Source organism: Apus apus, chromosome 13 (genome assembly GCF_020740795.1).
Source record: "Apus apus isolate bApuApu2 chromosome 13, bApuApu2.pri.cur, whole genome shotgun sequence".
Taxonomy (NCBI): domain Eukaryota; kingdom Metazoa; phylum Chordata; class Aves; order Apodiformes; family Apodidae; genus Apus; species Apus apus.
The window spans coordinates 1,258,543-1,377,611 of NC_067294.1; the positions used below are offsets into that span (position 1 = coordinate 1,258,543).

The 119,069-nt window shown below is 45.9% G+C and overlaps 6 protein-coding genes across 9 annotated transcripts; 3 read left to right on the top strand and 3 right to left on the bottom strand.

The window, feature by feature from the left end:
• The first annotated feature begins 6,900 nt into the window (after positions 1–6,900).
• ZCCHC10 (zinc finger CCHC-type containing 10) lies at positions 6,901–16,711 on the top strand. 2 transcript variants are annotated; one of them, XM_051631336.1, is made up of 4 exons: positions 6,901–6,984; positions 10,303–10,464; positions 12,712–12,753; positions 14,922–16,711. In XM_051631336.1, exons 1-4 carry the CDS (start codon positions 6,944–6,946, stop codon positions 15,187–15,189), a joined length of 513 nt encoding a protein of 170 aa, XP_051487296.1. In that variant the 5' UTR covers positions 6,901–6,943; the 3' UTR covers positions 15,190–16,711. The 2 variants fall into 2 exon arrangements, with proteins under 2 accessions (XP_051487296.1, XP_051487295.1); XM_051631335.1 differs by lacking the exon at positions 6,901–6,984 and adding an exon at positions 7,267–7,849.
• A 2,147-nt stretch (positions 16,712–18,858) lies between these two features.
• On the top strand, positions 18,859–68,694 carry AFF4 (ALF transcription elongation factor 4). Of its 3 annotated transcripts, none has more exons than XM_051631166.1 (22): positions 18,859–19,227; positions 37,123–37,249; positions 38,639–39,427; positions 40,707–40,751; positions 41,627–41,713; positions 46,626–46,662; positions 48,290–48,338; positions 49,343–49,363; positions 49,905–49,959; positions 50,577–50,614; positions 50,949–51,111; positions 51,657–52,574; positions 54,519–54,607; positions 56,198–56,432; positions 57,205–57,302; positions 59,006–59,069; positions 59,216–59,352; positions 59,751–59,822; positions 60,504–60,597; positions 61,316–61,359; positions 62,215–62,438; positions 63,481–68,694. In XM_051631166.1, exons 2-22 carry the CDS (start codon positions 37,127–37,129, stop codon positions 63,597–63,599), a joined length of 3,501 nt encoding a protein of 1,166 aa, XP_051487126.1. In that variant the 5' UTR covers positions 18,859–19,227; positions 37,123–37,126; the 3' UTR covers positions 63,600–68,694. The 3 variants fall into 3 exon arrangements, with proteins under 3 accessions (XP_051487126.1, XP_051487128.1, XP_051487127.1); XM_051631168.1 differs by having other exon boundaries at positions 62,218–62,438; XM_051631167.1 differs by lacking the exon at positions 18,859–19,227 and adding an exon at positions 19,755–19,777.
• Positions 68,695–69,261: 567 nt separating this feature from the next.
• Positions 69,262–71,244, bottom strand: LEAP2 (liver enriched antimicrobial peptide 2). The gene is made up of 3 exons (XM_051631181.1): positions 71,048–71,244; positions 70,518–70,651; positions 69,262–69,629 (listed from the first exon to the last, which is right to left on the bottom strand). The coding sequence occupies exons 1-3, from the start codon at positions 71,213–71,215 to the stop codon at positions 69,593–69,595; spliced, it is 339 nt and encodes a 112-aa protein (XP_051487141.1). The 5' UTR covers positions 71,216–71,244; the 3' UTR covers positions 69,262–69,592.
• A 3,511-nt stretch (positions 71,245–74,755) lies between these two features.
• LOC127390044 (cytochrome b-c1 complex subunit 8) lies at positions 74,756–75,269 on the bottom strand. The gene is made up of 2 exons (XM_051631182.1): positions 75,066–75,269; positions 74,756–74,977 (listed from the first exon to the last, which is right to left on the bottom strand). The coding sequence occupies exons 1-2, from the start codon at positions 75,217–75,219 to the stop codon at positions 74,883–74,885; spliced, it is 249 nt and encodes an 82-aa protein (XP_051487142.1). The 5' UTR covers positions 75,220–75,269; the 3' UTR covers positions 74,756–74,882.
• Positions 75,270–77,318: 2,049 nt separating this feature from the next.
• On the bottom strand, positions 77,319–79,736 carry GDF9 (growth differentiation factor 9). Its single transcript, XM_051631179.1, has 2 exons — positions 79,307–79,736; positions 77,319–78,271 (listed from the first exon to the last, which is right to left on the bottom strand). The coding sequence occupies exons 1-2, from the start codon at positions 79,734–79,736 to the stop codon at positions 77,319–77,321; spliced, it is 1,383 nt and encodes a 460-aa protein (XP_051487139.1).
• Positions 79,737–94,258: 14,522 nt separating this feature from the next.
• SHROOM1 (shroom family member 1) lies at positions 94,259–115,381 on the top strand. The gene is made up of 7 exons (XM_051631544.1): positions 94,259–94,277; positions 96,924–96,964; positions 108,674–108,735; positions 110,141–110,722; positions 111,064–111,211; positions 112,979–113,251; positions 114,596–115,381. Exons 1-7 carry the CDS (start codon positions 94,259–94,261, stop codon positions 114,848–114,850), a joined length of 1,380 nt encoding a protein of 459 aa, XP_051487504.1. The 3' UTR covers positions 114,851–115,381.
• Positions 115,382–119,069: the final 3,688 nt, after the last annotated feature.

Consider the following 119,069-nt stretch of genomic DNA (forward strand, 5'->3'; position numbering starts at 1 on the left):
AACACATTAAATTTTAGTGTATCTGTCTTCAGGGCTTGGGCCTGTTGTGAAACTTGATGTTTGGGAATGCTTTTAATTCTGAGACAAAACACGCCTAAAATACAGCCATGTCATGTATTATAAACAGCATGTTTCCCATTTCCTAGCCCTATATTTACATCACTGCTCCTAGTTTTAGTGATACAGAAAACACATGGCAGAGAAATTCAATATTTAAAGCAGGAAGGACTCTTGCCCCAAAGGCTGTTGAGCAGCCTCAGCCCCACGCGCTTGCGATTCCTGGCAGCGTGCTGGGTGACGTTGCCCTGGCAGCTGCTGGTGGGCTGGGAATTGCATCACGGTGCTAATGACAGAATAATTATGAAGTCTTTAACCTCAGATGTCCTTGACTGTAGAGTGAGGTGCCAAGGAATGAAACCAGCCTGCTGCTCCACATGGAGCATATTGTACCATACGTACCCGCAACACCACGAACAGCGAGGAAGAACATCAACCCGTTTCCTCACTTTGAATTTTCTTTTTAAACCTTCATTTTTTTCACTTTGATTTCCAAAAGGAGAGACCCTGCCAGTGAAGGGGCCAGGGAGACTGGAGCTCCACAGCCCCAGTGGGGTCCCACCTGCTGTCAGCTGCCAGTGGCCACTGACCCTGGGCTGGGACACAGGGACACGGTTGTGGGATCTCACCAGGCATGTTGGATGTGAGGGAGGTGGGAGACAGAGCACCCACCAACCCAAACAGACAGTTCTGGTCACCACATACAACCCCCTGACTGGGGGAAAAATAAATCAACGCAAAACCTGAGGTCTGATTACATAGCCATGTGAAGTGGAACAGACTCCATGATTCTCCCCACTTTCCTCTATTTTCTTGTAAAAAGTAAGACACCTGAAGTACAATATATGTAAAGACTGTAATAAATATTTCCAATAAATAATTAGGATTTGATGGCAGCTAAAAAGCACTTAGCTTACCCAAGTTATTGTAATATATATCCTTTAATGAGGCTTTATCATTTCTTCCCTGGTGAAGACTTATTTGCAGTAGAGAGAGTGACTGTAAAATGAAACAGCCAAGTACCCATTGGGGTAACTTAATTAACTGGAGTTCACCTACGAGTCTGACAGCACTTGACTTTTGAAGACATGGGGAGTATGATTCCATGGAAGTTTTTTTTTATTTTATATATGCTTTTTTGATAAATTTTCCTCCTCGTATAACTTCTGATTAATTCTGTTTGAATCCATATTGGCTGTTCCTTTTGCCACAGATATTCCACTTGCCAGGACAGTGTATCCCAGTGTACACCCAATATCTTCCCACTGTTTACAGTGGCACGTCCTGCAGTTCATTAATGCCAGCCAAACATGAAAATTAATATGGGCTTAAATAAGGCCTAGCTGGTATCTGTCACAGGCTATTTTTTGGGCTGCTGTAAATAGTCCTTGCGTGGCCCCAAATGTATGGTTCATGGTGCTATTCTGGGATATTCAAACAGAAATGGGCTTTGCAACCTCCTCAGCTGAGGGTATCTAGAGTATCATGTTGCCCCAAACTCTGATATGAATCATACCCCATATAACACCATTCTCAGAAAATCCTACCTCTCTGTGCCACCAAAGGTTACTCAGGAGCTGTTTTTATCAGTTATCTCAAGTATTTGCTGTGAGATTAATGTTGAAATATAATTTTCAATAGTTTTCCATCAAACTTGAAAGATAATGAGATTTTGTGTGTTTACAAATTAAGCCACCAAGATGAGTGGACGTAGTTTTGGGATGCATTACCCATTTCCATGTATTTTTGCAACAGCTGAGCTAATGAAGCCTGGTCTGGTTTGAGGCTCAAAGAGTTCCCTTTCTCTGAACATTCGCCAGCAAGTCTGCCTGTCTTCTTCCAGCTTTCTGCACTATCCTCTAATTGCCTGTTTATATGGTGGATACCAGAGAAGGCTGGTATTATGCAAGCCTGGAATTCCAATACATAGAGCCAGAGCCTGCTCTTAGTTACTGATATAAATATTGAGTGTCTGCATGGATTGTACTAGAACAAACCCACATCCACACTGGCACTAATTTTGTATGTATCACAAGTTCTCTTCTTTTGTCAGATATTGCATTACTTATTAAATAGTTGAAACAAATATTTTTTGTTACTCTGCCAGAAAAGGAGACCCTTTTCACCACACAAATGTCATGTCATAATATATTCAGCAGTTTACACTGAAGGAAAATACAGAAGATGGAATGAGGGAACCCATCTTGCTTGGGAATTTAGGAGGCACAGAAAGGTAACTGAAAGATTTTGAGCTCACGTTGCTTTATTTTATGCCTAGGAAGGGATTCCCAGATCTTCCTTTAGGACAACTGGCACTTGGAAAGAGAAAAGCTTTGAGAAAACCCTCCTTTGCATTTCTTAAATGCTTGATTCAGTAACTTCAGGGGGATTCAGACCCAGCTGAATGTGCAGCACCCCAGCGCCGATCCGGAATTCCTGGTAAACCATTTTCTATCAGGTGCTGATAAAGCTTCACCAGCCCAGACACCCTGCCCTGCTCTTGGGTTTCAGTCTGGAGCTGTACTACAGGTGGGGCATTGTTTCTTGGGAACAATTTGGTTATTATCTGGACATTCAAACTGCAGGTGCCCTGGCAAAAGAATCACGTCAGGAAAACCTTTAGTTAGAGAAATAAAACCTGTTTTGGTAAGAGCACTTGATTTCTTTTAGACATTTTGTTTCATAGGCAGTGTCAAAGCTTGACTTTTTGTTCTGAGTTAGGAAATGCTGAAAACAGGACAAAAGACTTCCCAGTATCTCAGGCTGTGCCCACACTGTGACAGCAGTGTTCTACAGAAATACCTGAGCCAGACTTGAAAGAACTGGTTTGTGTCCCCAGAAGTAGCAATATGGACTTTCTGGTGAGCTCATCTTCTTGGCAGAGGCACAGCAACCTGGCCACTTCTGCTGGGTCACCTTCATGTGTAAATTTGCATTTGCTGAAGGTACAGCTGGGTGGAGGCAGGAAATCCCAGCCCAGGAGTGAATCACGTCTATTGACTCTATTCCTTATCACTGAGATTTTTTCCAGCCTCTAGTTTTGCCTGGTTAAGGATCTTCTGTGTTTCTGTCTCACTTTTGGTTGTCTCTGATGCTGAAAACACTAACAGCTTGACAGGAGCTCAGTAGCCAGTGTAGGTTGGTTGTTCTGGTTGGGTTTTGGTTTTAACTTATTATTTCTATGTCCAGTTTTAATTCTGTTTTAATTGGTAATTATTTTCAGTATGGAATACATTATGTGACTGGTTTCTCTTTGGCTCTGCTTTGCAAGAAAGCTAGAGGGGAAAATTAGAATGTACACGTAAAAACCAGCAGGTGACACTGTCTGTGGTACTGCCAGTTTATCATTATTATTGTCCAGCCATTAGCACTATCAGCTCCTTAATTGCATGTCATTTTGGGAGACTGATCAGAGTTTTGGATACCTGGCACTAGCCAGCAGCCTTGGCAATGAAGCTTTAACCATTTCCTTGGGTTCTTCCCAAGCTGTGGAAAGCAAGCTCTGTCAGCATGTTTCCAGGCTCATGTGGACACCCTTCAATAGTGCAACACCTTCATTTCATAAGCAGTTTGTTTGCTCAGAAAAGCGCTGGTGCTGAAAGCACAGCCAGAAAGGTCTCTGAGGAGCTGACACAGGCAGCTCAGTGTTGGGGTCACTAAAACTTCAGAACTTCCCTCATTTTATTCTCCTGTCCTGCGAGCAGACCTCCTTCCTTCCCTGCCTGGAGAGGAGCAAATTTTGGAAAGTAATTTCCATGCCCAGCTATTCAGAAATAGGTTAATGACACTGCAGCTTTAAATAGCAATCAAATGTGCAGAGGCAGAACCGATGGGCACAGCCAGGTCAGTGAGCAGCAGCTCCCTGGAATCATCCCCCATCCCGGCCAGAGCTCTGCAATGACTCTGCACATTCAGGCCAGAGAGTCTGGGAGTCGCATCCTCCCGTGAGGAACTGCCTTGGAAGGAAGGCCTGGATGTGACACAGAGACTGCAGGAGCCTGGGAACTCACAAGAACACCTGCAAACTTTTCAGGTAGAAAGATTTAAAGTGGATTTTTCTAACAAAAAGTACATCTTTAAAGGGTAAGGAGAAGCTCATACACTCCAAGTGACACCAGAAATCCTGCTATACTGGAAAATGTAGGGAATTGTCCTGCTGCTGCTCTAACATCAGGAGAGTCGCAGAGGTGCTAGAAGCACCCAGTGTTGTTGAGTGCAGCTATTGCTACCAGTGTGTAATTTCCTCACAGATTTTAAGTGATACTGAGGAAAAAAAAAAAGATCATCAGACAGGAATTTATTATACAGCACAGATTATTATAAAGCCTTGTTCTTAGCTCTTTTGTTTTTTAAAGTAATTTTCTTAGTCAATCCTAAAATAGGAAACTCTTCTGACTTGCTTTCTGCATTAAAAGTGAGATGCCAGACATCAAAATTCAAATACTGAAGCCAAACTCTGCTGTGTTTATCACACACCAGGAATCAACCATCAGAATTTAGCTGAGGAGCCAGACAGGATTAATATCAGAACAGGACAATGATGAGGTACCCCAAGAAGTGCCAGATATGGAAGAAAATGTGACACATGCAGGCCCAGCCACCAGCCTCAGATGTTACCATTACAGAGTTTAGAGACAAGAACTACCAGAATATTCAATAATCAGTCACATGGCAATTAATCCTGATGAGCTGTTTATGTCTAACAGAATCCCTTTGCATCTTCCCCTCCCAGTGTGGTATTTAATTGGTGCCATTGTACCCAGCAGATGTTGCTGCCATCCCTGTTATTGTAAATATGATGTGACACAGCAGGAAGTTCTGGCTCTGGTACCTCCTGGCTGTGACTGGATCAGGCACCACCAGAGGTGAAGCAGCTCCATGCCACATGCCTGCTCATTCCAGACTTGGAATACTCATTGCCTGAAAGCATCAGATATTTATTGCTGTGTTATATGTGACATCTATTTTTAATACATGTATGAATTGCTTAAAATATAAACTTGTATAGCCTTCTGTTCTCACTACTATTACATTCCTCTTTCTTCTCTCCACTAACTGTGCTGTTCCATGTTCCTGCCTTGTACCTTGTCCTGAGGTAACTGGGAGCCTTTCTCAGCCTTTTGCCCTGTTTCTGCAGTTCCTCACATAGAAATGATCCAACCAGGACAGCTGGATTCTACTGAACTGAAGGAAATACAAGATGTATTTTTATTATGCATAATAAAATCAATATTAACTCACAAGAAGCACATTTCAAAGAACTCCACAGCTGATACTAAGCTACTAAAGATCAGTAACAGTTCATCTGTTTCACTGAATGTAAATGTCCAGTGGAATGCCCATTTATTGCCCATCAGTTGTCCCTGTGACAGGATGGTTCTGAATTAACACTGGAAATGGTTGGATGTAAAACACTCCCAGGATACTAATAGCAGGAGAAACTGCAATTCAGCACTAAAAAGTGTTCCCTTGAGGATCTTTGTCACAAAATATAAGTTCTCATTTTAAAACTGATCCCATGGGATAACAATGAGCTTTCATAAAGCCAATACATGAAGCCACATTGTTTGCTTCCCTACATCCAGGATCTTGGCTGCTCTACTTGTGCCAGCTGGCACAGATCCCCAGGGGGCTGCCTGCCAGATATGGGCTGTCAGAAAGCTCCAGCCACTGCTCCTCTTTTTTTCTACCCCTAGACCTCTCCTCCCATGCCAAGGACTGTAAGGAGATGATGTAGGAGCCAAAAATACCAGCTGCTGTTGGCAGAGCTGGGAGACTAGAGTCTCCTGGGCTGAATGGAGTGGAAGAAAGAATTTGTCCTATGATTCCTAGATGTTTCTGAACTGCATTTCCTTACAATTAAGTATAGAACACATTGGCTCAACACAAGCACGACCTAGCAGTATCCTCAGGCCCTGAGACTCATGGTTAATTGATTATGGAGCATGGTTATGCACCCAGACCAGGGGCAGAATCAATCTTCTCAATTGAACTGAGATTTCTTTTCCTGTCGCTGTGGGGTAGAAAAAAATTGAATGCTAGAAATTAATATGCTAGTCATTTCAGAGTGATCAGGAGTTAAAACTATTCCTTTCTGAAACCCAGCTGCTTCTAACGTTTTTGGAGCCTCCCTGTTCTGCCCGGGGTGCTGCTCTGCGTCCCCGCGCCTGGCAGAGCCAACAGCGCTGCGGGAGCTGCAGCAGGGACCCGCAGCCAGCCGCGTTTCTCAGGACATCCCCTCGGTGTCACCCTGCGGCCAGGCCTGCCCGCGGGCTGCAGCAGCTCGGGGCGGGGGGTGCCCCGTGGCAGGACAGGCCTGGATCAGTCACCCCCCCTTCCTCACCTCAGCGCAGCCATCCAGCCCGCAGCAGCCGCTGCCCCGCCGCGCACAGCCACGGAGGGGTTGTCTCCGTTACAGGCCGTTCCGCTGCTGGTTTCAGGTATTTAAAACATATCCCTTCTGAGAGAAAAAAAAAAAGATACAAGTTTCTAACGGAGAGGCAGGCTCACTGCAGGGCTCTGGCTGAGGGAGGCGAGCAGCAGCGGCGGGGGCTGCGGGGGCCGGGCCTGAGGGGACAGCGGGCGCAGCGCCATGTCCCAGCGCTGCGGGGCTGGCGGAGAGGCCAGCGGGAGCGGGCTGCACGGGGCGGGCAGCGCGGGGCCCGGGAGCCGGGCCCAGGAACCGGGCCGGGCCGGGCCGGGTTGAGGCGGGAGGAGGCGAGGCGGGAGGAGGCGGACAGCGCGGCCCTCCCGGCGCGCCCGCTCTGGCCGCAGGAGGGTTCGCTCTCTGTGGTGGCCGCTCCGTCCCCCAATGGGAGGGGGCGGCGGACGCCATGGCCCGGCATGCACCGCGGCACGCGCCTCACTTCCCGGCCGGGCCGCTAAGATGGCGACTCCCATGCACCGCCTCATCGCCCGCAGACAGGCGTGAGTGGGGGGACGCCGGGGGGACCGTAGGTCAGCCGGAGCGAAGGGAGGCCCGCCGGGCAGCCGGCTGAGGGCAGGGGGCTGCGGGCCCGGAGCAGGGCCAGCCGCGAGTCCGGCCGAACGCTCCCTGAGGGCACAGCTCCTGGCTGGGGCTCTGCACCCGGGCAGTGCGCTCGTCTGTGAGGAAACCGCGCCGAAATGGGGCGGGGGTGCCGTGAGGGGAGTGCCAGCGGGGTGGTGGAACAGGGGAGGGAGGGGTCGAACCGTGGCGGTTGGTGTTGGCAGCGCCCTGGGCAGGGGCGGCCTGGAGGGGCCGTGGGTCTCGGTGTCCGGCCTGTGCTGCGGGCTTCGCGGAGCTGCAGCCTGGGCTTCTGAGCCGTCAGGTTAAGAAAAACATAAGTTCGGGGTTCGTATATTTACTGCACCGTAAAAGAGAGGCAAGAAAAATGATAAAGCGGCCTTTACTCAGCTATGGCTGCTGCACTGAAATAATTTTCCCAGTGCCTAAGGAACCTGATTACCCGACACTGAAATGAGGGAAAGCCAACATTTTTGCTCCTTCATGTAAAGTACAGCAAGCAGCTGTAGCTCACTGTCATGGATTGCTTGTGTTGGCATTTCTGTAGTTTGTTGATTTGGATGTTTATTTTTCATCCCTAGAATAATTTATATCTTGTGTTACAATTTTTGGAGTGTGTTTGGTTTTTCGTGTGATCATTAAGAGTCAGAATATTGATAATACCTGCATTCTCTTTTTTATTATTCAGTATAATTTCTTTGATATTTTCCAAGGAAATGTTACTTGGAATTTCAGAGTACTCATGGAATACTTTTCTTTCAAGTTCCTCTTTTATGAGGAGTCAAGGTATGATTTCTTACAGTTCTTGTGAAGTCTCTCAAGTGCTTGGTGGGCCTGTGCTGAATTGTACCCCAGCTAGTCTTGGCTCCTAGGTTGTGGTCATCAGTGTCTGTTTTCATTAGTGTTGAAACTTGTTAGTGCTGATTTGGTGTTTATGGATCTGTAGTTGTTGAGTTATTTTGACCTGTGTTGGTGGCAATTCCTTATATTGCTTTTAGGGCTTGATCTTGTCATTTTAGCTTGCATAGAATTGTCAGCCCTGGTCATGTGAGTAGTACTAAAACCCTGGAAATACTGAGTTACATGATTGTGGCTTTAAACTTCCATTCTGTTCCTGTGGAGACAGGTCTGGGCAAGTTTGAAGTAGGAAAAAAAAAAATTCACCTTCTTGGGTTAGTAGGTGGATGGAAGAGGAGGGAGTATCATCATTCTGCTGTGTAACTTGTGTGGCAGAGCCAGAAGTCCAAGGCAAAGCAAACCCTTCAAAGACATTGGGGTTGTTTTCATTGCTAGATGTCCTGCTTCCTGTTCAAGTCTGAGTTAACTGTGCAGCGTAGGCTGCAGGTTGTATTAGTTTTCTAGTGCTGATCCATGTTTCTCAGGCTAGATGATGATAGAACCACAGGATGGTGAAGGCTGGAAGGGACCTTAAAGGCCATCAGGTTCTAACCCCCCTGCATGGGCAGGGACACCTCCCAGCAGCCCAGGCTGCTCCAAGCCCCATCCAACCTGCCCTTCAACACTGCCAGGGATGGGGCAGCCACAGCTTCTCTGGGCAACCTGGGCCAGGGTCTCACCACCCTCATGGTGAAGAATTTCTTCCCTATGTCCAAACTAAATCTTGCCTCTTTCAGTTTAAAACCATTCCCCTTGTCCTGTCACTGCCCTGTCTGGTGGAAAGCCCCTCCCCAGCTTTTCTGTAGCCCCCCTGCAGGTATTATGAAGCCAAATACTCTTTGCACTGAAAAAGCAATGGATGTTCCAAGCAAGATTCCCTTCAAGTTAGAGTAGGACTGTCACAAAGGCTGGAGCTGAAAGAGAAGCAATTCACACCTTGACTTGAAAAGCAACACTCCTTTTGAGAGGAAGACACTGCTGGTCTGATGCTTCATGCTCTCTGAATACCAACTGGGCAGTTTAGAGGCCTCCTCCTAGTTAAGCCAAGGCTGTTACCTTTAGATAGTTTAGAGGGGCTGGCCCTGAAAAATTAGGATTTTGATGTTTGGAAAACATTACAGAAAGTGGAAATAAGTTACAGCAGTTGGGGTGAACTGTACAGGAGCTACAGATCCTGATCCCAGTCCTAGCTCTCGAACTAATGTGTGGTTCTGACCTTGAGCAAGTTGTGTGACCAGTGTCGGAGTTTCCTTATTTGTAAAGGAGGAGGGTCCTGTGAGCAGAGAGCAAAACAGCTGTTGTAAATCTTCAGGGTAGTGGAGTAGGAGCTGGAATATGAAAACCTGAGTTTTCTCCCTTAATTGGCTTCTAGAAATGATCAAGGGATTTTACCACAGAGTAAAAACTGAAGTTTGGATGTAAAATGCTCACCAAAAACTTCAGATATTTGGATGGTACAGAGCAGCAAGTGAAGTCTTGCTTGCTTTACCTTGCATAAGGGGAGCCAGAACCTGATTATGATGAACCCTTCTGCCAGGCTTTAATTAATCTTGGTAAATTGAAAGAACCCGCAACCAAGATAATTTCTGGTTTAGCTGCTCAGAATCCTAGACTGTCTGTGAGAATTTGGTTGTTTGCTCCTTATATTAAATCCTAGGATTTGGAAATGAAGCTGCCTGCTTTTACCTAACAGTGTTCTACAAGATAATTACCTGACCCAGGCCAGAACCATGTGCAATTACTGGACAGGAACACATTGTACACAGTGCAATCGTTCCCAGGAACTCTTGTACAATTCTGTCATGCTAAAAGCTGCACCAATTAGGCTGATCAAAATGTGATTTTGATGATAGGGTGAATCTTGGTTGGCTGGCAGAGAATGGTCCTAGAAGCATTTTTCAAAATGCTGAAGTTGTTTACAGTTTTAGAAGGGGTGGGAAATTACAGGATCTGGAGAGTGCAAGGCAGGCTGACCAGCAGCTGGGATACACTGGGATTCAGGCACAGTTGATAAGCATGGTGACAGCTGATGTCATAGCTCAGCACTTGCTGCTTTAGCAGAAGAAGACTTAAAGCTGAAGCTCTGGAACAGAGGAAAAGTCTCTCTTTGTTCTCTTTTATAAGTACTTGTTGTGAGAATGCTTTATTAAATGGAAATGTGTTTGCCTAAATTCTGTTACTGTTCTTGTCCTGATTGAAAACTCCCAACAGCTAAGGCATTCATGAATGTCTGGTTTAATGGTAACTACACACACTGCTAAGAATCTGTATGATAAACACATTTTTTCAATAGGTAGAAGAGATTTGGAATCAGTCACTTAAGTGATTCTGCACTTTTCCAGGGAGGCAAACAAGCAGCATGTGCGATGTCAGAAATGTTTAGAGTTTGGACATTGGACCTATGAATGTACAGGGAAGAGAAAATACCTGCATAGACCTTCAAGGACAGCCCAATTAGCACAAATTCTTAAAGAAAAAGAAAAGCAACTATTGCTGCAACAAAGGTAAGAATAAAAAATGTTTATTAATGAGAAGGTTATTTTGTGTGTGGGCAGAGAGGCCTGATGTGACAGCAGAGGAGGAATAATGGATCAGAGTGCTGAGATCCTGACTTCAGTGGAAGCCTATCAGCTTGTATTCAGAGTGACATAAAGTGTTTGATTTTGAAATTAATTTTGATCCAGTAAGTAATTCTGAAGCAATTGTAATCCCCTGGTGTTGTAGATAAGACACCAGCAGTGCTCAGGCTCTAAAACTGGCTCCTTTTGGGAATGGGATTTAGGAGAGTTCTTCAGAAACTCAAGACTTTTAAGACAAAGATTGAGTTTAAGACAGATTATTTCTTTGTTTCTTCCCTGCCCTATTTCTGCTGAATTCTGCAGTTTAACATGGGAGTACAGTGCTTTGAGGGTGAACTAGCTTGTCACCTGCCCATTGTGCCTGTGTGTGTGTGTGTGTGCAGGGTAATTTTAATGGGTAAGAGTTGGAGGCCTGTCCAGTGTGTCAGGAGGGGAGATTATTGAGCTGTAAGTCTTAACACCCCACGGTGCAAGGGGCATGTGGGGTGAAAAATCAGCTCATAAAGGGAAGACTTAGGTGGGAACAGTTTTTCATCCTGGTTAAATTGGGCTGGATTCATACTGGTTGCATAATCATAAGCTTTCTGAAGCTCCTTAACTGTGTCATGAGGCATCCAGTTCCTTAGGTGCCAATGTTACACTTTCAGGGATGAAGCTTATTCTTCATGGAAAGAGCAGGTTCCTAGGTCAGGCTTGGACGTTTTGCATGGCTTGCTTTGGAAGGTTACTCCTTGCCTGCAGAGTTGTCTCCTACAGGTCTGCTTCTGAGTATTTGTATCCTCATCTTTAAAGATCTGATGATGAATCATTAACCAGAAGGCAAACATAGTCTAATAAGGTTAATGTTTACTTTTTTACAAGAACATAGAAGACTTTTCAGCACTGACTCACTTCAGCAGTTGTTCCAGGATCCCTCTGTTTGCCCAGTATTGGCCCCACGATTCTGATGGACATTGAAGAGGCTCCTCTAATTGGTGTCAGCAAAGCCCACTGCCTGTCCTGGAGTGGGAGCTGGGAGGGGATGACAGGGGAGAAGACACAAATTCCTTGGTGATGATACTGCATGGAACCAAAACCAGATGCCTCAGTCATCACGATGGTTCTGCAGACAGTGTGGTGCCCCGGGAGAGACCACCAAGGTTCATGAAGCAGATGACTGATCTTCAGAGGGTTGCAGTGGCCAGTTTCTGTCCTGATCCACAGGCTGAACACTAGAGGGAGGCACAGACCTGTGCTTGGCAGCCCGGGTTGCACACATGCTGAATTAATTAGACATGAGGAGTCTCTTCTGGAGTCTTTCTCCACGCAGACTGCTGTCTGATTTCTGAATGAAATATATTTGCAGTTGTTACTTTTAGTTCTGTGTATCTAAGATGGCTTCCAATAATAGGTTTCAGTTGAGGCAAAAGTCTCCTGGTTCATGAAAGTACATAACAACTGCTTCACACATCAGTGGCACATTAAGGGTGCTGTAAGTATATGATGAGGGGCTACTTGAATGCCACACGTCTGTTCCTGCTTGAATGATGTGCTGTGTATTTGCAAAGGATTGGGAAGAGCAGGTGACTGGTACATTTGACTGAGAATTAAAAAGACTTTATAAAAAAGCCACCACAAACTCGTAGTGTTTTCTTAAAGAAACTTTCTTCTATGTCTTTAACCACTGAATGTATGAATACATGGGAACTGGAGAGATAAATAGCTGGAAAGCATTGGTATAAAGAGCTTATCTATGTCTTTTTGTGCTTTAAATACATGGTGAAAGCTCCAGATTAATTCAGTATTCTACCCTTTGTTTCAGTTAATTCAGTTATTGCTAAATATGGTCATACTGAACTTTTTTGGTATGCTTTTCCCATCCCAAAATGTTCTTGCCCATATAATATGAAGAAAGGAGTAAACCAGGAGAAAGCATACTTAACATGGGAAGTTAGAGATGAAATGCTGTTTTTGTTGTTTTTTTTTCCCTGGTTTGTAGGTATTGTTGTTGTTCTGGTTTGAATAGTGACTGAAAATAGGTGCCAAGTGACCTTTGGGCAGTGTGGCCCCCTGCCAGAGGGATACCAGTCTTCCAACATCAAACTCGTCTCCACTGTGCTGCTGTTTATTGAATTTTCCTGCTGCATTAATCAAAACCATTGTTTTTTTCCCTCCCCCCCACCCACTAATTAGCACTGGAGAAAGTACTGCAGAAAGGAAGACCAAGAAAAAAAGGTATGTGGGCAAACTGAGCAGCTGTTGGAGGTGGGATCTTGCACTGGGGATTGCAGCAGGGGGCTGGGAAGGGATGTGGAGGGAAGTCAACATTGCAAACACAGATCTGACTTCACTGCCTTCAGCCTGGTGCAGGCATTTGGAGAATTTCTACACCTCCCTGTCCAAAACCTCTAAATTCTTTGTCCCCTGCTTTTCTTCTCACTAATTGTCCTATCTCTGCGTGATCTTGCTTCAATAATAAAAATCCTCCTAGATCTGCCTGAAGTTCATCAAGTGTATTTTAAGCAATTGTGCAAGAATTGCACCCTGCTTTCTGGTCTGGAATTGCTCTACCTGCCCATCTTGCTCTTCCTTTTTTCTCTGAAGCTTTGTCTAGAGAATGAAATAAAGCATCTAAAACCCCCCAAACCAAACAAAACCCCTCCAATCTCAAACAAAAACAAAATCCAGGAAATTAATCTCCCACTCACCTCTGAGCTCTAAACCAATGCAAAACTGAGAAGAATAAAAAGATTTATTGGGGAGGAGGTGGTTTGGTCACTTTTTCCTTGACATTTTAAAGCTCTCCCAGGATTGAATTGTTATCCTGTGTTTATGCAAGCACCAAATCCATCAATATAAATTCCTTTCTGGGTAGTTTGCTATTTATATTTTTATTATGATGCAGGAAGAATTAAATGCAGAAAAATTCAGCAAAGGATTGCCATTGAATAGATAAGTTCCAGATTAAAAAAAAAAAAAGCAAAAGTGAGGTTTCTGGCAGTAGTGAGCACTAACCTTTTACATAGTGTGTGTGTGAGTGTGTTTTGATATAAACAGTAATAAGTAAGCTACAGGCTTAACCAGAAAAACAGGAACAGGCAGAACAGCTGTTGTACAATCTTGTGACCTCAGGTGACACTGAACTCTCTGGGTGCATGTTCCCATACTCCATTCTTGGGTTGTTAATTGAAAGCCCATTTTATGCTTGGATCACATCTAAATCTACCTGTCTGAAGGGTAAAATCATGTCTTCAGTCACCTTTTGTTTTTTTTCAGGCACCCAGCTGTAGTTCTGCTGGAGATGTAGATTTGATTTAAGTGGCATGTTTAAAACACCTGGGGTTGTTAGCTGATTGCAGTAGAATTAGAAAGGACAGCAGGTCTTGGGAGAGGGGTGACAGCACATACTCCAAAATGCATTTCTGAGTGCTGTTGGGTTGACTTGGTGGGAAGTGGGGTGAATTGGTACCTGTATGTGTTGTTTGGAGAAAGATCTGTGGGAGAATTTAATTGGGCTTTCTTAGTATTCATGTTGCCTTAATGAGATAATTGCCTTGTTCTTGGTAACAGCCTCAGTAAGGGCTAAAAATGAAAATTAATTTAAAAAAAATATGAAGAGGATACAGGAATTCACTTTGCTGTGTGCATAATTCTGTCTTTATCTTGGACTGTTGCCACTGCGGCTCCTCCACCCTGAAAACATGAGCACTGTGCAGTGGTAGGTCACTTGGGTTCCTCTGCCAGCAGTAATCTAAGAACAGTTTCTGCTGGGTACAATTCTGACATCTGTGAAATCACTGCTGGAACTTCCACCAACTTCTGCATTGCCAGAATTTCTCTCCTCGTTGGAGTGGAGTCCTGGGAACTGATCTTTGTTAATTTCACCCTGGAGCTTTAGTAGTGCAGGACATTCATACTTCTGCAGCCTTGCTCTTGTGTTAGCCAAGGCAGTAAAGACACTCATCATTCCTGTGAACAGGATCCTCACCAGCTTTCAGACTGAACCTTCTTCTGCAGTGCTGTTGTAGCTTCCTCCACTTTGCCATGCTTAATGGCCAAAATGCATTTGCTTGTTATTAGAAGGGGGGAGGGGGTGGAGGGTGGGAATTTGTCTTAGATCATAGAATAGAATCATAGAGTAGAGCTATTCAGGTAGGAAAAACCCCTTGGAGTTCAACCATCATCCCTGCTCTACAAAGTTCTCCCCTAAACCATGTCCACCAACACCACATCCAAATGATTCTTAAACACATCCAGGGATGGTGACTCAACCACCTCCCTGGGCCTGGAAGTGTTCAGACCAAATAACTTATCTTTGGATTACAACACAGTACAAAGAACACTGTGTGATGGGTGCTGTCTCTTGCAGGCCTGGTCTCATCTGTCTCTTTGTTTCCTTTCAGATCAAAAAGTGTGACCAGTTCCAGCAGCAGCAGTAGTGACAGTTCAGCTAGTGATTCCTCATCTGACAGTGAAGATTCTTCTACCTCCTCTTCTTCTGATGACAGTGACAGTGACGAGAGCTCCTCCACTTCCTCATCTTCTCCATCCTCGAGTAGTAGTTCCTCTTCTTCAGAGTTTGATTCAGATTCTAGTTCCTCCAGCAGCAGCAGCAGCAGCACAGACAGTAGCTCTGATGATGAGCCACCAAAGAAAAAGAAGAAGAAATAGCCTGGTATGGTGCAGAACTGTTGTTTAGGGAATGATAACACCCTTCAGAGATGTTCTGAGCACGTGGTTGCCAAACAGTTCAGCTGGTCAACATTTCTACTGCTAAAACTTTCTAAATGTTTTGCATAGTTTGTTCATAGGACATGAAAGGTATTAAATGGCACGTTGAGACTTGCTGAAAGAGTATTTTTGTGGTTTATCCTTTTATGGAAAATTTAACTTTTTTAGTTCAAAACTCTATCATCAGATTTGTTTATAAGAGCTAAGGTCCAGAAACCTGGATGTTTACATGCTGGGAAGCTAAAGCTTTTTGCTGCAGGTCATGCTGTGCATCGTGTGCTTGCTGCTCTGTTGCTGCCACTTAGAGAACCCTCCAGGCTGTCAGAAGCAGAAGTTTCACACTGCTGGCTGGGGAGCACTGCCATTCTTGAACCTGAATGCATCATGTGGCACACAGAGGGCCTTCCATCTCACTGTTAACAAATGTATTATGTGCTGCTGAGCTTTTCTCTGATGGCTTTTCCTGATGCTTCCAGGTCGAGTCTTAACTGCGACATAGAACCTTGGGTAGTGTTTGTTTGTTAGGGATCAGTATCCTGCTTGTACAGAGGCTTTGGTCTGTTCAGCTCTCCTGTCTCCTTAGCTCATGTGTTTGTGGTGTTCTATGAGACACAGAGTGTCTCTTGCAGCAGTGGCTGGGTAAGGAAGGGGAGCAGTGCACCGTGGAAGAGTTAGGACTGATGCTGCTTGGGAGTTCCATCTTTGTGCCTTTTTTTGTAAATTAAATGTATCCTAGTGAGAGAAGGGCTTGAGTGGGTGTTTTTCAGAACTCCATTAGCTTTCCATATAGAATATGGTCAGTAAAACCAGTACTATTAAACAAAAAATGGGCACTACTTTAAAGGATATAGGAATAAGGCTACTTTGGATGCTCAGTAAGAAAGAGAGTCTCCTTTCAGTAGAGGTCCCAAAGGGACCTTTTTGATATTTTTGCAAAAAATTGCTGTGTGATGCAAGATGACCAATCCGTGGTGACTGGCACCAGGGTCTGCAGGATAATCAGTATTTCTGTCTGATTGTGTGCACGTGTCTGTGGAAATCTGGCATGGGACAGGCACTTTAGTGCAAAATAAAACCCAGCCCCAGCAAAAGCAAAATCCAAACATACTGCAGAACATGGTTGCACATGGAAAGTTCTTTCTTCTTTTGGTGGGTTGAAGCCGTTGGCATTAGTATGTTCATTTGTGATGCAGTCTCCTGAATTTCTTATTGTTGGAGTGCCCTTTTTTGGGGAGGGGACATCACATGTGGAAGAATTCCTAAATATCTTGGTTTAGGCAAAATATAGTAACTAAACTATTTTTTATATTTTTATGGAAAAAGTAGTGTGTAGAATTACTTTTGAATAAACTGTGATTATTTAAATGTTTGAAAATATATATGTTGTGTGTTTTGGTCTGTAATCATCGCTGTGTTTTACAGAAAACTCTGCAGACTGTAAATAAAATCGCCAGAAAAATAAGTCTTCTGGAGTGAATGTACCATTTAATGGGAAAAGTTAATGAATGATGAAATAGTAGTCCAGTTCGTTTGCAAATCCAAGTGTGGTATCTTAGGAGTTGTGTGGGAGCCCTGTGGGATACAGGACTTCTATAGCCTAGGGTTTAGGGCCACCTGGAGAGTTCAGCAAGCCACGTGTGGTGGCTGGAGCGGGGGGTGGCCAGCTTGCTGTTGGTGACATCTCTGTGGGGGTCCCATCAGGGTGGGGGCTCCATGCTGAGAAGCTCCTTGGCCATCCTGGTAGGACCATCTTGGACGTTTGCTTCTTCAGTGCTGCAGGTGTTTGTGTGTGGATGGCTTCATCAGAAGTACCTTGCTCCACACAGAAGTGTTTTCTCCCTGTTAAGTTGTCTCTGCCAATAAGAGAAAAGTTAAAGATTCTTAGACAACTAAATCCTAAAGCTGGTGGTTACATCCAGAGGGCTGGTCCCTTCATCATCTGTTTACTTTGCTGTCCTCAGGCAGCCACATTGGGTCCATTCATAAAGACAAAAGGAAACCCTGGGCTCTGCCTGCAGGAGCTGGAATAAGTTAACGCAGTTAGAGATGATACTGAGGAGACCTTAATTTAATTTCTGGTCTGCCATTGGCTTAGGAGTGGAGATTTAAAGAGCTGGCTCATGGCTTTTACTGGGTATCTATGCCACCGGTCCCAGACCAACCCTAAAAGTCCCTCTGTACTCAGTGTTTTTTTAATTGTTTCATTTCAAAGACAAGATTTTGTAGTGTTTTTTAAATTGTCCTTTCTGTTTTATTTGTCTCTACATACTCTTCTACTACAGAGTAAAACCCACCAGTCTGCCAGGAACCTTTCCAGTTCATGTGTCACATCCAGATTTCTTGCTGGATGCTTTGATTCAAGCTTTTTTTCCAGAGGAGGGGTATTTCTTTAATTACTGTCTTCCAAAGCTCTGGGTTAACTACTAAATATAATTATTTAAAAAAAAGCCTCACTAAATAGAAAGTGTGACATTTGCCAAGGGGTTACCTGAGGCCTGTGAAGCTCTGAGCAGCCTCAATGTACTGCTCCCAATCACAAATAAAGCTGCCACTGCTAATTGAAGGGAAGCAGGGGATGGAGTCTGGTGGAAAAACAGCCTGGGGAAAAGGTGTCGCATTCCAAGGAGAAACAGTGGGAACTGATGGGAGAACTGAGGAAGGGAGAGACAACCTGATCTTCTAGTCCAGGCCTTTATTAAATCCAACAGCTGTCAGCCAGGAACAGGTTTTGGGCGCCTTGGTGAGACTGCACCGTTGCAGTCTGCGGCGGGTTGATGGACTGGTGTGTTTTTTTGCGGGAGGAGGCCTTAATGAATGAGGCTTCTGCTGTCGAATGGGTTTGCTTCATAAAGAAACAGCTCCACACACCGTAGCCCCGTGAGTTTGCTGTAGGAAACGGTATTTATCCAAGCTCCGCCTTTATCCAGAGCGGGGGACGGCAGCTGTGCTGGCGGCAGGTCCGTACAGATGGTTTTGTCGAGATGCTTAAGGGGGGTAATACAAAACGTAACACCAGCATATACATTGACTTTGGCGATTAGTTGTATAAAAACGTCACTGCCGGAGCTCGGAGACATCGCTGGAACTGACGGGAACGGGGCTTTTTTGCAACTTCTTGTTCCTTTCTGTTGTTCCCACCCTGACTGGGCCCCTCTCGGTGTCATGACAAGCTCCAGCTGTGGCCGCCAGCTCGAACAGCTGTGCGGAGACGGGCTGCAGCCGCGGAGCTGCCCCGTGCCCTCCCGCAGCACGGGGGGACCGGTCCCTGCCCGCCCCGCGGGCTGCGCTCTGACACGGGTACTTAGATGTCGGGGCGCGTTACGCGTATTAAAGAAACAAAAACCCAAACCAGAAAAGGATGGTTTACTGTCGGTCACCGCCCTGCTGCCCCTGCCCCGCCTGTTTCAGCCGAATCCCGGGTTTTCCGCCCCAAACCCCCCGGGCCCTGCCCCCCCCCCCCCCCCCCCCCCCCCAGCCCGGGGCGCCCCGAGGCCTCCGGCCCCGCCCACCGGGGGGCGGAGCCCCGGGCCTGGCCACGCCCCCGCCCCGCCGCGCGGGTCACGTGCCGGCGGAGTCCCCCGGCGGCGGGTCACGTGAGGGCGGCGGGGCTGGCGCGCGGGGGCTGCCGGGAGCGCAGGCCGGGCTGCGGGAGGAGCCGCGGGCCCAGCAGCGGGCCCGGGACACGGGCGCTCCGCATCCGCCCCCGCCTCGCCCCGCCTCGCCGTCAGCCCGGCCCCGTCCCGCCATGGAGCGGCGGGACCCCTGGGGAGCCGCCGCCGCCTGCTTGTGAGCCGCTCCCCCTGCCCCGGGCCTCGTCCCCTGCCGGGGCCGGGCCTGCCCCTGCGCGCTCCGGGCTCGCGGGGACTCGGCGGCGGCGCCCTCGCTCCCTTGGGGCTCCTCCTTCACCTCCCTGCCCGCCCCACGGGCCGGTGGCGGCAGCCAGGAAATGGTCCGGGCCTAGCGGAGCGGCGAACGGAGGTGAGCGTGGGGCGGGGGGGCGGGGGGGGCAGCCCCTCCCGCCCGGGCCGGCACCTCCCGGGCCAGATCCCCCGGGCTGCGGGGCGGGATCCCGGCAGCGGCCGCCGTCTGAGCCCCCCGGCTCACTTCGTGGCGAGCTTTCCTGGCCCTGCCAGGCCCGCGGCCCGGTTCCGCGGTGCCGGCGCGGGCCCGGCCCCCCCGCTCGGTTGGGCTCGCCCGTTCCGTGGCGCATCTCCCGCCTCAAGGCGCGGGACCGCGGTTGTTCCCCGCACAAGCCAGGGGGGGGGGGTCACACGGCCGGCGGGAATTGGAGCGGGCTGCGCCGGGTCCCGCTCCCCGCCGGCCCGGCCCGCCGCGTCCCCTCCCTGGAGAGGAAAACCCGGTGAAACGGCCGCTGGGGCCGGTGCGTGCCGAGCTCCGGGCTGTCGGGTTTAATCCTGTTCCAGTAATTGACGTCAGGGCTTTGTTCCTTCCCGTTTGCTCCCTGCGATCGAGGCCTTGAGCCGCTCCCGGGATGGGGCGGGAGGGCCCCGTGGAGGTGCTGCCGGAGGTGAGAAGGGGCCGGGGCTGCGGGGTTGTCGTGTAAAGCACGTCCCGGAGGGCGGTGGGGGGCTCTGTGGTCGCCCCAGCCGTCCCTCTGGGGGCCAGGCAGAGATCTGCTTTTGGGTTTGTTGGTTTTCTTATTTCTTTTCTTCCAATGAACAAAACAAAGCAAGAAAACGTTAAGAGGTGTGACACAGGTACTGGTGCTTGCGGTTGCCATGTCTTTGATTCACTTCTTGAAGTGAGAAAGGGGTTAACTGCATTTTGGGGGAGAACTGAGAGTGCTTATACCTGTGTCTCAAATACAGCCTGAAAAGATGATGATGCTGTAATGCAAAGAGAGCTCCAGTTAGCAGGTGTGGGGCCCTCTGTTTCACCAGCCCATCTCCTTGGCTCATTGAGGCCTTGTTTGATCGTTTACTTACGAAGGCTCAGAGGGTTTTCCATGTTCCCATGTTTCCACTGATGTCAGACCTCCCACTTGCCTCTGCATCAGCCCAGCAGGCACTTACTCAGCATCAGTCTTTGAGATTAACTTGTTCTGCTCGAGTCTGTTCTGTCACCTCACTGCCAGCTCCCTCCTCCTTCCTGACCTTCCTCTGGTGGTACATTCCTAGTTCCTTACAGTTCTTTAGAATCTCTGAACACTGGCACAGGGTGTTCTGCAGCCCGGGGGCGCTATTGCGAAATAGGGTCTGGTCAGGCACTTTGGAGGAGTGGTTAGAGATTGATTTGTCATTTTGTTATCTCCTCTAATGAGAGAAACATTACTAAACTCCCAGGGCTGCTGTTGTGCCCTGTGCCTCAGCAAGGTGTGATAGTCTTAGGTAGTGCTGTGCATGGGTGATACACAAGTTGTACAGCAGCTCATAGTGGTTGTTGTGCAGTTCCTGTTGGTCAGTAACAGGACCAACCCTTTGGCATTATTCATATCTTGCGTTTATTCGTGTATCAGTGTTCATTTTTATTATTTCCTAACTGCTATACTGGGTATTGGTAGCTTTGTGCAAGAGCAAGCTCACCTCTGTTGAACAGTTTTAGTCATGAAAGATAATAGTGAATTTCAACTCCAGTCTCAAAAACAGTTTCAGGTCCCTGACACCTGCTTTAAATATCTCTGCTCTTCTCATTTTGTGACTTTTCTCCTGGGTCTCAAACATTGAGAGAGTGAGACTGAGCCCCTGAGCAGATGTTTTTGTTCAAGAAGGCACACAGCAACCACAAAAGAAAGTAGTTCCTGTTGGTGTGCTTTGTGTTCTTCCCAGGTAGAATTATCTCCACTTGATAAAACCTCAGTGAAATATCACTTGGGTTTCTAGGTTGTCTTTTTGGGGAGCTGGAACATATAAATGCTTTTGCATGGTTCTGGCCCAGCTCTTTCATGAGAAGATGCCACATTTGTGTCTGCAAAACCCACACACTTGGGGTTGTTCAGGTTTTGTAGCTGAATAGTTGCAGCAGCAGTCTGTCCTGATGGTGCAGTGGGTAGGTAGTAGGTTGGCACATGTGTGCTAGTTCCTCCTCCCTTCTCTAGCTCACAGCTGCTGCCAAGGATTTTCTGCTGCACTTGGTTTCCACTGTGGTTGCTCCTGGATGTTGGATGTGACTAAAGACATCGTGACTGGTGTGTTACTGAGGGCAGCTGGCAGCAGCTTTTGAGGCAGGCAGGGGACTCTGTGGCTGAGTGATGGTGACACTGCTGTTGTCCCCCCTGTATTTTCAGTGCTGATGAGGGTTGCTGTAACTGCCCATATCTGCTTCCGATGTCTCCTTTCCTTCCTGCTCATCCTTTTGTTTTGTGAGGTTTTGTAATCATTGCTACTCTTACTCTTTGCTCCAGATCAACAGAAATCTACAACATTGAGAGTAGAGTTATTAACCAGTGATACCTGTGGCTGAGGCTGAATCTGGAGAGCTGAGACATGAAATCAGCACCTGTCCTGCAGGCAGGTTGTGCCCTCGCTGGGCATGTGGAAGGAGTACAAGCATCTTTCAGGAGGCTGCCTCTGCCAGCAGCAACGTGTGTGTAGAGCTGGGAGGAAAGTTACTTTTGAAGTGTTGTATTTTGGGTCTTCCTGTCTGAGAATGTAGAAACACTATTGGGATTTTTATGACTTTGAGGTTTCTTCTCTGTTGCAGTAATTGTTCCTGGCCACATAATTTCAGATTGTTACTCACGTGTGGTTTGTTCTACAGGCATATTTCCTTTCCTTGGTGTTGTAGGCTCATAGTTACCTTCAGCAGAGGCTGAGAAGTAACGAAGCTTGAGTCCCCCTGTCTTGTCACTCTGTTGTAACCTGTCATGGCATTTGTATCAAGACAGAAGTGATGTTGAGGTCTCCTCTGCCTAAGCAGTGAGGAAACGTTCCAAGCTGTGGGGAGGTGGAGAGGCCCTGGGATGAATAGTGACTGTCTGGAAATGACTCAGGAAATGTTAACAGATTCCATTTAGATAGAGGAGGGTTAGATGTATGTAAAATAGATTGCTGTGTTATAAGAACTCAGGTTCATAGAATTGCAAAACTAAAGATGAAAGAATTTATCTGACAATTAGTCTTCTCTCACAGGATTCTTCCTTCTCTACAGTTACTAACGACTAGGAGGATGCTCTCCAGATTGTGATATGATTTGGGTCTTGTTGCTGCTTAGGAAGTAGGAGTGCCTGGGCTCCTGCTCCTTCCTGTCCTAAAACTTTTCCCCTAAGCTTAGCCAGCCTGAATTTTTAATGAAGCACTCTTCTCTTACTGTATCTTTTTCTTTTATGGGAACCCAGCTTTATTCTCCTTTTAGGCACTTGAACTAGATGCACATATTCCTGTTGAATTAAGGATTCCCATTTCCAATAACTGCATCACTGCTTTGTGCAAGGAAAATCCAGTGCTGTGTGTGTAGAGGTGCCTGGCACAGCACAGCTGCAGCGTAGCACGACTCGCTTCCTTCCCTGACTCTGTGCCAGCTCCAGACTTGCCATCCAAAATTCCATTTTCCCCATAGCTGTGATACGGTTTGCCTCATGCACTCGTGTCTAGTTTGGTGTCTGCCATCTCCCTAGACTCTCAAGTTCTTACTACTTTCCAAATTTCTTTCTCAAACTTATTCTTTCCAACCTCTTTTTTTCCTTGAGGTAGTGAACTGTATTTTCTTCCCAAGTGCGTTTGCTTGTAGTTCTACAAGTTGTCATGTCTCTTGTTTGTACTTGATTCATTAATTCTTGCTGATCAATGTAAAACCTAGTTTATTAACTGGCAGTGGTGCCAGGTACTAACTGGAGAAAGAAAAAAACAAAAAAATCTCTTTGTGCTTGGTACTGTACAAGCACTGAATAAGAAGTTCTTGCTCTGAAGTCTTGAACTAATTTTCTTCTGTTAACAGCTCGTTAAGAAAAGTGTTTCTGCACTTCTCTCTACTCAGCTGTGGTACCCAGTCCCAAATACTCCTCACCAGACACCTCACAGCCCCTTTTATTGATCTTTCCTTATTATAGTTCATCTTGGCTTTTATTTGTGTTGTGACAATTATTGGCAATTTACTTGAACATGTTGCTGTCCTTGTTTTATAATTAGACAAATGCAGAATATACTTCTACTAATATTGTAGCCCTGTGATGATCATGCTTTCCAGGACAGGCTGTTTTATCATTCCATATCCCTCCCAGTGGATAGCTGCACTCCTGCAGCCTCACAGCAGTTCATTCCCAATACTGCACTGGGGGCATGAATACTGTAGTAGACAACAGGCTGGAGTGATACTTCTCTTCAGTGTTAGCACCATGTTTGTTTTCCTGCAGAGGATTGATATCTCCCCATTATCCGAAGTTTCCAAGAGCAGCTTTTGGCCTGGGCTCAGGACTCCTCAGCTTTTAAGTTTGGTAGTTTATTCATAGAGGGGCAGGAGGGAGCCCTGGAAATGCATGTGTCCCTGCTGAAACTCCTTGGAGAAGCTCTCCTGGGACTGGAAGTAGTGTCGGAGAATGTATCAAACCAAAATGGATCCCTAAACTTTGTGCTCTTGAAACTCCGTAACTTTTACTGGATGTGGTGTTAAAATGAGAAGGTGCCCAGGTTTGGGGTGCTGTGGCTTTGTGGTCTCCTGGAAGTGGAGGTGAGTGCTTGGGATCTCACTGTATTTGGATTACAGAGCATTTGTTTTACATATGTTTTCCAATTTTAAGGAAAAAGTGATAGTATATTTAGTTTTTAGACCCAAACATTAGGAAAATTGTATTTCTAAGCAGTGACCAATTAAAAAGTACTCTTCAGACAGGAAAAACTGTTTACACTTGTCCTTAGCTCAGATTCCAAGATATCCCCAAGGTAAATGGCTCCCTGTTAGATACTTTCCTCAAGTTTTGGTTCCTGCTGAAATTCCCTGGCCTTGAGCACTGTCTCTCTCCTTTTCCAGTTGCAGCGTGGCAGGCACATGCAGCTTCTCACTTGGAGGGCTGAATGGTGCTCTGGGATCAGGCTGTGGTGTGAGGACTGGAAGTGTGTTCCACATGCAGAAACCAACTCAATGCCAGGACAGCAGAGCTGGGGATTTGTTGCTCTTGCAGCTGCCCACAGTGTGCAGGCAGCGAGGTAGCAGGCACCTACCCAGAGATAGACACGTACTCCTAGATAAATGTACAGCCACCCTGGAGCCTTATAAGGCAATGTTAGTGTGACTGGTCCTCCAGCATCAGAAAATCTGGAAACAAGTTGCAATAGTTTCATTTACCCAGGCAGGCACTTTGAGTTGGGGATTTTTTCCTCCTGTGCTTTTGGGCTGTGTGGAACAGTCAGAAGTGTTGAGTGCACTTTCCTTAGGGGAATCCTGGTTCAAGGGCCTAGTTATAAATGATCCAAGGGCTGGAGCAGCTCTGCTCTGGAGACAGACTGAGAATGTTGGGGGTGTTCAGCCTGGAGAAGAGAAGGCTCCACGGAGACCTTAGAGCACCTTCCAGGGCCTGAAGGGGCTCCAGGAAAGCTGGGGAGGGACTTGGGACAAGGGCAGGGAGGGATGGGACAAGGGGAAACGGATTAAAACTGGAAGATGGGAGATTTAGGTTGGACATTATGAGGATATTTTTTAATGTGAGAGTGGTGAGACCCTGGCCCAGGCTGCCCAGGGAAGCTGTGGCTGCCCCATCCCTGGCAGTGTTGAAGGGCAGGTTGGATGGGGCTTGGAGCAACCTGGGCTGCTGGGAGGTGTCCCTGCCCGTGCAGGGGGGTTGGATCTAGATGATCTTGAAGCTCCCTTCCCACCCAAACTGTTCTATGATTCTGTGATTTCTCTTGGTTGTCTGCAATATTTTTATATAAATTATGCTTCAAAATACCAAATGTGAACTTCTGTGTGTGTCACTATCTCTGCTAACAGAAAAGCTCAGTAGCTGATCATAGTTGTGCACCTTTGTATATTCACATGCACTTCTTTTTGTTTCTGTGTTTAATTTAATTTCCAGAAGACATTAAAGAGATTTCAATTGTGGAAGTGCTTAAATGGTTTTAATTAGGCTTTGATGTGCACAAATCATTAAAGTGAGTAGGATGAGGAGATAAGAGTCCACAATTCTCTTTGTATAGTTTGACTGCAGAGCAACTAAGGGAGTATTTTCCCTGTAGGGAAGGGTAAAACCAAACCAAAAAAAGCCACATCAAAATGGGAATTTAGTTTTTCTGGGATGTTGTGTTTTGTGGGTAGAGAAGTAACCAGAGTTTCTGGAAAAAAAAAAAAAAATCAGAATGGTGCCAATCTCATTTTGCAGTGTTCCATTCCTGTTAGCATAAGCATTTCCTTATTTAAAGATAATTTCAACATTCCTTGTTCAAAGTTCAAATCTGAAAACATGAGCCATTAAGATGAAAATTTCAGAAAAATGGAGTATGGAGAAATGTGTTAAAGGACTTAATGGAGGAACATGTTGTAAATTTTATGTAGCAGGTTGGACTGTGTTTTGGCATAAATAAGAATAGTAACCCAATGGAAGTTGCTGTGATGGAAAAATGCTTGGTTTTACAAAGGTGACTTACTGTTTTATCTTTGTAACTTCAAGGGCCTTGAGGCATGAAGATTGGCCAAGATGAGATAAACTGATCCTTTTCCTATCTCATGTCTTTTTTTTTGATGTGCTGGTTGGTCCTGTATGGAGAAGAGCTTACTGGTAGTTTTGTATGTGTGTATTTCAAGTAGGTTTTTGTATATTTGGGTGGAGTTTCAGTTTGTTTGAGACTTACCATTAAACTTTCCAGTTCCCAGGTGGTTTGTATGTCAGTGACTTGTCCTGGCTGCATGGCCACAGTTTCTGCTCCATCCAGGGCTGGAAAGGGACTGGTGAAGTTTGGGCACCACCGCTTGAATTTTGTCCTTATGATGCTGATAGGATCAGTTAGCATCATTAAAACGTGGATCTAACATGGTGAAAACTGTAGTGTAGATAGCCTTTAAAAGATGAAGGGTAAAAAGATTTTTCCTGGAGCAATGATTACTTCTGCTGAAATATCTGCACCAATTATAGTTAATGAGAGGGGAAAAAAAAACCAAGAAAAGTTATTACTGTGACATGTTATTAGCCCATAATTACCAGAAATGTGTTTTACTAGGAGAGAGTTTTGACAAGTAATTTTCTGCTTAAATTTGTTAGTCATTAATAACCTCCTAAAAAAAGGACTTTTCTATCTTAATTTTCTCCAGTTCCCTCTTTTTAAGAAAAAAAAAATGCATTTTATGACTGCATGAAGAAAGATCCTCATGGAATGGATATTTAAAGGTGTTTTCATGGTGTCCTCTTTATGTACCAAATTGGCCCAAATAACTTGTGCCATTTTTTGTTTGGGGTTTCTTGTTATTAACTGAAGCTGGTTTGTCCACTGTACCCCTGGAAGCTTCAGCATTGAGAAAAGTTTGTGTCCTTTCTGTAGCTCTGGAGAGGAGTTTTGTCCGAGAACAGAGAGGTTATCAGGTGTAAGTTGGTAACATACCAAGGTGCTGAGGGTCTGTGTATGGGCTGAACTGGCTGTTGCACTGAGCGTTTGGGAATTCAGCTGCATTTTGGCAATGCTGCTTGTGTTTAACATCTTGCAAGGAAGAAGTTGAACTTCTTTCTCTAGCGGCAAGATTCGTTGTGTATCCCTGACTTTGAGTTATGTAGGTTGTTAATGATTGCAGTCTCAACGTCAAGTCCTTTAGCTTACAGTTAAATATACGTTAGGAGCAGCGGTTCAAAACCAGCTTGCTCAACACCTTTACTGGTTTTTCAAATGCAGAAGTTAAGTTTTTGGTCTGAGTAGCCCAAAAACTGTTTACAGTTCTTCTGTGAGAGATACTTCATAGCTGTTACTGTTCACCAGGGTCACACGCATCTCTGGTGTAACTGGCAGGTCCTCAGATGATGGTGGGTTGCACATGAGCTCTGCTGGTGCTTGGCAGGGATGTCCACTAAGGCTTCTTGGGATTCCCAGCTGCCCTGCCTGAGACACAGGATCCCTGGGAACAGGGAGCAGCCAAGGCATGTTCTGTCTAGGGTGTCTTGGGTGGCTCAGTCTCTCTTTAGTGCTTAAATCCAATAGACCTGTCAACAACATCACTTTGCTTTAAGGCCACATCCAGAAACGTGAGAAGAAGCTGGAAAAATTTTTTGAAAAAGGCATACTCAAGAAATTAATGTCATTATGGGGGAAAAAGGGAAAGCAATTTTATTAAGAGTTTATATAGAGAAATGAACATTTGTCAGCTGTTTTCCTGAAGTGATTGCTCCTATACTAAGTGTCTTGCTACTCAATGGCCATTGCAATGTTAATGTTCTTCTCAGCCTGCTTATAGGGCTTATAAAATACAGCTGGTATTTCATAGGTGGGATGAGAGGTTAAAACTATCCAACTTTTTTAGTGTTTGTTTAGAAGCACTGCACATCAAAGCTGTGGCTTTCCTGCTGGATTTCAGCTTACCCCTCTGGATAGTTCTGGTCCCTTCCGCTCCCTTCAATTTTTTTTCTTCTTTGTCTGCAAATCTGAAATATCTCCTCTTCTCTATTGAGGTTTTCCATAGTTTAGCTAGTATGTGCTCTCATCATTTTAGTATACTTAACTTACAATTTCCTTATTAGATTTACCAGAAAGTGTCCCAGGTCTCGGAGCTGTTGTGTCATTCATGTGTTAATCCCAGCTTTTAGATAGGTAGCAAATGGTGATGAATTTAGCAACATTTTGCATACAGGCTAGGATTGAACTGGTAATTAGAGTTAAAAACTTTATTCTCTCTTTTCTGGTACTCAAAATTGTGGATTTTCAGAAATCTGTGACTCCTTCTAATGTTCAAGATGCACAGGAATCCTGGGGATACCTTCACTGCTAACAGGGACCATCGGTGCTGGGTGAGTTCAAGCCGTCTCTTCTGAGAAGAGATGTGCATGAGCTCAGTGGCTGCAGACAAAGCCCACCTAAGGCACTGTGCTGCAGGAAACACAGGCAGTCATTTAGTCAGACTTTTGTGGATTTTTTTGTTATTTCTGTTGTTTTATTTTAAACAGGTTGCTTACTCCTGTCTAATACTGATATGACTTTGGGGCCCACGGAGCATTCAAACTTTATCTGTGTTAAAAAATAAGCCTACCCCAAAAGTACCAGTTTTGAACCTGCACAGATTTCCCTAATTCAGCTTAACCAGCCCCAAGAAATTGCTGTGTCAGCACTACCAGGAGGGCTGTGCAGGGCAAGAGCACGACTGGGATGGGAACTGCTTTGGGCTTGTGCCCTGGACCAGGGACCTGGAACCACACCCCTGCTGGGCTCTCAAAATTTAAACATTGCCTTTTGCTTTAAGTACCAAGGAGAGCTGGGCACAGGAGGTATTAATAGCCCCAGAATATTTTATTACTGATACTTATTTTGTGAAGATGCATCAAATAAAAGTTGTGCTTATAAAACTGTGCTTGACAGAGGCAGGGGAAGCAGCAAAGATGCTCTTTACAAAGATGTGTTTATACTGCACTGCCATGTGGACAAGAGCTCAGTCCTGCGAGCAGCTATGAGAGACCTAAGTGGTTTATACAGCAGCAGAATTTATCATCTCAAACTCTGCTGTTCACTGTAGTGCGTTAGGCAGCAGAACGTGTGAACCTCGATGATGTTAGGAAGCCTGAGATAAATGTCTTGTGAGAGACCTTTCAGTAGGGCTGGAGGGAACAGCAGTTAAACCTGGGTAATGTGTGATAAACTTTCCTTCTCCTTGCTTTTTGTGCAGCTCTGTTAGGATGGGAGGAGGATGTGAACCTTGAAATGAATGTGATTCTTTTCTCTCTTGCCTTTTCACTCTTCGTTTGGATGTCACCTCATTAAAACATCATCTGCTGTTTCAAATCTTCTACAGAGCATATTTACCAGACAATTTCTGAAGTGAATCCTTAATCCTCATACCATGGAGTTCATAACACTCAAATGTCGTGATGCCTTTTATGAAAGTAAATTAATGTGAGGAAGTCAGAACCATAATCGCTAGATTAATGTTGGATGTCTGAATAACTATTGCTTAATAAAATTTAAACACCAATAGTCTTGGCTTCAAAGTTAAAATAGAAGAACATGTAGACACAGGAATTTGGTTATTAAGTTTCTGCACAATTAAACTGCAGAATATTGTTGGGAAACAGTATTACAATATGCTTTGGTTAGCCTGTGTGGACATGAAAGGATTGCATGTAAAAACTTTGTGTTCATGATGCTCCATCTTTGCACTGTGCAAATTACAGTGTCTTCCAGAGATGGAGGATCGAAAGGACGAGGAAAATGTCATTGTTGAGTGTAAGAATGAACGGGATTTAATTTGCTGAGTTGTGATTTGCACGAGAAACAAATTTGTGTTCTCTGTGGGTGGCAGAGCTCAGTTGAGGTCAGTCTGTGCTGTAGGGCTTTTGTTACCTTCTGAGCTGTAGGACACCAGGGCTCGAGGCTCAGATGATGTGAAGAGCATTGTTACCTTGGTTAAGCCTCGTATCCCTGAAAGTAGCTTTGGTATTGCAAGATGCAGCCTGCAGAAGTGCAAAAACTTGGGAAGGCAGCGTTGGAATTCTGCTTCACTTAACTGCAGAAATGAGCTTTACTTCCTTCTGCTGGTTCAGGCTTGGTTATTGATAACACAAGGACATTGAGGCTCTTCTGTCTTACCTGGCTCAGCATTGTGGAAGGTGCAGAAAATGACCATTTTAGTACATGGTGGTTTTGTTGTATCCCATCATTCAGTCTTAGAGATACTCTTTTCCTTTGAGAGTCAGTAATGCCACTGTAGGGTTGTACCTCTGTGGGATCCATGACATCCTTGTGTGCTTTGGCTTTGTGACTGGTGGAGGGACAGGATGTAGGAGTGAGCCTTCCTCTGCTGGTTGTGCCCACTGAGAGAGGAGGAGGGAGCAGGGAGAGGTGCTGTCACTGCCCAGACCTCCCTGCTCCTCTGCCCTTCCTGGAGAGATGGGACAAGAAGGAGGGACTGAAGTTGCTGTCCTGTGAACTCTGCTCTCTGTGAAGAAAAAGATCTCTTAACATCTCCTGAGTAAAATGCATTAAACCAGTCTTGCACATTCTTCCTGGATGTGAACATTTTTAGGCTAATTTAGTAGTATGTTTTAGAAACTGACGTAAAACCTGGTTTTAAGTGAGCTGCATTGCAGCTGGAGCTGTAAGTTTTCTCCTTCATTTGGCAGTTCAAACCCAGCTGCTAGGTGTTACCTTTTACCTCGGTCAATGCAGTCCTTGCTTCTGTGTGCTGAATCTTGTGTGTGATGAGTAATACACCCATTTCTCATCTGAAAGTGTTAAATGTAGGGCCTCTTTGGTGCTGAGGGTTCCCCGAGTCCTCTCCATAGCTGGTGTTGAGTTGTAAATCATCGCTGCGGTTCTTCAATCCATCGTTGTGGTCTGGTGGCTTCTCAAGCAGAGGCTGCTGGCTGGCTGCTCCCTGGGTAACCTGACACAGCTTTGAGGAATGATGGGGGACTGGCAGGTAAAACTGAAGAGCAGGAGGCAATTACTTGCATTGTCACTTGGCTGAGACACTGGAAATAACACCATGCTCTTACAAAAAGCACAGTGAAATTTTTCTCACTAATGGTGGTGAAGGATTTGTGCTTGTTTGTCTGAAAGCAGCAGCAAGTCCAGACATCTAGAGCTTTCCTGGGGATTTCTGCTGTGTTTGGGAGCTGAGTAGGAAGGAGAAGTGCCTGCAGCAACCTGCTGCTCTGCCCCCCGTGGGAGTTCTTGTCAAACATTAACCTGACCTAGGCCAACTCCCTTTATTTGTTATTTAGAGCTCTCCCACCCTCACGATTGGTACAAAGGTATTCATGTCCAGCTCCTCCAGTACTTAATGATCTCCCTGTTGAACGTGCAGGAGGAATCCCTGCCATGAAGGGTGAGATAGAAACATGTACGTTTATATACAGAAATGAGAAACGTTTATATTTATGGTGAATCACTGGTTTGTATTTTTATGGTATCACCAATACAGTTGTATTTGCACAATAGCTCAAAGCTTCTAAGGAAACCTTGGGAGGAGGGAGAACTCTGTGCTAGAGATGGAGCTGCATGAGAGCCATTCTCATCAAAATACCTAAATGAGATTATGGCTCAAGCTTTCCTACATTCACATATCCAGCCTGGCTGTGTGAGCATGCCTAGCAGCCAGCTAGTTACTATTGAGTTAAAATTTAAGAATACGGCTGGTTTAACCAACCTTTCCTTTGGTGGAGCAGACACTGTGCACTTGGAGCCTTCCCAAGCCAAATACCCCTCCCTTGGCACAGAGCACTACAGAGTGGAAAACTGCAGCCTTTGTGTCAAAAGGTGCAAGGAGGAGACATTAAACAACTGCTTTGTCCTTTTGAAAAGTTGTTTTTTCCTGTTTCTCGACAGGAGTATTACTTGAATTCTCTGTAAACTCTTATTGTTAGTTTTGTTCCTTATTTCAGTGTTAGAAAACTTTGAAGATGACTTTTATTGTAGTGCTTCTGCAATTGCAACACTGCAATTATCCTTTAAACTTTACTTGGAGAAGTGTGCTGCTTCTACTTTGTTGTGGGAAGCTGTACCATTTTACTAGGAAATGTTTTATTTTTTTCTGCCCTCTTTTTTTTTTCTTGACCATAACACAGAAAGCTGGAGGTTAAGACTCCATGTTCACCCTTCTGTGATCAATATTAGAGTTCTAGTGTCACCAGGGCATGTTCCTGTTGTGTGTGTTGGTGGCTTTTGCTGATTTTCTTGTTGCAGGGAGTTATTTTTTATTTTCTCCCTTTTGTAACAGCTTTTATGTGAGTGCGTTTGTATTTAAAGCTGGCAGAGCAGCATTTTGAGGTCATGTGTGTGATTTGGGTGACAGGCTGAGCAGCAATGCCATCCTTGGCACACGGGCTGGGAGGAGCATGTCATGCCACCTCCTTAAGTGCTCTTTGCTATTAGTGCTACAAGTTAGAAAAGTGTTTTAAATAAGTCACAGCTATTTTTGGGAGGGAGTTGGATGCAGCATTAAGGCAGTTTCTGGCATTTTTAAATGCCTTCTGAAAACATAATTCCTTATTACAAGCAGAATTTCTACCTTTTTTTTATCTCTTTTTTTTTTTTTCCCCCAACTAAAATAAAAATTCTTTGGAGTTGTTGTGCTTCCTGCAGCTGGGTGTGCCCTGCACCAGCCTCTAGATACTGTGTGTTCTCTCTGAATACTTGTTTATCATTCATGTCCAAATGTTGTCAAACAAAATGTGTGGCTCATCACAGCCAGTTAACCAGCACTGGATAAATGAACGTTTGATTTCTCTTGTTTATTAAACCAATTCAGATAGGAAAAAACCCCCTTGAGTTAAATGAGGATGTCTTGAAGGAAATCAAGGTGTTACAAACATGCTTTGAAGATCCCCTAATGTCTGGTTGAAAAGTGGTGGGTTTGAGTCACTTTTTGATGTGTGGAGGGTTCCTTGGGCAGACCTTCACCTCTGGTGGTTTTTCCCTTGCAGTGCCTGGGAAGATGGAGCTGTGCTGATGATGCCTGGTGGGGTTCAGGAGGAGTGAGGAGTTTCTCCTATGCCTCTGCCTGGGGAGTGGCCGGGGCCCTCTTCTCTCTAACAGTAAAACTTTGGCAATGTGGCTGTGTTGGAATTGTTTTTTGTTTTAAATTGAAAATGTGGTGCAAAAGTCCCTTACCTGGGGTCTGACCCCCTGCCCCTGCCAGAGATGGGATCAGGAGGAGGCTGTGCTGGGCAGGGCAGCACATCAGGCTGGTTGTAAAGTCCAGGATGATGATTGCTGGAGTGAACTCCTGCCAAAGCCGTGCCCTTTGTGGATTAAGGATGAGCAGAAATACCAAGTAGGATTTAGGAGGATGTTGGAACAAGAAATGAAAATGGTGTTTCTGATCCGGACAGTTCCAGTGATGCTCGACTTGTTCATGTGCTCAGTACCTCTACAGCAGCAGTTAAAGAATATGCACAGGTTAATTTTGTAGCAGGAGTTTCTGTGAACTTCCTGCTGAGTTTCCTTCTTTCTTTGAACTCTTCCTGTTGAGCTGTAGAAGAGGCATGAGATTGGAGCAGACAGGTGGGCAGTGAGGTCCTGCAGAGGGCAGCGTGGCTGACTGCACAGTGAGGGACCCATGGTGTGTGGAGGGAGACTTTCTAAAAATTGAAATACTGTGCTGGGCTTTAGGCCTGGTTTTGAATTTCTTTTTATTTTTGAGCTTTATCCAGATGTGGAAATTAAGGCAACTTTGGTCCTTGCTATGGGGTGTTAGCTCTGTCTCCCTTAGCCTGGTTCTCCTCTTCCTTAAGAATTCACATTTTGGCTCAGGCTTCTCTGGAAGAAGGAAGGGGAAGTTATAGCAGGATCCTCTTGACAGCAGCAAGTTCAAGTCAATGAGTTCTTCATCCTCCATTTCCAGGGCTGTTGTGCGTGGAGGGAGGAGTAGAAATGCTGTCCTCTTGCCCAGAGCCTGGGGTTGGAATGGCAGGAGCTCAGCTGCACCAGCCTGCTCTGGGCTCTTCTATTTTGTGGAAAAAGGTTTAAATCTGGGATGTAGGTGTAGATGGGGAGAGGGAGAAGCAGTCCTGCCTTGGTACAGCTCTGACTGTCTGCAGCAGAGATGGGAGTGGTGATGGGGCAGAGCTCCTTCCCACCAGTCAGCATGGAAACTGGGAGGGAGCAGAACTTCTCATCCCAGTCTGAGATGGAGCTGGGGTCTACTCAGACTGGGGCAAAAACCCTGAGGGCCAGCAAACAGGACATAACATCAATCACAGTCCTAAGTTTTAGGTAGTGGATTTTGAAGGTTTGTTACAATTACAAGTGGTCAGAAAACTTAAGTTTTGCCATTTCCTTTAAGCTGCAGTGAGCTGCCAGCAATGCTGATTCAGTAGGTGTGCCTTCTGCTTCTCAAGTGCCTCTGCTGCTTACGATTCCTGAACTCTGGCAGATTTATCTCCTGTTACTTTTCATGGCTGTGGAAGACAGGAATTTTACTAGGAAGCTGCCTGAAGTAGAGAGTTAAGGAAGCCCCAGTAACTTCATTTATTTATACATTTAATGCTAGCATGATTTTAATAGCCTAGTACACATTGTAGGCACTTAAAATAGCTCTGTGCAGAGATTTAGAAGATTAGGTACAAACAAGTCCAACTCGAATCCCATTCAAACTATTGACTCTAATAAAAATGTAAAGGAATTAAAAAAAAAACCCTGAACCTAATCCCCATACAGTCAAAATGAAGATGTTTATCATTTCCTATACTACAAAAGGTGGGGGAGGAGGGGTAAAAAGTGTATTTCTGATGACTAATTTTACATCGACCTGACAGGTATAGCCAGATCAGCTCTGGTTCTGCTCCAGCTCTCACCTCAAGTGGATCTTTGCTATAATGCTCCTTTCATGTGACCATGTTGGCACAAATGTTGGTTTTATTCCTCAGTCCCAGAGTTACAGTAAATGTTGATACAATTTTGAAATATGATGCTTGTCTGTTAAAAATAGTAACAGCCTTTGTTAAAATTTAACCCTCTGTTTGTGAAATGTAGATGTAAAATTCTTAGTTAAGATTAAAATCTTCTACATGTATAGATGTGTCTAATTCACAGTCTCAGTGTCTGGATGTGGAGGAATTACTCAAGGATGGGGCACTCCTGGGCCTGCCTCATGCTTTGCCTTTAATAGCAAAATGGCTCAGATTCAAACGGTGCCCGTTGGCTTTAACCGACCAGTGTCTGTAATTAAATCTGATATTTGTCTCAGTTTAAATCCTGCATGGGTAAGAAATGGGGCTGCAGTTTGAAGAATAGGCTTTTTAAGCCTCAGACTTTTAAAACAACATTAATGTTGACATGATCCAGGTAGTTTCCTCCCCACACTCCAGCAAGCAGGTCCCTCTCTCAGTAGCCAGCCTGGGTGTTCACGTGCAGCTGCATGAGTTCAGCTGATCACAGGATAACTGGAGAATAAAGTGACTTTCCACATAGACTTTAAAAGTTATTGTATCCATAGGCCTGGTATATCAACAGGGAGTTGGATTGTGTGAATGCTTTTACTTAATTTACAATGCAAATATTTACAATCCAGGGAAAAAAACCCAAACCCTTTGTCTTAAAAAGATTTAAACTTAGGCTGCGGGTTCATTCTGGTTTTGGCATCCTCCTAGAATTCAGTATATTCAGAGTAGTAGACTACATGAAGCCAGATTAATAAGAAATTGCAGTAAGAGGCTAAAATGTTGTTAAGGTGAAAAGACTAATGTTATAAAAACTGAGTGGCAGATTGAAGTCTTCTTGTTGGGAATGGAGTGGCTGGTTTGTCAGAGCTTTCAAGGTAATGCTCTAGCAAATATTTTGTGTTGTGTTTTTTATTTTTTTTTTAAATAACCAGGCAGCTGTTGAAAAACATGAAATAATGATTTTCTAAGCAGATGACATTTCAGTTTAGACTGCAAATTATGTGGAAGAAACCTATTTCTTTCTTGGCAAGAACATACTTACTGCAGATCAGTAAGGCACATTTATAAATCTCTTGATAAGAAGTATAGCACATGTCCAAAGAGTTATACCACCTTATGTATCATCTTATTTTGTTTATTCTTTTAGTCCCAATGCTTTATCCAGCTCAAAGGGAATCCTTTCCAACTCTGTGTGTTGCAAAAAATTGACATCTTTGTTTTAACTTGAGCAGCAAGACCAAACTGCAAAGTACCATTTGTAAGAGGAGAGACTGGCAGTTTTTTAACTTGCATTTTTGCAGGAGAATACTGTGTGGTCTAGGGGAAAAGGTGCAATATTGTCAGAACTTCACTGAAATTACTGCTTTGAGGAGAAGTGTCTTTTGGGAGTCAGGGAGGGAGAGAGACCTGGAAACAACATCAAAGCTTGAGGTTAGAATGTGTGGGGCAGTGGGTGCCAATACAGGTATGTCAGCAGTAAAAATAAAACCAACTCTACAGGAGAAGTCAGGCCCTGAATGGGTGGGGGGATAAAGGAGTAAAATTGCAGAACATTTGGGGGATGTGGAGGAGAAAAAGTATTTGAGAAATGAATGGGAGATGTAGAGCGTGGGATGAAATACCTGAATGATTCAAGCAGGTGAAATGGTTTCAAATAGTTTCTTGCCTCAGGACTTTGTGGATTTTTTCATTCTTTTGTTACTGAATAAACTTTCCCTGTCAGAAGCTCCTGTAGGTGGGACTTGTAGCTCTGCTAGGTGTGAGGTGCCTGAAATTGCACAAACATGGAATCGTAGAATGGTTAAGGCTGAAAGGGACCTTAAAGATCCTCGGGTTCCAACCTCCCTGCCATGAGCAGGGACACCTCCCACCAGACCAGGCTGCACAAGCCTCATCCAACCTGCCCTTCAACACCTCCAGGAAGCGGCATCCTATTCCAGCAGCTTACTGCCCTCATGGTGAATAATGTTTTCCTGATGTCTAACCTAAATGTCCCCTCTTTCAGTTTACAACCATCACCCCTTGTTCTGTCACTACAATCTCTGGTGAAAAGCCCCTCTCCAGCTTTCCTGGAGCCCCTTTGGGCACTGGAAGGTGCTCTAAAGTCTCCCTGAAGCCTTCTCTTTTCCAGGCTGAACACCCGCTCCCCCAGCCTGTCCCCAGAGCAGAGCTGCTCCAGCCCTTGGATCATCTCCGTGGCCCCCTCTGGACCCTCCATAGCCCCATGTCTGCCCTGTGCTGAGGGCTCCAGGCAGTACCATAGATATGTCTTTTCAATTTTGAGGGGTTACAGCCAACAGGGGCTTCTTCACTGAGACAATTCTGTTGGTGGAACAGTCCCAGGGGCTGGCTAACTGCAGGTGTTTGTGTCCCTCCTTGTTCCCTTCTGTCATCAGGAATTATTTTTCTGTTTGCAGCAACATGAACCGCGAGGACCGGAATGTGCTGCGCATGAAAGAAAGGGAAAGGCGGAATCAGGAGATCCAACAGGGTGAAGAAGCCTTTCCACCTAACTCTCCTCTCTTTGCTGAACCATACAAAGTTGTGAGTTTATGCAGTTCTTACAAATGCAGTTCTTATAGCACAAGTTGCATGCTAATTCATCTTGTAAATCTGTTTTTATCTGCGTTCATTCTAGATACACAGCTCTTGTGTAGAGCAAGTCTTTAAGCAGGGCTTGAAAATAAGCAAGGACAGTGACCAGTGAGCTCGGCTGGCAGATTTATAATAATCCTTACAAAGAAGGGGCAGCTTTCCAGGGAGTGTCAACAGGGATGATAAAACCATACCATTTTTTTTGCATTCTTCATCTTTGCTATAGTGACTCAAAACAATTAAACTGTCCTGCCAAATTGCTTTTTTTGGGTGCTTCAGCCTGTTGCTAAGCTGTCTAACCTTCCATCAATGTAATCCAGACCTGGGTAAGCTCAGAAAGAAATTGTTTAAATAGAAGGTTAATTTTAAATGCTGAAATATGATAGAATGATCAGCTTTAACTCGTATGCCACCTGGTTGGATTTGAATGTTTTTGTTTGCTTTGTGTAGATGACTCTGTTTATGATCTCATCCAGCTTCAGAGATGTGCTGGGTTTCCTTCTGGCTTTGATTTGCTGAACAGACCTGGAAAAATAACCTAATTCTGGGATAGCTAAAAAAGTACCATACAAAATTGTCATTGTGTAGCTTAAAACTCATTTTGAAAGCAAACCTGTTCCCTGACCACAATTTCAGCTGGTTTGCGAGATGTCAAACTTCGTGACCAAAAACTGTTCTCCTGCAGGAGGAAAGTTAAGAGGTTTTTTTTATTATTTTTTTTTTCCCTCCTGTGCTCCCATTACTTTGCTGTGCTTGAAAACTAAATCCCACATGAATGAAGTTAACTAGAGCTGGTTGGGATGCGTGGGCAATGATACAGTGTACCTGATGTGAAGGCAAACTGGTTCTGTAGGAAAGAATTCTTATATATAACCTTGTTGGCAACAAGAATTATGCCAGTATAAATACCAATTAAAAATTTCATACAGTGGTGAGGTTAAGCTGATTTTACTTTACTGTTAATTAAAACTTTTTAGGACTCATACATTTTGTATTAGAGAAAAAGTCTTTAAGGTGAGGGCCCCTAAGGTGACAGGAGGCAGCTACGCTTTTTAAACTTGCATCCAGCTCACCAGTGCATTGTTTGAAGCCCTGATTAGTGCTGTTTCAACTGTTCCTGCTGCAGACATACATCTTTTTCCTTACGCTTTGGGGGTTAAGTCACTGCTTAAAGAACTAAAATTGGGAATTGAAACCAATGGCAAAAAAGACGAGGACACTCGCCATGATCTTAGCCCTGAAATTTAGATTAACCACAGTAATTGCCAAACCAGTTAACTGAAAATGAAGTTGTGATTATTTTTTTTTAAGCATGATTTTAAAAAATTGTTTTTGCAGACCAGCAAAGAAGACAAACTGTCCAGTCGTATTCAGAGTATGCTTGGTAATTATGATGAAATGAAGGATTTTATAGGAGACAGACCGATACAGAAGCTTGTTGCGTTTCCCAAAGCTCCAGTACCGTCGGCACCGGATGAAAAATCAAACCAAGGTTTCTTTGGTGATCAGAGACACAGCACCGGCTCCCATCAGGGCAGCAAATGGACTCCTGTGGGCCCAGCACCCAGCACTTCCTCGCAGTCCCAGAAGAGGTCCTCGGCTCTGCCGGGCGGGCACAGCAGCCAGCGGGGCGGGGGCGGCAGCGCGGGCAGCGGGGGCCAGAGGCACGACCGTGACTCCTACGGCAGCAGCGGCCGCAAAAAAAGCCAGCATGGGTCAGAACACTCCAAACCCCGTTCTTCCAGCCCTGGAAAACCACCTGCTGTTTCTTCTTTGAGCTCCAGCCATTCGAGATCTCATGGAAATGATCACCACAGCAAAGAACATCAACGTTCGAAATCTCCCCGGGATCCTGATGCCAACTGGGACTCTCCCTCCCGTGTACCCTCGTTTTCAAGTGGACAACACTCTAATCAGTCTTTTCCGCCTTCCCTAATGTCCAAGTCCAGTTCTATGTTACAGAAACCCACTGCATATGTCAGGCCAATGGATGGGCAGGAATCCATGGAACCAAAGTTATCCTCAGAACACTACAGCAGCCAGACTCACGGCAGCAGCGTGAACGAGCTGAAGCCCAGCAGCAAAGCACATCTCACCAAGCTGAAAATACCTTCTCAACCACTAGATGTAAGTCCCTTGCTGCTTCCTGGCTTCTTCAGTGGGAGTCCCTTTGGGCTGGGATTTTCCACCTTCTTTAAAATCACCAGCTACATAACCAAAATCTAGCTTTTAGTAAACACTGAAGGTTTTTTTTGTTACTCAGAGCATCTTAAACTTACGCAGTAAAGGCCTGTATTTGAAATGGGGAATGTACAAAAGTAATTGTTTCATTCTCCTTCCACGTGTGGATACTGTGATTTTTATTAAATAAAAGCTGTGAGACATTCAGAAAGGCTAAGTTAACCCAGGAAGCCTAATTTCAGTAGAGAGTGTCTGTAGTCAGAGGTTAGTGAAATAGTGGGATATTCACAAATACTGTTGACAAGTGGATACACACGTTGTCATTACTGGGAGCCATGTTCTCTTAGACTGGTGATACAATCTGCACGTATCAGATTTTCTTTTGAAGTGTGTTGCAATTTCTGGATGTGATTATTATACTTTCACCTAGGGAAAACAAACTAGCCCTAAATCACACCAAACTGAACAGGGTTCAGAACTTGTATCAGGTATGCTGGGTACAAAATACAGTCGAGGTAACAACTTTCACTAGTTTGGTAATTCCTGAATTGTCAAGGCACAGCCTCTGGCTATGGCTCACTTACTTACAAGGAGAGTGGTTGTTCCTGGGATTTCAACACATAGAATAGGATCCAGGACACAGGTAAGTTAATTTGAACAGAAATTATTTTCTTATTCCTGAAGCCTTGACATGTGGATGCAGTGAATCCTGTAGTAGCTTTGCTCCCTTTCTGCTCGTAGCAGTCAGAGATTCATAGTTTGATGGTTACTGCTGTTTCTAGCTTCGTGCTGTCAAGTTTTACTTCCTCATGCAGCTTGTCATTACTGTGCATTCACAGTCATGATTCTGAGTTCAGATGTTGCCCAGTGGCTTCTTCCAGGAAATGATGAAAAGCTACGATTCTCTTTCCTCTCTCTAGAGATTTTTCAGATCACTGACTGCCTGTGAGCACATTAACTGTCAAGTAAAAAGTAAGAGATTATTGTGGCAGTTTTATAGATACCGTGTATTTGCTTTTCATAACTGCATGTGACTTATCATAAAAATATGGATCTATCTGATATTAAAATTAGTGTTGCTGAAAAGGATTAGCAAGGTCTATTTGTGTCTATAGAGTCCATGTGAATCACAATGATTGAAGTTCTTCTGAACTGTTTCTTGCCCCTGGGATCTTACAAGGAAAATTTACTTTAGGAGACATTAATCTTGAGTTTTGATTTGTAGGCATCAGCATCTGGTGATGTGAGCTGTGTGGATGAAATTCTAAAAGTAAGTTCTTTGTGCTTTTGTTCATAATTTATTTATTGAAAATCCAAACATTACTAAGGAGGTGGAAGGTACTCTAAGGTGAGTGCCCTTTAAACTGACTTGGTTGCAAATCATTACAGGAGGGCTCTTCAGGGAAACCTGGAAGCAGAGCTGAGTGTGAGCTGGGCTCTGGGAGCTGCTGGGGGTGCACATCATGCCCTGGGAATCCTCACTGCATTCCTGTTTGTCTAAGCCACCTCCCTGCTAGGCAGACCAGAACTAGCCATTTCTGCCAACAAAATGTGGTCCTTACATTCCAGTATCTTTAGATCATAATAATATTTTGCTACCCCATAACAGAACTTTCCCTTCTCTTCTACCTGGGTTATTTTATCAAGACTTTTGTAAGATTCCCCTTGAGCATTTCCAAGGCTTACTGTTTGCTCTGACCTTCAGTACTCTGTGGTCCTTGGGGATGCTCTGAGAGAACAGAAGGCACTTTCTTTCTAGCTTCAGGCATTTGATTTTTCCCCTTTTCCTTGAACTGTGTAGCCTTCTCTCTCCTAGGATTCTTTTTTCTGCCCCTGGATCCTACATGTGCACTCCACAGTCTGAAATGATCAGACTCTGACTTCTCCTGGAGTTTATACTCTGGCCAACTAGTTCTGCTGATCCATGTCTTCACTGTCTGTTCTCAAGGGTAACAATTTCAGATTTAGGTTTATGTGCAGAATCTTTGTTCCACGTTTGGGAAATAAAGATTTCAATATAATCCTCAGTGAAGTGTGAACAATGAACTGAAAATTGAGAGATAGGGTTACCATTAGAATCAAGATTGTAACTTTAAATCTTTGTTTTCATTTTGTTAATACTTTCCTTTTCTGTGCTGGTTCTAGGAGATGACCCATTCTTGGCCTCCTCCACTGACTGCCATTCATACACCGTGCAAAACTGAACCATCCAAATTTCCTTTTCCAACAAAGGTCAGTCTTGTATTCAGATTCTGAATGCTGTAAGAATAACTGTTAAAGATCAGGATTTTGGAACTCTCTGAAGTTCAATTCTGTGAAGTTCGGGGTTTGTTGTGGTGCTTTGTATCTCTTCTATCTTGCTTCACAATAAGGTTTGTCAGCATTAGTCTTGTGAAGGGTATAATTGTTTTTCCTCTAGTTTACACACAGCAGTCTGCAGAGACATCTCTAATACAGCTTCTAAATTTTTGTTTCATAAGTTCAGATCTTCAGGATTCTTCTGAAGCTTGAAAATGCCATTGAGCCTTTTTCCCTATTAAGAGAAGGCTTTGCACAGTGCTGTGTAGGACCAAGCAAGTATGGTGTTTCCCTCCATCTAGAAAAGCAGTGGAGACTGGCTGGCAGGTGCTGAGGACTGAAAATTGACTTTTCTGCATAAACTTAATTTTCCTGATCATTTTGAAATCCATTAGTAGTTCTATTAGATCTTACATTTTCAATTACAAAAAAATTAAACCAGCTTTAAAATTGGACGTTTTGCTGCAGAAATTTTCAGTTCACTTTTCCTAACCCCCCATGTACTTACTAACTACTGAAGTGTTCAAACTATTAATTCTAATGAGAAATCAGCACCCCTGTGCTGCAGTTGACAGCATAGAGCATGTGTCTAGGAGACCTGCTTGAGCTGACACCTCTGAGGAAGTTCTCCTGCTGCCTGCCCCCAGCTGCAGGGTTTCAGGCACTGGTGACTGCCTTGAAGTGCAGCTCTGCAATCTGCAGATCATGGCTGGGGCTGGGCAGGCAGGGCAGAGATGGGCAGTGCAGATAGCTGTGGGTGCAGCTTCAGCCAGCATTGCTCAGCTCACCATAGCTGACTCATTCAAGAGTTGATGTTTGGTTTCCTGAACTACTGATAACCAGGAAAAGATACAACTCAGGGAAACTTTTTTTTTTTTCTTCAGACTCAACACATCTCTGAAATGGGTTTGGGTGCCTAATTAGGCATCATTTCACTGTGAGGAAATTATGCTGTTGGTCTTTTAAAAGTTGCATTAATAGGGATAATGAAGACTACCTTTATTCTGACCAGGCTGCTGTGCTTATTCTCACCACATGCTGCCACGAATCGCCTGTTTGATCCAAATGGCTCCCCAAAACAGAACAGTGAGGGACTTTAAGAAGATTTTCTCACTGAGGTCTCTTATGTAATCTTCCTAAACAGATTGTCTTCTGTGAACAGTTTGACATCACCTTCTTTTGGCTGAAAGTTGCAGGTCCCATGTTGTTGGTGCACATCCAGAAAAGTCCTGCAGACTGGTGCCTGGTTCAGGCTCTGGTGGCTGGATGTCCCCAAGCTGGGGACAACCCTGTTGTCTTCACTCTCTCCACTGAGCTGAACATGCAGAGCATGCTCTGCAGCTCCCAGGTTTGCTTCTAAGGCAGATCTAGAGAAAAACACCAGTGTCCTGGTTCTTAGTGTTACAATGATGAATTAGATCAGTATTAATCTTGTCTGTCACCTTTAGTCAGGGTTAATTTCCTATGTTATATAAACCTGTAAACTTTGAAATAATTCCCACCTTTTACTGTAATCCAAGAAATTCTACTCCTTTCCTCATCAACAAGGGTACTTATTCAACTGCTTTGGAGAGTTATTCCTGAACCTCTGGGGAGGTGCTTTCCCTTCCACACTGTTGAGCACACTGGATGGTGGGGTTGCTAGAGCTGCTTCTTTGTATTTCTCTGGTATTTGACTCAGTTTGGGAAGACAGGAGGTGTGCAGAGATCTGTGTGTCCATGACACAGAGGGAAACCACGTAAGTTTGCATAGTCTTGTTGATGTTTGAACTAAAAAGCTTGTTGTTGGTTGTGGTTTTTGAACCCATCAACCTGAGTTGTGTTTCTTCACCCGGTTTGCAAAAAAATTCCATTTATGGCTGCTCTGAGTCTTTTGACTTTCTGCCAGCTTTTTTATTTTGTGACTGCACATCTTATCCATGGAGCTTTGTCAACTTCTCTCTCCACGTCCAAAGCCTATAATTTCCTGTGCCTTCTCCCCTCTGTCATTCTTGGCAGCAGGACCTCCTCAGAATTCCAGCGGGTTAGTGAGCCATAGGCCTGTGCAGTCAGGACCCAGAGCAGAATTCAGAAAAAAACAAAACAGTGGTTTACTTTGATCGAGCAGCACTGTTTGAGGAGAGCATGTTCTCTTCAGCGCTGTGCTCGATTTATTTACAAGTGGTGTTCCACATTCCTCTTGTGTGCACAAGTTTGTCTGTTTTGCCTGCACACATAAAATTAAGCTGCCTTTGGTGGACCAGTCCATTTTATGTGTAAGATTGTTGGGATGATTTTCCCTCTGTGTAGCTACTAAGTAGCTTGAAAGGACCCAGACTCCTGACTGGGGCCTCCCTGCGTTTACTATTAATATATCTAATAATTACCAGGAAGTCTTTGAATCAGAAGATAAAACTTCATGAAAATAGGTCAGGGAAGGTTTTATAGATGTTATGAAAAAAATGTAGATTCCAGAGCCTTGATAAAAAATGTTACCCCATGACCTAATACTCTATAATTTTGTTCTCTGTAACTTTTTTTTAAGCCATGGGCTCGCAGTCAAAAACTCCAGAAATGCTGGCATGTTTGTAAAATATATTAAAAACCCCAGCTGCTCCTTAGAGGGTGGAAGTTTTTTGTTCAGAGCAATGTGGGAGCTTTGGCAGGTTTTGTGCCTGGAGGTGGGTTCTGCACTCAGGTTTACTCAGTGCCTGCCCCGTGCAGGGGGTACTGAGGAGGCAGTGGCCAGGTGCTCGGATCTGATGGAACACAGAAACTTTCTTCCGAGTAATAAAAGTGAGATCTGACCTGAGATATCAGACATTACAGGGAAATGGGTCCCTCTCAGCACACCTGGGATGGAGCCACGCTGGGCAGGGGCAGAGCAGCTCTGCCAAGCTGGGGAGGGCTTTGCTCTCCACAGTTTTTTGTGTTTGAGGACAAGCTGCAATTTTGTTTCCTGCTTAAGTGTCTTCACTATCTAACTTCAGCAGTCGATTATACTTTGGTTGAAAGAGTTTTTAATGTCATCTTTCTGAAGCAGATCTTCAGAAGATACTGCTGTAAATAACCTCGGAGTTGAAAGTAGCTTTTTTCTTGAACTCTGAGTTGCTTGAAGAAACTTGTACTCAAAGACAAAATAGATGGCAAGAGAGTTGGAAAAAGTTGCACATTTAAATGTCACACCTTGTTAAAGGGCACGTAAGTGAAAGGCTACACTGTGCCTGGGAAATGGGAAGCTGAGGGAGCAGGGAGGTGGGTGGTTGTTGCAGGATTTGTGCCACCTGTGTTGGTCAGGGAAGATGCCTGGTCCTCCTCTGGGGCTGGCCCCAGTGCAGTCACTCTGGGGAGGTGGTGTGTGACCTCTGTGTGACCACGGGGGGGGCTTTACTTCTTTTTTTTACTTAGTTTGTCAGTCTGTGTAAGCTGAGAGTGGAAGAAAGCTGTCAGGGAATCACACTTGCACTCCTTGTCCCCATATAAATGATAAAAATCAGGTTTTATTTTGAAGGAAGTGTAGCTGTTGCTTTCTGTTGAAGGCTTCTCTCCAGCTTCATCTTCACTTTAAACACAGGTTAATTTTATTTTTATCATCCCTTCCTTTCTTCCAGTTAGTAAAGATTAGAGGCATTTGAAGTGCCTTGCAAGGAAAGGTCCTTATCAAAAAGATACTTGTTCAGTGCATTATCACAGCTACTTTCACTTTTGAAAGGAACAGCTGAGGGAAATTAGAAATACCCAAAAGTGCTTTGCTGTTTAAAGCTTTTGTGTGTTTAAAAAATTAAATTCTGTAAATTGCAGATATAACTACAGGTGACTGGCTGGGCTGTTTGGGAAGCCTGGCCCACAGGTGCACCAAACCCCCTGGGTTTCGTTGCTAAATTGCCATCCTGGTTTGCCACTGCCAGAGCACTTGAGTTAAATGTGTGTGTGACTTTAGGAACTGAGTCAAACATTTTCAACTTTTATTTATGGGGCCAACATTTGTCCTCATTTTAAAACAAGGTCAGGAAGGTCCTATTTTAAAATGACATTCTAGCCTAAATGTAGGTTTTCAGTAACTCAGTAGCATCTTGTGTGTGTTAGTTAAAGCAATACTGTAGAGTTGTAAAAAAGTTTATAATCTACTGTGTTTTGGGAGACAGAGCTGGGTTTTTTGGGATGGGGTTGCTGAAGATTATACAAGTGCTAAAATTAGCCAGGCTTCATCTTTCAGGGCTAGATTTATGGGTAATAAATTAATTATTTATCAAAGGTCATTGTTATTGGCTTTTGTACAAGTGAATTGTCTGAGGACACAGACCTGGCCTTGGGGGCAGGAGGGATGTTTCACCAGGGAGTTGTGAGGAGCCCTTGGGAGAAGGGATTTTTGGGCAGAACGTGCAGAGCTGTGCAGATTTTAAGTTTCATTCTCTTGGGCTCCTTTGTGGCCAAGATATTTTTGTTGTTGAAGGGTTGTTCTGTGTTCATTGTTTGTCCAGCACCATGCTGTATGTCTGGGGAAAAAAAACCAAACAAATTTGAATGAAAATACATAAAACTAGCAGTGAAGCTTTTCCATGTTTAAGGAAGGTAAAGAAATAGACTAGCCAGTTCCCCTCCATGTTGAAGGTACATGGCAGTGGGGTTTATGGAGGTTACAGAGGGATTTTGGAGTTTCAGCTTTTGTGGAGTGAAATGCACATGGTCCTTCTTACAACCAAGCAAGTGGGAGAGCAGAGCTGAGGAGTAGGGAGCGTTGGGGGGGTTTCTTTTTCTGAGGTTACGTGCCATCCTTTCAGTGGAAAGAGGATCTTGATGCCAGCACGGGCTTTGAGATGTGAAAATTCCCAGTGAGAAAAACATTTGTGTTCTTTTATTCCCTTAGGAGTCTCAGCAGTCCAGTTTTGGCACTGGAGAACAGAGTAAGTACATTAAACTTCCTGTGATGCGTTTAATGTTTTTGTTGTGATTCAGTATTCTTAGTATGTCACATTTTTTAGAGAATGAGATTTTCCAGACTGGTCATAGGATGGAACCTGAGTTAAGATTTTTTTACTTTCTCAAGTTTGAACCTACAAAACAGTTGCTTGATTTTTTCTTTTGCATTTCTTGTTGAAATCCAGAAAGGTACAGCTGACTTGTCAAGGTTGTTACTGTCTTCTAGGAAAAAAAATAAATAGTGTTTTTAAGTTGTCGTGTTTTCCAGTTCTTGGAAAAATGCCTGAGTTGATCTAATTGAAAATAGCTGAGGACTAAACCAAAGCACCCTTTAAAAAACCCAACACCCTGCTGGGGAGCATACTAGAAACCAAAATAGTGCTTATGTTTACATTTTGAGAGCAAAAGCACATTGCAGTTTCACTGCTCATTTTCACTTTGTCATTTTAAAATCAAGAGAGAGACCTGGTCAAGAATTGATTTAGTAATACACTTAGCAATATCCTTGAGTTTCTTATCCCAGGCAGTATTTTCAGATTTTAGAAAAAAAGCAGCTTTTATTTCTGTTTAACTGTATTTTTTTGAATATGACTGAAAATAATAATTTACATGGGAGACGTACCAGGTACGATTGAACTAGGTTTGTGCTGTTACCTTCCAAAACTCTCTTCTACTCCCTCTTGAAGTGATTAAACAGATTAAAGAGCAAAAGAAGAATGGTTTATTCTTAGATATTCACAAGCAGCTTAATCTAAACACCTGATACAGTGGGGAATTAAGGAAACAAATTGAAACTTAATTCCATGATGCTAAACTAGTCTTATGTTATAGGAGCAACTGACCTTTGGGTATGTGGTTGAGTCCTTGGATATGTTTGAAAGTCATCTGAATGTGGCACTTGGGAATATGGCTCAGTGCTGGGCTTGGTAGAGTGGGGTTAATGGTTGGACTTGATGGTCTTAAAGGTCTTTTTCTGTGATTCTGAGAGGCAAGGTTAGTCCAACACAGAACCAGTTTTTAACTCCTGATTGAATTTTCTGGCAAACTTTTAACAGCCTCAGTTCTTGTTCCTGTTGAATTACACGTGGCAATTAGCCAGAATTAAAGAAAAGAGAAGGAAACCACCCCCCAAAACTGAAAAGCAGATTATATCAGTGTGTATTCCTATAGTAAGAATTGGCTTCTGAGTTTGATTTATGTATCTAAAGATTATCTGCTAAAAAGCTACGTAGGGATGTTGAAACAAGACAGATCTTGACAGTCTGATCTGTGTCCTGTGTCCTGCATGTAGGAGGCAGTAGATTAATCTTGATAGAAGCAGAACAGTTTTTAACACCATTAATATCACAGTAAGTGTGTATTGGTTTAGACAGCAATGATATAAATAATTTCTAGATTTTCTTGATTAAATTATTTGCTGTATTTATTATTTTATCTCTACATCCACTCACTTCTTCAGTCTCTGGGAGATTGTACCTGGCATCAGCTAGTTATTACTTTCTCCTCCCTACTCAGCTGGTCTTGGTTTATCTAAGGCTGTACTTCTGGAAGCTCAGGAATGACTTATTTCCCTGGCTAAGTTTTCAACTGTGCATTTCTTTTTTCTTCTAGAACGATATAATCCTTCATCAAAAACATCCAATGGCCATCAGTCCAAATCGTAAGTGGCTGCTGAGAAAACATTTTTCAAACAACAGTTTAATTTTAAGAGACTTGAAAAAGAGCTGTTTCTTTTACTAGAATGTGTCAGCCCTAGCACAGGCTCTTTAGCATCTGTCTCCTTGACTGGCAGAAAAGAGGGATAATTTTCTCTGTAACAGGAGAGCAAATATGGCACGTTGGAGAGATTAACAAACAGACTGTGCTGCGCTTCTTTTCCCTGTCAGTTGTCTGGGTGGGTGTGCAAGAGTCTGGGCCTCAGAACTGGCTTTTGAGCCAGAAAGGTATCAGCTTATAGGAATGGGCAGGATGGGACAGGACTTAGCAAATGTGTGTGGTGCAGGGCTGTCAGCTTGGAGTAGCTGCACAAATGGATGGGAACAGTTTTGTGTTGCAGGAGAGGGCAGAGTATTTCTGGGGTCTAGTTAGGCTTGTTCTGCTCAGTCTCTTAACTGACCCAGCATTTTACTCTGTCAATTGTGCAGCTAGGAGGAAGAATAAAAAGCAACCGGAATGTTCTAGAGAGCTGTAGTTTGCCTTTCTCATACCTGAAAATCAATTATATGCTGTAAAAAGATTGTTTCCAAACAAATATGTCCATGAAAATAAAGGTTTATTAGCTGATTGTATGTTTAGTGAAAGTGGTTGTAGATTCTGAAAACTCAGACTACCAAGTTAACATTTGTTGTGGTGCAGTCACAAAGTGGAGGATCTAAGGATGAGAGGTGGCATTGGACAGGTGTTGAGCTGAGATGTTTAGGAAGGAAGTTGAGAAGATACTTAGTGTGACAATACAGTTTTTAATTAAAAAAAAAGAAATTGTGATCTGGTCAAAAAAAACCAAAAAAGGAGATAAATGCATCTTTTTTAAAAGGATAGCAATGAAAAATACTTCAGGAACTAGGTCCTTCAGAGTGATATTTCTTTTCAGATTGTCAGTAGAACAGCTGTGCTGTGAAACTTAGAAGTATTAATTTCTAATCCTTTGTTCTCTTCTTTTTCCAGATGCGAATCAAACCAGACAGAGTAAGACATTTTATTTTTGTAATCAAGGGTGTCTTTCAATAAGCACCAAGGCTCTGTGTGTGTTCATATCTTTGCAGTGTTGTGCAGTAGTGCCTGTAGGTATGACTACCATATATAATAAATAAAATAATAAATATGAATAATAAAATAATGATGATTTAGAGCAGTGGCACTGTTGCCACAAGGCAGGAAACAGCCACTAGAGTTAGCTTTCTTCATTCTGTTTAAACCAGTATTCTTGGCCATTGTGCATAAGTTGAACATACACGTTAGCTCCTCCCTCGTTAGTAAATTGTGTCAAAGTTCCCTTCTAAATTTAGCAGATTGGACTAAGGAATCAGAAGTACTAGAATCCTAATTCTCTTCTAAAGAATGACTTAACTCACCATTCTTAAACATGAAATGTGAGGCTGGAATCTTGTGGAATTCACCCACGCAGCCTCCTTGGTTGTATAAACAGTAGCATGTTGAAATGTGGAGGAATGCTTTGAAAGTAATTAATGTACGTGGAAAAACTTGTCTCACTTTCTCTTTTACTTAGTATGTTGAAAGATGACCTAAAACTTAGCAGTAGTGAAGACAGCGATGGAGAGCAGGTATGTTCATGAACCAGAGTTTCAGAAACTGAGCAGCTAAGAAACAAACATCCAGTGGTATGTTTTTAGAGAAACCTCAGTTATTCCTAAACATAAACTTCGGGAAAATGATCTGGTTTTGGGGAAACAGTGCAGGTTTTTCTAGAACATCTTGTTTTACTGATTTCAGCCAGGCTCTCTCTGGCCATAAAATGGGCAATAGTGTACTTTAGTTATATATAAATGTAGATACAGTGCTTAGCAACATGATTTAAGCACTGAACAGGTAAATTAGGTTATGGTAGGGGGATTTAGGTTATAGTTGGACTTGATGATCTTCAGGGCCCCTGCCAACCAGGATGACTCTGTGATTCTAAAACAGGAACTCTTAGAACTGTGTGTGTAGGACTCTGAGATAATAGGTTCATGGTGAAAAGTTGGACAAAACTGATTTATTTTCCTTTCTGTATAGGGAAAATGCAGACACATTTAAACTGCTGCAAGTACTGAATTAAGATGCACTTCAGGCTAAATGATTAAAAACATGTAGAGGCTCTGATTTGATGCTTTGCAATTTAATTGTATATACAATCCTGAAGTAACTTCTAGAAGCTTCATGCTCTTTTTCTTAATTGCAGGACTGCGATAAGACGGTGCCAAGGAACACACCTGGAAGGTAGGCATTCCTGGGAGGTTGCAGCATAGGGAGCAGTGGTGATGTTCAGTCCAGTCAGCACTCCTGACTTGATCTCATTTCTAAAATTCATGGTTGTCTTTTGTTTCGTGTTAAAGCAAAAAGTGATTAGAATTTAATCAGTGATTAACTAGTGTATATCCTGCAAATTATACTGACCACTTGGGAAAAGCAAAGGCTGCTGTTTCTTTCCAGGGTGAGATGTGTTCAATTATGTTGAATTTTTTAGTATGTGCTAATTAAAATATTACATTTCATTATTCCTCTTTGTGCCTTGAGGTAGTGTTTGTTCATTTTTCCTTGTTTTTGTTTTCAGTAATTCTGAACCTTCACAGAATAACAGTGAAGGAGCAGATAACTCAAGGGATGACTCCAGCAGCCACAGTGGGTCTGAAAGCAGCTCAGGATCTGACTCTGAAAGTGAAAGCAGTTCCAGTGATAGTGAAGCTAATGAACCATCACAGAGTGCATCCCCCGAGGTAGATTTTGACATGTATTTGGACTGTCTTCATTAGCTTGGCATTAATCCTGAGTTTTAAGAGCAGGAAAAAAAATAAATTCTTAAACTGTTTAAAAAAACAAACCCCAAACCAGAGTGACAGATGTGGGATGGAATACGGGCTTTCAAGATGGAATAGTATTTTGCTGAAGTACCTGTAATTGGAGATGTAACAGTTCTTTATAACAGCACACACTGGATGTTTGACTTCAGAGTGGTTTTTACCACCAATGATCTATGGAGTGCAGAAAAGGGGTATTGTAGCAAGCTTAAAACTGGTGGGATTTAGGCTGGGAAGCTATGGCAGTAAGTACTCCCTGTGGGGAGCAGCTTCTCCTGGTGAAGGAACAATGAGAGCTGTTATTTGCGCCTCTCTTGATCAACATCTTTTGCAGTTGTTATTTATCTTGGGTGGTTTTGGTGCACCCCTTGCTCTGGCATGGAGCAGCAGGGCTGTCCTGTGGGAAGGTGGCAGAACCAGGAAACACTGGGTCTAACGCTGGGTTTTTTTCCATTTGTTTTTAGCCGGAGCCACCACCAACAAACAAGTGGCAACTGGATAACTGGCTGAACAAAGTTAACTCACATAAAGTCTCACCAGCTTCTTCTGTGGACAGCAATATCCCATCTTCCCAAGGCTACAAAAAAGAGGGTCGGGATCAGGGGCCAGGGAGCGGATACGCTGATCAGAGCGGATCCAAGGATTCCATCTCCTCCACCCCAGGGAGAGACTCCAAACCCACCCAAAAGGGCTCAGAGGGCAGTCGTGGCAGGCAGAAATCACCTGCCCAGAGTGACAGCTCAACACAGAGGAGGACTGTAGGTAAAAAGCAGCCCAAGAAAGCAGAAAAGACATCTGTTGAAGAGCCTAGAGGAGGTCTTAAAATAGAGAGTGAAACCCCAGTAGACATGGCAACAAATATCCCTTCCAACAGGCACAAGGCAGCCACAAAAGGCTCCAGAAAACCCAATATAAAGAAAGAGCCCAAATCTTCCCCTCGGCCTACAACAGAGAAAAAGAAATACAAGGCTTCAAGCAAATCTGCCCAGAAATCCAGGGAATTCATAGAAACAGATACCTCATCCTCTGATTCTGATGAAAATGAGAGCCTGCCTCCTTCCTCACAAACACCCAAGTACTCTGAGAGCAATAGGACTCCTGTTAAATCTTCCATGGAGGAGGATGACACCTTTTTTCGGCAAAGAATGTTCTCTCCTATGGAAGAGAAAGAGCTTCTTTCACCACTCAGTGATCCTGATGAAAGGTACCCACTCATTGTGAAGATTGACCTGAGCCTCTTAACAAGAATACCAGGGAAGCCTTACAAGGATGCTGATGCACCCAAAGTGGACAAGAAAAACGTGCCAGAGAAGCACGTGAGGGACTCCCAGAAGCAGCCATCTGACAAAAGTTCTACGAAGGGCAAAAGGAAACACAAGCAGGTGATAATTTTGTAGACAGACTTTTACCTCTTATCTCAACCCCTCAGTGGATTGCTGCTGGTGTCAAGTGTGTAGCCCAGAGACCCAGATCACACCCAGATGGGTGATTTAGGAGGTGGTTTTGGCTAGTGTCTTGTGTAGAACATATGGCTCAGCCCTGTGCTGTTATGGTAGAGACTATTGGGGTTTTATTTTGGAGTGAAGAGGGGAAGGGAAAAGGTTGCACCTACAGGAGTGTTGGCTCTGTAGCCAGAGCTGCAGAAGGTGGCACAGCTCCTCTTCCTCTGAGCCATCTTGCCCTCTCGTGCCTCCACTTGATCTGGCACCAGCCCCTGCTGTGCTGCAGGCCAGCTCAGGCAGCAGATCCAATGGAAAATTCACCTGGCCAAAATAAAGAAGGCAGTTTTCAGCTGGATCAGCTCCTTGAACCAGTGAATCATACAACTGCATATTTCCAGGACAGAAACAAGCCTGGGGCATGGTGGCAGGAGGGGTGCTGCTTTACTGGGAGCAGAGGAATCTCTCCATAAGCATATGTAATCTTTTCCAAAAAAGCATTTAATCTTTTCAGCTACAAATAAAAAGCAGAAATGCCTGGGGGCACTAGAATGGACAGGAATCAATGGGGGAGCTGAATAGGAGCAATAGTCTTGGAGGGGAGCAGTGGTAAGAAGTAGTTGGTGGTGTAATTTTAAACAGCTTTTAGAAACCTCTGGACATTGCCAGTCTGTGTCAAGAGCAAACCTGTGACTGTGAGGTGGACTGAGTGATCAAAGGGTTTTTACACATTTCTGTTTTCCCTGAACTTGGGATCATGAAGCCCTGGTTTGGGGATGCAGAAGTTGCCCTGCTGCTCCGGATTTCATTCTGAAAATTTCATTTTGACAGAGATTTGGCAGTGGTTGTAAGACTTTGTTGAAGTCAAAGGATTATATAACATCATCCAGAGAGTCATTTGTCTCTCCAGAGGAGACAGATAATTTCAGTGAAACCAGTTTTCTGAGCAACCCAAGTAAGCTTGGTCCCTGACTGAAATTAATGTTGTCTAGGAGACTTGGTGTGTAACTGCAAACAGGGTTTCTCCTGTACTGTTTGTAAGGTTCCTGTTTTCTCTAGACAAGGAAATTAAGAGAGAAAGAATGAGCTTTTTTGTAAAATTGGAGTAACTCTGACCAGTACAATTACTGATTATGTTTTGCAAGTGTTACTGTATAATTCCTAATGCTGATGGGAATGCACTCACATCTTTCAGTGGCTCTGGATGCACCAGCTTCTATTTCTGTGACCAGTTATGCATTCCAGTCCACACTGGAGTTACAGCATTAAAGAGCTGTGTTCTTATGTCTAATCCAGAGATCTTGGGGAAGAACAGTTAAGTTTAGGCTTTCTCCCAGCAAATAATCTGGTTGGAATCCTCAGATTTCCCTGATCCTTGCTGGTTCATACCCAAAAAGATGCTGGCGTGTTTGAAGCAACTGAAGAACCCCCCCTTTCCCCTTGGCTTTTGATCCTTGAGAGGACTCTGTGCACAACTGTCACCACTTGATTTCTACACATTAGTTGCTCGTGCATTTCTTCAGTCGTAGGGCTGAGGGTTGCAGCATTGGTGGGACAAAAGTGAAGCCTTTTGAGTCTAAAGCTGCATTATGTCACCAGATGACTGACTCTGTGAGGCCCTATTTTCCATTTTATGGAACAACTTATCTGCTTCTTTTTTGCAGGCTGGTAGTTTAGAAGCCAGACTTTGTTGTTGATTCGGCTCCAGTATCAGGGTCTGATCAAACCTACAGACAAGGTGCTGTAGGACACATTCTGTGGCCTGTAGATATCTTATTCTGTGCACTGCAAAACATAAACTAAGTCTCTTCATGTGAAACATTGCTACTCTGTGAAGCTGTAAAGGTGAATGTTTGCCTGGATGTATTTCTTGTTTGCTTTGTTCAGAATGAGGATGAAAACAGAGCCAGTGAAAGCAAGAAAACGAAACTGGAAGAAAAAGCTCCTTCAGGACACAAGACTTCCAGCAGCAGGGAGTGAGTATCTGGGTTCAGTTTCCAACACTGAAGGCTCAGGGTGATGAAGGAGAAGATGGGTGCCTGTCTCCTTCCTTCCTCCAATAAAAGTGTTTCATCATTATTAATCAGTGGGTAAAACTTCATTGTTTCTTACTCTTCAGACAGATTCACTTCAGAGTTTCTACTGGTGGTTAGTGGAAAAGAATCTCCATAACAAACCCTATTGGCCAAGGACAGTTGTAATTTGACAGAAGTAAGAGAACCTCTGATGTGAAGGGGTGTTGTGCCATGGAATACATCCTTCCTGGTTTTCCTCTGATGTGCAGTGGGGTTTGGTTTTGGTTTGGGCTGTGCTTAATAGCTTTTGGGTCTTGCAAAAACTGTGCTTTTAAATGAATCCAATCTGGTGATTCTCCATTTATCAAGTCTGTAAGTTGGGAGTAAATTACTTAACTGGCATTGTCTGGGAAGCTGATGGCATTGAGGTTTGGATCCATGGATTTAGCATCACATTTGCTTTATAAATTAGATAAAGAGAGGTATGAGTGGCACAGGCAAGGTAGCACAGAATTAGCAAATCACTAACGAATCTTATTAATCTATTACTTTCATGTTATTTCCGTGATTTTTCCCATGCTTTTTGTAATAGCTATTATGCTTTTACGTGATTTATTTCTTGGTCAGTATTAATCCAGCAGGAAAAGTAAGGGGTTTTCTTCCACTGTCTTTTAAAACTCAGCTCAAGCAACTGAGAACTGGTGTAACGGTGTCATGGAAAATATTTCTGTGCAGTGAGTAACTGCCAAATTACAAATATGTGAGAAGCTGCAGCACATCAGCTGCTAGAAATCCTGTTTGCCCATTCTGAGCTAAACAGGATCTCACGGTGTGTTAGGAAACAGATGTAGAACAAAGGGATGCATTTCCAGCTTGGTAATGGTTTTTGTACCTGCTGTTTCTGATACCCACTAGATTGCCAGTGCAGTTGTCTGAGGGACATTTAATTAAATTAAATGTTGGGATTTTGTAGAAAGTGTGTATAAATCATCATTATGGGAAGCCAGGAAGAGCCAACAGTAGCCCTCAGCAGCCAAGGTGAGTAAGAGTGTATAGAGAGAGAGGCTGAAGAAGCTTCCCAGTGTCCTGGGTTCCAGAAAACATTTATCTGGAGCATCTTTGTTCTGTGCTGCCTGGTCTGCAGCAGACAGCCTGGCGCTGGCCTTGGCAGGGACTTCTTACCTTGTCAGTGTTCAGGGTAGTTTTTTTAACAGCTCTTGTAGGGATGTGGTTTTATGGTTAGAACTTGCCTACTGTGTTTTCAGGTCAGAACAAATAAAATGGTGAGAAACAAGTTCAATCTGGCTTCCTAGGAACCTTGTCACTGAGAGGATCATTCTTGCTTTTCCCCCATATCTGGTTTGCTAGGTCAAGCAACATAAATCTTGTTTGGTAAAAAAAAGGTTTTTATTTTAATATAAAATGTCAAAAAAGGGGCTTTATTTTAAATTAAAAAAGAAAAGTTTTGTGGTGTTGGTGTTTTGGGGGGTTTGTTTGATTTTGGTTTTTAAAGGAAAAGAAGCAAAAGCTGAGTGTGTTCCTTTTGTCCAGGTCTTCAAAGCCAAGTGCTGTTAAAGAGAAGGATTTGCTGCCATCTCCTGCTGCCCCAGTCCTCCAGAAAGATTCCAAGCAGGAACACGGGTCCCGGAAGAGGACAGTCAGTCAGTCCTCATCCCTGAAGTCCAGCAGCAACCTCAGCAAAGAGGGCAGTGGTGGCAGTAAAAGCAGCTCCTCTAAGCAGAAGAAGACAGAGGGGAAGGGTTCGAGCAGTGCTAAAGAGGCCAAGGTAAAGGGCTTCTTCTCTAGATGCCTTCAGCCTGTCTGGTTGCTCTGCAAGCTGACATGCTCTGTGGGACCTGAACAATCATTTGCAACCTGATGAATGGGGGTTATGAAATCCATCTGTGCAGTCAGGATAAACCAGAGAGTGGAGAACACGTAGGAAGCTGGGGAGTTGTTTTATACTGTTTAGCTACTGAGAACTGATTCACTTGTGACTCACAGAATGTTTCCAGTGTCCAGTCTTTATCCTGGGGTGTCATGTTGAGCCACATGTAGTTTAGGAGAGCAAGGACAGTGTCTTGTGAAGACAGCTACCTTTTCTCCCTGGAGGTGATGCTTATCCTTCCAAAACTCGTATTTTTTTTCCAAGGGAAAGACATTCAGCAGAGTGGGTTGCTGAGAGAAAGGAGAAATCCTAAAAGTATTAATCACCTCTTTGTTAGTGTGGAAAAATAGGACTTAGGAGCAGGGATGTGGGCGACTTGGGAAGGGATTTCCTGGAGCCAGGTGTGTCTAGAAAGCCTTGGCTGTATTCCTTCCTCTAGTGGAGATCTCCTGGTGTAGAAGAGCGAGGAGCTTGATAGTTGCCTGGGCCTGCCGGCGGGGGGTGGAAGCCTCACAGAAGCTGGGTTACTGCAACAGCCACCAATCTGACCTTATGGCATATAACACCTGAAGTCAGGGAAGAAATTTATGCAGCAAATTACTATTTTGAAGACAAAGGAGAGACTTAACAGTTCTTTACATTTATTATTTTGCAACAATTTGCCTTTCAGGAAAAGATCCTGAACAATTCCTCAAGCTGCCCTCCTGCCTCTGCTCCATCTATGGAAAGCTCAAAGTCCAGGAGAGCAAAACTTGTTTTTGATGATAGGTAAGAACAGCAAAAGCTGCCATTCCCTTTGTGGGGCTAAGAATCTGCAAACACAGCCCTCTCCCTGCAGAGAAGAGTCCTTTGGCTACACATAAAGTACAAGCCCTGGCGAGCTGCGTGTGGTTCTGGTGCTCGTCTGGCTGCTCCCTGTGCCAGGATGCACTTGGCAGAGAGCACAGGCCTTCAGGAGCAGCCATGGCCTGCCTGGACATTCCTGCTGAGCATGAAAGGACCCGCAGGAGACTGAAATAGCTCAGGGTTGTTCTGTTTTTAAATGCTGATGGGACCTTTTCACCTTTCCAGAACACTGCTGCTACCTGTCTGCCCGTTCTCTGCTCACCAGAGCTCCTGTTCTCTGGAGTTGGGAGTTGTGCTCCTTGGTAGTAGAGAGGAGCCTTGGTTTGTGAAATCCCAGATCCCCAAGAGCAGATTTAATCCTGTAGGATCAAAGAAATCATCTTGAAAAGAAAATAAAACGAGTATTTTACTGTCTTGTGCAGACTTTAGCTTTTCCACTTAAAATTTCAGCACAATGCTTACTAGGAAGGCATTTCTCTTTGTTGTTCTTTAAATTCACTTTACACATAAAATTATGTTTATACCAAATGTGAAAGTAACTTTCTGGTTAAGAACTCTGGGAGGGGGCAAGCTAGCTGGTCAGTGTTTTGCTTCTGGTAGTTAGTCCTTAAAATAAACTAAAAGAAAAAAAAAGTTAAGTGAATATGGCAGTTGGAGTATCCTATCAGTCATTTAGGGCAAAATAGTTTAAGGGGATTTTGTAATTATTCCAAGACGTAATGAGGCCAAGAAATTGAGATAAGATCAAACTTGAAAAGAAAAGAAAATAAAATCTGAGTGTGGATTGAAGTACAGGAAGACACAAGAGCACCCTCCAGGGAGCAGTGACTGTGCTTTGGAATGGCAGCATGTGATAGCCTTGTGGTTGTGACTGAGACATGTTTGGATTTCTTGGGCCTTAGAACTGAACAGACTCATGTTGTAGGTCTATAATCTTTTTAATGTTGTTGCCTTGTAATGACATCAATCTCCTGTTAAAAATCCCAACTTCAGATATATTTAATTCTTGGACAAGTAAGATAGGATGGATGGGAGAATTTCTTTCAAAGTCTAATCAACTCATAGGTAATAATTGAAATACATAATTACATTTCTGTGATTACCTTCTGCTCACCTAGTTGCGAAAGTCATTTAGCATCAATTGTCTTGGCTGGCTAAGCAAAAACAATTAGTGCCTGAATCCATCTTGGTTATTTTCTATTATTATAATTTTTAAAGATTTCACACCCTCAGTAATGTCAGTCCTGAAGGTGCTGGATTAATTTCTCCTCAAATTTTGCAGGTTTTTTTCCTTCCTCGCACCTGTTGTTGGTCAAGTGTTTGGTTTGCTTGACTGTTACATGCAATAAATTTAACCAAATTATGTGTAATCACCAGCTTGCTGGAAAGAGAATTACCTGAAACTAGAGAACCAACTTTAAACTGTTTTTACTGATTTCTTCATACTGTAACTAATCATACTTGCTAACTATTTTAACAGCTTTTTATCAGTTTTATCATAGTGTGGCTGCTGTAACTTGAGGTAGAAAAATATTAAATTTGGTCATATTAAGAAACTTCAATCATAAAAGCAAATATTAAGTATGAGTGGGGCTGACCCCATAAATTTGTGTCCTCTGTTGCAGGACTTACTCAGCTGATCATTATTTGCAAGAAGCTAAGAAGCTAAAGCATAATGCGGATGCATTGGTAAGTCAGTCCCCAATACTTATCCAGTGTTTGCATATGGTTCTGGTGTTTGTTTATGGCTTTTGCCATTTTGCTGCCCTTCTGGACTGGAGCTTCCTTGTTCTCCCTCTATGGTTTCTGTCATTACAAGTTTTCTCCCTTCTCAGTCTGACAGGTTTGAGAAGGCTGTGTACTACCTGGATGCTGTGGTGTCCTTCATTGAGTGTGGGAATGCATTGGAGAAAAATGCTCAGGAATCCAAGTCCCCGTTCCCTATGTATTCAGAAACTGTGGAATTAATCAAGTAAGCATGGATGGCAAAGCATGTGCAGAGCTCAAGTGGGTGGGAAAGAGGTCTGGGAAAGCAGAGCTGCTAGATTTACTGAAGTTTTGCCACCAGCTTTTGCGGTCTCTTACCATTCTCTGATAAACCTGGATCACTTCCCAGTTTGTTCCAGTTGCTAATCTTCAGGTGTTCTCAGGGAGGTTGAGGTGCTTTCTGCTCAGGCTCTTGAAGTCCCTGTACAACCTGTAATGCCTGAGAAGCAAAATTATTCCCATTACTACCTGGTCAGCACTTTGTTCAGGGTCTGAGAGAGGTTCCTCAAATGGTGAAGATGGTTGAAACTAGAAATTCCTGAGAACGTCAGTGTTTTGGGATTGATAAATCTTTATTTTGTTGTTTACTTGATGTCTTTGTAGATACACTATGAAACTGAAGAACTACTTGGCACCGGATGCTACGGCTGCAGATAAAAGGCTGGCAGTGCTTTGGTAGGTGTATGATGAGCTTCACACAAGGCACTCATCCATTGCCAGTGTTTCATCTGCATGAAATGCTGCATTACACAGAGTTCTCAGGGGGTTCTGAACCAAATACATGGGGTTTCCACTTGGCTGTATGTAACTATTGATGCTTTGTATCTGATTATTGTGCTTTGGGCAGGGGGGATGCTGACAGTTTTTTTAAATACTCAGGGATCCTTCCTGAGTTCTTACCCAGTGATCAGTTATAATCCAGCTATAAAGAATGGTCTCCTGGGTTGATAAAGTGGCTGCAGCAGGGGTAGAGAACCAGAACTAGTTGGTGTCAGGTGGAAAAGAGAGGGGAGGCCACAGCAAAATGTGGTAGACTCATGTCCTGACATGAAAGAAATATAAATGAAACCCTTGTCTAGGAAGGGACTTTCCTGAGCTCATACTGCACACCGATGATATCAGCAATATCACTGAAAATTACAGTTTAATTCTAAGGCACATAAACCCATGCTTCTGTTTCCTTGAGAACTGGAAGCTGGTTATGGATTTTTTATTTGAGCTACAACTTGAGAGCTGGCTGGGCAGAGCTGGCACAGAGAACTTTAAAATCACATGTTTACTAAAATTTTTAAATTCATTGAGATGTGATAAACTGAACTTTAACTGTAAATGTTTTGCTCTTCTGTCTTCGGTCAGTCTTCGGTGTCAATCTCTACTATACCTGAGGCTTTTCAAACTGAAAAAGGAAAGTGCATTGAAATACTCTAAAACTCTGACTGAACATCTGAAGGTAATTGAATCTGTATTTTCTTAGAATATTAAGCCTAATCAAATCAAAGCTCTCCATCACTTAAAATTCCTGAATCCAGGTTTTGGACTTCTACAGCTGAACACGGCATAGACCCTATGTGAAACTGAACCTTGAAAGCTTAAGTGAATTCAGGATTTATTTTAATCAAGATGTTGCAGATGAGAAAAAACAGGATACTTCTGTCGTGTTACTCAGCCCTTAATCTAAACTGAGATTCCCAAAGGCACACGTGGGGATATGTAGCTAATGTCACTGGGTTTCTCTGAAACTTGCCGCTCTCAGTACCGGGAGGAATCAGGCTTGTCACTTGCCTGACATCTCAGATTTTTTGAGCCATCTTTAATTGTTCCATGCCAGTAATGACAGATCTTTTCCTATTAAAGGGCTGAAAAACCCAAAATGTTCTTACAAGAGGCAGTGGGATCTAATGTTTAGAGCAGAGGGCTATTCCAATCCTGTATGTACTGAGTGGCCTTCTTTGTGGTGCTAAAATAATCCCTTAATTTGTGTTTTAGTCATCAGTAAAAAGGGATATTTTCCCAGATTTTAATTTACTGTGATGTTATCAGAATTGTGGTTATTTCTTAAAGGAAAAACTACAAACATTCATTTGTTAAAAAAATAACCAATTAGCTAGAAAAAAGTATAAATAAGGTGTAAACATATATCAGGTGACAAATGTATTTTTTCCCAACAGAATTCCTATAATAATTCTCAAGCACCATCACCTGGCATGGGAAGGTGAGTACCAGTTCCCTGGATTTCTCAACTTACAGCTATTTTTCTAGAGAAACTGTCTTCTTGAGGTGCTCAGAGAGGAGCTTTTCACTCCTTAAAGTGTTGGGGTGATGGTTCTAAGGGTGTCGAATTTTATTCTATTGTTTGGGTGGTTATTCTGAGGTTTGAAGACTGCTGCTGGGGTCATGCCTGCAGGGAGCTTGTCAGGCAGCTCTTCCATGCAAAAAAAAGTGTCAGGGTGTCACAAGTCATTTATCTCGTTGAGTTTTGTTGTTTTATTTAATGTGGTTTCCCTAAAACAATAGCTTTATTAATGCTGCAAGCCCAGATGGCTCCAGGTACTTTCAGGGTTGTCTGTTCCATGGTATTGAAATTTCCTTCTCTTTCAGACCTAAAAATGGACCTTTGATAGGTCAGTCTGTGAATGTGAGGAGGGCATTTCAGATTTGCACCATGTTATCTGGAAATGCAGTATTACAGCAGTGTAGTTACCCTGCAGCTGGAATGTTGTCATTACTGCTCTCTAAGGTTCTGTTTGTTGAAACAACGAGTTGAAGATTGCGTTGAATGAAGAGGTGGTGAGGTTTGGTGGTGAGGTTTTGGCTCTGAAGCTAAAACAGAGGAGTGGGAGGATCCTCAGCAGTTGTTACCAGCTCTTCCATTTCAGTTGTTGTAGGGCAAGTCCTGACTTCTTGTTGTGCAAAGTGCAAGGTTGGGAGTGTTTGAGCATCTCACAGCCTGAGCTGTGGGAAGAGAGGTCTCAGAGGGCATCTTGCAGCATCATGTACCTAAAGTACATTTTATATATAAAAATAATTTGTAATGCATTTTACAACGTGGTGTTTTTCTCCGGGTTAGCAGCAAGCCTGTGGGTATGCCATCCCCAGTCTCTCCAAAGCTGTCTCCGGGGAATTCAGGAAATTACTCTTCTGGGTCAGCCAACCCTTCAGGGAGCGGGTCCTCGGTGACGATCCCCCAGCGGATCCATCAGATGGCAGCCAGCTACGTCCAGGTCACCTCCAACTTCCTCTTTGCCACTGAAATTTGGGACCAAGCCGAACAGCTGTCTAAAGAACAGAAAGGTGAGTGCTGGCTCAGCTGGGTTGTAACCTCGGATGTACCAGAGTGTGTGGAAAGACCCATGGGCTTTAGATGTTGGGAGTTGCAGTTACTGGTGCACAGGATGCTGAGCCACGTCTTCTGCACATGTAGGGTGGAGTACAGTGATCCCCCAGGCTGGTGGTCTTAGTTGTCAAAGTGGTGTTGGAGCTGTGCTGTTTCCTTCTAGCTGTGTGTTTTTAAAAATGTCCTGTAAAACATACAGTGTAGGAAGAGAAACTTGATGCATTTCCATTTCTGACATTCTCATGTGAAATGCACATTTTGTAAAATCATAGAATGGTTTGGGTTGGAGTGACCTTAAAGACCATCCAGTCCCAACTCTCCTGCATGGGCAGGGACACCTCCCACCAGCCCAGGCTGCTCCAAGCCCTGTCCAACCTGCCCTTCAACACTGCCAGGGATGGGACAGCCATTGGCAACCTGGCAGGGGTCTCACCATCCTCACACTCCAGAATTTCCTCATAATGTCCAACCTAAATCTCCCCTCTTCCAATTTTAATCCACTCCTCCTTGTCCTCTCACTACAAGCCCTTGTCCCAAGCCCCTCCCCAGCTTTCCTGGAGCCCCTTCAGGCACTGGAAGGTGCTCTCAGGTCTCCCTGGAGCCTTCTCTTCTCCAGGCTGAACACGCCCAACTCTCTCAGCCTGTCTCCAGAGCAGAGCTGCTCCAACCCTTGGATCATCTCCATGGTCTCCTCTGGACTCTCTCCAGGAGCTCCTTGTCCTCCTTATGTTGGGGGCTCCATTAATTGAACACAGCACAGTTTGAGGAGGAAGACCAAGGAATTTTTACCACAGTTTAATGATCCTTATCAACCAGTCCTGCAAAAGAGTAAAGAAGTTGACTAGAAGGGACCTTTTCCCTTTATTTTTATTCTTCCATCATTCATCCATCTTTGTTTTCTTCCCCTTCATCTGTAAGGTGCCTGCAGACGAGAGGGCGGGTTGGTGTAGGATTTCCCCTGTCACTTGCACAGTTTAACTTGTCTTTCTGTTGTTTTAGAGTTCTTTGCTGAACTGGATAAAGTTATGGGCCCTCTGGTTTTTAATTCAAGCATCATGACAGACCTGGTGCGTTACACCCGCCAGGGGCTGCACTGGCTGCGCCTGGATGCCAAGTGATGTTTGGAACTGAAGGAATGGAAATTGGAACACGTTGATCTCGCTGCCTCTGATTTATCTCCACAACACTGTGTCATGTCAATAAGGAAGACTGCCATAACACGTTGCTTAGTTGACACTAAGAGCAAGGAATGCTTTCACATGTCTCCCATCCTCTTTTGTGTTTTGTGTTTTAACCCCAAATCATCTGGTTTAATGGACTTGTTCAGTGTTCCCCTTTTAAGTTATTTAAATATTTTAAAATTCGCTACATATAAAGATGTAGTTTTGCTGATCTGTCCTGGATAGATCATTGGAATTCCAGTCATAATACAGAAATAGTCAGTTTAAATCCTATTTATTTTAAGTTGTTGTTTTGTTTTTTTTTTAAAATTTTAATTTTGAAAAGCCCAATTTGGGGCAGTTTTTAGCTATTTCTTCCCTAAATTTACTCTTTCGAGTACTTAGAAAAAAATTAAACATAGACACTTTATTTAAGTACTTTGTGAGCTTTGTTACTCTGTAATGTCTTGTGGTGGTAGAGCCTGTGAAAGGAACTAGGGTTGATAGGTTCTAACCTGTAGGGACACCATACTTTTCATGCCTAATGCTTATGAGTCAACTAATAAATGACAACTACAGATTTATTATTGCAGAATTTGTACTAAATAGAAAAGTTCCAGATATTCTTCTACGTATTAAGATACTTCATTTAAATGAATTATAAAGAAATTTATATGGAAAAGTATTTAGCTGGATCTGACTTGGATTGTTTTCAAGGCAGTTTCAAAGCATCGATTAACACTATAACAATCACAAAACATTACAGTAATTTGCATTTAATGTAATATGCAAGTAACGGTGTAGGAATGAACTTCAGTCTGATGGGTGTGATGCATACAGGAAAGGTTTCCAAAATGGACAATCTCATACTCTTTTTGTAGCTCTTCATTTAAAATACATTTTGTTTCCTTGTTTGTCATTCTTTGACACTTAGAAAATCGGTGAACTTTGTGGTTAAAAAACCTGACCATAGTTAAGTTCCTACCAGAACTGCCATTTGCATCTTTTCCATCGACTGAGAAACCAGGAATCTTTAGTAGAAATGGAGATCCATGTTTTCCTTTTAGGGTCTGATAGGTGATGGACACTACAGGATGCCAGTGCACCAGCCAGCGTGGGGCGGGAGCGCGCCGGCCGGGACGGGGAAACCGCCTGGTTTGATGCAGAGTGGATTGGAAACTTGTATTTACCCCGTGGTAACGAAGGTCCCGTTGATGTTTGTTGGAGCATGTCACACTCACTGGCGAGGGAGCGACGCGGTGCAGCAGCAATGGCTGGTGGAGTTGCAGCTGACCACCCTCCCCCAGAGCAGACCAGAGTACCTTCCACAGAAGGTGCCTGGCTGAGTCAAGGTTTCAACTGCTACTGCTTTCAGTATTGCTTAGTGCCCCTAACATGTCTGGTGTGCCTTATGCCTTACTTTTAGATGAAGATTTTATGAACTGTTTACAAGATGTTTTACAGCAGGACCAGGTATACTGTATGCAGTGGTCTTCTGCAGTACTTGGGTAAAATTCCACTTCCTTTTGCAAAGTCCTAGTGTCTGTCCCACAGCCTGACTTCTCATTGCAGTGGTCTCCTTTTGAAGAGTCAAACTCTGAATCCTTTGGAGTGAGATGGTGGAATGCTGCTGTGTTTTCTCTCCCATTTGACCCTTTGTTCTGTACCAGATAACGAACGTGCATGTTCAGGAAAATGATTGCACTAAATTTTTTTGTGTAGTTGTAGTTAAGTGCCAAAATCACGGCAACCTCGAGAGAAGGAATAGAATTCTACGCTACTTAGTACTGCAGTATGTCCTATGGGCTTTAAGAGTTTAGAAGTTTTGCAAATTAGTAACCTACTACAAGGTAGCTGCATATTCGTAGAGCTTCCTTTGTGTTCCAGCGTCTTTTGTACTTCCAGAGAAAAGCTTTGCTATGTCCCAGTCCATCCGTGGTTCACAGGCCTGGGACTTGTTCCCTGACAGCCGGATTTACTCTTCAGGTCTGTTGGAGCATCCTTTTTATTGAATCACTGTGCAAGGTCACGTTTCTGTTGGTGTTTGCTGTTGGAGACATGACTCTGTACCCTCAGACTCCGCCCCGTGGCTCGTGGGACACTCGGCTGTTTCCCTCCACCTCTCTCAAGTGCCTCGCACACTCTTGACGCTAGAGAAGAGAAACCTTTGTAGACGTGGCGTTCACAGTTTTATTTCCGGCGTAGCGCTGCACTAGCCAGCATGGCTGTTTTTTTGGCTTGCTCCTCTGTGCACAGTCACCATTACTGTTAGCAGGAATGGTCTCATCTCTGGGAATTTTTTTTCCTTTAATCTAGAGTCCCACAAATACCTTTTGGTGTGGCGCTGAATTGGTCTCTTAAAAATGTATCTCTGTCCCTAGAGCAGTGGATCTTTGAGCGACCAGGAGACTTTTTGCATCGGGTCAAAATGTGGACCTGAACTGGTTGAAAGTGTCCCACCTAAACAGTCTACTTGTTGTCAGGTTTCCCCTCGAGTGCTGTCCCAGGTCTTCTGTCTGTAGGGGGGATGTGCAGTGGTCTTGTCAATTGAAAAGAAATGCCTTACGCACCTGCGGCTGTGTCAGACTGGTAGCTCCACGTTTCCCAAATCCAAAAGCATATCTGAATTTGGGATTTTCCAGCTAAGTTTCCGAGAAAAAAGTTACGTACTTGGCCAGATTTCATAGCTAACAGAATGCAACCACAGAACAGGCTTCCCCCCTTTGCCCAGGGGCAGGGAAGGGGCCCAGCCCGCCCTTGGCACCTCTGAGCAGCCGCAGTGGAAACGCTTGTTGCCCGGCGCTCTCGCGACTGCCGAGGAGGGAATCCCAGACTCCTGCCTTCCCACATGATTCCCGAGAGGATTGTACATTGAATACATATCAAGGCCGTAGTTGTAATTCCCTCACTGAACATGGTCCCAGTTGGTGAATCTTTAAAATGGCTTAATCAGACTAGGCTTGCTCAGATATCAATACGATTTGAATTTGCTGTCAAACTTGCAGGTCCCTCGGTGATAAGGTGCAACCAGTGATAATTCCAAACAAATCTTCAGGACACCAGAGTCAAACAGCCCAAGACTTTTGATTTGAAACTATTAGCCATAAAGCAGAGCATATGGATGGCTCTCCTTGGCTTTCGATGGCAGTATGCAATTTATATTGTATGTCTTTAAATATATATGTATATATATATGAACTCAGTCTGTCCAAAGTATATGTTATACTTGTTTTTAGATTATGGTGCAGCTGACTATATTGATATATTATTTATTGAGTGCTGAATCACCATCTTATTGGTGATAAATCTTGCATATTATACAGGAGTGCAATGTATATTCCTTTAGATTGCTGAGGCTTGATTGCTGTGATAACAAAAACCACCCTGAAAGGTATTTATGAATGGCCCCAAGACACAGAGTCAGTACTTTATGGAACTAATGTAGCACTTGCCCGGGGCAAGTAAAATAAACCCGTAGGCAGATAATTATGTAGCTTGCCAAAATGGCAAACTGCTGGAAAGAGAGACTACCTTTGCTGTACTTCATGTTTCACTTACCTACCAGGTATTTGCTGTCACTGCAGTGTTTCTGTTAAGGCAGATAAAAAAGGGCCTGAGCAAGTCAAGTTTGAATTGCCCACTGGGGAGTAAACAACTTCCAAATTGTTACATTCCTGACAAAGATTTTGGTCAGGGTTTAAATTACTCTGTCTGATGAATCAGTGTTATGGAAAACTCTGCGTTTCCAAGCAACAAAGTTACTTCTAGACCTCTTTACATGGAAGGGGTAGCCAAAGCCTTCGCCAGCCAACTCGGACACATCCAGACCTAGTCCAGCAGACAGATTTCCCAAGCAGGAAAGTTACATAAACTCAATCAATCAGGGAATTGTGATCTGTGTCCAGCTCCATGACTTCTGGAGGAACCTGCCTGTGGTGCAGGGGCAGCTCCTGGGGAGGCTTCTGCCCCCCACCCCAGGTCCCTGCAGCCAGCTCTGCCTGTGCCATGGAGCTGCACCCCAGGATGGAGGCACAGTGCAGAGCTGGGGGGGCTCTCTGCCTCAGTGTTTCACCCCTTTTAATTCCATCTAGGAGCTTGGTGGCCGTGTCTCCATTCCCAGTGCAACTGCCCTGTGCTCCCGGGGCTGCTGCAGCTGGGAGGGCAGGGTTCCCTGGCTGCAGCTTTATGTGCAGCCCAGGTTGTTGCCGGAGCTGGGTGCACGGGGCTCCTGCAGTGCTTGTTGGGGGCTGCACTGGCATCACACATCCCAAAACTCAGCTCCAAGGACCAGGCATGACTTTTGCAAGCACAGTCCCTGACGTTTGTATCTGGTCCCCGTTTTAAATTGTTTTAAGAAATTTTGTATATGGAGGATAAAGTGCTTATATATTTATTAAAGATCCTTTATCTTATTTGAAATTATTATTTGGTGAAGAAGGGTTTTTCTTTGGGGGGAGGGCTGGGGGGGGGGGGGGAGGTAACTTTTAACCTGTCACTTATAAATGAAGCCCTTATTAATCCTACAGGAAGGTACTGTTAGTAACTAATGGGATGTCTCTGTTTTATGCTTTGTACATGACAAGTCCATGTGTTACATTTTGTTTCTATCAAAATATTTAGGCATCTGTCTTCAACCAAAACCTAAAAAAAAAAAAGCAAACTGTGATTTTATTTGTTGCAATACATTTGAAATTTCAAAGGGTACTTTGGGGCTCGAAATTAGGATTTTTAAGTCAGTATGTGCATTTCACGTAATAAAGCTGTTAATGGTGAGCAAAGTATTATATACTAACTAGATTTTTTCCACATCTGTATAGTATATTCTATGTATTTTGTGGTATTGAGATTATAGAAAGTTTAGTGTCTGAAACATGCGTTTAATGTGTATTTTTAAACAAATTTATGGCAATTAAAATATTTGGAGAAAAGGGTATCACATTTCAATTTGTAAAGATCTTTTTAACTACTGTGTCATTAAAATGCTTTGTACAATGCAAAACTGTAACTGGAGAAACTAAGTTTAATAAATATCAAATAGATTTTCTGTATTAAACTTCAAGACCACTGTGCTTGTATCTGGTGTTTGGGCTTTCTCCTGGGTACTACAATTTTAAACACTTTTCTTTTTTGATCCTAGTGCTCTATAACAGGCAAATGACATGAATTATTTCTGCCCTAGACCCGCTGATGTTTGTCTGATCAGAAGTTTCTCTCAGCCCTCCAAGTTAACCTGCAACTGGTCAGATTGGATTTTGATCAAGTTATTTTTAAACAGTAGGTAGTTCAGTGGCAAAAGTCAGACTGGGACATTGATGAAAGTAAATTTGATTAGAAGTAATACAAAGTAAATACTTCAGCTTCCAGTTATCACTGGGTATGTTTGGCGTTTTGACAATGCTATCAGTATTATCAGCTTGTTTGCTCCTTCTTTCTAACAGGCCTTTATCTGAGGTGCTGATAAGAGTTTGGCTGTTGAGACTGAAAGGAGATGGAAGCGTCACCTACTCTGCACTGGCCAGGCTGAAGGATGAAGGTCTGAAGTCCAGCGTGGAACAAGCACTCCTTGAAACGCCTGCTCACCATACGCTTTGCTCACCAGGATACAAGGAAAACCAAGGTGTTTTGCTGAGTAGAAGGTTTTAATTCAGACCTCAAAAAAATAATATTATTATATGAACCATTGTGAAAAACCAAAACGAACATGAGCTGCAGGGTCCTTTTATTGAGGTTGGGCAAAGAGTCTTCCTGAAGGGTGTGCTGCAGAGGTACAGCCTAGGTTAGAAGATGCTCTTAGGCTCTTTCACATCCTTTTCTCAGTTTGTGTGAGAGAAATGTTAGCTACATCGATTGCTGGATTCCCAGTCCTGGCTTTCAGCGGTGAATAAATATTTCCCAGGCAGAGTGGAGCAGTGTCAGCAGTAACAGTGAGGGGTGGTCTTCATCCTGGCCAGTCACTCCGAGGCTGTTCTGAGGAAGCAGCGGTTCTTCCTGCAAGACAAACCAGCAGCTCAGACACCCTGCACACTGCTCCTGTTCCCCAGCTCACAGTGCTGCTCTCATTCAGCTCCTGCCTGTGCACGTTGTATTCACTCCTAAACTCTAATTTGTCCTGATTCATTTGATGTTTGTGTAATGACTCCACGATGCAGGTTACCCAGAGCTAGATGGTGGGGCTGCAGTGTGGAAATCACACACAACAGAAATCCCTTCCTGTCCCCATCCTCCTGCAGCTGCTGCTAAGTTCACCTGTGTTCAGCAGCAGAAGTGAATTATGCATTTCAAATGCATGAAAAGTAACAGCCCTGCTACCCTGTCCTCTTAGCATTATCCACCCCATCCCTGCTTTCAGGTTGTGCCCTGTAAGTGCCACAAAATCACCTCTCAGTTGCTAAATAGTAATTTTAACAAATTTATCTCTGTAGTTGGACAATTTGCTCATGCTCATGAGATCTCAATAGCTTTTTGATATTTTAATTGTCTTTAAACTATGAGCTGAAGTAATCAAAGTGCTTCAGAGTAGGAGACTGCTTTTAATTAATATATGCTTTAAAGTTAGCAGTATTTGCTTTAAGAAGGATTAATGTTAAGGTATCTATGTGATTACCTAAAAGCTGCCTGGAGTCCTCTGTTCTCTTCTGAGAAGACAGGTTATTTGTGGCTGCAATGGGAGGACTCGGGCCTGTCACCAGGAACGCCTGGACTCTGCTCTGTTTGCCATGCTTACCAAAGAGGTCTGAATCTGTTGCCCCATCCCTAGTCCTGGTGTCTTTTTTTATGCATAGAATTAACTCTGTATCTCCTCTGGGTGAGAATACGTGGGAACTTCCTCTGCTTAATGTCCCAGGAAGGGCCTGAGCGTTGGCCAGGAGGAGTTACCTGCAGAGCATCGTGATGCACTCGCTGTTATCCCTGCAGGAGGCTCCGACGGGTCTCAGGGAAACTCCTCTCCAGAAGGGTGTCATCCTCCTCTGTCTGGTCAGCTGAGCTTGGTGCAGGGAAGCACAGTGTGTCTGGAACAGAGTGGCAGTGCTACTGTCACAACATGCAGCCACTGAGCAGTTGCTCACTCTGATGCTCAGGTCAATAGTCTTAAGTGAGGAACTTGAAATCTTTCTCATTTTTGGGTCACATCATGCTGTATTAAATATAATTGCTTGTATGACAAGCCCAAAGAAGTATAAAACGATTCACTCTGTTTTTTAACCTTGGGAGAGGAGGCAGTTACTTGCTAAGTTGTATCTGGTACCCCAGTAGTCACCAGGCAGTTACTCTTAGTTTTTTATGCTGTTGAGTACTCTTAAAGAGCTCTCCTGTCACCTCTAACTCCTCCCAGTTATTCCTGCAAATCACAACAGTTTTTATTAACTATCTGACCATTTCAATTAGCAATTAGTGTCTCTGTTTACCTGGCTGAGCAGCAGTGAGCAGAGCAAGAAGATGGCCATGGTTTTCCAGCAGTGCATCTTCAGAGGCTGAGCTGCCACTGGGGCTGCAGGACCAGCCTTGGGTGGAGGAGGCAGGAGGAGCTCCAAATAGACCTTCCCAAGCTTCAGTGGGATTTTTATAGACTTCATTCTCTTATCATTGCATCAGCTGTCGGTCATTGCAGGAACAAAGTTCAATTTGGAGCAAGAGGGAATTACTAAGTTAGCGTCTGCTGAAGCGATCTGGTTCAAGGCCTGTCTCTCTAGCTAATGATTTACTCTCCTTCCACTTGTACTTTGTCTGGTCAGCCTGCCAGCTGTGCCAACTGTTCCTTTTTTCAAGCCTCCCCAACGTGTTACCAGCACCCCACAGTGTATTTGCAAGCAAAAGGATGGTTGGCCCAAAGTGTTATGGTAAAGATCAAAAGCCATCACCTTATTTAACTTCTGTCATGTTCACAGTGTGCCCAGCTTTGAGCTTGTCAGCAGGGGGGAAGTGTTGGCTCATTGGGCTTATTTGGAGCAGAAAATCACACCTTTGATCCTGCTCCTCATCCATGGAACAAGAAAGAATCATGAGGAAGTCACTTAACCTACCTTTCCACACACATGGTACTTAAAAAGCAGATGTAGTACTTTTCAGATGCCTTTTGGGATGTAAATAGTATGTTATGCATGATAAATAGCAGACCTCTTCCAAGAATCCTAACATGGTGTTAAAGATTATGATCCCTGGATAGCTAATCCTGAAAGGAGGAGAGCCTGTGGTTTCTGTGACTGAGCTGTTTGCTGCACCTGCCTCTGCACCTTCCAGCAAAACCCACCCTGAGTCTTTTGCAAGGTGACAACAGCTCCCAGTGATGTGGATGGGCAGTTTGTAATTAAGAGGAATCTCAATATTCACATTGTGAAATGAGATTGCAACAGCCTAGAGAAAAAGTTTAACTACTCTATAGTCCTCCCAGTTTACCAACATTGGGACAAGTGGGAGAAGCGTTTATCTAAGGTGACCAGTCTGTAAATGGACCTTGCTGGTGCTTCTTCATCCTCTGTGACTTCTTGTGCATGCAGCTCCCAGACCAGTCCCACACACACTATCAGTCCAGAAAAAGATGTGAAGTTGCAGGGTACCAGAAAGACACCACCAGCTTCGTGGTGTGCAGTCTGCAGGGTTTGCAGCACGCCATGGTTAGGTTGCTCCAAGCAGCAAGATGCTGTATAAAATAGTGAGCTGTGTCTAAGCTGAACTGTAACCACAGTTTTCTGTTTGCTGAACATGGAGGCAGAAGTGCCAGCGTGGAAGGCCAGCTCCTTCATCTCAGATAATGCCATGCCAGGTTCCTGTCTACAGGTGTCATAGCCCAAACTTCACCGGGATCAAATAAAAACCCCTCCCAGCACGTTGTCCTCAACCACTTTTGGAAAGTGTGTTCCTGTCCCTGGGTTCCTCTTACACCCCTTCCTCTGCCCTGTTTGTCTTGATTTCCTGGGAGGAAGAAGCAAAATTCTTAATTATTTCACCTTCCTGGGACTTAGGAAGGGAAGGAAATGGGACAGTTAAATCATGACACATTAAATAGTTGACCTGGAAAGTTTATTTTACATTTGGCTGTGAATTTCTCAGTTGGTTTTCCCATGAGGTCATTTCTTTACGTGCATCTCATTTCTGCTGTTTCCACCAGGTACAGACCAGAGGAGGGAAAAGCAGAGGCAGCAACAGTGGTCTTGACTTCATCTGTGGAGCACAGGATCTGCAGTGATTCAGACAGCACTGCCCTCTGCAAGTTGTCATTTCTCAGCATTTTTGGCTGGGTGAGATATGTCAAAATTGTTGTGTGTCCTTCTGGGATACTGGCAGTGCCAGCATATCCCTCTAGGCAGGAATCTGTTGGTGCAAGAAACTGGGTGGGGGGGGAAAGAATAAAATTGCACCAATTGTTTCCAGGTGTGCCAGCCCAGCGTGGCAGTGAAATGCCACAACAGCAAAGACAAAGGGTTGCTCTGTTGCCAGTTGTTCACAGGAGACTGGGCAGGGTGGCAGCAGGTGGGTGGTGGAGCAGAGGTGCCCAGGGCACGGGCAGTTTGGAGGGGAAGGTGCTGGGGACAGGGCTGCCAGCTGGCTTGGGGACAGCTCTGCTGGCCCAGCAGGGCAGGGACCTCAGCGAGGGCCTGGGGCCAGCTCTGCCCTTCAGCAACTGCCGGCATGAAGTGCCCTGGAAAACAAGCACTGACACCACCCAGGCACAAGCTCCCGTGTGCTGTCGCTTAGGCTGCCCATCAGCACGGGCTCGTTAAGCAGGAAACAAGTGAGTTTTTTAATGAAGCCTCCCCCTGGGTGCCTTTGCCAGCACCCCCAGCTGCAGCAGCAGCAGCCAGGGTGGTGTTCCCTGCTTGCTTAAACTGCCCAGAAGATACCAATGAACTGACACGTGAAGCTCTGCACAAGGTGCAGCAGTGCCTGACTTGTCACTCCTGCTTATGCCAAGCTCAGCCTGTGCCTGCAGCAGCAGGAACAGCCCTGGGGCTGAGCTTAGTCTCACCGCTTTTTAAATGTGTTAAGAGCCCCAGAAGAATAAAGCCTTCAGCTATAAAAACTGCACACCCCCAGATCTTGAGGTGAGACCTGAGCACACCCAGCCCCCAGCACAGGGGAAGGACCAGAAGAGCTCCCCGTGCCAGCCCAGAACAGCAGGGACATGTGCTGCTGCACACAGGGCACGACCTTGGGACAGTCAGCTGCAGACTGAGGGGAGAAAAGGATAAAGGAATCAGCAAGATGGTCTGGACTTGGAACAACAAGGCTTCTACACTGGGAGCCACAGGGTCAATTTCCTTGTCACTTATTAAAGTCACTCCTGTCATGTGTTGTTTTATCATCATCTTCAGGTATTGAACAGTCCTGTTTCTCCTGGTGCTTTCCAAGAGGAAGCTTCCAATCCATCCTACTGACACTAATCAGAATTGCAGTTAAGCACCTGAGTAACATTAATAAATGATAATTAGGTAATTAGTATAATGGGACCACAGAACAGCCCAGGTTGGAAGGGACCTCAAAAGATCCTCTGGTCCCACCTTCTGTGGGAAAGGTGCCCAGATAAGCTGATCTGGCACCTGGTCCAATTGCATCCTGAATCCTGCAGGGCCGGGGGCTCCACTGAACTCCCTGGGGAGGGGCTTCCACTGATCCCTCCTCAGGATAAAAAATTCCTTTCTTACACCAAGATGGAACCTCTCCCCTGCAGCCTGTATCCCTTACCCTCTTCAGGGCTCCCTGTCAAGGAAAAGCTTCTGTGCAGGGGTGAAGGTCCACGCTCAGTCCCGACCTGCCAGCCAGCTCCTGCTGTCTGGTCAACACCAAACCAGGGGGACTGTTTGTTTTTCACAGATCTGAAGGTTAAAGGATAAAGATGTGGAAAGATAACGGGAGCCACGAGCTGAAAAAGATGTGGAAAGATAATGGGAGCAATGAGCTGTTATTTCAAATAATCTCCCGTGGAAGGCAGCCCTGGCTACACTAGTTACATTGGGAATTATTTCAAAGAAATAGGAGTCAAAAAAGGCTGGGAACGCTGAAACATGAATGACTTGCAGCCCACAGAACTTTAGCCTGATTATCTCCTTGTACAGAGGGAACCAGACAGAGATTTGCTGCTCCCCTTAAATGTCTCAAGACACGGATTTCACACAAAGTCACGGGGCAAAGTTAAAGTTTATTAGACAAGACTTATCTCCCCCTTAATACGTTTCCAGTCATGTGAGCACAGAATCACCGGGACGGGCATAACGCGGTGAGGAAACCGTCTCCTTATTGACTCGGTCACTGGTCGTTCTCATAGTCGGCGGGGTTCTTCCTCTTCAGCCTCTCAAACTCCTGTGTCCCCCAGGAGTAGAGGAGGTAGGCTGCCAGAAACGCTGGAAAGGAAAGGCAAAGCTCGGCACTTGGCGCCCCCGGGCAGGGGACGCGACCCCCGGCCCGCCCGCCCCGCCCCGCCGTACTCACGGGGAACCACCTTGAAGACCTGGGCGCTGAACCGCCGCCACACGTTGGGCAGCCCCTGCGAGACGGCGCTGGGGAAGGCGCGCTGCTCGAAGGGGGAAAGGCTGTAGGTGATGACATGGCGGACCCGCGCCAGCTGCCCGAAGTGGAGCCCCATGGCGGCCGAGTCACCTTCCCCGGCACCGCCCGGAACGGGAAGCGGCTCCTGCGCTGCCTTCCGGGGCGGCGGCTGCTCCTGCGCGCCGGGCGCTCCGCTCCGCAGCGCTGCTGTTGTCGGGGCAGGCGGGTGGTTCTCCCTGAGTGAAGGCTGCTGGAGGGAGCCCGGGGGAGGGTCACCCCGAGCCTGGGGCAGCTCTGCTCTGGAGACAGGCTGGGAGAGTTGGGGTGTTCAGCCTGGAGAAGAGAAGGCTCCAGGGAGACCTGAGAGCACCTTCCAGGGCCTGAAGGGGCTCCAGGAAAGCTGGGGAGGGGCTTGGGACAAGGGCAGGAGGGATGGGACAAAGGGAATGGCAGGGACACCTCCCAGCAGCCCAGGCTGCTCCAAGCCCCATCCAACCTGCCCTTCAACACTGCCAGGGATGGGGCAGCCACAGCTTCCCTGGGCAGCCTGGGCCAGGCTCTCACCACCCTCACACTCCAGAGTTTCCTCCTCATGTCACACCTCAATCTCCCCTCTTTCAGTTTAAAACCATTCCCCCTCATCCAGCAGGGCGAGGAAGGTTCTGCTCCCCCGTTGGTGGGGCCAGACCTGGAGCATCGTGCCCAGTTCTGGGCTCCCCAGTTCCCGAGGGACGGGGACAGAACAGCAGGAGGCCAAGGGAGGCTGCAGGGAGGATCAAGGGACTGGAACATCTGTCTGAGAGACCTGGGGCTGTTCACTCTGGATAAGACTGAGAGAAGGTCTTGTTAATGTCTACAAATACCTGACAGGTGCCAAGAAGAGGGGCCAGTCTCATTTCACAGGTGCCCTGGGATAGGACGAGGGGCAATGGATGCAAACTGGAACGTGGGAAGTTCTACCTCAAAGTGAGAAAAGACTTCTTCACTGTGAGGGTGACAGAGTCTGGTTAGGTGACTTGCTGTAGAAAGTTGAGGCATTTTCTGTATCAGTGCACTAAATGTCATTTTTAACAAGGTTTTGAGAAGATGGTTCCACTCCACATCCTTCCGGTAAAGAAATAAAATAATAAAAATCCCTGCCAACTGTGTTTTTTGATGTGAACCTCATCTACACGTCTCTTAGTGTGGGTTTCCAGCATGAAGCCAGCATTTTAAACAAAATTATTGGAACTGGAGAAATCTAGGAGAAAATAAACTGTGAAGACTCAGCTTGAAAGCACATGGAATTAAGGCACCATTAGCTGCAGTTTCATTGTGAGAAGAAATGAGGCTGTGGCCCCACATTCTTAGAACCAATTAAGTGTTTAAATAAACAAACAGGCTTTTAAAAGCCTTTTTTCCTTTTATTAAAGCTGGCAGCATTGAACACTGAGCATCGTTCAGCACCAGTGACATCGTGGCTCCACACGTGGGACCCTGTGCCCTCACCTCGTGAGCACCTGCTGTTTGCTGCTCCACTCGGCCTGTTTTAACAGCTCACCAGAAATCTGGGGCCAGTTTTCACTCAAACAGGTCAGCGATTTACATTTCCACAAGTTACCCCGCAGCTGCCCTCAAACTCCTGCCACCTGCTGTTGGGAAAGGCCCAGGAGAGGGACGGAAGAAAAGCAGCAAAGAACCTTGTGTGTTTTGACAGAACCATGAGGAAGGATTGGCTCAAAGGGAGTGCAGACTCAGTGGGGGAAAAGAGTGACAGACTGAGAAAGTAATTTCAACACTCAGGACTTTCCTCTCTGCCCAGACACTTGCTAGACACGTCACACAAACGGTTTCTTTATCTCGAGGAAGACCAGCAGGCACTGAATGTAAGTGGCACGTGCATGATAGGCATTTATTTCTCTTTTTAAATCTATTAGCGGCTTAAAATAGACACCTGGTAGTTGAAACCTTTTCCACATCTGAAATGCAAAAGTATTCCAATAAAAAGAGACTCTTTACATTTAATGTCACGTTCCAGAAAGGCGCAGTGAGTACAGAAGGAAGAGTTGTGATGAACACACCTCGTGCTAACTCCACGCTCCACCCCCACGGGTTTCACAGAGCCCCTGCAGCCACACGGAGGCCCTGGGGCTGACAGCGGGGACTTTGAGAAGGCAAAACACACCCCGACCTGGAGTAAATCCCGCAGGGCCGGCGCTACCGGCAGGTGCACTTGGTGGCGATCATGTCCTCGTACTCCTTGTAGGCGATGGAGCCGTCGGGCTCGATGGTGAGGACGCTGAGCGGGCTGTACTCGGCGGGGACGCAGGAGGGCTTCCCCACGGAGGGGTCCAGCTTCTCATAGATGATGTTCTGGACCATGGTGTGCACCGGGGAGCCGTAGCGCTGCCCCAGCGCCCGCGGGCAGTCGCCCTGGCAGTACTGGGGGCTGTAGCGGTGCGGCGCGATGATCCACCGGTCCCACCGCAGCTGGCTGAAGCTGAGGCGGAAGTTGTGGAGCTCGCACTCGTTTTGGGGGAACAGAAACCGTTTGAAGTACTCGCTCAGGTTAGAAGGGGGAGTTGCCGGTGCTTCTTTCAGGTTCTCATCTCTTCGACGCCGAGAGGCCCTTTTACCCTGTGAGTTCTCTTTTCCTTTGTCACCCATAGGATCAGTGCGCGGGCTGCTCCCCTGCCAGGGCCGCACTGGGATTTTCCTTCTGTGTCCGAGTGAGTTCCACCTGTGATACGCCTGCTCGCTGGTGTCGTTCAGATAAAGAAGAAGAGAAGGGGGAACCAGAGCTGCACCGATGGGGGTTTCCAGTTGAGTGTTGTGTCGTGGGTCACCCGTCAGACAAGTGAAGTTCACAGCCATGTGAATGTTCCTCCTGTTGGTGGCGATGAGTGGCTGGAGGAAAGACGTCACATCGATCTCAACCCACTTGCGTTTCCTAACTTCGGCATGCAGGCTGAGGGCCAGAGAGTGAGAGACCCTGGGGCAGACTTGGCTGGGAAAATCCTGCTCCTTCACAGACAAACGGCACGTGCACGTCGTGGAAGAGGAAATGGGAAGGGGTGTGTCAAAGGAGTAGAGCAAGACAGACTTGAGTAAGTGCTCTAGAGCAGTAACACGGTCCAGGTTGAAGAGTAAATCCACCGAGTGAACGTCTCCTGAGAAGGGAAACAAAATCCTGTGGAGTTAGAGCATCTTTCTTTTCCACCCAGACATTAATACCCTCATGTAGTGGTTGAGTAGAAATAATTCAGCAGAACAAACTCATTTCAATGCCCTCCCTTACACTTGTTAGATGGAATTTCTCCTTTGGTCAGGGACATAAGATTGGAAAGTTAATTGTGAGTATATTTTGGAATCAGTAGATTATACTCTGCCAGGAAATTCCAGTCATAAACATTGGCTTCTTTATTTTATTTCTGCCTAGTGAATGCTTCTTAGCTGAAGCTCCCAGTGCTATTGCTGTGGATGTTTGTGTTCAAGGTTTTCTGTCTTTCTAAGTGAAAAAATCCAAGCCAGGAGGACTGGGCTCACTTGGCAGCAGTCACAACAGTAGAACTAAAGGCCAGGGATTTCCAGCTGCTGTTACTGTGTCTGGCCCACATCTAAGAACACCATTTTGAGTCACAAAGTGCCCAGCCATCCTAGTTTTTGGTCCTGAGCCTGATTTGCAAGTAGTTCTGCTCTTCCCTTCAGGATATTCTCACATTTGAGTTGTGATTCTTCCCTAGCAAACATAAAAAACAAGGAGAAGGGTCATCTCCTGGTGGGACTCTGGTGGTTGGCACAAGTCTTACTACAGTGCTGTGGTTTTTGTGGCCCTGAAAACAGCAGGGACAAGATGGGCAGGAGAAGGACACATGGTGCCCATCACGCCTGACCTTTTTTTCCACTTTTCTTACTTAGAACTGACTGTGGAGTTTTCTCTGACTCATAATGAGTCAACCTGGAACATCAGTAGGATCTCGAAGGCAGCACCACTTGTGTGGCAGTCCTGGGGGGGAGGAGGAAATCTATGTCTAATGCCAGCCAAGGAGAAGTAGGTTCCCAAAAACCTCCTACACTTAGAAGAAGAACCACCAGGACTAAGATAGCAACAACTCTAAAGAAAGCGGGAATTTTTATTTTGTGCTGCAAGCCCAGAACACACAGAAGCCCCCCTTGAAGAACAGCTGAGGTCCCCCCACACCTACCTTTCCTGAGGTCCCTGTGGCGGTGCTTGCATTCTGAGCACGGAGTGAAAAGTCGAACAGTGTTATAGAGGTGGCTCTTGTTGGCCTTTGGGATGCCCTCCTTGGTAGCAGACATCTTGTAGAGCCTCTTCATGTACCGGAGGGCTCTGGAGTCTGGCTGCAGCCTGGGGGCCTCGCTGGCCCCGCTCTGGTGGCCCCGCTCAGACAGCACCTTGAGGAGGGGAGGCAGGAGGGCATAGCCACGTCTCACACCCCTGGGCAGCTGCAGCAAAGGGCTGAGCTCACTGGCCGTGTCCTTCGGAGCCACCAAAAACCCAGAGGTCTTGCCAGAGACAACACGAGCCCTAGAGTGGGGGGAACCCTGGATGCTAGAGGAAAGCCAGTGAAGACAGCAATAGAAACAAACACAAATCCTCCAGGTTCTCTCCATGCTCCTTCGGGCTGCAGCTAAAAAAGAACAGAGAGAAAAAAAAAAGCCTCCCCTGAAATATTCAAGAAAACAAGAGTAGCTGAGCCCAATCCTATATATATATGGCGCAGCTGTGGGATGGGAGGGGGGTTCCTTTCTAATGGGAAACTAAAGAGAAAGACCTGCAGCTGGTGCTGGACCCACATGCTTTGCCTTTGCTCGTTAAAACACGTTACAAACGAAATCCTTATTCCCGGAGTTAACCTTTTTCAGATGGGAAATGCCGAGGCAGGAGGCAGTGGCAGCCTCCAGAGGGAGCCGGGCAGGCGGGACAGCAGCGGCTCCGTGGCTGTGCAGGGACACAGCTCCGTGGTACTGCTCTTAGCAGCAGCAAGGTAATTAGAAAGAAAAGAAAAGAAAAGAAAGAAAAACTTTTTCATTTTCTGTCGACGTATTTCTCACATTTCATTTCTCTGTAAACAGTAACACCCCCTGGGGAGAGAGGTGAGTGTGGGACTGTCAGATTTCCTGTCTCTCCAGCACACAGCACAGCTGTACCAGGTGAGGCATCCAAAAAGCAAAGCAGCCGGAATCAGAGCTCGGGGGAGTGCGCTGCAAAGGGCTCCAAAGGCAGCGATATTGATTGTGTCAGGAATATTCAGAAACTCTTGTAGCTGAACATAACTAAAGCAATGGGGTTTGGTTTATTTAATTAGGAAAATACAGGGAGGGAATCTGTTTTCATTACAGTTGTTTTTAATTAGAGCTAGGCTATCAATAATCTACTGAAATGTCACCTGGAATTTAATTTGCACATCTTAAGTCTTCTGAGTGAGGCTTCCTTGAGTGGAGAGTGTTTAATTAACTTACAATAATGTCAATCTGGCATTCATTGATGTGGAGTAGAAGGTTAATCAGGTAACAATTTATAATAGGAATCTTTTCTGCTATATTTCTGATTTGATTCTGATAAAAGGGGGATACTGTCACTTCAAAGGTCAGCTGTGTCTAAACTGTTTTGGATAAGGTCATCTGGACTTTGATTCATTTTAAAAATATATCCTTCAGTCAGGTGTGCTCATCTGCTCCCTCCCAGGTGGGTCTGAGCTAGTCCCACTTTACATTAGTTTGAAACAAATGTCACAACAGTTTCTGCTATTCCATGACAATTTAAGCTGCCTGCCAGTCCTACCCTCTTCCACAACACAAACCTACATTTCTGCTCTCTCTTTTGCACTGATTTTTTTTTTTTTTTTAATGTTATCAGATCTTGTGGTGAGTCCAGCCAGGGAGCTGAACAGATAGGAAATAATCCAACAAAAAAGGAGTGTTTTCTTTGCCTTGCTGAGCCCAATCCTGTATATATATGATGCTTTACTCTCCTGCCAAAGGCACAGTAGTGAGTCAACCAAAAAGAAAAAAAAATATGAAAAACAAACACCAAAAAACTCTGCTTCACTAAGGCGTCTGTGTCTAAAGTACTGGATTCCCACTTCACAACAATTAAATCAAACTGGTGCCTAGAGGTAATGGGGGTTCTAGCTGCACTTCCATTGCTCACAGGAGGTTTCTGTTCTTTGTTGCTAAAGGATCTAGCTATAGATGATCCAATACTCTATTTAGTTCTTCTGCAGAGTTTCTAGACTTATGAAATTAAATTCTAGATTTACAGAAATATCCTTTTACTAAACTTCTGATACCTGGTGCATTCTATATTGGGTTAGGATATTCTGACCAAAAGTGGAACCTCATCTCTGGTTTATTGCACTGTTTCTGTGTCAATAAAAGGAAAGCTCTCTGACAAGTGCTACAAACAGTAGCTGATAGATGAACCAGCTTGGTCTGAGTGGGGAGTTTGCTGCACCCTGATAAAGATAAGCATTGTGGCTTCTCAGAGGATGCTGAGGAGGGTGGTGCCAAGCTGGGATGGTGGTACATTTCAGGGCTCCTGCTGCCATTCCTGTGGGCATGTTACCTTCCTGTTGCCTGATGTGGCTGTAACCTGAGCATGTAACAGCACTGAGGAGGAGTGACCTTGGGGACACTTTGTACAAGTAGAGTAAATAAATGTTCTTGACAGAGTAATCAGTTAGCTGGTTCACTTAGTACCTGAGTGCGGTGGCTTAGTGAGCAGCCGTGTGAGAAAAGTTTTGCTTCATCCTATTGAGAAAACAAATGATTAGCAAAGAGCCACCTGACAGCTCAGCACTGCAGACCAGCCCGGGTTGCCCTTGGCTGCTGGACTGACTGCTGGGGGCCACTGGGTGTTGGTGTGGGGTCTTTGTCAGATCTCTCCAGTGTTACTAACATGAAGGTACGTGCTTCTGGAGAGCTTCCTTAGAGCTCTCCTGGACCTAGAGTTTAGTTTACAATTCATTCTGACAGCACTTTTCATCATCTCAGTGATGACTAGGGAGGAATGTAGCTGTTCAATGATAAAATATGGCTCTCAGTTTTACCTGCTCAGCAAATGTCACTTGAAACCCTAGGAGGTTTCTCCTTATTGTAATCAGATATTCTTTAAAAAATTAATGAGAGCTCATTCTCTGAAAAGAAAAAGCAGGTGCAGAAGAGAGCTACCCTGGGTAGCAGAACAGGACTCCTGGGGCCCTGCAGCAGAGGGACACCCCCCTGGGCAGGGTTTCTGTGCAGCCCCTCTTGGGCACAGACGTACAAGCTGAGGTTTTGTTACGCACTGTCTGCACGGAGGGAGCTCTGGGACGCTGACTTGGTTCACACAGGTCTTTGAAAAGCCATTGGAGGGAATGTTTTGTACACACTCCCAAACACAAGTGCCCAGGTGGAGCCTGGAGGAGACAGACTTTTCATCTAGTCAAGCTTTTATTGAAATAAAACTTGTGCAGTTAATGAACAGAACTGTCACTTGTTTGCACGTGCAGTTTCTGTTACAGGGAGGAGCTGTACACAACATGTGGATTTAAGGTCAACTTTCAGAGTACAATTAAGCCAGCTCAAGGGCAGCTGGTCTCAGGGGTGGGTTTTACCTTTTCCTCCTCCCTCCTGGGTTGGTGGAATAGTTTCCACCTGGTCTGTGAGCTGAAGGACCCGTTCCCCAGCTGCACACCCAGTATAAAGGTGTGGGACAGGCCTGGCTGTGCTTTCTGCTGGGGAAGAGGGTTAGAGAGGCTGCTCTGCTGCTTTTGAGAGCAACTTGTTAGCTTAATTCAGGTAGAGTGTGCAGTTGTAGAGTGCTGCAGTCAGGTATGGCTTAGATACTGGAGTAATCTGGAGAGATTCAGTAAAAAAAAAGGTAAATGAGAGGGTAGAATTTAACTGGAATTTTCCTTTGGGTTTCTTTGTTGGTTTTTTTTTGCCTGCTCTTCATAATCATGCAGGCAGGGCTGCAGGAGCTTTCTCCCTTTCGTCTTTTTTTCAGAATGGGCAAAGAATATACTTGGAACAAAGTATTTAAAAAATAGAAAACTAGGGTTTTATATGGGATGTTCTTCCTCCCACCTTGGAATGCTGGTGTGCAAAGCTGGGCTTGTGAGGCTTGTTCTCACGTGCAGCCCTCCTGCCTGGCCAGAATCTTGTTTACCAGCTGGGGAGCAAAGTCCTGAAGAATAAAAGCTGTGGGAAATAGAGAGTCTGCTGCTGATCCCTCAAACCTGGCCCGGCCCAGTGCTGGGGCAGGTAACTCACTGGGCACCAGGTGGGATTCGCTTGTTCAGAGCTGGGTTTATTGCTCCTAAACAAAACACCAGCCCTTGGGTTCAGCTGAGGCAGGAGTCGGGAAACCGTGTTTTATTTTCTTGGGGTCTTTATTTTCCTCTCGGGTGCGGTGAAGATGCGTGTCCTCACGTGACCCTTAGTGAGAAAACGCTGAAGCTATAAATCAGCTTCTTAAAACGGCCGGGAAATAAATTCCAGCCTGAGAGACTGTTCCCATCTCTCTGCTCTCACGCTCTAGGCGCTCCTGCTGCCCGGGCTTCGGGTTGCGGTTGGGAGCGCGGATCCCGAGGGTCTTTTCCAGCTTCGGGGGATCCCGTGGTTCCGTCGTGCAGCCCTGGCCGGCAGGGAAAGCCGCGGGGGTCCCTGCCTGGCCGCGGGGGTCCCTGCCTGGCCGCGGGGGTGCGGGGCGGGGAGGTGCCCCGGGGTCCCCTCCCTGAGCCCACCCCCGTCCTGCCCCTGGGCAGGGCCCTGCCCGCCGCTCCCAGCCCTCCCGTAGCTCCCGCGGAGCCGGGAGCGGGATCGTTTATCTCCGTGTGCCATCCCGGGAGGAATTGCCTTGCGTGGCGGGGAGCGGCAGGTGAGGCTGCGCTGGGGCAGGGGGATGCTCGGGGGGCGGCTGCGGCCCCCCCGGGGGGAGCTGCCGCCGCTGTCCTAATTACACTGATTGCTCTAATGAAGGGTCACCCGGCGGGACCCGAGCTGCCGTGGGCAGGGGGCGGCGGGGGCCGGGAATGCTGGCCGGGGGCCGGGAATGCTGGCCGGGGGCCGGGAATGCTGGCGGGGGGCCGGGAATGCTGGCCGGGGGCCGGGAATGCTGGCGGGGGCAGCGCTGCCCCTTCCAAGCCACCGGCGCTCGGTGAGCCCCGGAGGTGTCGGGGGGACCCCCCGGAGCAGCGCTCCCACCGCCTGGGCTCGAGTTCCCGGCGCAGCCCCGCGTTAAACCCCCCGGAGGAGAGACGGGGGGTCTGGGGGCTGCTTTGGTGTGTAACTTGTGAGCGCCTGCCCCGCGCCAGGTGCCGCGCTGTGTCTGCTGAGAGCAGGAGAGGTTTTAAAGATGATTTTATCCGAGTGGTCTTATTTCAGTGGTAAAAAGAGCTCTGTTTACAGTGTAGAATACTTGGAATTACAGGACGGGAACAGCTGTGATGTGTGACAATGTGGCTTATTTATTCTGTCATCAGCAGGAGGGGGTTTAATCTTTCTATGAATTTAAAGACCTGAGCCACATAATTATTTCCTGCAAAAAATCAGAGGGGCAGTAACTGCCTTGACCCTTCTCTTCCTGTTGTGCAGAGACTTGTTAATAGGATTCTTCTCTCAGAAAGAAAGGTCTCCTTGGCAGCGTTTAATGTCGGGAATGAAGCAGTGTCAGGTAGAAACTGAATGTGGTTGAATGAGGAAGTGTGTTCTAAAGAATTCCTGACTTAACTCTTGAGTTCTCAGTGTTTTTCAAAATACTCATGAAGTGATGCGTTTGAAGAGTAGAAACGTCTCCAAATAATACACACCTGAGTGTGGAAATTAATGAGAAAATATAAAGTTAAAGCTTGGAAAATAATGTGAGTGTTTAGAAAATAAAAATCCAGGTTGGAGAAGTAGGGGAGGTGACAAGAGAAAATGTTTTCAAGTGTGTGTGGGAGAGAATCCTTGAAGATTTTCCAGCCATTTACAAATGGGGAGAAAATATGCAAATGTATTTATTTATGAATTTGCCTGAGAGTGTTTTTGCACACCCTGATCCTGTCTCTTGTTTGGATTTCCTTAGTGCTAAGGTGCAAGTCCAAACATGCAGAGGGGCCAGATCCATCCTAGCAGGGTGAGCTATGGAGACTGGAAACCACATCCAAGCATCCAGGGAAAGAAACTTTGGGAAGTGAGTGGAGAGAGGCTGGAGCAGGGGCTGCTGGGCTCCCGGGTCTGGGCAGCCCTGGCGAGGGGGGAGCCCTGCAGGGACCTGCCCTCAGCCCAGCCCCGGGCAGGAGGAGGGGTGACAAGCTGCCTGTGCTGCCGGGTGCTTGGTGCTTCCAGGGGTGACACACTCGTTTCCTTCTGCTGTCTTTGCCAGTGTTTTTCACCTGAGAATTTGCATTCTGGATGTTTACCTCGAATTTTGGGGAAATGTGGACAAAACAAATCCTGTATTTCTAAAAAAAAAGCTTAGGGAGGGAAAAAAATGATGTCTTGCCTATTTTCAACACTTCTGACTTTCACAAAAAGAACTTTGCTTCCCACGCTTTGGAGAAAGGAACTTAATTTTGTCTTGCATTGATTTGCATCAGGGATGTGCTTTTTGTTGTTCCCTCTTAAAATCTTCCCAAGTCTGGCCAATTAGTCAAGTCTAAAAAAAAATGCACATCCTTTGATATTTTTGTTGTTGTTGTTTAATAACTTGAATGTGTGAAGATTCTGTCCTCAACACGCTGGGATCTCCGGGAGCCTCCAGAGGCAGCTGGGCTGCTTGTGCCAGTCCCCAAGCATCAATGAAGATGCTGCCTTTGACTGGTGGCTTCAGATGATGAACCAGGTTGTCACCATGGTGGCTGGTTCCAGTTGGCCTCAGCCAGCTTGGAGATCAGAGCTGGCACTCCAGCTCTGGCAGGAGCCTGGCTGGCCTGAAATGGTGACAATGGGTTGGTGAGATAATGGCAGGGTGGGGCAGGAGTCCTGAGGGTGTTCTTTTAGCATAATGCTTGATGTATGGAACTTTAGTACAGAGTGAACAAAAGGCAAAGGGGAGAAAGAACTAATCACGGTTCATTCATCTTTGTTTATAGTGTTTTTTTTAATCTTAATTATTAAAATGAAGTTTTAGTTTCTTCAGAAGTTATTTGCAAGGGAAAAACCCTCTGAAGTAGAACACTCTTAGAAATGTAATTGATGTCAAACTTGAATACATCTTGTAAACTTTGATTTCTGTTGATCTGGGTTTTCATCTTTTGGGTATGGTGAGATCAGCCCACGGTTTCAGCAGGTGTCATCACCAGGTTCTGGAGATCCATGTTTCCAGGGCTGTGCTGGAAGCCCAGGGCTGTCTGGGCCTGCTGCACTTCCCCAGAGCTTTCTGCTGGTTTTCAGTGACCCATTTGCACACTCCAACAAGACAGGGCCAATGTAAACTTCCCTTAAACAACAGATGCATTTACCTCAAGTGTATGTGAAAGATTAATTGCTTTGGATGTTTCCTGCCCATTTCTTTGGGTCTGATTTAGGTCTGACTCAAAGCAGTGACATCAAGATAAAGGTGCCATTTACTTCAGTCAGTCTTGGAAAAACAAAAAAACAAACAGCTTCTTAAAGGATACCAACAGAACTTAATGTTGTTGTGTCAGGTTATGTGTAACTTTAGAAGTTATGCATTTTCTGGTGGCCTGGAAGATCCTTCACTGTCAGGAAGGTGTGTGTTTTACGGCTCAAAGTGTGTTTAGTTTTTGGTGCTGAATCATGCAGGGTGCTGAGGTGTGAAGGTCTGGCAGGATGACCTGGGAGTCAGCTCAGCTGCACCTCAGTACCTGAGGCTGCTACTCTTGGGGATTCAGGGCTTTCCTGCTCCCAGGGCTGCATGGAGCACATCCAGCCTGGATGGGAACCAGGGCTTTAGAAAGTTCTGTCCCAAGACAGTTCTGTGTCCTTGAACACCTCCAGGGATGGGGCAGCCACAGCTTCTCTGGGCAACCTGGGCCAGGGTCTCACCACCCTCATAGTGAAGAAATTCCTCCTCATGTCTAGGGGCAAGGAGGGGCAGGGAAAGTCAATGAGGGGACATGCTCTTGAGATTCAGCTAAATCTGCACTTTGGCCTGAGTCAGCACTGAAGTTTTTACTTGCTTTGTCATCCTTCAGGAAAAGAAGTCCCCTGTGCAGAGCTGTCACTTGGCAGTACAGACCACAGAACAGCTTCTGCTTCACAGCCTGGCAGTGTGCTGGGCAGGACACGGGGAACTGCAGCACCTGTATTTCCATGGCAGTTGACCTGGTCAGACTGAAAATAAAAACCAACAAGATTAAAAAAAAAAAAAATTAAAAATGCAAAGACTTCAATATTATGGTGGGAAGTAGCATCCCCAGTAATCACGTGATGGTCTCTACTGAATTTATGTGAAGTGGTTGTTCAGGGATTTAAACTCGGTCCCAAATGTAAATGACTTTGGTGTCAGAGAAATCAAACCCAGGGGTTGGTGCAGGAGCTGCTCTTTGCCAGACCTTTAGTCTGAGCTCTGAAGGACAAGAGCTGCTCTTTATTAAAGAATTGTCAGGTGGTGTGTTTTTTAACCTTTAGAAGACAAGGTGTTATCCTGAGACTTGTTCTGGAACAGCTGGAACACTTCATCTGGCAATTTAAAAAAAGAACTTATCTCCAGCTGGAGTTTTCCACTCAAATGGATAAACATTTCTCCTGGAAACGTGAGGTGATGCTGATACATGTAGGACCTTCCTAGAATACACAAACCTGTATTTCTCATCCCAAAGATGAAGTGATATCTCTCTGGGAGTTTATTTTTGGTGCAGCATTCCATGCATGGAGCTATATAAGATTGTCTCTTGGATCATGGGCTCTTCTGCAGCTGTCCCTGTTTCCATACAGGCTCCTGGATTCAGGAACAGGGGAGGAGCCCTGAAAATAACATCTTTTTGTTATTTACATGTCCAGGAGTGCCCATGGATTGGGCTGTCTGCTGAGCCCACATCTAGTAGAATTTCAGTCCTTGCAGATGTTTGCTTTTAGTTTTATGAAAGTAAATATAAACCATCAGCCTTTGTTGTTTTCTGGGAAAACAAAAGCTACTAAATCATATTACTAATATTTATTTTAAAATTCTAAAAACTTGCTGTGATTTGTTAAGACAAGTGGCTTAGGTGATAATCATACACTTCAAGATGAGTTTTGTGATAATCTTAGAGCCTGTAAAATGTAAAGATTTGACCCAAGGGTTTGTTGTACTTCTGTGACTGATCTCTGTGGAGCTTCTCTCAGGGTTTTTATGTCTGAAATGGCCACATCATATTGCATATTTATTGCTGAAGTTGAATTTTCTGGTAACTAAAGTGCCACGAGCTATTTTTCCAGGACTATTTGTAGAAGACCCAGGAATGTCTTGACTTCATAACTGTGTTGCAGCCATCCAAGGGTCAGCAATGTGGTGCTGCTTGTGTGTTACTGACACTGCCAAAATTGTCCTCAGAAAGGGCCAGGGTCTTGCTCCTCCAAACTGTCCCCTTGAGCTCTTCACCTGATCAAATATTTTAAGGGAACAATATTCCCAGTACCACCAGGTCTGGTTTAGGAGACAAGTCCTAGAATGTGGTGTCCATCCTGCTTGGGCAGGCCCAGAACATCATCCATGTGGAGCCCTGGCATCCTGGAGAGCTGGAATTCTCTGCTCCCTCCCAATCTAACCGTGGATCTTGAGCAGTAACAGCTTGCTTTGTGTCAGGAGTGTTTGGGGGAGGCTGGAAGGAGGTCACTGCCCTGGTTCCCCAGCCACACACCCATGTTCCACATTGCTGAGGGCTTTACCCATCCCTCTGAGGCCCCTTCTAGCTGAAGCTCAGAGGAGCTCACACCATTTGTGTTTTTGTCTCACCTGGGCACAGTCTGGTCTCCTGGCAAGTGTGTGGTTTCTCCTGTCCCTGCCTCCTTTCCCTCACCTGCCCCTGCTGCTGAAAAGCCTCTGCAGAAGCAGCTCTAAAACAATCTAGGACTGGGGGGCTCAGAGTGCTGTCCTGGGGGTGTCTGCTGCCTCCGGTGCTGCTGGAGACCCCGGGAGGAGCTGACCACCCAGGAAGGCACCCTGCTTTCCGGGGGGTTCACAGCCCTTGCCAGGTTGCACTGCTGACAGTGTCCACAGTTTGGTGGTTCTTTAGTGGCTTTGCATGTCCTGAATACGCTGAGATGAAACATTTAAATTTTGGTGGAACTGGAACATTTTGTTCAACACAAACCAAAAGTTTGTGCTTCCAAGTTTGGTGGGTTTTGTTTGTTTGGTTTGGTTTTTTGTTGTTGTTTTTTTTGGGGTTTTTTTGGTTTTTTTTTTTTAGAAAAGTGACTTTGCTGTGAACTGCAGCAATTCTAACTTAACTAATTCAGTTGTCAAACTGAAAATATCTCTGATGGGACAATGCCAGAGAGCTGCTCCTGTCAGGTCTCAGATGCTGATGTTCACGTCTCTCACTTTTCTGTGAAGTTTTGAGTTTCCAGTCCCCATCTCCTGAGAATTCCCTGCAAACCCTCGACAGAAAAACCAGAGAATATTACTTTCTGCTTAAGCAGCACCTGTTCCTTAGGAAGCTCAGCTGCTGTTTCCACCATTTGACATTTTCCAGTAAGGGCTGAGGAGCCCCTTGTATCAGATGTGGAGCCAAAACCAAGCTTAGAGTTCCAGAGGGAGAGCAACTGTGGGATGTCAGGCCCTCCCTGCCCTTCCCTTCACACCAGCTGCTCTCCTTTTCCTCGGGGCAGATCTCAAGCACTAAGGTAGAGACACTTAAACCTGTCTGAAGGCCCCTGGTAAGTGGCATGGTGTTCAGAATTGCTTCTCTGGGGTTTCAGAGGTGTCCTGGGTGTGGTTTCAGGGGGGTCAGTAGATGCTCTTCTACCCAGTGATGGAACATGGGCTTGCATGTGTGCCCTAGGGTCTCTTGGGCTTAGGGTTGTGAGGCCATGACCTGAACTGAGCTCTGAAGGTGCACACCAGTGGTGTGCTTATCAAACACGGGAAGCGTGCTCTGGGCAGTGGAGCAGGGAATGGGACAGTGGATGTGTTCCTGTTCCACCTGTGCCATGAACTCGCTGCAGGAATGTGGCTGAAGCACCGTGTAGCTGTCAGCTCTACAGCTGGGAAGGGCTAGGTTCAAAGCACCTTTAGATATACATATATTGCCAGTGGTTTTGCCTCAATGTTATAAAACAGGCTGGGGAAACAAGAAGGATTTGCTCGTATTAAATAAAAAAAGAAACCCTCTCCAGGACTGGGGGGGTTTGTTAGCAAATTGTCAGTCACTGCATGAGACTGATAGAATGCAAGGTTGTGTACCTAGGAAAATGGCTGCTTTTAGTGTATAAAATCAGATTAAAAGAGCAGAGATCAATTGTAGCATCTTGTATGTCCACTTCTAGGAATTTCCAGAACCTTCTGTGCTTCCATTTTCTGCTAATAACTTCTTACAACTTTACCACATGAAAAACATCTTGATGTTTGTTCCTGAGGTTTTTTTCCACAGTGAAACTCTTGCAAAAGCTGCTGTGAAATTTGCAGTGGGCAGAGCTCACAGGGTCAGGTCCTTATTAGCTGAAAAGGTTCCTAGAAAAGAAAAATGTGTGCTTCCTTGAATGCTGATCTTAAATGTAAAATGGCTTTGTGTATTATTCTGTTATCCCAGTGCCTTCTGAAGTTCAGGGAGATTCCAGAATTTAAATGATTAACTGGCATTTCCAGAGTGCTGGCCAAGGGGCTGCTTACCAAACGTGACACTGTGATTAATGACCCGGCTTTGCTTGGACACCTCTCAAACTTGCTTTAGTGTTTGATTATTAGAATAATATTGCTTTTACTTGCAAAAATATCTGTGTTCAAGTTATGTTGTGAGACAGACTAGTTTTTTTTCCAAAGGTTCATTCAAGAGACATGAGATCCTGCTGCTTTTATACACCCAGAAGCCTCACAGCAGTAAGCAAAAGCAGATGAGAAAGAAGTGCCAGCTGTCAGTCATTATTCTAAGCCAAACTGTACTGGATGCCCAGCCCTTCATGTTCTCTGCTGGCCCCGTGTCATTTCTGCCTTTTAGCCCTGGCAGAGCCCGTGGCTTTCCCTGCTGAGCCTCGTTCCTTCGGGGTCGCGGCGGGGCTGCCTCCCCGCAGCCTCACGCCCCTCGTCCTTGCGGCGTCTGAGGGCGACGGGATTTATTCGGCCTCCCCATAACAAAGGCACCGTTGTGCTCGAGTGTTGGGAGAGAAAGCAGAGCCCTGCCTTTGCCGTGCCACGCTCGGCAGCCCCCGGGAGCCCCGAGGTGACCTCTTGCTCTAAGCGCAGGGCGGGAGGAGCACGGACCTGCTGCAGAGGGAGGCAGCGGCTGCTCCCCGGCCAGACCCTCGTCCCGGGGGAACCCGCCTGTGCCTCTCTTCTCTCACGTTGTACAGTGCTTGGAAGATGAAGAGATCCCCCGTTCCTTGGGAGCTGCTGCTGAGCATCCTGCACGGCTCTCTATTCCTTAGCTGCAAGTGACTCCTGAGCAGATCTTTTAAATGGAGTGACAAGTCTCGTTTACATCCCAGTTTTATAGTTACCTGTGAAAAAAGAAAGTGCACAGCTTCTGACGGGTGACACGTTCCTGGCACAATGTCCTGTTTCTTCTTGGAATGCCCTTTAATTTAGCCAGTGTAAGGAGGTTTGCCATGGATGTGAAAGGGATCGGGGTCAGGCTCTGAGCAGGTTTTGGGTCAGCCTCTGTTGGCTGGCTGAGGGCTGGGCACACATTCCCATCTCGGGTGCTGCTGCCGAGGGACCACCCTCTGCCACGAGTTCAGGTGGTCAGAGGCTGGGGGGACAGGTCCCCCTGCGTGTGTCTCACGCCCAGACCCGGTGTTACGTGGCAGGAAGCTCAGCACCAAGGCTGAGAGCCTCAAGTGACTTGGGATGAGTTTGTGTTACCGTCTGAGCTGCTGGGATCTGGTCATCCCGCCCGCAGCACCCTCCCCTCCTCCCTGGCATCGACTCGATGTTCACCCAACTCCTCCATGAACTCTCTCAGCTCAATAAACCACCAGAAAACTAAATAAACCCCTTAACAACTCCTGCTGGATTAGCAGAGTGCACTTGGCAAAGGGTCACAGGAGCTCTGGAGCTGCAGCAAAGGATGGGGAGGAAGGAAAGGGGCAGAGAGGGGGTGGAGGCCACCCCTCCCCTTTGGGCAGTGACAAGGATTCAGCTGCATTTCCATTTAAATGGTCTGAGCAGATTTTGCCCTGGGGCCCAGGGATGCTGCTAATCCATGGGCCACACGAAGTGAAGTTCAGCTGGTTTGAGAAACAAGATTAGACAGTAAAACTGAAACCACCACCCAGGCTGGTACAGCCCTGTGATACACACCGGAGTGTCCCAGTGTTGTGGGGTGTGGTATTCCCTAAAGATTTTGGTCTGGGTTGCAAAGAGCTCAGACACCAGGGGTATAGTGCTTACAATGTGGTTTCAGCTGGAAACCTTGTTCAGCTAAGTACTGTTTTAATAATGAGTATCTGCCTGTAATTGCAGTGTCCAAGTCCTCTCCCCTGCCAGCTTGGTTACTAGGTAGGGCAACTACACCTGTGAAGTCTGGGATTGATGTGGTCTCTCAGGGATACTATATTGTCTATTAGGCTGCTGTTGCTTGGATGGTTTTGGTGGGTAAACCCCAGGATTTTTATTTTTGCATTATATTTGTGCCACTCTTGGCCTTGTTTCTGAAGCTGGGAGCAGCCATCTGTACCCCAGCTGATGTCAAGTGAGGAGAGTAACATGAAAGGCAACAGCCCCCTGGGCTAGGGGAGGTGTTTGTGGGCAGCATTTGCTGTTTGTTTCGCTTCCCTCTTTGGATTTCACTTCCCAACCCCCAGTGAAAGAGGCTGGGAAGGCAGATGGGCAGGTGAGGGGGGCTGCTAACCCACAGCTCTGTACCTGCACCAGGTACCTGTGGTTTGTAGGGCATCCTGCTGCCCTCAGGGCCCACCTGGTTTGTTGTGTTTGGGGCTCTATGAAAGAAGACTGACACAGCCCTGAGAAACTAATGTTATGCTTATGTTGCCTGTACAGTTTGTGACCATTTTGGCCAAGTTGGTACTGAGCAGCCAGTATTAAATGGGAGGTGGCAGAATGTGAGGTGCTGGTGAGCAGGCATCTCCCTCGTTTTCTGCGTTTTACCCAGAGTTATTGGTCTTTGCTGTCAGGAGCTGCACAAAGTGCAGGACACATCCTGGCCACGTGCAGATTAAGCAGAAGATCTGTAAAGCAGCAATAAGAGGCAAGTTTTGGCCTAGTTATTGCTTTTCTGCTTCCAAGCAATTTTGTGCTGTGGCAGGGTTTGGCAATGAAAGGCAGGCTGATGGTAACCACTCACCTCAGGACCATGGTGGTGTGAGATATTATGCATCTCTGAAAGCAGTAGCTGCAAAAATTCAAGGATTCCCTGGAAGTCCCAGCTCTCAATTAAGGAAATCTGCTGTGTGTAACAATATTTTTGGTTGTGAAGAAGAGTTTGAAAACATAATGTAAATGCAGTCTGAACATCTAGGAACCCAAAGCACAGACAAAATGAGCCTCAGCTTTGGGGTTTTTTTACAAAATCTTTTGGCTGTTTTTATTCTTGGCTCTGCTTATTATTGTTCCCATGTAAGTTTGTAGCTAACAAACCCAAGCATGCTTTTTTGTGACTTGTAGTTCTCCTGGGAATACTTTGGTTACTTCCCAGTGGTGATGAGTGACCTGCTGGTGCTCGTGTCTGACAGGAGAGGAACGTTTCTGCCTCAGTTCTGTCATCTTCTCCAAATCTAATGTATTGTTGTGTTTTTAGTTGCCAAGAGCAGCTGTAAATGCTCTCTTCTGGGGTCTCCCCACATCTCGTTCAATAGGGATTAGTCATGAAACATGTTACTGCCTGTCCCTGGGGGCAAGGCTGTGGTTAACCCCAGCTCCCAGGGGTGCCTGTGCTGCTGAGCCTGAGCACGGAGCACAGGGCAGTTACTTGCCCCAAATCTACAGCACTTCGTGCAAGGGCAGTGGGAAGGCTCAGCTGTCAGAATTGGTAAAAAGTGGGTTTGCTGTGCCAGCTGGGGCCCCAGAGGAGCTCTAACCCTGCTCCCTCTCAGCTCTGCCTGTGGTTCACATGCCTGTGGCTGCAGGAGGTGAGTGAGGCTGCACATCTTCCTCGGTGCTAACAGCCCAGCCCAGCCTTGGAACTGTTTGCCATGGTGAGATATAAATCATTAGAGCTGGGGATCATTATAACATTCAATAACTTCTTTATAAGGCAACCAGTTTAGACGTTAGGAGCAGCATTTGCTGGCGTGTGATTTATATTTGAAATGACTTCAATTAGTGAATGCTGTGCCTGTGTGCACAGGATTGTCCAGTATTGCAAGTTACAAGTAAAACTTGTGCTGGTTTAGAGCTCCAGGTTGCAGGTCACTGCTGACAGGCCCATTTTCCTGAGGTTTTGCACTGTTTCCCAAAGTTTCAAGTGATGTGCTCTGTGCTGTTGCTGCCACCCTGCAGAAGCTTTTAGCACCCCAGGCAAGGAGGGAAGTTGTGTTTGTTTCTGAGTCTCACAGTTTTTAATGGGCTTATCCTGACACCAGTGTAGCAAGAAGAGTATTATTTATCCCCAATTTATATACATGAGACACTTCCTTTAAACACAGTTGAACTTCCACGTCTGTACAGTTCTTGTCCAGAGCACTCAGGGGGCAGAAGTCAGGTGCTGTGTTGTGTCTGGAAAAGTCTGGCCTCTGTCCTAACCTCGATGTGTTCAAATGTCTTTAAAAAATCCCATTGTAATGTAAGGGCCACAGATCTGGTGCTAAAGCAGGGTCTGCACAGTGAGCAGCCTGGCTGCTGCTTTCCCCTGTTGCTGGGGGACAAGGGAGCTCCTGCATGAGCCTTCTGGAAGAATGATGACTTTGGCCTTTTTATTTCCCCCCCCCCTTCTTTTTTCTTCTTTCCCTTGTGGAATGTTGAACCTTTATTATTCCTGTAGGGCTAAGGTCAGATTTCTGTCTGCAGCACTTGAACAAATCTTTCATCTCTGACCTACCAGCACAAAACCTGCTGTTACAAAAGCCATACAGAGCAGTTCCTGGGCAGAGAAAGCACAAACCAGCTCTGTCCCCAGACAAGCAGGGGTTGCTCAGGTTGGTCTTTCTCCTTCATGAAGTGCAAGATTTTTCCTCTTTTCATTTATTGGGCCATTGGAAACAGTCCCCTCAGCTCCTGCTGCAGAGCCCTGGGCTCCATCAGATACCAAGGCACTGCTTTCTGAAAACAGAATTCAGTGCAATGACTGAACACTAAGTTAGTTACTGAGTAACTTCCCAGGAGCCCTTCTCTGCACCCTGGGAGTTACTGGTCACATTATGTGCTGGAGAGAAAGGGAAGAAAATCAGGCTTAGGGATGGCCTGATTTTTTGTACATGATTTGAAGAGGAGCTGGGATGGCTGCTGCCTGTAGAACCTCTATCATGGGTTAAATGAATGATCAGTGAAGTGTATTCAAGAGGCTCCTGTGTTCTCCTTGTGCACAGGAGATGTGGAGTTGAGGTTTTCCCAACAAAATTATCCTCATCTCCTCCTCCTTCTGCTGTTCAGCAACCAAGGGCTGAAGCTGTGTCCCCCTGGAGAATAATCTGCTCCTCACCACCACTTGAGGACTGAATGTGGCCACCAGTGAGAGGATTCTTTTTATAGGAAATGTGGAAGGAATCCCTAGATCTCCCTAGAGAGGCAACGTATAACAAATCAGAGTTGCCTGCTTGGCATTATCCAGCTGGCAGCTTAGTTTGAGGAAAAAATAGTGCCATAAAATCAGCTTATTCCTTAAGCTCAGCTGGAAACTAGTGGGAATTCATCGCACGGGAGAAGGATTTTATAAAATATTAGTATCAGGGACCACTGCATATATTTGGAGGCAGGAAGGAATTTATTGCAGAGGCTTGAGCTGGTGCAGAGTTGCACAGAATACAAGCCTCAGTCTGTGGCCTTCTGTGCTGTTTCATGAACAAAACACTAAAGCCTGAGCAAAAAGCCTGCAGCAGATCAAACAGGGCTTCCCGGTTCCTTCAGCTGTGTGAGCTGTTACTGTACAACCCTTTTTTCTCCCCCTCTGAAAGCACTACAGAATTTTTAAAGAAAACCAAATCTAACTGCTTTGTCGGGTTAAAATCTAACTGCTTTCAGTTGGATTGAATTAGCTTCTTGGCTACCCCAGAGCAAGGGCTCTTGGCCAGTGCGCTACGGCCCCGGGCTGGGGATGGCGAAGGAGCAGGTGTGGTGGCCTGAAGGATGCTCCTCTGGTGATGCCATCCCAGTGGGATGCACGGGAGGGGAGGGTGTTGGGTCCTGGGAGGTGAGGGCTTTGGCTGCTCTCTCCACTGTGGCCTCCACAGGCATCTTCATGGAATGCTCAGCTGTGCCCAGGCTGGAGCTTGTGCCGCTGCCCGGCGCCTGGGCAGGAGAACCCCGTTGTTAATCATTGACTGGTGAGACCAGGAGCCAGCCCAGCCCCCTGTTTGCTTGGCTGCTTTGCCACTGTAGTGCTGTGCCCGGTGGGAAGGAGCTACCCCAGAGGCAGTTTCTGGGGGAGGCAGAAGGTGCTGTGTGAGGGGATAGCTGGGGCCATCACCCCGTGCCCCTTGCTTTGGGAACGCTGCAGCTTCTGATCCTCACCATTTATTTTCCTTTGACTTTCAGAACTTCCCTATGGACACGGCTGGAATGTGGAACCAAGGCATTAGATTTGCTTTTCTGGAGAGAAAGCGGGAGGTAGAAAATCTGAGCTAGCTGTGCTCCCTTTGGACAAGCCTTCAGATTCCTAGAGGTAACCAAGCCAAACGCCAGTTCAGCGTGTGTCTCTGGGGTGGCTGTGCCTGGTGCAGGGTGTCTCTGTAACGCAGCAGCTGCTGGGCAGACCTGTGTGCTTGCCCCTCTGTGTGTCTGTAGTGTGCAGGCAGAGAATGGAAATAACATTCTGTGGTGTTCACACTTGGTTTGCTGTAAATCAGGAAGGAGGAGACCTTCCAGAGGTGTGAGGTAGTGGACGTGGCAGGAGAAGAAACAGTAACCCTGGAAAACCAAGTGTTGAAGTGGTGTGTTTTCTACTGATCCTTGCTCCTCACCAGGGACTAACTCAGCTCCCAGGTTTCTTCCAGAGCATCTGCTGCCAAAGTCCATCTGCTCCCATCCAGAGGCACCCTTCTGTGACAGCATGAAAACAGGAAGGAGCAGGATATATCTTGGAAAATATTAAAGCCACATTGAAATGTTTAACTTTGGGTTGCAAGCAGCCTCGGGCACCTGTGATTACACAAGCAGCCTGGACTGCAGGGCTTCTCCTCTGTATCTCTGGCATTTTGCATAGGGAAATGATGAATGTAACCAAGTGAGTGAGCAAGGGCAGAGCTGAAGTTATACCAGAAAATTTATCTTTAAGATGCTAAATTGATGAGTGTGTTATAATGTGTAAAGGACCAGTCTCACTCCTGGTGTGGACATGAATGGTCTTGTGTCACCTCTGGCATCCCCAGCAGTCCAAGACAAGCCCAGATGGGAACTGGATGCTGCCCCCATCCCAGAGCCTCTGCACCCACTTGCCCTAAAGCTGGAGCTGCAGCAGCAAGGTTTGTTCTTGGGGCACTTTTGTCTGTGGAAAACATAGAGCACAGGGAACCTGGAGTCTGCATGTCCTTCTGTCTGGGCCTCTTGGACTGTAATAACAGAGCCATCCATTAAACTGTTTTTATAATAGAAGAAGTTTTATAACAGCAGAAAGCATCTATAGCTGCCAGAAAACCACTATTCTTCAAAAGATAAGGTGGCTTTATGGCATTTCCCTGGCAGGTCTCACAAGGCTGAGTGAAAGTAACTGCTCCCAGAGTTCCAGTAATAAGTTTGGTTTGGGATGTGTGGCACTTGGTGGAGCTGCCTGGGATAAGCACTTGGATTTTTCTAATTAAAGGCTGTTAGTCATGGGCATATTTTAAAAACTGTTTTACACAGAGTATTAACCAGCTCTTACTGGTAGTTATTCTGTGTCCCGATCTGAGATTTCTTGCCTCTCTATTTGTACTGAGTCAAACAGGGGAGGGAAAAGTAGTTTTCTGCTTTTAAAGAGCAGCTTTCTTCCTAAACCTGTTGTGGGGAGGAGGCCAGTGAGGACTTCTTCCTTAGTCTGAATTCTCCTCTGTGTTCTCCAGGCCACTGGATAACATGTGCTAATTGTAAAGGACCTGAAAACGAGCAGCATCATTAGGTGGTTTTCTTTCTGAAATTTTGACTCCTTTAGAATCTGTAATTGTTTAATGCTCTTGAATATTTTTGAGCCTGTCTTTGTAGCCTGTAAAAACAGAATGGATGGCATCTTTCTGGCATCAAATGAGCTTGCTAAAATTAGAAGCAAAAAAAGAAAATTGTGATGAAATAAGCAGGAATGAAGAGGAAACGACTGGCAAGAAGTGCAAACATTTGGGCTGCAGCTGGGATTTCTGGCAAAGGCAGGTTTTTGTGAAGTGCTTTCAGAGGCAGAAATAAAAATAAGTGTTTGGTGTTTAGTAGATTAAGGAGTCATGATGATGGAAGCCAAGAGAAATTTCTGAGGCTGAATAAGGCAAGTCAGGGAATGGAAGGAGAATGGGGAGGTGTGCTGCCTGCAGGATAGTTCTGGAAATGGCAGGAAAGGAGGAATCTCATTTTTGGAGCCTTCAGAGATCTTGGCAAGAGAAATACTGATTAGCAGAAAGTGCATCTTCCAGTCATTTAAAGGGCCTAAAAGAATCTGATATGTTCTCCTGTTTGCCTCCCTGTTTGGAAGCTACAGCTGGAAGTCCTAGGGGATCAAAGTGCTGATTATAGATTAGGGGCAAGAAAAAAGTGCTAAGAGAGAGACAGTGACTTGCAGAGGTGCTGGGGTCACTGATGTTCAGCAAGCCACGCTTCTGTAGGTGTGCTGTCCTTCCATTTCTCTCACCCTTTCAATGATTGTGTGAAAGTGATGGAATTTGAAGACTTCAGACATTTGTCTGGAATTTCTGAGTATTTCACAGTCTGCTCAGAGGAGCAGCTTTTATTTCCAGACATCTTGTGTCTCAGTGGAAGCTGCGGTCACTGAGAGCGCAGAGCTCATCTGTGTCTTGAGTGGGCAGAGATTTCTGTCCAGAAACTCCTGGATGGACATCTGGGAACCTGTGCTAGAGCAGCAGCTGCTGACCTACCACACGTGCCTGTGATACCAGACACTCTGCACTCACCTTCCCCAGATTTCAGACTGCCCAGGGTCCCCTGGGACAGCCAGGAGGGTTGCCTGCTAGAGCAAAGAGTCTCTCAGATGATAGTTTGGTAGCGATGAGATCTCACGGTGTGTGAAGCAGATGGGTCAGGTGCTGCAGACTGTGCAACTGGTTGGAATCTGAGGAATTTCAGCTAATATTGACATCAGATGTTTACCCCTTGATAAGAACCAGGTCGTTCACAAACATGCACATGACATAATACGGGTAGGTTGGTCACGGTGTTTGCTTTGCATTTTGCACACTTATTGTTCTTGTTGCTCAGAGAACAGTTGCATCTTGTGGTTTGACAGGGTCTAGAACCTGGGTTTCCCTCCTTTATCTCCATGGAGCCATTGGTTTAAAAAGAGCAGTTTTACAGAAATACATTTTGGAAGTATTCCAGGTGGCTCCATGTTAGCAGGGTGTTCCCTTCATCCCCTGAGTGTTTTGGAGGGGAAAATCCTGTTTGGTTTTCCAACGTTAGATTCCTCACCCATGAACACCAACAGCCCAGTCTCAGAAGGGGGTTTGAACTCTGCTTGTGTTTATGGAGGGAAATTCTCATTCTTGCTTCTCTGATGGAAGGTTGTGCTGGTAACTGAAGGGAGCTGCCCAAGTGTGCAGATGTGCTGGGGGCTGGTGTTCCTGGGCTGCTGAGGGGAAATCAGAGGCCTGATAGAGAAAACACCTGTGTTTCAGATGGGTGACACTTTGGGTAAGGATTGTATGGAACTGCAGGTGAGTTATGGATTAATTAGCATCTAACACAACCTAAATGAGGTCAAACAAGAACAAACCATAAGTTGAAGAAAGTTTGCCCTTAAAAGCTGGTAGCCTGTTAATTTGCTGCAGGGTTGAGTTGCTGATTTTTCTCTGTACAGAGTTAATTTGCCAGAGACACGAGGCTTTGACCCACTAAGTTGGTTGCAAGGAATTCAAGATTGTGCAATAAAAACCACTTTTCCCTGGAATTGAGAGGTGACTGGTATTTTAACAGTGGTCTGTGAGGGACTGGAGGCTTCAGCAGGACTTGAACCTGAGCTGATTGCTGGGGGACTGGGTTTCAGAAATATTTGGGGGAAGTTTTAATGCCAGGGCTAGCTCCTGAGCTCAGAAAACATACAGCATGGGTTGTAACATTGGGAATTTCCTGGCACTGCCTTGCTACTACTATTTTGTTTATTTATTATTGTTGTTATTATGGTGGAAACTTGGAACAATACTTGTTCTGAGATATGAGACATCATGATCTTAGCCCAGGAACAGCCCAGCCAACTGTACACAACGTCCTGTGGCATCCGGGTTTTGTTTTCCCTGGGCCATCAGCCTGCTGGGAAGGCTCAGGGAAGTCCCATTCCCCAAGGAGACCCTGGTTCTCCTCCATGCTTTTGCTCATCTCAGCTGTCTAGTTGGTCAGATCTACAGAGCAAAGAGCACATTTGCAGAGAGGGCTGTGCCCTGTGTGGGGTTTCCTGGGTAGTGCTGGAGTAAACATCATAAACAAGTGGCTGGAAGTCAAGTTGGTCTTTAAACAACAAAACAAACCTTTGGCTCTTAACAGGTTTCTGGTGGCTTTGGTTCTTCCTCAACCATGGAATTAGTATTCTTCCCTCCATCTTCTGGTCTTCTTGCTAGACTAAAAGTACCTCAAACCTGATTTTCTTTGTCTCATGGAGGTTTACAATGGAAACCCAACCAGTCTGTCTGGAATGTGCAGGTCGTGTTTCAGCCTTGCCAGGGCATTGCTGAGACCCAGTCCACAAGGGTGCTCTACCACCTTCCAGGAGGAGAACAACATCATTGTCAGTGTCAGTTGGGTTTTAAGTATGTTCATGTTTTCCTTTTCCAGACAGAAGACAGTTCTCACATAGTTCTTTAAACACATTGATTCTGCTCAGCAATTCTGCTTCCAGGGTTTAGGAAACATTTTCCCCAAAAGAATTATGACAGGTTTTCCCCAGGATGTGTTTCAGTGTTGTATCATGTAAATGTTAGCAGGGACTTCTGGAGAACAGGCTATTATTGCAGTTCTGATAATTTTTCAGTTACTTCAAGGATCTGAAATTGCAAACTTGTGCCTTGAACAAAACGGATCTGCAGAACCTCAGCCATGGCAAGAGGGGGACCAGAGGGCACCCAATGGGAGAAGTCCTCTTGCTTATCTGGCGTTTCTCCATGGAGCAGGAGGAGAGGCTGCAGGAGGCACCAGACAGGCAATGGAAGAGACTGCAGGCAATGGAAGAGGGAAAGTCCTGCAAGCTGCAGTGTCCTCCTGTGCCTGGGACAAACAGGGACTCACCTTACTACTGCTGTTTCCAAGGCAGATCTTCTCACCTTGGTCTTCTAAGCCACTGAAATTATATCTCCTATTACTTCTGGTATCATCATGAAAACCTGAGTCAAAATTTCCTCACTCTGTTGCCAACCTGACTGTAAATCAAGAACAAAGAAGCTTGAAATAATGGGAGAAAAGAAATCTTGGCAAACACTGGTGCAGGAAACCAAGAGAGCACTTTCATTGGTACATGTAAACCAAAGCACAACTGTTCTGGACATGCTACACACAGCTGTGAAGGGTTAGAGCCACGTTCTCCTGGTAAGGCAGGGGAGCTCTGCTGGCTCCAGTGGAACAGGGCCAGCACAGCCCAGACAGTCTCAGCCCGGTCTATTAATAGCAAGTCGAGTTGTGGAGCTGCTGGGAGAAGTTCCACTGGAACGCAGCTTTTGATTAAAAAAACAGAGATAAGAATGACAGATGAATCTGCCTTCTGCCTCTCTGGTGGAACATGGTCCTGTGCACTTCCCAGCACCTCCAGAGACCACCGGGCTCGCGCGGCTCAGCGGGAGGCAGCGCTCCCTGCCGTGGCCCAGATAATGTCACAGTGGTGTGATAGCAACTGTGGTACTGTCTGATTCTGCTTCTAGTGTCAGTGTAATAATCCTTTCAGCTGCTTTTCTTTCTCTGTAGCTGCAGAAAACCCAAGGCTTTCCTTTCACCAGCTCTCCAAGGCTTTTATTTCTTTAAATTCTTCGGCGCACCGTGGAGGAGAGGATGGGGATTGTCAGCAGCAGCTATTGATGCTCCGTGCTTCCTGTGTGACCCTGTTATTCAGGGATAGACAATTAAATTTCACAGCTGCACTTTAGATCATCTCTAAGGAGAGTTTTAACTTCTCCAGACGTCCTTGAGTTGGTTTCTTGCTGCAATTTCAAAAAAAGCCCAGCAGAAATTCTCACTGTGTGGTGGTGTGCGTTTCCCAGAAACTAGTTAATTTATTTACTGCTCCCCACCAGTCCAAGTTCCCTTTAGAGATTAACTTGTGTGTTTTGGCTTCTGTCCATCTCTTCCTTTGGCTCAAAATGAATGATACCAGGACTGTCTTTGAAACAAGGCAGGAATGGGAAGTTTTTTGATTAAACAGCTACATCACCCCTGAAACCTTGCTCTCTGCCAGCTTCCTGGGGCCCCACTGGAGAAGTGTGGGACTGGGAATGGCAGATGAAAGGTCTGGTCAGTCAGCCTTTTTGAAGAAAACAGGCATGTAACATTCTGGTAGGATTTGGAAACAGTTTTCATCTCCTCAGATGTGTCACATGGAGCAGCTTGTCACCAAAGGTTTTCAAGACTGCTTGCTTGCTTTTATTAATGAGACGGTCTTTAGAACTGGTTTCGGTGAGAGTTACTGCAGGAGGTCAGTGGCTAGTGCCTGTCTGGCCGGAGAGGTTCAGCCTTTGTCAGGGCTTGTATTACCTGAGAGCATGTCAGCAGGGTGTGGAGGTGGCTGAGGGGGTCACCCTGGCAGGGGGGACATCCCCTGTGTGTCTTCTCTTGGCCTGACCAGTGGGCTCAGTGCTCAGGCTGACCCTGCATGGTGTGTAGCAGAGCACGTGTCCAGTGCTGCTGAGAAGCAAGGGCTGCTTTCTAGCCTGTGAAAAGTGTCTTGGTTGTACATGAATAAGCTGGTGTTTCTCCTCGTACATCTACTGTGTTTGCAGGGGGGCTCTTAGCATCAGCCATAAAAACATTTGTCATCTGAAATCTGATTTGTTACTGACAGCAGAACCTCCCTTCCAGATGCTCTTGTCCAGCCACTCTCTATGAGCCTCTGGGAGAGGTTTCCAAGATGGGTATTTCTGAGTGTGGCTGGGAATGGCATGGGCACTCACTCAGACACAAACCCTTTTAATGAAATAAAGTCTGGTTTGGTTCTTGCCCCCCTGAGAAACAACGGAAGCCTTTAAGGGGAGTGGACAAGGAGACTGATTATAATAATTATTACTTTCTATGTGATAATTCTTCTGAGTTAATCACTGGCTGCCCGTGGAGCAAGGCTGTGCCCAACTGACTGTCCATGAGTTCGTATTTCTGTGGGAGATTTTCTGAAAGGAAACATGGGTTTTGGGGCACATTTTGTGTGAAGTCATTGCTGTCATGGAGTTGCAAACCCCCCCAGGCTGTTCAGAGCGGGGCTGCATCCAGCTGTGTGGGAGCTGGGCATTTTTGCAAGGGCAGCTCAAAGTCACCCTGAATCTTCATCCAGGTGCAGGTTGTATTGGAGCACCTCCAGGATTAGGCAGCATCTGAGCTGGGGTTTTCAGCCTCTCAGATTTATTTCTAGGCAGATTCAGAAACCAGTTTTGGTTCTGGCCCTTGGTATTTTGCAATCATAACGAGAGGGCATCTTCTAATTGTATGTGTGGTCTTTTAGATGTAATGAACATCTAGAGAACTCTTCTTGCTAAAGGCTTATTTGCTCTGTTTGGGATAGAGGAAGTGATCAACCCAAGATCCTGATCATTACTGAAGCCAGAAATTTACTTCTAGCTACTCTAAATAGTATTTTTGAGCTCTCACCTAGAGCATATGTGTGATGTTCACTGCCTGATCTCCCCCAGCTGCAACCAGAATCCCCCCACTGAGCCTTGTTCACATGTTTCTCTTTCCTTTTAGGATCCTCTAGATATGATTGGAATGTGATTACGGAGAAAAATGTGCTTTTCTAATGGCTGGATTGTGGACATTTAATCAGGCTCTGATTTCTGGCAATGCTGCAACATGGCCTCGTCTGGGAATGAGATAGAAAGATGGGCTCACAGGCAAGGTGGCAGAACTGGGGAGCTGGCAGAGCCTGTGACCTCTGCTGAAACTGGTAGTGGTTTTTCACCAGTGAAGCTGCTGGGCAGCACAGATCATCTCTTGCACCTTCCTGGAAGGGCAGACTCTGCTTACAGCTCTTTCTCAGGGGGGTCGAATGTTCCAGAGTATCCCAGCCTGTTGTGCTGTGGTGAGAACTGCAGTTTGGCCCCCGAGCAGGGACCATACATGGACTCTGAGTATGTCAGAGGGATTTATCATCTCAGTGCAGCAAACTCTGACCTCAGGTGCCTGCACCCAGACAAGGCACCAGGGCTGAGCACCCACAATCGTGCTCTCAGCACAGGTCTCACTGAGTGCTGTGGGAGCCCTCCTGCCCCAGGAACCTTCAGTCAGGGCCCCCTGCCCCAGGCTGCACCTCCTCCTTCTCCTCCCACACGACTCGACAGCTATAAAGTCACAAGACACCTTGAGAACTCCAGAGGGAGATGTCACTCAGGAAGTCCCAGCAAGTGTGGTGTGCAGCCAGCTCCTTGTGTGCAGGATAACCACAGGGAAGTGTCCTGGAGCCAACACAGGGATGAAATCACTGAGCAGGATAGAGTGGCTACTGGGAGAAATGCTCTGGAAAACAGGAGCGTTTCTTCTGATTCTACAAACGAGCTGTTTGTATCAAAAACTCAGGGGTTAAAGACAGAGGAAGATGGAGAGTGGAGCCCATCCCAGCAGCCTATACGGAGAAACAATCCACACATTTTCAGCAGACCTTCTTCATTCATTTTTCAGGAGTATTTAAAGACTGGCTCTGTGGTTAATGTCCCTAAAATGTCCCTTTCTGCTTATAGTTCAGTTCATGCTTCTAAAACTGCTGAAGAGATGAAGTCCAGGTCCCATCACCCAGTGCACACCTGCCCCAGCCCTGTTAATGATACACAAGAAGACAAACAGTCTCCCTGCAGTGCAGCTCCTAGGGGCATGGATCTGCCAAGCCCAGTGCCAGGACCCAGCCAGCAGTGCCAACCCCGTCCTGAGTTGTGTTCAGACTTGGATCAAGATGTGTTTGAGGACAGTTGTGACTTAAAATGTATGGAGAATGCTCTTCTGATGCAAAATGCTTCCAGGAAGCCGAGCAGTCGTACAGGTGAACACCAGTGCTGTGGCTCTGAAGGAGAAACTGAGAGTGATGCTGGGGAACTGCTCCTGAGCCAGCAAGCCAAGATGCAGGGACAATCACTGTCCTGCAGCTACGTGGGGGCAGAAGTGGAGCAGCCTCCCCGCGAGGGGTCGGAGCAGGGAAACAAGCAGTGCTCTGGCAACACTCCCCAAGGGGCTGTTTTCAGACCAAAGGAATGTTCCACAGCTCAGTTTTTACGTGAAGTCAAGAAAGAACAAGGGGCTCAGAGCAGCAGCCCTGACCCTAGCATGCATCCAGAAGAAGCACCTGTTGTTCAGAAATACCAACCAGAATTTCCAAACCAGTTCTTAAGACAGCTTCGGGATGATCTGGCTGGTGAAGAAATCACCAGGCAGACAACCCCCATGCTTTACTACCTTTCTGGGGGGAAAACCACCAGCATCCTGCACCACCACAAGCTGACCCAATGTAAAAAGGACTCCAGGAGCCCACCAAAGGAATTTCCAGCAGGCAGCTACTCTGGCCCAGCATGGTGTCTGGAGATGCGAAGGGCAGGCCATCAGCTTCAAAGGACCAACCACCACCAGTGCAGGGCTGGTGATCTGCTTGAGGCCAAAGGCCTCATTCCTGGGAGTCCTGCTTCATCCATGGATGAGAGTTTCAAAAATGACTATAGAGAGAAACTTAAAGTGGCTCAGAAAAAGGTTCTGAGAGAAACCTCCTTTAAAAGAAAAGACTTACAGATGAGTTTGCCTGTTAGACTCAGACAGAAACCCTCTAAAAGGCCTTCAATTGGACACCTTAGATCTTTCTCTTTGTCCAATGCAAGTGAGGATGCCCAAACTGTTCCTTGCTCCCCTTCTTGTCTGGAATCCTCGGGAAGTTTCTATAGAGAAGAAGAAATGAAGAGGCCACAAACAGGTCGAACAGGGGGAAGGAGAAGGGTGACAAAGGAGCAAAAGCAGCTGTGTTATTCTGAACCTGAGAAACTTGACCAGCTGGCAGATAAGGAAGTGTCATGGAGTCAAGTCAGGGATGAAATCACTGAGCAAGATATAGCAGCAGCCAGGAGAAAGACGCTGGAAAACAGAGGGAGGGCCCTTTCCAGTTCAGGTATCTCCAGGACGGAGCTGAAGCAAATCCAGCAAACTGCACTTCTGGAATACATGGAGCGAAAGATCCACCAGAGGCCGGGCAGCTGGCAGCACCTGCTGCAGCAGCCACCCCTGCAGAAGAGGCTCTTGCACCCCAAGTGGCCTCCTGGCAAGGTCTCCAATCCAAACGGGAGCAGGAAGGTGCAAAACAATGAGATTTTCCACCAAGTTTTCTCTGAAGAAAAACCCGCGGGGGTTTTTCCTCCATCGGCTTTTGTTCCCCCGCTGAGCAGGTGTGACCCCAGCTCTGCTGCTGCCGGGACAGGGACCTCGCAGCACCACCCACCTCCCAGCAAGGACAGGAGCCCCACCAGCAAGGGTGGGTCAGCTGAAAGTCTCCCACAGGGAGATGCTCCTGTGTCTGGGAGAGCTCAGGAGAGATCAAAATCAACTCCCCCGTACGCACAGGTAAGAAAGGGATGAAGGAAGTGATTCCTGTTTGAGTCCAACTCATGGCTGTCAACCTGTTTTAGAGAAATATGGGACTGTTCACGTGAACATCTGCTGAACATCAGGAATGAGGAATTGAGACTTCATTTTTTTTTTTTTTTTTTTTTTAAATTTTTTTTCTGGTATGCAGTAGAATCCTAGGATGATAGACTGGTTTGGGTTGGAAGGGACCCTAAAGCTCATCCAGTCCCACCCCTGCATGGGCAGGGACACCTCCCACCAGCCCAGGCTGCTCCAAGCCCCATCCAACCTGCCCTTCAACACTGCCAGGGATGGGGCAGCCACAGCTTCTCTGAGCAACCTGGGCCAGGGTCTCACCACCCTCACACTCAAGAATTTATTCCTAATGCCCAACCTAAATGCCCCCCTTACAGTTTTAATACATTACACCTTTTCTTGTCACTCCCTGCCCTTGTCCCAAGCCCCTCCCCAGCTTTCCTGGAGCCCCTTCAGGCCCTGGAAGGTGCTCTCAGGTCTCCCTGGAGCCTTCTCTTCTCCAGGCTGAACACCCCAACTCTCCCAGCCTGTCTCCAGAGCAGAGCTGCTCCAGCCCTCTGGTCACCTTCTGACCCTCCTCTGGACTCTCTCCAAGAGCTCGCTGTCCTGCTTGCATTGGGGGCTCCAGAACTGAGCACAAGTAGAGAGATGACAGATGAAGGACAGAAGCCACATATTCTTAATCTGCAGAAAAAGCTGTTGTGTAGCTGGTTGAAAGCAAAATGCCTGCTCTGCTTTGCAGTGTCCTGCAGATAATTTCAGGGCATTTTGGGAGAAGTGCTACCAATTTTAATTAATTAAATATTTGTGATTAATGATGACAATTTGCTATTCTCTGAAGCATTTTGTAACAAATTACTGCAGACAAAGAAGGTGTTCTTTCATGTGAAAAGTTGCAAGAGAATTGCACGAGGGTGGGAACTTAATGCCAGCATTGAAACTGAAGCCGTGTTGGTCTGGGGGTTCAGCAAGTGTCGAGACAGGGAGGGGGAGAAGTCTCTGCTTTTTACAAATGGGCAACCTGTTTGGCTCCTGAACCAGAAGGTGTCAGTATTACTGCCCAGGAGAACTAAGAAGATAAAAGGCTCAGAAAAACAGTCTAATATACTACTGAAATTACCCAGCAGAAGAGGCTGTCACACCCCCAGCAGAGCTGCCTGCTTTCTGAACTGGTAGGAGAGGGAGTGAGAGGATGTATTTTGCTGCCAGCTCTTTGGTTTTCTAGGAAAAAGAGCTGGATGCTACACAGGAAGAGCATAATAGCAATTTCTTTAATAAAAGGAGATAGTAAGTTCACCAAGGTTTTTATTTTTGAGTTTGCTTAAGAGATCTGCTGTTGGCTTGTGTTCCTGGGGATAAACAGGGGAGTGGAACCAAGGGTCTGCCTGGCGTGGAGGTGCTGGTTGTCCCCGTGTGCTGTGTTCCTTTCCAGGGCTCTGGTGGCTGTGCAGTGACACCCTCTCGGTGTGTCGGGAGCTCCCTGGACACCCCCAGGTAAGGCTTTGGTGGCTCTGCCGGGGCTGCTTCTGTCCTCCTGTCTGCGGATCCTTCCCGGGCCGTATGGGAATGTCCCTCCCCTACACAATTTGTTTCGATTTGGGACAGTATTTAAGGTAATTTCTACTGTGTGGAGCACAAGCGGGGAAGGCAGAGGGTACCCGGGCGGCTCTCCCGGCGGCTGCCGCGCTGCTGCCCGGCCCTGGGCTCGCAGCTCCCTCCTCTGAGCTCCGGCAAACACGGCGCCTGCAGCAGCAGCTGCTGTGCCCGGCCCTGGGGGTGCTCACAGAGCTTTTGGGCTGTTTTTTGCTGGAGGAAAAATAGGTTTGTTCATTCGGTCGCGATTACCACAACAGCCCTTGGATGCACAGGCTGTTCCCACAGGCAGTTCCATGGATGCACACGTGAACCTCAGCAGGTGCAGGAGATGGTCAACACGTACTGCAACCATCCTGTGTCCCACAGCACCCCTGTATTCTTGCAAATTCTGGTCCAAAGTGTATTTTTAAATTGCATCTATCTACTCATTCTGCCATCACAGATGTAATTGTTGATGTCCTGCAGGCAGTAGCTTTTCCCATCCAAGTTTCTCCTCAAGTGTTGCATCAGAAAACTGAAAGCACCAGGTCAGATTCCAAAGACAAAGTTTGACCTTAAACTACTTAATTGAAAACATTTAATCAAACTTTTACTCAAGTCTAATGGCTGTTTCAAAGCAGAAGCCTCAGATGAGCAGTGTTTCTGTTGGCAGTGAGTTCACCCACGGAGAAGGAAGGACTGGATGTCCTCTCTAGGAAGGGCCCAGAAGTGATGCTCAGGAGACAGTGATGCTGTAAACCTGTCCTCTTGGGCTGACACATTCCCCCTGGGGAAGTGAGAAGCTGTAAGGAACAAGATGATGAAGGTTTGCCCTCTGGTGATACAGGTGCTGTGTTACAAGAGGGTTGGTGGGGAGGGCACAGAGTGCAAATCCTCTTTCTTACTGCCAGGTGCTGCCCAGAGGGGGCCTGAGAAAGGTCTCAGCAAGCCCTGGTCACCACCAGGGTCTCATCCTGTGGGCACTGACCTCACCAAGGCAGGGGGTGGCTCTGTGTGTCCATCCCTTTGTCAGGCAGCACCAGGGTGATGTTTTAGGGCACTTTTAACTACAGGTTTATTTCAGAAAATGTGTGATGGTCATAATTAGAAAGTGAGAATGGGGATTCAAGCAATCTGGAGTGGTGCAGCTGGACATTTTATTTACTCTCTTTTTTTCCCAAGGAAAATTAATAGGCATTATGGAATCTGAGTTTAAATAACTGGGAAAATAATGGCAATTACCTGTAGCTGCTTAAACAGTCTACAGAAATATTTGTTACAGAGGAGGTGTCTGAAATAAAAGGAAGTGTTTCCTTTCTTACAGTTTCCATGATCCTCAGAAAGATGCATCTAAGAACCAGGAATATAAAGACAATGGCATAATTGGACGTGTGTGTTGTCAGGATAGTAAGGAGCTACCTCATGAAACCCCTATTCCTGCCCCAAGAAGTGGAACCAAGGAGGATGCTCGGGCGGAGGAGGAAAGCAGAACTAATTCTCCAGATGGCAACACTTCAATAAATTGTGGAGAGCAGCAGCCTGCAGCTCCTCAGGAGACAGTAACGTACAGCCACACCAGGCAAGCTCTGCCTCCCCAGGGTGACAGAGATACAGCCAAAGGGTCATCTGTGGAGGACACCTCTGTGCACAACAGCCAAGGTGAAGTTCTCCCCGAGACAGAGGTGGATCTGCCCAAAAGCAGACTGCAGGCTCCTGAAGACCAGTGGTACCAAGAACTTGCTCTGGAGATCATTGCCAAAGACAGTTCTCTGGTTGATATTCTCATGCCTTATCCTGTTAGAAGAACTGTTCTGGACCTGATGGAGGGTCTGTTTCCTGTCAGTGTTTCCATGCTGGATAGATCACACAGGACCGAGGGGGATGTACAGCATGCACGGGCCAACCAGTGAGTAGACAAAACAAATCCTCTAGTATTTGAAGCTATTCCAGTGTATGAATATCATGTGTACACTAGTGGTAAGGTGATTTGAGCAAACTGTTTTATTTTTGCTCCATTAGCAAGGTATTTTAGCTTTCTGATTTACATATCAGGAGATATCTGAGGCTATGACAGAAGAAATGTGGTTCAGTGATGCCTTATTGAAGGAACTGTGACAAACCTGGGCTGCAAATCTTTTTTGAGAGAGGAAAGTGATTCTGAAGTCAAGGTGGATAAAGCCATGAACACACTGTTTGAGAACAAAGTTCTGAGTGTTTGTCACGAGTGTTGATTTTCTGTTCCAATAGCAGGAAAAGTAGTAGAGATGCAGCAGCAGAGTGTCCTGAATCTGAACATGGTGCTGAGCAGAGTGAGGATCCTACCCCTAAGGAAAGCCAAGTCCTGACCAGGAGCAGAGACAGCACGAGAGACCTGGATGACATCACATCTAAGAAGGTATGTAGATGGCATCATGGAGACAGTAGTTTCTTCACCACAAAGAGGTTATTATTAATGTCACATGTATTAATGTGGGTAGTTTTGTGAGTCACTTTTATCCCAGTAATAATGTTTCACAGATAACTTGGAATCCATTTTTTTCCAGTAGATGGAGTCCTGGCAAACTGGTATGCTGACCATGCATGGTGGTATTTAAATTCTGCCTGGTTGGATTCAGATCTCTGCTCTCACCTCCTTCTCTTCAGCAGGTGGTCAGGGATGGGTTGTACCTAGAGCAAGCACACAGGGTTGGTTTTAGATCCCCCTGCAAGGCCACCTCCTGTGCAGCAGCTGACTCAGAGTTTAGCACCCAGATCTGGTCTCAAGAGCTATAAAATTCATAACAAGCAGCCTAAACAAGAAATATGTGTTGCTCAGAGAAGTGGCAGCGGGTCCTGTACGCTGCAGTGCCCTAGGAGTGCCCACAGGAGCAGGGGACAGAGGTAGCTGCAACTAGAACGGAAAGGTGGCAGGGGAAGGGCAACATGTAGCTTTGAAGAATTAGAGAAAGGTGTGGTTTTTTTTTTTTCCTGTAGAACCCTGGCCATGCTCCACCCCAGGGAATGCCAGACTGCCCTCCTGAAACTCATGCTGTGCACCTGAGGACATTCTTTGTTACCCACTTGTCTCATGGCTGCTCCTGGTCACGGTGGCACTGGCTGATTTCCAAGAAGCTGTCAGGATGTTTTCCTGCTCCAGTCTCAGGGCCTTTTTCCGTATCAAATTTCTGTCTCAGCCTCCTCTGTTTGCTGGGCTCCCCAGGCACTGGGGCTTGCTGGGCTCCCCATGGGATGGGCTTTTTCTGTGCATATTATAAATGGAATTGCAGCCCATTCTTGTAGAGCTTGGTCACAGGGCTGTGACTTGCTGCTCACAGCTTAGAGCATAACTGTGTAATCATGTTGTAATCTGTATTGCAGCTCAGTGCTGACTGATTGGAAGCCCTCTGAGCTAGGGATTCTATCACCAGTTAAGGTGATTACCAGTAATTTGCTTTTCAGAGTTTGAGAATTAAGTACAGCTTAGATTTTTTTTTTTTTCTTTCCCAGAGCTTAAAATTATTTTGAAAGTCCAAAAGTCTTTCACCAGAGAGGGTGACAGGACAAGGGGGAATGATTTTTAAACTGAAAGAGGGGAGATTTAGGCTAGATATTAATAAGAAATTCTTCACCATGAGGGTAGGGAGGTGCTGGAATAGGTTGCCCAGGGAGGTTTCATTGACATCCAGCGACAGGACAAGGGGCAATGGGTGCAAACTGGAGCATAGGAGGTTCCACGTAAATATCAGAAAAAACCTTCTTTCCTGTGAGAGTGACAGAGCCCTGGGACAGGCTGCCCAGAGAGGTTGTGGAGTCTCCTTCTCTGGAGACATTCAAAACCTGCCTGGACACGTTCCTGTGTGATGTGCTCTGGGTGACCCTGCTTTGGCAGGGGGGTTGGACTGGGTGATCTTTAAGGTCCCTTCCAGCCCCTAAGATTCTGTTGTTGATGCCCCCTCCCTGGAGGTGTTGGAAGGGCAGGTTGGATGGGGCTTGTGCAGCCTGGTCTGGTGGGAGGTGTCCCTGCCCATGGCAGGGGTTTGGAACCCGAGGATCTTTGCGGTCCCTTCCAACCTTCCCCATCCTATGAAAGCCTGGCAAAGACACTGTGAGGAAAATCCATTCTCCAGAAAGGACAGGGACCGTCTGGCAAGGCCAGCTTTCTGTGACCTGTTTCCCTCTGCAGCTGGAGCTGCTGTCGTGGCTGCGGGGGAAGCTGCAGGCGCTGTGGGAGCGGCGGGAGCAGGTGGTGCGGGCGGCGCGGGCCAGCGCGCGGCGCGGGCGGCAGCTGGAGGCCACGCTGCGCGGGCTCTGCAAGCCCAACGAGTTCGAGCGCTACATGATGTTCATCGGGGACCTGGAGAAGGTGGTGAACCTCTTGCTCTGCCTGTCCAGCCGCCTGGCCCGCGTCCAGAACGCCATGAGGAGGGTGGATGGCAGCACGGATGCTGAGGAGAAGGTGAGTGAGGAAGGAGCAGGGTGTTTCACTTCTCCCATGCGCTGCTTTCCAGGTGGGGCTGTGCTTGCCCGGCAGCTCCACGCAACAGCTGTTGAGGGATGGGTGAATCCCAGCCAGCTGTTGCCCAGGCAGTGCTTGGTGCCAGGGGATGGGCTGTGTCTCCATGGCCAAAGCAGAGTGGACCTCTGGGGTGGAGCACAAGCTCAGGGCTGGAGTGAGCTCTGCAGCTGGTGTTGGGGTAGCCCAAGGGGGTGTGAGCCAGAGGGGGGTGCCTTGGAACCCTCAGGCTGCTCCCTGTGGAGGAACTCCAAACCTGGGCTTCAGAATGTTCTGGAGTTTGTTTTTTTTTTTCCACTTGTCATTTCCATGTGGTAATTGCTGCCTTTGAAATAGCATTTCCCTTAGTGGGCTTGTCTCACCTGCAGCAGCAGGAGGAGGATGTGGTAACAACTTGAGATAAAATTCCCTGTATTTCAACTCAACTAGCCAGTTTTGCTGGAAAATTTGGAATTGTCTCATGTCACCAGGAAATCTTTACAAGTCTGAAAAGTCTCTTTTTTTTGCTAGAGGAGACAAGCCAAATTTAGCACAGGAATTATGTTTTTCTGCTGTCCTCACTGCTTTTAGACATGGTTTTATCACTACAATACCTGCTGTTCTCTCTCATTTGAAATAACTTTTAGGGTGTCAGTCATGACTGCTGCTCTGTGCTATATTTATGGATATTGTCCTGAGATTGGCTGTTTCCAGCAGAGCTACCCCTGCAAAAATCATTACAGCTGAGAGAATTCACTAAAATGTAAAGGGTATTAAAATCCTGTAGAACAGGGAAGGCTTCTTATGGGTTTGTTAAAAGGAAACTTGATGAACAGTTACTGTCTGCATCAAAGAGACTTTATCATGTTTCAAAATGACACGTCATGTCATTTTCAAAATGACTTTATCAAGTGTTTTAAGCATTTAATAGAAATCACACCTTTTAGAATGACATTGAGACTCTGGCCACGTGCAGCTCGCAAAATACAAAGGCATGTGTGCCTTGAAGAGCTTCTGACTGAATGAAGACAGGTACAGGATACTCTGAAATTACCAGAATGTGAGCTATGTTGATGAGTTTCCTGAGGGCAGCAAGGAAGCAGTGAGCCTTGATGGGCTTTCCTGCCTGTCCTTGCCTTAGAAGCCACAAGAGCGAGTAATTCAATCGAGAAAAAGCTCATGTGGAACACAAAGCCCCCAAGAGGAAGTAATTAAACTAAATCGACTGTGGCTTCCAAATGAAGATCTACAGTCTGCCAGGAATGATGAGTTTTCATAGTGTGCTGCTTTGTTTTTCCATCCCATTAGCAATCGCTGAATGAACGGCACCAGCTCCTGTCGAGGCAGCGCGAAGACGCAAAAGACCTGAAAGAGAACCTGGATCGCAGGGAAAGAGTTGTCTCTGGCATCCTGGCCAAGTACCTGAATGAGCAGCAGCTCCAGGACTACCAGCACTTTGTCCAAGTCAAGACCTCCTTGCTGATCGAGCAGAAGGACCTCGAAGAGCAGATTAAATTTTTTGAAGAACAGTTGGAAAGCCTGGAAGCCAGCATCCCCCTCTAGCCCCCCCAAGGGGACCCTGTTGATGCACATCCTGATTGGTGACGTTTCCCTGGACATCCCCACACACTCAGCGTGGGGAATTCCTGCAAACCTGTTTGTGTCATGGTACTGACAAGTGCTGAGATGCTCTGGGATGCTCTAGGCACGCTCTGGACATGCCTTGCCCTGTGGACAGGCCAACTGCTGGTGTCCTGCAGGCTGCAGCTGGAACCGACGGGTGGGATGCATTGCTCCTGGTAACTTGGCGTGTATTTCCCCTCCTTCTTCTCTGTCCATCTGCTTCCAGATTGACATGATGTCAGTAAAAGAATGATCCAAATATTTTTCTCTAGTGGGTGGGCTGAGTGTTTGAAATGAAAAATGATGTGGGTGTTCAGATTCCAACTGGAGATCGCACGAAGCCTTGGGAAGTGTTAGGGACCATTCCAGTGAAACTCCTGCACTCGTTTCTACTGTTTATATGTATGACACAGTAAAAACACACTATAATGGAATAAAACAATTATTTCCTCTCTTGGCAGTTGCCACCCATGAGTCTCTCCTGGCTCTGCATAATCCTGGGAGGCTGTTCAGTAGGAACTCTTAGGAGGGCAGAAAAAAGGGTGGTCTGTGTAGGCACAACCTGGCAGAAACAGACAATCTGTGAGGAAGCCTTAAATTAACACTTTTAGGAACACTGACCCCTGAGCTTATTCCTGCACAGTCATTTGCAAAGTCCTCACAAAGTCATTTTCAAAGTGTTTGTCGTTCAAGCAGCACCTGCAGGGTTTGTTTTTTAGGGAGTTTCAGTTGCCAGTGGGCACAAGAAGGGCTGAGCCTGGGGGGAGGGGATGCTCAGCTGAGGTAGGTGGGACAAGTGGAGGAGATTATTCCATTTCAGTGAGGCTTTATATAAAATCCCTTGACAAAAATCTTTCAAAACTAATGTTGTGTGCTGAGTCAAAGCAGTGATGTGGCTGCATTTAAAACGTGAGTGTGGTTTTTTTCCTCTAAGTATTCAGTGAGAGGAATATTCCATCTGAGCTACATACCTAGAACAAGAAAAGGCAGCTACTAATCTAAGGCAGGTTTCTTACTCAGGCAAAGCAGATTTTAATTGTTCATGCTGGGAGGCTCCAGGAGGAAATGTGCTACTGCTGGTGTGTGTCCTGACTGCAGTGAGTACCATCTCCCCTGAGAGGAGGTGATGTCCTGTTCCCCAGGCATCTCCTGTGGGATGGTGTGAGCTCTCAGTAAGCACACAACCACCCGGCGTGGGGAGTCAACATGGGTTTAACATGGCAGTTTGGAGGGTTTTTTTGCCTCCAGTGACACTCTGGAGCTGAGTTTACCCCCGGGGCAACATGGATAAACTGATCAAGGAATGGCAGAGCACAAAAAGACCACTGGGTGTGCTCTGCCTGAGCACTGCTGGTTAAGGATGACTTGCCCACAGCCCTGCCTGCTGCAAGAGGGCACCAAAAGGACACACTTGCCCCTGGGCAAAGCCAGAAGTGGGCTGGGAACTACCCGACAGGGCAATAAGGCACAAACAGCCTGCCAGACCCCGGGGTGGCCAGCTGCTCTGTGTTTGCCTTCAGAATAAAGGGGTGTATCACCAGGTGCTGTCCAGGCTCCAACAAAGCAGCATTGTTTTGTTCTAAGTTTGCATATTTGTGTAGAGGTGCTTGCTCTCCACAGCCCTGCTCATGTTTCAAGAGAAGCAGCTCCACAGTGTGATGTACCCTGAGTGAGGTTACCAGGACTTGGCCTCAGGAGCCAGTTTTATGATGTTTACAAACAGTCGGTGAATGTACCTGGAACAAGGTGTGGAAGGGGATGGTCTGTAGTGAGGAGCAGTGCTGTGAATGATCACCATGTTTGTTGCTCCCATGATCTGAGCACTGCAGGTCGTGCACGATGCTGGAAACGGTTTCCCTGGGCAAAGGTGGTTCCAGGAGAGCAGTGACCAACCTGCCCTGTGCACTGTGGTTATTGCCTTTATGTGGGGGAGGAAAAAGCCCAGTGTTTCTCAAAAGGCCATAAAGACAAGCTTTTCACATGTAAATCTGAAAGCTGCCTTTTGAAAACACTCTTAAAAAATAACAGCAGTGATGCCAACAGAACCAATGGAGAATTTAAGAACTATGAGCCCTGTAAATGAGCTGTTTGTGCTCTTTGAGGAGCCTGATTTGAAAGTCCTCTCTATTCTTATTACTCCCAGCTGAGGAAAATCCACTTGGTTGGAAAATTATGTTTGATAATTGAAGCTAATCCTTGCCTTTAAGGGAAAGAATGGGTCAGCCCTGTTAATTTCTCTTATTTCTTTGGTCTTTTTTGTTGTGGGAAGGCTGATTGCTGCTCCTGCCCAGGTGTGCTTCAAACAGCAACGGTTGCAAAGAACTTTTACTCTGTTTTCCAAAAAGTCATGTCTGTGTTCCTTGTTGCTTTGTTAGAACTGAATTCCAGGCAAAGTGGAAGGTGGGCACAGAGATGAGGGAAGCCTCTTGGCTGGCACAGAGACACCCCCTTCCCAACCCCAGCAGGTCTGGGCCCTCAGGTGGGTCCACATTTTCATGCTGATCATTTGTTACTGATTTGTTACCAGGGGCCAAACTACAGCTACATCCAAGAGGATGCAAAAGGATAGTGCTGAGGAGGAGGAAGAAGGTGAAATGGGCCAAATGAGAGAGCCTGGATCTCGCCTGTGGCTGCAGGGAGGCTGGTAGGATTCCAGGAACCATCTCCAACTCATTTGGCCACCCAGGCACATGCAGTGTGGGGGAAGAAACTGCAGTAGCTTCTGTTCTGCTGAGCAAAAGCAGGTGGGCCTGATTTCAGGGGGAAAAAAGGCACCTTTCAGTGCCTGGAGCCAGAAAGATGAGATGAGGTGTGGGACAGAGCCAGTGGCTGAGGAGCAGACGGGGCATCCTGCCCGTCTGGCAGTGTCTTGGCAGCAGCTGCTGGGATTTCAGAAGTAGCAGCTCATTTAGAATTTGACTTAACACCCACTGCAACGTGTGGGAGTCGCTGCTGCGTCAGGAGCTGCTGTTTCAGCCCCTCAGACACTGAGCTGAAGGATTTTAGGTGGTGGGTTTTTTTAACCAAATCTGGTTGCCTTCACTGGGGCGTTGTGCTGTGGGACTTCTGCATGTGCAGTGAATGGAGGAGCAGAGGGGTGCAGGGGCTGATGCAGGTGTACTCTGCAGAAGATCAATTTAGTGCTTGGAGGAGCTGCGTTGAGTGAGTAGAAGGATGTTCTCTCTGCTTTGGGAATTCATGGCAACCATCTGAATAAAATTTTAAAATTAAACTTGGAGCAGCCTGCAAAGCTAATCTGTGCATGAAGGGAGCCCACGTATACATTAAAGAATAATCAGGCTGTAGGAATCATCAAGCTCTGGGTTTCACAAAATGCACTCTAGAAGCAGCACAGAGAGGCATCAAAGGTTAGCAGAGAGACTCTGAAATGTCATGTGAGCCTTGAAGCTGAGTCATCTCATAGATCCATGGAGAGAAAATATGGGCTGAACTGATAGTCTTGATTCAGGGAATGAGACACTTCTGAAAAGGCAAATGGCTTTCTAATGGTCTTCAGCTCATGATGAAAGAACAGGAACATCCCAAACCTCAAGGAGGAACCACTTGTGGAACAATCCCTCCTGAGATCCCTGCCCTATGACAGCTCCTGATGGAATGGCTGGTGGCTCCAACATCCCTGTTTGCTCAGTCCTGAGCACAAGGTCAGTGTCACAGCGGGAAGCAGGAGCTGGTGGTAGGTGGCCAAGAGGTGTGAGTGATCCTCCTTGGGCAAAAGGTCTCTAACAGAGAGGTGCATGGACAGACTGCTGGAGAGGAGCCAAGGTGACCAGCCACCATCATTCAACAACCAGCAGTTGGTGATGGTTCAGGGTTGCACCCAAAGTTTAAGGGTTAGAGGTGCTTAATGGCTTGCTTTGTCGTACAAATCAGTGAAACAAACCTTGGAACTGGAATAGAAAAGGAATGTTCCTCATTAGGCTGCAGAGCTTTTGATCTGTGTTGTCCTGCTCTGCCCCTGCAGCAAACAAGCTCTGTGCTGTTGGTGCCCATGCTACGTGGTGGCTGAGTTCCTGCTAACAACCTCTTAATTTGGGGGGTCCCACATTAGCACAAATCACTGGAAAGAGCAAAAACTGCCTTGTTGCCATTTTACTCAGATTAATATGCAAATCAGGAGACGTGCATCCAAGGAATGTAG

What these genes read in the sequence shown, in the direction of transcription:
- SHROOM1 (XM_051631544.1), top strand. An exon ending in AGCTCCCTGGACACCCCCAG is followed by an intron (nt 108,736 to 110,140) that starts GTAAGGCTTTGG and finishes CCTTTCTTACAG; the next exon opens with TTTCCATGATCCTCAGAAAG. An exon ending in ATGACATCACATCTAAGAAG is followed by an intron (nt 111,212 to 112,978) that starts GTATGTAGATGG and finishes TTCCCTCTGCAG; the next exon opens with CTGGAGCTGCTGTCGTGGCT.
- LEAP2 (XM_051631181.1), bottom strand. Translation starts at nt 71,215, where the DNA reads ATGAAGTCTATAAAAATCCCACTGAAGCTTGGGAAGGTCTATTTGGAG. An exon ending in GCTCACTGCTGCTCAGCCAG is followed by an intron (nt 70,652 to 71,047) that starts GTAAACAGAGAC and finishes ACTCTGTTCCAG; the next exon opens with ACACACTGTGCTTCCCTGCA. An exon ending in TGCATCACGATGCTCTGCAG is followed by an intron (nt 69,630 to 70,517) that starts GTAACTCCTCCT and finishes TTTGTCTTGCAG; the next exon opens with GAAGAACCGCTGCTTCCTCA.
- GDF9 (XM_051631179.1), bottom strand. Translation starts at nt 79,736, where the DNA reads ATGGAGAGAACCTGGAGGATTTGTGTTTGTTTCTATTGCTGTCTTCAC. An exon ending in CCACAGGGACCTCAGGAAAG is followed by an intron (nt 78,272 to 79,306) that starts GTAGGTGTGGGG and finishes TTCCCTTCTCAG; the next exon opens with GAGACGTTCACTCGGTGGAT.
- AFF4 (XM_051631166.1), top strand. Translation starts at nt 37,127, where the DNA reads ATGAACCGCGAGGACCGGAATGTGCTGCGCATGAAAGAAAGGGAAAGG. An exon ending in TACCTTCTCAACCACTAGAT is followed by an intron (nt 39,428 to 40,706) that starts GTAAGTCCCTTG and finishes TTTGATTTGTAG; the next exon opens with GCATCAGCATCTGGTGATGT. An exon ending in CCAAGGAACACACCTGGAAG is followed by an intron (nt 50,615 to 50,948) that starts GTAGGCATTCCT and finishes TTTTGTTTTCAG; the next exon opens with TAATTCTGAACCTTCACAGA.
- ZCCHC10 (XM_051631335.1), top strand. Translation starts at nt 7,806, where the DNA reads ATGGAATACTTTTCTTTCAAGTTCCTCTTTTATGAGGAGTCAAG. An exon ending in CTCTTTTATGAGGAGTCAAG is followed by an intron (nt 7,850 to 10,302) that starts GTATGATTTCTT and finishes GCACTTTTCCAG; the next exon opens with GGAGGCAAACAAGCAGCATG. An exon ending in CAACTATTGCTGCAACAAAG is followed by an intron (nt 10,465 to 12,711) that starts GTAAGAATAAAA and finishes CCCACTAATTAG; the next exon opens with CACTGGAGAAAGTACTGCAG.
- LOC127390044 (XM_051631182.1), bottom strand. Translation starts at nt 75,219, where the DNA reads ATGGGGCTCCACTTCGGGCAGCTGGCGCGGGTCCGCCATGTCATCACC. An exon ending in GGTCTTCAAGGTGGTTCCCC is followed by an intron (nt 74,978 to 75,065) that starts GTGAGTACGGCG and finishes TTTCCTTTCCAG; the next exon opens with CGTTTCTGGCAGCCTACCTC.